This window comes from Varanus komodoensis, unplaced genomic scaffold (genome assembly GCF_004798865.1).
Source record: "Varanus komodoensis strain SLA01 unplaced genomic scaffold, ASM479886v1 scaffold12, whole genome shotgun sequence".
In the NCBI taxonomy this organism is placed as follows: Eukaryota; Metazoa; Chordata; class Lepidosauria; order Squamata; family Varanidae; genus Varanus; species Varanus komodoensis.
Window position 1 is genome coordinate 14117782 of NW_025335349.1, and position 137231 is coordinate 14255012.

The window sequence follows — 137231 nt, forward strand, 5'->3', positions numbered from 1 at the left end:
GTGGATTGACACAGTTGTCCACAAATTTGGACTCTCCTTGGAGGTGTAGCTATGAGGATATGATGATCAGCACCAAAACTTCAAAATTTATCTCTGTATATGGAACCATGTAGGACTTTTAGCACAAACCTGAAGCAAGATGTCTCCTAGTCTTGAGGAAGACAAACAAGGTCCCTTCCACCATTAGAATTCAAACTCCTAGAGCTTCTCCAAAATGAAATTAGGCTTTCAGGCTGAAAGAGGTTCTGCACCCAAGTGTATGCTATATTAGCATGCCAGTAACTACCAGCTGAAGTGGGTACACAACCTTTTACTAGTGGATGGGGAGAACAGGAAGGGGTTGAATTAAGAGTGAAGAAGCTTGCTCTTGAAAGTAATACTTTCTTTTAAGAAGCATGCCCAATGTATTTCAACTCTGAGTTTCCCTCATGGGTGAAAGGACTTTTACATCATGTGCAGTCTGGCCCTCAGGAATAGAATCCTATACGAGAAGTACAGACAACAAAGGAAAAGAGAAGGGGTAGAGGGATAAAGAAGGAATAAGAGAATTTGGTATTTTGAAGGGAATGATTCGCAAATAGGCTGGTATGAGAAGGCTAAGTCACATGGTTCTTTTTTAAGTTACTATATTAGAAAAATTTCAATGTTGGTGTGGGAAAAGTTAAAGATCAAACTGTATAATAAATTACCAAGATGGCTTTCACCCAGGGAAGCTTTTGTGTATCCAAATGCATTGAATTTTGAATTTGAAGGGATTAGAAGATATGATGACATTTTGGATAAGGATGGAGGATTGAAATTGAATTAAGAAACACAAGGACAGGGAGCTGATATCTTTTGGTGGTATAAGATGTGGATACAATTCAGATATGCTAAAGATTGTAAAGCGTGGGGTTTTTATAAAGACCTAACTGCATTTGAGCAAGTGATGCTTAAATCAGATGGGAAAATGATTAAAAGTTTATATGACTTATGTTATAGATGGTATCTGCCACCAAATAGATTAGCTGTTTCCAAATATGTCAAATGGATGTTGGATATGTAAATATAAATTGGGTACTTTTTATCATACATGTAATTAATGTGGTGAGGATTGTATTTGCTCAACACTGGAAAAGTAAAGAACTACCCACTGATGAACTGACCCTAAACAAAAAAAAAAAAAAAAAGGATTTTGGACTGTGCAGAAATGGCTTGATCTTATCATTGAAGGTGAAGGAAGATACTGACTTCTATCAAATTTGGGATTTTTTTTTAATTATTGGCTGGAGAAATGGGACTTTGCATAGATTTAAATATGTTTTTAAGTTATCACAAATGGAAAAGGAAGGGTGTGGGGGGCTGACCCAGCAGGCTCGATGTTTTTGATGATAGGTGTTGTTTGTTTGTAGTTTTCTTTTTGTTTTTTTGGATTATAATTTCTCAAATAATAAAAAAAACTTATTCATAAAAACGAATAAATAAAAAAATAAAAAGGAATAGAATCTTTTTGTTTTGGTGAAGCAAGATAGGCTGCCTGAAGATACTGCCCCAGAAGGGAAACCCTGTGAATAACATATAATACCCAAAGGTGACATCCAAAGTCAAACACTCTGGATTACTTTTGGGTTGAGCAACTCAGAGTTAACCTAACAATTAACCTGTGATTTCCTGCATGATGTGCAAATTGGGTCAATAATTAATTTAGCCTGTTCTGTGTTGATTATAAATTATTCCCAGTTAGTTTCTCAGTTTTAACTTTTTTCCTGTTCTTGAAGTGTGTAATGAAAACACAAAACACTTAAACTTGAGATTAATCCCCATGTTGAACCTGGCCCACTTTACTACTACATGTTTTACAACCTCCAGATTATACAGTTTCAGTAACTTTTACTTAAAAGTTCATAATCTGGAAGGATCAGAGCAGCAATGATTTCTCAGGAACTCCATTAATTGGTTTCCCACCCTGTTGCATCATTACATGGAATATTTGTGGTTTCTGAGGATGCTGTTAAGGCTTGATCTTTCCACTCCTCCACTTTTAAAGCAGTATTATTTTCTGTCGTTGTTGTTGCTTTACTTCTATACTGCCCCACAGCCAAAGCTCTCTGCATTTGTTCATATGTAAACATAGCACAATTCTATATGTTACTGCTTCTATGGATCACAGGTACAAACGTCAATACTTCTGTTGTAAAATGTTGCATCCTAGGCAACATGAGATGAGATTTCCATCTATGATATATGAGCTATGAAGGCCATCACTCCATAGTAGTTAGAACTGGTGGAATATGCATCATAGAAGCTGCAGTGTTTATCAGCATTGCTGTGACCATGTTAGCTGCCATAAATTAGAAAGTTTATTAACATTCTGTGATATTGTGCATTTTAGCTAAGGTCCAGGAGAAACTTAAGTGATAGATACTGACCCCATTCACATGATCCAACAATTTATGATAAACTAGCCATGGGATGCTTGTGTGTATGCAAGAGTTTATAGGGTCAAACAATCCAGTTTTAACCCATGGTTTGCAGGAGGCAGGATATTCATTCACTGCCATGCAGCCACAACTAACTATGGGTTAGGCAACCCAAAGCTGTTATTTGTGAACTAGGTCACTAGGTGATGTTATCTTATTTACTGATATTTTAAGGTTGCTTTCAGATTTAAAGCAGAATGTTTTAAAAGTCTTGTTTTTATACCTTTAGTACTATTCTACTGTTAGGGTGAGGAGAAAGAATTCCTGTTGCTGCAGCTGCCCCTTGAATGTCACAACTGACAAGTCCTCATGGAGCACTGTTTACAGGCTTATTAACAATACAGCTAAAAAGGAGTGTTCACACTATCCCTAATGTCTAGTGAACACTCCCTTTTTAAAAGGAGGGCTGGTTTTAAAAGAGGGCTGCTTTTATTTATTAAAAATATTTTAAACATGCCTTTCATCCCAAAATACCAGGCTGGTAAAGAAAAAGACACAGGAACCAAAAGATATGAAATCCCCATTCTCACTTGGCCTAGTACAAATAAGCTTAGCATGAATTTAAGTAGCTACAGGAAGAATTTCTCCTCCTACTACCAGGGGGATTCACAGCTGGCTACTTCTGCATCTCTGTATCAGTCCAATGTTATGAATCATAGACAGACAGAGGAAGCGTGGCTGAGTGGCGCTGCAGTATACAACTGGTACTATCACAGCATGTGTACTGTTGTGTCGTGCTTCCATACATTAGGGGGTGATGAAGGGTATCAAGAGCCCCTTGTTTTGTTCATCCTCCTTGTTGTCCCATAACTTGGTCAGTTTCTTTTACTCCCTTCTCTTCTTCATAAGAATGTAAAAGGCCTGAGGCACAGTGAATGGAGGTCACAAGTAGATTGGCGAAAGGGCAGGGACTCCGCCCATTTATACTGGGGGGAGGGGCACAGAGTTCCCGCCAAAACCATTAAAGCTATAAAATCTTCCCGGGAACAGGCACTGTGCAGGCGCAGCACCCGTATGTGTGTGATGCACAGAGACCACAACAAAGAATGTAAGAGCTGTGCTGAATCAGACCAAAGGTTCATCTGGTCCAGCGTTGTGGACATGAATGCAGTAGCACCCACTTGCCCAAGTTGTGCAGCAACTAGAGTACATAAGCATATTGGCTCTTAAATTTGGAGATGGCATATAGCCATCAGGACTAATAGCCATTGACAGCCTTCTTCTCCATGAATTTGGCCAATCCCATTCTGCAACAGGCAATATATGTACTCTGTCCCAGGTGGTAGCACATAACTGTATGTCATGCCTTAGCTCTCTTCAACTTGTGCATCCAGCTTTAGGAGACACTTGCAAAGAAAGGGTTATTCTTCTTTGATGATAAAAGCACTAATAAAATTAAACTGATATGAACTTCTAAACTGGCCCTAGCCTACATGTATTCCCTCTAATACATAATGCCATGTTACTATGGTTTTGCTGCAAGTCATACTAGACTTTCTAACAAGCATCAGGCTTACTATTAGCCACTTCCCTAGTAACCTGTGAAGTACTAGGCAAATTCCTCTGAGGCTCTCTCTCTCTCATTTTCCCTCCTATTTCTAAAGAGTTTTTAGCTGCTTAAGATTAACAGACTTCAATGTACATCCTCCATTAGATATCCCTTTCTCCACTGCAGCCTCACAGAAAGATTAAGGTTGTCACAATGATTCCTTGTTGACCCAAAAGAAAACAAATGCAGAAAATTATTAGTATGAGCCAGGACCTCCGTGGAGACTATGGCAGCAGCACATTTTTCATTTTCTAGAACCCTGAGAATCGTCTCAAAGAAGCAGGATGCTGTATCCTTGGAGAGTCCAATCCTTACAATAAATTCTCCATTCTGATACAACCTTGGAGATTATCCCAACAAAACAAACTGGCTATGAGAAGTGATCTATTGCCAGGCTAGGCAGGTCTGTCTGCAGTGTGTTTGTGCATGCATGCGCAAGCCATATCTTCAGTAGACAGTCACCAACCCCAAATCGTTATACTTAGAAATTCAGGAGTAGCTATAGTGCCCAAATGCCCCAAAAGTTTCACCCAAAGGGCTGTCAACTTGCATAATTTTTTCATATGCAAATATGCATGAACAGGTGCAGACTTAGGCATAAGTGTACTTTAAATCAAAGGACACCCTAACATAATGGAGAAGACCATGACCAGGTGATCTGTATGCCTTCACAATCTGTCATCCTGGGGCTTTTGAAGGGCAGTGTAAAGGTCCCTTCTGCTCTCCCTTCTTCAGGCCTTTTGACATTAAATCAGGCTTGAACTGGGAAGCTCTTCCAATATAGGACATTTTTAAACAGAGGGCTCTTCTGTGCCAACTCGTCAAAATAGAGCACAATCCTCTGTGAAGAAGGATACATGGTCACCATGTCCCATGGTCAAGTACAGCAGGGCCTGGCGGAATGTGGTGGGCCAGACAGCCAAATTTGATCTGTAGCCACAGATAGAAAACCAATCTGCCAATGCTTACCCTCATATTCTTTTCCTGCCACAGGAGTCTTTGCTGCATATTCCAGAAATTCCCCTCTGTGCCTACAGAGGATGTTGAAACCTGAGAATATCTAGGGTAGGTCTCAGCTTCAGAGGACAAAGCTCCTGGTTCAAACCCCATGTTTTCCTAGTGGCAGCAGTATGTATTACCACCTCAGCAAATTTAATCATGCCCCTTAAGAAACTCACTAGTTTACTGTCATTGACAGTTCACAACTACAGGAAAATGAGACCATGCAAGGGTCAGCAGAGGTCTTGGCTACAGGAGGGGCAAGTGGAGCACATAACTTTCAGAGGGAAGACTCTTACTAGCCCATCAGTTTCCAAGCTCACTTTTGACTACTGAATTCAGGGATATAAAATCTAGATGACTTATAAGGCCGAATTCCCATCTAGCAACTTTTAGCAAAGACTCACAGCTTCTGGGTGAATCTACTATTGTACTTCTGCCAGTACAACAAATACCACAGGTTGTCACAATGAAACAAACAGAAATATTAATAAGAAATATTTATGCCATTTCATTTCAGTACCTAATTAGTATGACATTGTAATTCCTTGGCACTCTGCACCCAGGCACTATTGGCTTCTGAATCCTATTATGGTCTTATGCATAATGAGAGTTTAGGAAATCTAATGGTATACTGCATTAGAAAGCCAGTTTATAAGCATTGCAAATAAAAGTATGGTATGAATCATAAGCAAATGGACACAAAAAGCAAGCAAACAACCAGAAAACCAGGAGAGGCACAGGAGTACAAAGGAAAGAATGTATTCCTAGAGGCCAGATGCCAAAGTGAAACTTGTTGATTTAGCCCAGCATGGTTTGGGGACTGAGGTTCCTTTGTCAGGTACAATCTAATAACATACACATTCAGGCTGCTTAATAAAGCAGTGACTATCCTTTATACACTATCATTTACCTTTTACAAGATTGTTTGTGAGGAAGGAGCTTCACTCTCTGAAATGTGCTAGACTTAAATATCATTTTGGCACCCGAGTGCACGTTCTGTTCCTGCTTCCTAGCAGTGCCGCTTTAGAGCTTATTTCTGGGTTGACGTACATAGATCTGCATTGTAAATTGCTTCATCAGTTTGACTTTTAATGCAATAATGCTTTAAAATGTTTAAAATCTAAAGTAAAATACTAAAAACTAAAAGAATGCATATGCTTAAATTTTCCCATGGAGATGAATGGGCCTTAAAAATGTTAACCTTTGATTGAACTATGTCACTGTGAAAAGTATCCCTTTTCAGACATCTGCATCTCTTTAAAGTATTGGGGGTAGAAGCTTTTAAACACCAAACTCCTTCCTACACAGTTTAGTTTCTAGAGCTTATTTCTCTTGTTTAAAACCCCCCACAAAACCAAGTCTCATGTGAAAAATGCTTCTCTAAATCATGTACTGCTCCAGGGATTCATACCAAGCACCATAAATGGGAAAAGGATGAGGAGTTCCGTGAGGAATGAGATTGGCAAGATTGTGGCCCAAATAAAGGGCTGTGTGGTCAACGTGGGCCTTGTATTGTCATCCACTCTCTTGCTCTTTAATTCCTGTATAAGGGTTCCTTTCCTTCTGCCTGCTCTACCAAAAGAGTATGCAGAACTCCCTGTCTCCAGTCTGTGAACATCTGTTTTTCCTTGTGTGTGTTCTGGAAACATTTCACAATGATAACTGGCAAGCAGGTCAGCTATTAAAAAGTTGTGCTGAGAACAAGCAATGAGGAGGCAATTAACTCTTCCCCTGGCAAATCCTCAAGTTTTTCTTCTTTTTCTTTTCTTACCCTGAAACAAGTTATCACAAAGCAATGTGGAAGGGTGCTGTTAATCTGGTGGGGCATATAACTTTATTAAGATACCTCTCAGAGAAGAAAAAAATGGCACCCGATCCCTCCACTCAAAGCAGGAATTTGGTTTGGAACACATTAGCAAAAGGAAGGGTGTTCATCTTTGCTTTGAACACAAGAACTGCAGGAAGTACCTGAAAGAGATGGCCAGACATGAAGGCTGCAATCTAAAAATATTTACTAGAGAATAGGCCCAATTCAATACAGTAGGGCTTATTTCTAAATAAACATGAATCATATTGCGGTGTGAGCCATTGTTGTTCCAACAGCTGATGATGTTCAATTACAATGACAAGGCAAAAAGACTCTGATTGACTTCAGTGAGATAGTTAAAGCACATCTTTACGTCTTTAATGCTCTTGCAGAACTCAATAGTACGTAAAAGTGTGGTGTATTTTTTTAAACCAGATATTCTAGGAAATACAGAGGAACTAGTTTTGGTCATTGCACAGAGGACTGCATATGTTTACTGTGCAAGATAGAAATTATTTTAGAGATATTGTCTATATGCAAACCTTATGTACTGTTCTCTCTGAGTCTAGCAGCTAATTCACATATCAATTGACCTTTGTGTGCATTCATCGGCTGTGAATTTACACAGTAGCTAGTTATGTGTATTAGCTATTCAGATCAATTAGGCTTAAATGAAAGGTTGGGAGAGCAGACTACTAGTCAGGTGACAGAATGTCCCCTTGCTCTCCCACCACCCCAACAGCGCATCCCAAATATGTTCCAGTGGGCTCCCACACTGTCTGGGCAAATCTGAGCATGTGTGTGGGAGCTATAGGGGAGAGAACCCTAATGACTACTGTGATGCAAGCATTATCTCAAAACATTTCTTTATAAATATTTTTTCACATATGCAAATTTACAGATTTGATCGAGCAGTTAAGAGACAACACATTAAATCAACTGAAATTCCATTTGACAGATGGGTACTTATTATTGCATTCCCTCTAATTGTAAGACCCCTCTATCAGACAGGAACCCTCACCATGTAATAAAGCCCTTTTGAGTGAAAGCACCTACTTTCCCTAATTCTTGAGTCTCTGCTGCCACCAATCAGTTCTAGATATTCCCTTACTCACCTATTGCCACAGAGGGCATGTTCATAATGTAAGGCTAAGCTGTGCCACAAAGTAACTGTACTCCCAGATTCAGACAGGCATGTCCATGCATGCATTCATGGTCTCCATGTTTCTCCATCTTCCCTCCGAATAGCAGCCAGCATCCCATCAGCTCCCACAGCTCAAAAGCAAACCCAGGGTGCCCAGCTCTTGCCTATATTGCCTGCCCCTCCTTCAGTGGCCCACACGCCCACCTGGGCATGGCCTGTCTGCTGTTCCTGTGTGTGTGCTTTTCTTGTTTGGTGTATTTCTGCTGATCAGAAGCAATTGCCTGCTCACTAGAGCAGCACTGTTGCTCTAGGAGAGCATTACAGGAGTGCTCCTCATTGTTGCCCTGCTCCGTGCCGGTGTGGAAGCACAGCCACCCACCTACCTCTCCCCCGTCCCTCACTGCACATGTATCCACACTCTCCCATGCACAGGACTCAACTCTTGCTGCCAGGGGCTGCTTCCTTGCTGCAGCCAGGCACACGGAGATGGTCAGTGTGGCACCCATGCCAGGAATGCACATCCTGCAGCAGTGGGGGAACAGCATGGCTTCTTGAAAGTCCTTAGAAAAGTCAGGGACAAGCTAGGAGTGGAGGGGCAGAGTAGGAGAAATAGGCTCCTCGGGGTGTTCACCCTGACTGTGATGTCTGTGCACAGTCTGAGCTCTCCTCGTGTATAAAGCAGCTTTTCCATGAGGAGACCATTGGCTGCCTGAGTGACACAAACACTCTGCCATTTCCAGGCACTGCTCCAGTAAAGTACAGAAACTAGACCAGAATGCAAGACATCACTGTCACCATGGTTGCTCCTGCTGAAAGTGGTGTGCCACTTTGCCTCACTGCTGGCAAGATTCTCAGGCTGCATCTGGGCATTAGGAAGGCAATGTGCATACAGAGAAAAAAAGTTGTGCAAAGCTGTGGCTCTGACACAGTTGCTGCTAGGCAAAAATGCAGGCTGAAGTGTCCACTGTTGCTGTGCAGCTCTTGTTGCCCAGCTCTATGGTAGCAATGTGGAATCCATGCAGAAACATGGCAACTGGGCCCACACTGCAAAAGAAGTCATGGCGAAGTGTAGAAACCTTACAAGTCGCTGTTTCCTCACATGGCTTTGTGGGAACCAAATGTACTGTACTTCAGCATGGATTCTGGGTACAGATGTGAGACAAGCCATGCCCATGCGGTTTCCCCCATGGCTTGTTATACGGAAGCCCATCGACAGTCTAGGCTTAGGTTTTAGACAACTATGACATTTAATAAATACTATATATATATATTTAGCTTTTAATTTAAACTGGTTTATAATAACAGATAATAGGATAATTTTGCAGCTTAGATTTTAAATGTTTGATCTTTGCTTTAAAATATTAGAAAGGTATGTTTCCTTGTGTTAGTTTGGTTCCTTTCATTAAGTTCCCATCTTCTTTTCCATGGTTGTTTTTCCATGGAGAGTCATTTTTTCTTAAGAACTGCTAACAACTGAAAATTGGACTTTGGCTCTTCTGCAAAATTGGTGCTGTTTCCTGTAGAACTTTTCAGCTTCAGTCTTCTGGGAGTTTGCTCTTGGTTTGCCTTCTACCATCTCTTTCCTTGGGCAGCTGCTGCCATCTTCCATTCTCAGCTCAATGCCTCCTACATGGGGTTGGGCACATTGATGGGCTGCCCCTTTTATTCTCTTCAGCCAGATGTTCCCTCTAACTAACCACTCCACTCTGGCAGGCCAACATAGAGATTTTTAACTAAGGGTCAATGAGTTCAGATAGAATGCTCACTAAATGATCTCTCGTATCCTCACCCTTGCCCTCCATTTTGAATCAGCTGTCTCAGATAAAAGCAGCATTGCACAAGACCCATGGTCACCTGAGTAACTGTATCAGCTCCACTGTTTCTTGGCAGACTGATTACTGTAGACTACATTCTATCTTTTTGGTCTGAAATTGCTAACTTTTTACTATCACTCAGCTGATATTTTTAATAATGTTATAAAAACTCTTACTACCACAGTGCTTTATGATCAGTTGTAAAAGAAGCTCTTACTTTTGAATTTTACTGTTTCCTATGCTGGCTGAGGAATAATGGAGGTTGTAAGCCTCTTTTTGTCTAACCTTGCATAGGGTTGTACCCTAAGATTTCTTTAACAAGTTGACAACCCGAATAAAGCCACTCACAAGAACTGGTCGCATTCCCAATAACTTAATTAGTAAGACCCAAATCCAGAGGTATTATCTAACAAGATTCTCCCATTGTGCTTGCTAACCAGCAAGAATGAAATCTGTCAGAGCACAAGTCATCACACTGCACTTAGGGCAATTTACCTTTTTCATTTAATATATGAATAATGAAATTACTGGCTTTATACAATTGTGTGATTGTTTTAGTAACATTATGTCTTGAAATCTGAGAAGTACTGGTGAAAGAGTTGGCAAGTCACTATGTCCATGAATATGGTATAGCAAAGCCTCTGGAAATACAGTTTTGTCACTGAATAGAACTGTAGTTCAGTTGTGCCTGAAAAGCTGGAGATACTGCCAACCAGTGTCAACAATACTGGAGTAGGTGGACTAATACTTTGTCCTTGTATAAGGCAGATTCCTGTGTTCCTGTGACTAAGATTTCCCTGTTATTTTAGAACAATACCTGTTCATCTGCTTACCTCTTCCTATGAAAATTAAAATTGGAATAAGTTATGAAAAATAGTAGCAACTGCCCTATTTCTGTATATTTTCAGTTTCAGGATTGTTTGGACACAGGCATGTAAAAAAGTATGCATGCATTGCTTTTATGATAAATCTGCTCCTGTTTCTTCCATTTCAGATTTTAACATGTGTTATTTTACTTCTGAATTTCAAACTTACGTCTGCAGCCATGAAGAACAGAAACTTGCCTTGTTATTTAAATGAAACTGACAGTTCTCAAGGGAGAGGTACCTCTGTCTGCCAGGAGTAGATGGTGAAATGTACTGCCAATCTCTTTTTCTGTGTAAAGCATAATACATTTTATAATAACAGGGCTACAGTTGAGCAAACAAACATACATGTCCATCCTATTCTTTCTAAAGTTGCATTTCTTGCAGTTTACTATATGCTTGAAGATTAACCTTCAAGCAAAACACACATATCCCTCCTTCAAGCTTTTCTATATGGGTTGCAAATATTGAAACAGGCATATTAAAAGCATTCACTGAAGCCCTAGGATTCCGTTAGATTCAAAACAAGTATTTTGCTCAGTCAGATGATCTCATTTCAGCTACATTTAGTACATACAGATTCCTCCAGAATAAAAGTTGCTAAAGTGAAACCATAAGGTTAATGAAAAATCTGAAATAACTGTGCCCCGATATTCTAATACAAACATTAAGAAATCTACAAATGTTTCAGTTCAAAGAATTTTTTCCTGTTCCCATTTCTCCCATTCTCACAAGCAGCGCAAACAATTAATCTTGACACAGTACCGCTTTCACTAAAGGTGCAATCCTCTACCAGCTTGAAAAGAGAAAATGGCCCCAGTCAGCATAGCTAGGTGTGATATTATTACATTACCTCAATATCCTGCCTTTTGCAAGGAACACAGGGTCACTTCCATGATCATCCTCCTTCATTTTATGCTCACAACAACCCTGTGAGGTATTTTAGGCTGAATGTCTGTGTAGGCCATTTTTGTTAGAACTTGTATAGGATTATACTCTAATTGCCTAATTTCCTTTCTCTAAACTTGTACAGAAACAGAGAGAAACATACAATTAGCATATACATATTTATTTGGAACATCTAGTCATGCTTAGAATGCAATTAACAGTTATCGTAGCAGCACAAAATATTAGTGAATGCCCCCAGTGAGACAATACAGATGTTTGTATTTAAATAAAAAGAGTACCCAAACTAATACAGCAAACTTACCATTCCTTAAATGTAGCAGTATGTATACTACACTATGTGAGAAGTTAATTTATACCCCAATTTGGAGTCTTCTTGATTTGCCATATGTTAAACATGAGCCAATAATTTTTCAATAGAGGAATGAAACATATGCTGAATTTTCACTTCAAATCAAGAGGTTTAAAATGTTATAAACTTTGGCTTCATCATTTTCAGATCCTATATATTAAGATGGGTACACGTGGAGAGTACACTTCACAGTTAATTGACAAACAAAATCCTTCAAGAAATGTTATATATGTGTTTGCTGCTTCCTGTGGTTTTTCCCAGAGCAACAATGAATTTGGAATAAAAATGTATATAGTTTGCACATAACACCAACATATGATTTATTTAACCAATGGGCTGTTGAATTCGGAGTTGCAGTAATGCACAAAACCAGCTGTGCTAACAAATCAGTTTATTAATCACAAAAAATCCAGAAAGAGAACTCATGGTTTGTTGTTGGGTTGGGAACTTTGTGGTATTCTAACTATGGGTTACACATGAACCCAAAACCATGGATGAACCATGGATTGTTCATAGGTTCTTTATAGGCTGCAGTAGCCAAGAGTGGATTAAAAATGCAGCCAATTATATACCAGCTCTATAGCTCTGCAAAGGTATTTGGGATGTAGAGGAAGAGGAGGAAGCAAACAAACCAAGGTAGCATTGCCTTAGGTTCTTTTTGCTGCCCGAGTAGAACAGGAAATGGTGTCCCTCTAAGTTTGCCTACATACACTTTATTACCCCACCCCACCATACAATTCATTCTTTCACATGCCACATAGCACACTCCACAGCTGACACCCATCAGAGCACCTACACACATATAAGCATATAGCCACGCACCCTCTCACCTCTTCGTCTGCAATGGCCAAGAACAGTTCTTTTAATAGTTACAAAGATATTGTACATTAAGTACTCCGAAATGTGCATTATCTTTGAAATGTGCTATAAAATGTGAAATATCATGTGCAATATTTCTATTGTGAAACATACAGTGATGAGTTTTTCCCTCACTGACTCAGCCATTCCATGCTTTATAACTGGAGCTATGTATGTTAAACAACTACACTGTTTGGTAACCTGGGTAATATATCTTAAAAATAAAGTCTAATATGAGCAGGTTGAAAGTTGATGGTGGCAATCCTGGTATTATTTCAGTAATGATTGAAATTATGTGTGAACAAAGGAAAGATCCTCTGTACATGCTTATGGAATCCTTCACTTCAAGCATGCTAGACAAAAACAAAAAGGATATATGCTTATACAGCAACATCTGAAGATACTTAACATGATTAAAATCTCTCATACAATGGGAGTGATTTTGCTTTCTTTACCACAACATCCTTTTCAAAACTCATCTAGGCCAGCAACTATACATGTGACCAAATAAAAGTGTGGTACATATACTTCAGTGTAAGCAAAACCAATCTTAAATGTCTTCACTGTATAATCCATTGTTTCTCAGTTCAGAAGCCAAAACTGAACAGTATGATCCTTAGTCAAGGAAGAGAATAATCCTATACATAGTTACCTGGAAATAAGTTCTGTGAAGGTTAATGGAACTTACTTCTGAGTGGACATTGACAGGAATGCAGTGCAAATATTCTTGGTGGACAAGCAAAGCATGGTTTCTCAAAAGCACAGTATACCAGGAGCATGTGACTTAGCTAAAATGGGGGAAAGAGGGAGAATCTGTACATAGGGACCTTGTGGATTTCATTTTAAAAATACCTTTCAAGCACTGGCCATCTGTTCAGGTGATATTTAGAACATTTGCATAGTTTCAGCAGGCTCTGCACTTTTAAGAAGCTAACACTCCCACTGCAAAGCTAATCACTTCACATCGCTCCCTCTGCTGCAGCCTAGTATTTCCATCCCTCCATAATTATTCATAATTACAAATTCCTCCACAAAAAGCTGTGATGTGTGCATAGACTCCTCTGGCCCAATTCTCAGTGGACATGGGAAAAGGTAGTTCATTTTTATCCCCCTACATCACCCTACAACTCTGCCCACCCCCTCAACAGAAGCTACTTTCTGCTGTGGCCTCTCCTCAAGAGTTCCTCCCTTGCCCTCTGCATGAGTTTGCTGTCACAAGAAGTGACAGTGGATGAAAATACAGAGCAGGCTGGCAGGCAAGGACCCTCCAAGGACCACAAGGCAAATGCATGACCAAGCCAAAGTGGTGTCGCCCCACCGCCTTGCTTTCCCATGATGACCACCATGGCATGCAGCACTGCACTTGCGGCATGTACTTCCCTGTCTGTTGCACAGTCACTGTAACAGCTACCACTGTGCAGCTTGCAGGCCTTCTCTCGGAGGGGTGGGAGAGAAGAAACACGAAAGGCTGCTGTTTGCTCCACCCGCTACTTAATACTTTGGTAGCTTCCTTTCCTTGGGCAATGGTGGAGGGAGAGAATTCACCAGCAAACAGAGTGGAGGATGTGCCAAGTTACCCCTAGTCTGCTACCTGAATGATGCTCTTCACTTTGCCTCATGAGAAGGACACTCCTGAATCCAAGGACTAAGAAAGCCAACCACGGGTTATTCAACTGTCTGCCAGAGAAACTCTGGGAGGGAAACAAACTACAGGTTAGCCATAGGTTGAATACAATATAGGTCAATGTTATATGCAAACCAGGTCAATGCCACAAACCCCCCTCTCTTCAGACAGCGGCCAGAAAAAAACATTAAAAATGTATTTATTACAAGATAACCGGTGAACTGATTTTTTTCAATTTCAATGTTTAAAAATTGCTTACTTTATTTAATTAGAGTCACAAGGAAATGTAATCTAACACAAGCACATATATTCACACGTTCACTGAGTTCTGAATAAGAGACAACCATTGCCAGATTGCCTCATGCATCTGGCAGTGCCTTAAACTACCTGTCTAACTGTTAAACAGCAGTTTAAAGAGTATATTAATCAGTCCTAATGGTTATGTAGGGTACAGAAGATAATCCAAAACTGTATCTTGGAGACACAATTTACATATAAAATATTTCACATGTTAAGATGTTAGGACATCTATACTAGCTAAGAAAGCATTCCGTTACTCTTTATGTTCTGTCTGAACCATGCCTTCCAATGGGATTTGAATGAGATGTTTAGTCTTCTCTAATTCCTATAAAACACATGAATGCCTAGATTTCACACAGAATTTGTTTGCAGAATTTTTTTTTCCAAATTGCTAAGCCTAATATTTGTTAAGGTTTGTGTTTGCTAAGTGTTAACACAAACACAGTTTTGCTCAATGGAAAAAGTCCCATGATGCTTAAGTCCAAAAATGTTATCTTTCACAAACATTAAATCAAATTCATTTCACAAGAATTATTAATATTGCCCAGCCAGTCTGGATAAAGTAGGCAATTAAAAAACTGACATGTCAAGCAAAAATGAAGGAAATGATAAAGTAATGAAGTGTTACTTCTTAACACATAGATGAAACATTGAGTGCTCTTGCAGTATCACACTATATGCATTTTTGGTAGAAAATTACCAAACAATCATAAGTACAGGCATGGGTTGATCATATAGTAATCTGAATTTAAAGGAATGTTGATGACTTGGTGCAATATCTGTTTCCATCTTCCTTCTCAAGAATATGTTATCCTGGGCCTTTAGAATCATTGCATTTTATTAGTAGGAACCACTATTAACATCTGACCCAAGATACATTAGAGAGAGGTAGCTCAGACATACCTTAGAAATTAATGCTGTTGAGTGGCAGTTAATACATCCTTGTTCAAAAGGGCTTCCCTACAAAGGAATATATATATAAATGCTAAGTGGGTACCAAGAGCACTGAGAGCACCAAAGAAAACAAACTGAGAGGTTAAAATGATGGTAAGGAAACCAGTCATTTACACAGCTTTTAATGCAGCAGTTCAGGCTGGTTTTCTACGAAAGGAAGCACTCCACTAACATAGTATGCAATCCCAAGAGAGAGCAAGGCAATGACAACAAGCAAAAGCAGCACTCGCCAAAAGCCGAGATCCTCTACAAACTCTTGCCATGTTGTTCGGAAGCTGGAGAGAACTCCTTCACCCTGCTGTAGGTTGGGATTCAGAAGAGAATGGCTTTCCATTGCACTGTAAAAGGATACAGGTTTGAATTACATTTTAAAAAGACCCAACACACAAACCAGCTCAAATTCCTAAAATAAATTTCATATATTAAAACCGTGAACATCATAAAATAATTCAGGATTGCAACAAGGAGATGAACTTAAACCCAGACTTAAAGCTCAGTGGAATAAAATGATCTTAGCAGTTCACTTGAAACATGAAGATAGGTCTGACTAAACCACTCCGAAAAATGTCTAGGGTAGTCTTTTCCAGTCAGATGCCCTCCAGATGTCTTGGACTAAAAGTCAGGAACTCTTGACCTTGGTGGTCAAAGTCTAACACATGCAGAGGTTACCCAGTTTGGAAAGGCTGCACTAGGGTAAACAGCCATGAATAGCTGAGGCTGGGGAGGAATGCACCTCCCAAAAGGACTATATTTGCACTGAAAATATCTGAATAAGGATATAAGGCCCAGTCCTATTTTGTCACTGGACAATTGTGTTTCTTATTCAAACACTTTAGTGTAAAAGTAGGCCTTCTGAGAGGTATATGCTTGCTGTTTTTTCCTGTCCATGGCTGCCATCCACATGAGACTTCAACTCCCATCAGCTCCAGCCAACATGGACATCAGGCAGGAATTCTAAAGCTGCAATCCAAATATTTGGATGGCAGTAAGTAGTTTAATGCTTGCCAAGGGACTGGATAGAATGCTGCCTGTTGTGTTTTTCCATATGCCACTGAATGTAAAAGGATCAGAAACAAGAATGAGAAACAAGATACCTGACAATTTGGGAAAAGAACCTAGAGAATCACAGAGGGTGCTAAGCTTGTATATCACCATATGGCTGCAGTCCTCTATCAACGCTGCAGCACTAAGCTCAGGCTGCCAGAAAATTAGATGTAGCGTGAAGAAAATCTGATGTTTGTAATGAGACTCTTTGCTTTAGGTTTTAAACATTTACTTGTTTGAAAAGCAATTTGATGTCTTACTGCAAGATCAAGATCAGTCATCTCATCCTCCTCAGACACAACTAACAAGGGAGCTTTTTTTCAAAAAAAGGTACCCAATAGTGCATAACAGGAATGTTTACTAATTAAGACTCAGCCAGTTAATATATAACCACTATAGAGGTTAAATCAAGGAATAACTTAATCTAAGTGGAAAGGCCACATGGTTACTGAAAACAATCTAAGTTTGTTTCTTTGAAAACAAAAAAAAAAAGCTTCATGGAGAAACCACCTCATTTTCCATTACAAACAAATTAAGCTTTCAACACTAAAACAGTAGCAAATGCTAGAATGCCAGCTATTTCGGACGAAGAACTTGGGAAATGACATAAATCCCAGATGTTATTTCTGCTGCTAGGAAATAACAGGCTGCATTTTTGTAAGATGTTGTTCCCAACCAACAATGTGGCTGGATGCAGGTTGCTTTAAGCCCACAAACTCAAGCAGAAAAAATCCTCAGAGTTAAAATGGCCACCATCATACAGCACACTAGGTTAAAGAGTAAGAGTAGCTAGAAATGGAACCCTCACCTACCATTCACTAAGCCACAGCTGCAGTAAATCTGATGAAAAGAAAATAACAGAAACTTAAAAAAAAAAACCAGGAGGAAAATGGAACCATAGGCATGAAACCAAATTCCATCAGCATTCTTCTGATAATATTATACCACAAAATCTATGAAATGTAAATTGTATTTCTGAGTTCTAACTATGGCTACTATTATTGTGCAAAGTTCAAAAAAAAAGTTAATGCTTTAAACCTATTCACAGGGACAATGACAGTGTACTGTTTTACAGATTTGCTGCTGAATAAGGCATTCTTCTTTGTTAAGTCACACAGTGAAGCTAAGGTTAGGCATACACATACACACAAACATGCATCATTTGTGCACTGCTGACATTACAAACAGTGTAATGAAAGAGAAAATTTAAAGAGAAAAGTGTTTCTCCAATTTTGGGTCTCTTCCCTAACCTAGTAATGTATCATCTATTAATGTCTCTACTACTTCTCTCTGTATACAAACTTAGTGCACCACCAAGGCAGGTGTATTTGTATATGCCCAACAGCAGCTAGGAAAGGGGCTGCCAGCATCATGCAGGAGCAGTGGCAGGAGAGAAAGAGCTCTTCTTATTTCCCTACCTCAGGAGTGTTCCACGCTGATATTCTCAAGGCAGATGAATGAGCCATCTATCTCACCACCATCCACTTCAATTTGCAGTTCTCCAGGGTGTCTAAGGGAGTTATCCTAGACTGTGTCTGAAGGTATCACTGGATTGTTTGGATTCTCATCTCCAACATGGAAGATGGGGCTCCAACCTCAAAGATGGAGTTTGGAGCTCCAACATCCCCCCCACAACCCCTTGCTAAGTGGGAAAATGGTTGTGGAGAGAGGAAGAGACTGCAGTGACCAGGGCAGAAAATATCTTGATGCCTCTCTAGCCTCCTTCCCTCCCTCTCTGAAATGTTACTGCTAGGTAAGTGAAAAGAGAGCCAGTGTGGTGAAGTGGCTAAGAGTGCTGGCTGGGACTCAGGAGGTCTGGGTTCTAGTCCCTGCAAAGCCATGGAGTTTGCTGGGTAACTCTGGGCAAGTCATGGACTCTTAGTTCAACCTACCTCACAGGGTTGTTGGAGTGACAGTATGATTAAGAGTAGGTGAATTATATAAACTACCATGAGTTTCTTGGAAGGAAAAGAGGTGGAATATTTAATATAATATAATATAATATAATATAATATAATATCTAGTGACAATGCATAGCAGGAAGACAGGGAGGTGGGAATGTCTTGCACCACTCCTCCTGCTGTGCACGGGATACTTATAAATCCCTACATCCAGGGGCTTCCAAACAGCCTGATGGGATTATGCCCATAAAGTGTTTACAGATGTATATTTCCTTTTGAACCATCACAGCATTCATTGTGACTCGCACAGATGGAGCCATTGAAAACCATGGCCCTCAAGGGCACTGTACTGCTGAATCCACACACTGTGGCCCAGTTCTCACTGTGTTTGACCTGTACCACCTCAGACTGCAATGAGGTCTGACTGACTAAGAACTTCTCCATGTAATAACATAATAATTATCAGCACATAGAAAACTTACACATAAAGAAGAAAGTTAATGGCATCTAGTTTTCTATGTATAGGGCTGTATTCTTTTGTATGGAGGAGCATTGCATATGTGGTCTCAGACTTGTGGCCTGAGATGGTTCAGGCCAGACAGAGTTCTTGCTTCAGTGGGAACTAGGCATATGCAATTTTGGCTGACTGCTGAAGTTCGTGGGCGACATAAGACAGGCAGTCTAGTTTTTTTAGAACTCCTTCCCATGAAAAAACAACTGAAAAATTAAAGCCTAAACACATCCACTAAGTTTTATGGAAACATGTCTCATAACAAGCCTTGACCTTTTCCATTATGCAGCACAAGCTCCAAATATGACATCTCACTTGGCAATGCCAAACCAGTCAAGTAGAATCAACATTGAATTTCTTTCTTTTTTTCCTTGGCAATACCTTTCGCTTTCAGCAGTCTGCATCGTTTCCAGCTTCGAGTGTGTACCTCTATTGAACCCTTTTACTTCCTGCTCCTCCAATGATTCTAGCAATCGGATCACATCTTTATTTACCCCTCTTCTTTTTGCCAGGACAAGAGGTGTTGCACCTTGGTGATTGCTATATTAAACACACACAGAGAAAAAGAAAAAGATTGAGCAAGCGCTCACTTGAACAATTTTTCTCTGAATGGAGGTAGTATGTCAACTAATTGCAAAATATTAGAAAATAGTAATGGCCTGATGAATTCCCTCCTAGGGTAATAAAGGAGCTGGCAGAAAAACTCTCAGAACTACAGTCTATTAGCTTTGGGAAACCCTGGAAGGTGAGGGAAGTGCCAAATGACTAGAGAAGGACTAATGTTGTCCTCACCTTCAAGAAAGGAAAGAAGAACGTGGGAGCTACAGACCAGTCAGTCAGACAATGATCCCTGGGAAAATTCTAGAGCAGATTATAAAATAGTCAATCTGCAAACACCTAGAAAACAGTACAGTTATTACTAGAAGCCAACATGGATTTCTCAAAAACTAATTCTACTAGCCTAATCTGACTTCATCTTTTGATTGGTAACTTCACTGATAGAAAGCAGGAATGCTGTGGGCTATCTTTACTTCAGCAAAGCTTTTGACAAAGTGCTCCCTGACATTCTAATCAACGAACTAGCTAAAAGTGGGTAGTTGGAAGAGCTATCAGTTGGATCTGCAGTTGGCTACAGAACTGGCCTCAAACAGTGCTCATCAATGGAAACTTTTCAAACTGAGGAAAGGTAACAAGTGAGGTACTCTCATGAAGAGCTCAGTGCTGGGTCCAAGGTGCTTCAAGTCATTTCCATTAATGACTTTGATGAGGTAGTGCAGGGAATGCTTATCATTTTTGCAGATGACACAAAACTGGGTGGAATACCTAATACCCTGGAAGACAGAAGCAGCAGTGGGCTGAAAGCAACAGAATGCAATTCAATAGGGACAAATGCCAAGATCTGCACCTAGGAAAAAGAAACCAAAATGCATTGTTACAAGGCGGAAATACCTGGCTCAGCAATACTGCAAGTGAGAAGGCTCTTGGAATTGTTGTAGATCACATGCTGAATATGAGTCAACAGTATGATGCGGCTGCAAGAAGGGCAAATGCTATTTTAGGCTGCATTAATAGAAGTATCATTTCCAAAGCCTGTAAAGTATTAGTTCCCCTTTACTCAGCACTGGTTAGGCCTCATTTGGAGTAATGTGTCTGGTTCTCAATCCTATAGCTTAAGAAAGATGCAGATAAACTGGAAAGGGTTCAGAGAAGGGCAGCAAACATGATCAGGGGGCTAGAAACAAGGTGCCATCAAGAGAGGCTGAAAGAACTGGACATGTTTAGCCTCAAGAAGAGAAGACTGAGGGGAGATAGGATAACTCTCTTCAAGTTTTTGAAAGGTTGTCACAGAGGAAAGCCAGGTTCTCTTTTTCAATCATCCCAGACTGTAGGGCACAGAATAATGTGCTCAAGTTACAGGGAGCCAGATACAGGCTGAAAATCAGGAAGAACTTCCTGATTAGAGCAGTATGACAATGGAACCAATTACCTAGGGAGGTCATGGGCTATCCCACCCTGGAGGCATTCAAGAGGCACTTGAACAGCCATCTGGGAGGGATGGTTTAACTTGGAATCCTGCACTGAGCAGGGCGCTGGGCTTAATGGCCTTTCTGGCCCCTTCCAATGCTACTATTCTGTAATTCTATGACAGGTCGTTATGCTCCCGTCTAATGATATGGAATTGATGCCAATCAGCTTAAAGTAATGTTTCATAATATCTCCCTGTAGCTGTTGTCACTTTTTACATATTGGTCTGTATTGTGAATTACTGTTTATTGTTTGAAATGAGTGCATTAATAGTTTAAAGTGTTGGACTGGGGAGATCTGGGTTCAGGTCCTCACTCCACAATGAAGCTCACTGGGGGACTTTTTCCCAGTTATTGACTCAGCCTAACTTACATTACAGGTTTTCGAGAGGATGAAATGCAGAGAAGAAAGATTTTGTACACTTGCCTCAAAGGTTAGAGGAAAGGCAAGCTAAACATGAAATATAAATAAAACAAATCAATAAATTACTACACAGCCCGATAAAAGTATTTAAAAACAAATAGAAAACAAAGATAGACAACAACTGTATGAAAATTTCAGCACACAGGCTCGTTTTCAGAAGGACAAGTGCCTCTAACAGGGCTGCAATCAAACATTGCCTCTTAGAATTAAGCACTTTGATCCAATACCTCCAGGGTTCACTTTCTCTATTGAGGGGCTTACTGAACTATTTGAAAAGAACTTTCCATGTGGTTCAACCTAATCAAGCAAAAACTGTTAATATCAGCATCAGCAGTTACCAGGATTGTACTTATCAGCATACTCTACAATCCTAGTCAGCTGAAGCATTCACAAACCAATTTTCCAATGTTACATGGTGTTTAAATGCTACAGGAACTGGGCATCAGTCATTTATGGCTGATTAAAGTTTAAACCAAGGTTAGGTAACATGTGGACTACAACCTGCATGCAGATCCCAACTTTGTCTATTTGCAGACTCGATGTCTATTTGGAACTCTGTAGCAACTATACTTGCAACGTATGGCTGTGAAAGCTGGACCATAAGGAAGGCTGAGCGCCGAAGAATTGAGGCCTTTGAATTGTGGTGCTGGAGGAGACTCCTGCAAGTCCCTTGGACTGCAAGGAGATCAAACCAGTCAGTCCTGGAGGAGATCAACCCTGACTGCTCTTTAGAAGGCCAGATGCTAAAGATGAAACTCAAATACTTTGGCTACTTAATGAGAAGGAAGGACTCACTGGAGAAGAGCCTAATGCTGGGAACAATTGATGGCAAAAGAAGAAGGGGACAGCAGAGAATGAGGAGGCTAGATGGAGTCACTGAAGCAGTTGGTGTGAGCTTAAGTGGACTCTGGGGATGGTGGAGGACAGGAAGGCCTGGAGGAATGTTGTTTATGGGTTCATGATGGGTCAGGCACAACTTCACGACTAACACCAGCAAGCAACTATACAGCCCTAAAAGAGTCAAAATTAACATTCAAACAAGCACATTGTTACTCTTTTGGTGCTCTATAGCCATTCTGGACACCTTTTTTATTCTTACCCTTGTTCCCAATACCCATGGGAAGAAAAAACAGTCCTTGGAAGAGTCTGGCGGGGTACAAATGAACCCAGGATCCTCTGAAGTTGCCAATTCCTATTTGGATCCATGAGCAGACAGTTCAAACAGGAAACCATTCTGGCTTTTTTGTTAATTGTGTTTGACAAACAGCTATTTATTCAGTACACTAAGTGCTTTTGTCTGAGCACAGGCATATGACAGATGCTGGGAGCTTGGTAGAATGAATATGCAGTATTTCATGGAAAGATTGAGTCACAAGCTTTAGGAGCAGGTACAGTGAGCAACGAAAGAGGACATCATCCACAGAAGTGGAGAACAAACATATGTCCAAACCCATTGTAAGCTGTTCAAAAGAGGACTTTTTAGATATCTCCTTCAACTCCAAATTAGAGGATGGCATTAGAGTCAGAAGTGCAATTCCATCTGTGGCCCAGATATCGCAACTCTGTCAGGCAACTGAGTACCAGTCTAACATAAGCCATACTGAATCAGATGAAGAGTCTGTCATGAGCCAGACATCCTCTGTCCCAGCTGTCACCAGCCACAAACTCTCTTGTTTCTACGTATAAATAATCCAGCTGTGTCTCTAGAGCATACACAAAGCGATCAGCTGACTCCTGTCTAGGGATCACTTCCCAAAAACTCCTTCTGAGGGAGCTTGTGTCCCAACCCTTGGAAAGGGGCACTGTGAAAGTGTGCACACCTCCACGCTACATACATCCAATTGTTTCTCACTTCTGCTGCTGCCTAGCCATGGACCCAGCTCAGGAGGGAGCAGGTGGTCCCCACTTGAAGACTTTCCACCCTCAGTAGCCCCTCCTGCTGGCTGTCTCCCCCTCCCGGTCCCATGCTCTGGCAGCACCTCATCCATGTCCTGTCTAGCTCTAATCTCATCCACTTCCATAATCTCCTGCTGACTCCCAAGACCTTGGGCAACCCGCTGCTCTTCAGTCCCACTAAAATATTTACCCTCCGTATCATCCCCTGATTGGCACGAGTTGTGTTCCATGCCCAAGCCTCATATCATCATGCTTGCTCACAGCAGAGTCCATCTAGTCCAGTGTTTTGTTCACAAAGTGGCCAGTGAGAGGCCTATGGCAAGCCTGCAAGTAGGGCATGAGGCAACAGCACCCTTCCACTTATGTTCTTTAGCAACACACATTCAGAGCTGTACTACCCTGATACTGGACGTAATATATACCCATGATGACCAGTATCCATTGAAAACATTATCCTCCATGAATTCCTCTAACACCTTTCTAAGGCCATCAAAATGGATGCTCATCACTAGATCTTGAGGTCATGAGTTAAACTATGTGCTATGTGAAGAAGTACTCCCCTTTGCTTGTCCTGAGTCTCCCAATGTTCAGCTTCAAGGGATGATTAGGGATTCTAGTATTGTGAAAGAGAGGAAAATAACTCCCTATCCATGCTGCACATTATCACATTCAAGAGGTTGTAGAGTGCTATTCTATCTCCCCCCAGCCTTCTCTCCTTGAGCTTAAACACACCCAGTTCTTTCATTCTCTCCTCATAGATTTGTTTCCAGTCCCTAGATCGTTCTTGCTGCCCTCCTCTGAACCATTTCTGCATCTTTTTTAAACTCTGGTGCCCAGAACTGGTCACAGTACCCCAGATAAGCCCTAACTAGTGCTGAGTAAAGGGGAACTAGTACTTCACAGGATTTGGAAGTGATACTTCTGTTAATACAGCCCAAAATAGCACTTGCTCTTTTTGCAGCCACGAGATTGTTGACCATTGACTCATACTCAGCTTGTGATCTACAAACATTCTAAGATCCTTTTCGCTTGCAGGACTGTGCCAAAGATTCCCCATCTGTTAACGATGTGTTTTGGTTTCTTTTTCCTAGGTGCAGAACTTGGCATTTGTCCCTATTGAACTTCATTCTGTTGTTTTCATCCCAGTGTTCCAACCTATCAAGATCACCTTGAATCTTATTTCTGTTCTCCAAGGTTATTAGCTATCCCACTCAGTTCTGTATCATCTGTAAATTTGATAATTGTTCCCTGCACTTCCTCATCCAAGTCATTAATGAAAATGTTGAACAGCACTGGGCCCAGGACTGAACCATACAGTACCCCACTTGTTATCTCTTCCCATTTGAGAAGGTGCCATAGATGAGCACTCTTCGAATCCGATTCTGTAGCTAGCCGTGGATCCACCTGATCATTGCCTCATCTAGCCCACTTTTTGCTAGGTTACTAATCAGGGTATCATGGAACACTTTGTCAAAAGCTTTGCTAAAGTCAAGATAGATCATGCCCACAGCATTCCCACAGTCCATCAGCAAGGTTACCCAATTAAAAAAAACAAACAAACAATCAGATTCATCTGGTTTAATTTTTGAAAAATCCTCATTGGCTTCTAGTAATCCATGCTGGCATCTAGAAATCCATGTTGGCATCTTGAAAAATCCATGTTAGCTTCTAGTAATCACTGCATTCTTTCCCAGGTGTCTGGTCCCTCCTAGTCCACATAATCTGTAAGCCACCATGGTATAAATACAATGGTAATAGAGGTGTTGCTTGCCCTCAAATGAGGACAACACAGCAAGCCATGCCCTGGCAGGTAATTAGGGAAATGATGCTCAGTATCATTATTTAAGGTAGGGTGACTTAATTTGATCACACAAACTGGGTCACATGATCTCTCTACTTTGTCTGGGGAGCATTCATGAAAGCAGCAGTGGCCACCAAGAAGTGCTAGCACCATGAAACAACCACATCTGTTTTCTCATCAGCTAGGTGCAAAGCCAGAGCTACACTGAATTTCTACTCCTGTTTGCTCAGGAGTAAAAATAACTTGGATTATCTCAAGTGCTGTACATTTCCCTTTCTGTCGCCTGATTGGTCTCTTACAGTAGATTACCACAGGCAACAATTTAGCATTCAGAGTGCTAACAATATATTCAAGGCTGATGTTTCAAGGTATCAGACTTACCAAATATCTATTTTGAGTCCATTAGAGACGAGGAACTGAATGGTATCCACATGCCCACACAAGTGAAGGGCTGTGTTGCACTGGTAATCAGTAGCCAGAAGATCAGCACCAAATTTGTGCAACAGCTGACATATGTCAACATTTCCTCTAGCTGCTGCTAGGTGGAGGCCTGTCCGGCCTCGACTATCACGAATGTTTGGGTCGAAGCCACTCTCCAAGAGTCTCTTGGAATAGTTAAAATCTCCATCAATGCAAGCTTGTAGCAGAGGCACGTTTGTCTGTGAGGAATCGTTTACAAACACATAGGACATGGCGGTTCGTAGCTGGGAAATGGAGCAAGTCTGCACTTGAAAAATGAAATGAAACCAATGGTGAGCCTAGGCTAATGAAGGCTAACATTTCAAACAAATATTCTTCTCAATTAAGGAACTGCTATATGAGACTGAGACCGATCACTTTATTGCATAAAATGCTCAACTCTGCTCTCTGAATAGAGAGCACCTTTTTTATTCCTACTTTGTTGGTATGAGAATTTAGAATTGCCTCACTCTGAGGGCTGATTCAGCTCCCAGAACTGGTAACGCCTTTCTAGAATAGACTTCTCTATTTCCAGGACTTAATTTCAGAATATATAGGGTGTACAAGTTCCAGAAAAAGAAACAAGAAAAACAGGAGGTAAAGACAAATATTTATTTTTCTCTATTTGCAAAAGGACACAGGCATAAACACCAGGTTGTCTCAAGGTAACAGATCTAGTAATGCAGATAAGACATGCTTATACTTGCTATAAATAAAACCACTCCTAATGGGATTTCAACTCTCCATTATCTATTCCTTATTTACATATGAACTTCTGCACCAAGGCAGAAGTTAAAAGACTGATAAAAGACTGTCCTTTCCACATGCATCAATCCCATCAGACTTGCTCTAAAAATGTTGCCACCTTCTCTACTGTATATTGTTAATTATATAAAGCCTTTTATCCAAAGGATGCACATTAGATGGCCAATCTAGAGACAGGGAAGCAAAAGCAGATTGATTCTATGCAACCTGCAGTTTGAATTCAAAGAGAATCATATGGGAATACACTGAAATTAATGGAGGTTATTCTACATCAGTGCTAACCGGGTTGCTTCCATGTATCCTGAACTAGGCAACAGTGAAAGAGTAGCAGTAGCAGTGAAAAATACAGCCTAATGGTATAGAATTTGATTTGGAAAGGAATACACATTCGGATGTTCAGGACTCCATACTTTCCACACAGCTTTCTAGTGGATTCCATACAACATGCAGAATAAGTATTTAGATTGGTGGTCCCTAACGTTTTGGGGGCTGGTAGGCATGTTTGGAATTTGACCAAATGCTATGGGCATTATAGGGCAAGATCATCATTTTTCCTTAAGAGATTTTTTGTGAACAACATATAACATTCTGTAAACGAAGCAGGGTGATGGTTCTATAAAAAGTTTGTCTGGAAATACCCCTTAATTAAACTAGATAACTATTTTTGACGCTAAAGAAGCAACTTTGAGTTGAGGGATTAGACATTCATAGATCACCTGCGCCCTCTAGTGTATTAGCGGCATCCATTTTCCTAGGAAGGCTGCCTACTTTTCTAGATTGCTATATTCCTCAGAACATTAGTGAGGTGGAGGGCTGGCTGAGTTCTGGTTCACTGGAAATCGGGCTTTATGGTCCACTTCCCAAATAAGCAGGGCAACTCTGAATTCATCATGCCCTTACAAACTAATTCCTAGAAACAACCTACAAATAAACTTTTCTGCCGTTCCCACCCAGGTTTGCTGCAACCTGGAATTGTAAAACACTTAAAAACCTCCATCAAGTAAAATAAAGATAAAAGTGTGAACTCTCAGTAATAAATAAATAAAACCAAGTCTTGCCTTTGGTAGGTATGGCGGACTCGGAGTAGTTCAGTGCTGTGTCACGCTCCAGTGCAGTCTGTAACAGAAGAGAGTCTTATTGAAAGAACACCTCAAGATGCCCTGGAAAAGTACCCTCTCCCAAATTAACGGGTAGAAATCTAACCAGCTATTTTCAATTTCTTCAAGCACATCATTTTTAACGGAATATAATCCTAGTAACCATCTATGCATATTATGCTGTATTTCAAAGCAAACAAGCAGCAATACGTTGCCAAATGAAAGTATCCCATTTCTAGCATGTGATTAATTGGATATTCTAATTATCTTAATTTGAAAAGCCCACTCACATGAAACATAGAGAATAAGCTTTATTTTTATTCCTTTCCTTCCAATAAGTAGATGTGGTCAGTACATGGAATTTCCAAAACTGTTCAATTGGCCCATTTTACTCAGTTTAGACATAGTGGGCTGGATCTAGATTCCTCTAAATAGATGGGTGCTGCCTGTGGAAGGAATACTGTGGGTTGAATGAGGAAAGGGGCTCTTTCTGTATAACACCACTATGGCCTCCTGGAAATATCAGGGGTTCCTTATGGACAACATAGGCAGTGTTGCGGGGAGTACAAGCAGAATGGGAAATTCACAATAACAGCCGTCTCCCTCTGTAATTGGCCACCACCCCTTGCCACCTTCTATCCAACAACAGCTTTAGTACCCTTCTAAAGCAGAGATGGGGAACATGGTCCACCCAATGTTGAAGGACTGCACATCCTGTCATTCCTGGCCATCATTGTCAATGGTGAAAGTTGATGGCAGATGCAGCCCGGTAACATCTGAAGAACCATATTTTCTCTAGTCCTTGCTCTACAGCAGGGACCATTAAACAGAATTTCTAAGAATTTAGGGGTTCCTTGAAACCTCAGGAATTCCTCAAAGAGAAGGCTGGCTTGACATTACTGACCATCCCCTAAAGCAGGAAATCATGGGGCATATCCAACAGTTTGCATAGTCAGCTCAGTGGATATATTCACATATCATTCTAACCTAATCCTGGAACCCATCATGCAAATGACAGATGATGGGGGTCACTGTGGGTAGCTGCCCCTTATCCTCCCACATTGCCCCAGGGGACTCTGCAGCAGGATCAACTTGTCTGCTCCCCTACCCCACAATCACATGTCCATTTTTGCAGGCTGCACACCTCATTTAATCTTTTCCTTCCTGTCATAAAATGGAGATCACAAGAATGTGCTGTCAAATGGGATACTGTGATTACCAGCAAAAGAAAAAGAAAAAAAAGAAAAGGGGGGGGGGGCCTAAAGCAGAAAAAACCTGCAAATGAAAAAGGCCCACAAACATGATGGAGACACCCAGCCAGTGACAGTCCCTCTGAGTTTCATCTGAGTACATGTGTGGTGCCTGGAACTGACATTGGTCCAGGTCACCTTTTCAAAATGGGATAGCTGCTTGGGCTTGGATGACACACCATGGGTTGTATCCTAGGACATCAGTCTCCTCTGCTCCCCACCCTAGAATGCCCTCCTTACTCCTTCTTGGAGATCACCCTGACATCCTCGAAGCAGCAGCCTTCTTTCTACACAAGCTGTGATTTGGATGCAGAAGGAAATCCATGTTCAGATACCCAGCTCCAAAGTCAGCTCTTTTCTGGTGCTGGATGTGGGAATTTGAAGCATCCTATTGCCCCTAGAAGCTATCTGGGCACTGTAGGATTGCTTTGTAAAGTTACTATATGCTGGATGGTTTGGAGTGGGTTTCCAATTTTTTGCCTTTGGCCCTGCCCACCACTGGAATGTTGCTCCTGAACATTTATCTGAGGCTGAATTTGGCTCCTGGGCTCATAGAAGATCCCTACCTCTTCTATAATCAAAGCAAACCATGGGTTCTCTTCATAGGTTGTTGTGGTTATCAAGTTCTGGCTTGATAGCACAGCTGGGGTCAAACACAATAATCCACTTTTCAACAGCAACTCATCATTCAAACCAAGCTGCAACTCAGCAACAACTCATACTCAACCCTGCAATGTGGATTTTTGTGTTGTCTGAACCAAGTCAGTGTCTGTCTGAGAGTGATGTGCCAATAGAAAATTTTGGGTTTTCTTGTACACCTAAGGCAATCCAGTCTTTCCAGATACCTTCCAGTTAATAGCCATTCATATTTCTAGAGTTCACAACCAAGTTTATTTTTGATAAATGGAAGGAAGAGGATAAAGAGCAACCACACTAAAAGGCTTAATAATGAGAGGTCAAAATGATTATTACTCTAGAAGGAAAGCATTTTATAAAGCCTCTAGCATTACTAGTAGCAATAAATATATTAGATGCAGAAATTATAAATAAACTTAGATAAGTTGTATTAAGTGTACATTGAAATTACTCACCTCACTCTGGGAAGTTAAGATTGATCTATTCCTATCTTTTCCCCTTATGTTTCTCTATGAGGCATTAGCTCTCAATCTCTGGGTGTTATTGGTGTTCTGAGGAATATTTTATTGCGTGTGCATTTCAGGTAGAGAGTTAACAATTATTTTTCAATTTGCTATTTATACCTGTTTATAAGTCTATTCATTGCTCCAGGAAGGGGAGGTTAGATGCAGGGTAGCTCAAAGTCTGAACTGTGATGCAGAAATTTATAAACTGCAGTTCTTCCTTCAGGCTACTCATGCAAGCTCCAGGTTGAACAAAGGAACTGTGAACAAGGAACAAAACTGCTCTGCCTGTCCCCTAGATGTATGTATTTGTCCTCCCACCTTTTTAATGTAATCATCTCTTAAATTATTTCTGTGACGCTATTGCTTTTTTGTTTGTTTTTAAATAGGCTGTAAGCCTGGGGTGGGCAGGGCAGACTTCAGTTATGCAGGACCTACTTTGTCTTCGACTAGCACCTTGATCTACAAAGTAGAGCTGCTTGCAGAGGAACAGATATATGGAGAATTAAATAAATTGGAGGCCAGGCTTGTTTAGTGTATGGACTCACAGTCCTATACAGAAATCCACACCTGCTTACCCAACAGTTCTTTCAATCTGAGCAATAAAAGCTAGGGTGTGCTGGGGTCATTTTATTGCTACTAGTGTATTGAACAGCTGGGATTCAGAAAGCCTTGCCGAACGTTTTAAAGGCAGAAACGCAAGATGTAAATATTTAAAATGAAGAAAGAATTTTAAGATCTCATTTTAACAGTTGTATGAAAGATCCATTTCAGAAAATATATTCCGCTTCTCCATGCCGGGTAATGAGTGATTTGGGGGTGGGGAATGGGACTTCACCTGTTGGATTTCTAGCTAGCATACATTTCTTTCTTGCTAAAGGCGAGCACAAGCACCCTAGGGCCACTTCCCAAATAAAGGAGCGCCGTTAATCACACAGGGGACCCCCACATAGACTATCAGCTTGCACCCTTCCACAAAGGCAGCTCCTTTCCCTCCTCCGATGTTATCGCCTTCCAAATAAAAGAGTATCTGTTCTGACAACCCGCCTCCCCCGCAGACCGCCTTTCCTCAGTCACAACCACCCAGCTGGCCCAGCCTCGAGTACCAGAGACGGCACTGGCTTCTGCTCATGTGAAAGCCACTCCGGCCGCTCAGCGCCGCTCCTTTTCCAGCCCTTCCGATTCGGTCGGCAGCCGAAATCCTCCAAGAACCAGGCCGGGTCGGACCAAAGAGGCCTAAACGCCAAAGCAAAGGAACCTAATTCAGCACTTCCGGTTCCTGATGGCAATTTGTCAATCCTACGGTAGGCGGGATTACAGGGGCAAAAGCATCTCGGAATCGGACACTAAAAAACACCAATAAAAACCCCTCTAAGGTAAATTAGTAGGGTTAATACATGGGCTCTCTTCTATGGCTGTGCTTGGAAATAATCTCATACCCCGCTCCGATTACCCGCTCTCACCTCGGCTCACTGGATAAACTGCTCTTTGTGGCTCTGTTATATCTGAATCCCGGCTTTTATTTTGTCGTTGTTAAAGGAAAGGCCGTTGCGGGAAGGAAGAAGACAGAAAATCTGGTTTGATGGTCGCGAAGCTTTTATGGGCAGAGTTATGCTGGAATGGCTTGAATTAGTTCTGCCGAAAGGGAAATAAAAGCATTGCCCTGTATAGTTCCGAATTTATTTCCGAGCATAGCTATTTCCAAAGAACGGCAACGAAATGGAGTTCTTTCCTAACCAACCCCGCCGTTCAATCCTATGCCTGCTTAAACAAGTAAAAAAAAAAAACTAGCTGGAGAATGCTGGGAGTTGTAGTTTTTTTCTTGTCTAAAAAGATTGCGCTCTTTTTTCCCCTCACATTTGCCATCTGCTGTACTCTTGGAGCCCCTTCGATTGGAAACCGATGCTGTAAGGACAAAAACTTGGGGACCGGAAACCTAGAGAGCGTCAACAGCGCTTCGCTCAGGCAACAAAATGGCGAAAGGGAAAGGCTGCGCATCGGACTGAGTCAGCGCCCCTCGCAGGTTGGCTGATGTAAAAGCAGCAGTCTGAGCATCCCTTTCCTTAGTAGGAATTATGCTTCCCGAGGGCCGATACCAATAAGAAAGACCACCACGTGAGACTCAAGACTCTCCGCTAACACGCGTTCCACAATAAAAGGTGTGAGGCTGGTCTCCGGCATATCCAGGAGCCTCCCGACAAGGCTTTATTCACGGAACGTTGCGGGTACAGGAGTTATAAGCCAATGTTTCTCAACCTAGTGCCCTTGAGAAGTGTTGGACTACAAACTCCCAGCATTCCCTTGTTGCGGGACTTTGGGAGTTGTAGTCGAACTTATCATGGGGGCAGCAGCTCGGTGCAGACCTATGTAGAACCCTCCAGGAATTGTTAGACTATAATTTTTAACATCTGGTCACTAGCCATGCTGTGATTGATGGGAGTTGGAGTCCAACAACATTTTAGGGCCACACACATTCCCCACCCTTTTTCTGGACAGAATGGCTATTCTCTTTGTTTCCTTGATGGATTTTTTGTGGCAATAAAAAAGATGAAGTCTTGGGGAAACATGAGTGTTAGGAGTGGAAGACAGTGTTTTGTGAACCTTTAGATAATTAACTGAATGAGGCAGGATGGCTGTATAGTATAAGCCACGTTTCTGAGAGACCCTGACCAGGTTTGGATGATCACAGAAAAGAAGCCATGGTAGCTGGTTGTGCAATGCATGATTTAATTACCTTTGTAGTATGTGACCTACTGTGTTGCCTGAACCTAGAAAGTAGCACAGCCTGATTGTTTCAAAACCACCAGATCCCATGGCTTGTAGGATGCATGGGTAGTTTCAAAGCCATACCCTGCTGCTCACCTTACTGGCTTTAGACAACATAACAGCCTGCATGCTGTGGAGGTAATCAGGGAAATTACATAGTTTACAGCTGGCACACAGGGTAAAGTAGTGAAAAGCCACTGTGACTTCTCCCCCACCCACCAGTGATTGTGTGAACCGGGAAAACAGCTGCTATTCTATAGTTTGGGATGTGAATGTGTGGGTTCCCAATGTTGTAGGACTCCCATCAGCGCCACCCAACATGGACAATGACCAGGAATCTGAGGAGTTAAAATCTAGCAAAGAAACTCAAGGGGTAGAAGGCACTTAGCTGTCTGAAAAGAAAAGGGAAAATATTCTCAGGTGAAAAAAGCAGTTTAGAAAGAACCTTCCATTTTCTGGGGCTACTTATCTTTCTCCAAATAGAAAGATATTTGGTGACACAATGGAAATTGCAATCAAACAGTGTCTGGAGGCCTTAAGTTCAAAGACAATTGCTAAGCTAGATAAACAAGTCTCACTAGATGTACTTTCCTTTGCTTCCTAATGGTGCAAATCTGCTGGTTGGGGCATGCTGGGAGTTGTAGGCCTTTTTCCTACCTACCGGTAAATACGTATAGGTTTGCATCTTAAGGACACTTCCTAATATCCCTTTCTATAGTTCAAAAAAAGATCAATCAGGATCTAAACAGATGAGAAAACAGTTAAATGCAGAATACCAGCATCAGTTATGATCAAGCAGGGCTGGGCGGGGAGATACCTTCTGGCCTTTATTAACCACATGTGGTGAAGGGCAGTACTTCTGGGACCACCACCACCCTCAAGCATACTCTTTCCCCTCCACTACTGCCCAGATATCCCCTTTCCTCCTTTCATCCTTGTATGTAGACCAGTCTTCCTTAACTGGTGCTTTCCAGGTGTGAAGACTACAATTCTCAGCATCTCCACAGCTAGCTTGCAGTTAGACTGGCCATTGGTGTGATGAAATAAGGCAACATAAGAATTCAATTTCAACACAGCTAATGAAGGCAAAGGGTATAAGAGAAATAGGGGAGAGGTAGTCTAGATGGGGCATGATTATTTCAAAGCACTGCATTGAAAAGGAGCTTTCTGCTAGCTTTGTCTCCTTTTAGTCTTAACTTTTGATGACCAGTCATTTTCTGTTACTCACATCTCAGACGTAGGAACAGGAGCTAATTCTTTTCTATAACAAACCACATGGCTACTTTTTTCTATAAGAAACAATCACAGTTGTTTCCAAAAGTGGCTAAGGAGAAGGCCCAGCAGGTCACCTGCTCTGCTCTTTGACATCTACAGGACTCAATTTTATGAAAAGCAGTGTCAAGATGATGCCCCACTTTGGCATCTTTATAACTACTCAAGCTTCTTGAGTATAATAAGCACAGAGCTGCCAGACAACCAGGAAAATAGTTTTGAAGCCAAACTTCTGTATGTTGAGATGAGAGAGTGGCTGCCAGAAAAGTTTACGTTGGAATCAGCAGAGTTACTTACACAGTGCACACACTTAAGCTGTATATGAGTATATAAAGCAGGTTGTTCAAGCCGATTCTAACTTATCCTTCAACCCCAACTTTCTTATGCTCATGACAGAATAAAGTGTGCATTGATCAGGGATAGGCAGGAATTTTGAGTCATCTTCATATCTATAATTTGAGAACATGCCCAGGGCACCACCATAAAATGGATGCACAGAAAATGACAAGTAACCAGCCCAAAATGTCTGAGTTTGCAGCAGACATGGGGTCTGAGCTCAAACATGCTAAACAACTCCCTCAAACCTACATTCAAAGCCAGCACAAACCTGTTTCAAAGCAATCCCAACTGGTAAGCAAATATGTTAAGTGGGAGGATAGGGAACCTTAGTGAGTGCAAGGAAAATGTGTCCATGGGCATACAGAGTATTGTAAGTTAGAATATCAGAATGGCCCCAAGAAATCTAACCCCTAGTATAGAGGATGGTTCCATGTTATTAACATATATACCTTTGAGATATTTGGGTACATTTGTGAAATTTTCTATGTTGGGAGAACCACCTCCTCACACTTTCCTTGAATCACTAGCTCAGACAGCTGGATCATTTTGAAGGCTTTCAGGAAATAAACCATATATTTTTAAAAAGTTACCACCCTTTATATTCTTTCACAGTGCTTTTATTTAACATATTCACATGGTATTTATCACAAGTTAGCTCCACCGTTTTTTATAAAAATGTCTTTTACAAAACATATTAAGTTAAAAAACAGATCAAAGTTGTGTTGAAATATTGGAATAGTTAAAATAGAAACAAACAAAATTCAATTGTCCTGAGGGTAATCTATTCCAGTAGCAAGTGCAAGACTGGGGAAAGAAGGGGAAAATGATCAAACACATGTGGAATGAAAATCTACATTTAACAGATTCTACAAGGAACTACAGAACAGTGGAAAAAGTCCTACAAATAAATCCTTCTGTCTGAGTTCAGTTCTGACTGAAATGTAGGTTCATGAGTAAACTTTGTACTCTATGCATAGGAAGACTTCACCAAGATTGAGGGCAGTGTGTAATGTGGCTGGGAATGTATGTTCCATGGAACAGAAAAGCAGTGAAGCAGACAATGGCCCTTTAAAGCCACATTTCCTCCAGCAATTTCAGTAGACAAAAAGTCTGTATGTCGATCCAAGACAAGTGATGTGTTTTCCATTTTTAAGTTCCTATACTTAAAAATAAATAAAACCAAGTCTATGTGCACAATATTTACAGAACTCCTTCCAGTTGTAGTAAATTAGGGCTCCCAGTAGTGGCTGACTGATGTTTTATACATTAAGGAGTTAGAGAATTAAGATTGTTATTAAAGCAGAGGACAAATGTAATTACTGTTTTCTGTTTCTTATTTTAACATCCCCAAAAGCAGCAGCTGAAGTGCTGATCACAAATCTTCTTCACTTATTTTCTCAAACACACAGTCATCCTCATTTGATTTACTTGCTGATATCTTTTTTCTTGCCTTAAAACCAGAATGAAATATCTGTGCAGAATCAAAGGTATGAGAAAGTGATAATGCTTATATAACACTACAGTGTGTATTCAAAGTGCTTCAGACCCAGAGCCATTATCTCAGTAATTCTTACAATCAGGACTCAAGGCAGGTCAGAATACAGCACATGTCAGACATACCTGCAATGAGTAACAAATTCTTGTATGGCCCTCTAGTGATTTGTGGCAGATAGGAGACTTGAACCAGCAACATTCTGGTTCACAATTCAGCCACCTTTTTACATTTTCTCTTATATTCCACTAAGACTTCAATATAACAATGGCACATAGAATTACAATGAAGTCACTAGCTTCAAATTGCCATAAGGCCTTTAGACAAATGTAGCTGTCATATTGATTCCTGTCCCACCCCCTCTCATGTCAATCTAGTTTATATAATGTAAGTCACTAACCTGACTTGGATGGATGCTTGGTTTCTTAGGCTTATCTGGTTCAAGAAGCTCAATTTGCTAAAACAGATTGGTTAAATGTAAAAATTGCTGTTGTGCTAAAAGATCTCTCTCTCGCACGCGCGCGCGCGCGCACACACACACACACACACACACAAACCACAGAAACATAGCGAGTCAGAAGGGGTCTCCCAAGCCATCTAGTCTGACCCCAGCTCTAGCTGGCTCAGGTCACGACACACACCCTTACCTGCAAGTAACTCAAATGTATTGCCAGTGAAAACCTTCAAGTGTTAAAATACTAGCAATCTTACCTGTGTTTCTCTTACCGACATTGATTTTATGAGCATGATCTCCACTGATAGCAAACATGAATAAGAGTTATGACTCTTACTCAAGAGAGGATAGCACATACCCTAATGCTACCATAGCTCTAAGGCAATCCAGAAGACAATACTGGATCAAGATATAAAAGAGCTTGGGGGCATTCTAAAATAAATCTCTCCTTCCTAGTTAATTTCTTAAGATTTCTATACCATCTTTCAGGGTTTAATTTCAGTTATAAAATGGGAGTATACATCCCACTTCTATGTGCACTCGGTTGGAAGTGTATCTTATCAAACAACATAGGATTTGATCCAAGGATGCAAAGCAGCACAGCCATGAATGGGGATGTGTGATAGGAAAAATGTAGCAACCTTTTTTGGTTCGAGTGTAACATTTCCAAAGGGCAATCTTCTGGGATGCCCAATCTTCAGGAGAGAAAACCTCTCCTGTTTTTCACACATGCATACCCTTTTATGCTCCCTTTCCTCCCACTCCCCTCTTTCCCTGCTGTCCTATTCTCTCCAGCTCCTCTAGTTGCCTGTGTTCCTTACTCCCTTGCTGCAATATTTCAGGTAGTACAATTGCAGAGCATGGGTAGGATAGGGCTGGCTTTTCCCTTCCAAGCAGTGAGACTACTTGGAAGTGCATGCCTGCTGCCTTCCTGACAGCAATTAGGGTTTTTCCAGCCTCGAGGATGGGTGAGGTAAAGCTGTGGGCTGAGGTTCCCTGCCCTAACATTAAAAAGGTCCTTGTTATCAATGCCTTCTCCTGAGAATGTTCTAGACAACTCACCGAAGTAAAAATAATGGAATCCAATAAACACAAGTTGGATCATCTTCGGACAATTGGGGCAATGCAACTAATAACTTCACATCAACAATTAGGCAAATTGGATCGTCAAGCTTTGCTCACCATTTCTTGGTCTCCTTTACTTGTTGTCATCAGCTGCTCTGATATTATCTTTTTCAAGCAACTGCTTAGGAGGAATGCCTACAAATGGGAAAAATGATTGCATGTTAAGTTTAGGTACTCATTAAAAGAACATTCTTGTTTTATAGAACTACTACTTTCTAGACTACAATTAGCCTTGTTTTGTGCATGGTTCCCTTTTTAAAAATTCCCAGCTGGTACTCATATGTTATTCAATTAATCATGTGAAAGAACCCATCCCTACATTAACAAAAATGTATAGCCACAATGACTGAGAGGTACTGCCTCTCAGGCATAACTTATGCCTGGCATAACTTAACATTGAAGGCATAACAGGCATAACTTAACATTGAAGCACATGCTACATGTGAAAATGCTTTGAATGTAAAATGTCCCAGATTTAATTTCTGACATTTTCAGTTAATTAAACTGATTTTCAGCTCCAGGATTGGGAAGTCACTGCCATTTTAAGCCTAAGCTGTGACTTACTGTAGAACAGTTTTGTTTGTTGAAACAAATCAATATACAGACATGCCATGTCTGGGTACACATCTTTCATTGAAATATATAATATTGTGCACAGCCCTGATTGGCTGTCCCTTTCATGTTCACAAAGCAGTTTTCTAAGTGTAAACAAATGAACAGAATGTGGGGGGCTTAATAAAATGTTTATGAAGATAACCTTGCGGATACTTGGTGTAGATTCTACAGCTTAGATACAGGGAGAACGTTCTTGATTTGATGGGACTAAAGATGACCGGCAGCTGCTATGTCGGCTGAGAGATTAACAGATAGAATGGCTATACGTTCCACACTAGTTCAGGAGTGGGAAATCTGGGGTGGAGGAACAGCAGAGAGTACCTAGCTACTTCTCTGCTTCAATGGAGAAAATACACAAGCAAGCATTTTTGTGCCCACAGCAAGGGGAAGCAGCTTGGGAGGATAATTAGAGCAGAGTTTGCCAAATGGCCACGCCCCATTCTCCAGCCCTAGCACATTGCTAAGCAACACTGATTTTTTGGTGGGTTCTTGTTATAACCTTTTAGAATGGAGGAAAACAACTGTCCTAAAGCTTAATTATTGGCAGGAAGAGCTTGAAGCTAAAATATACTGGTAGTTTTGTTTGTTTCATTCCCACCCACAACTGAAATGTGATCCTCAAAACCTTCTCTGAAATGGAATTTGTCCTTGGACTAAGAAGTTCTGCACCAGCTTTAAAGTTCCTCTTCCCAAAGAAAACCTTTTAAAAACCAACAGGGTCAATAATCCAGGCATGCATACTGCACATGTAAGACAGACTTCAGTTTACCCCCCAAGACTCGTTTTTTAAAAAGCAAAACAAACCTGCTTTGTGTTAAAAGCAATCCATCTCCATGTGTCAGAATCATTATACTCAAACCTGAGCTCCAAGAACTGGTCAAGTCCGTGGCCTGCAACAGATCCCTGAACAAACAAACACTATTATGACATTCAGAAATTCTCTAGTTCACACCACTGTCCAACCACAGCTATATTAACATCTTGGATCTCTCAAATTATTTCTATAAGCAGCTATCAAAGATCTGGCACAAGCCCTCTCTTCACATGAGGTAGGAGAGCTGGTGTGCTGAAGCTGCATCATACCCCTTCCTGGCTGCTGTATCATCCTCTTCCTCTTCTCCCAATATGCTCCCCCTTGTGTTTACTGGCCCCATGTTAGCACTATGGAGAACTAGTCTGCCAGAAAAAGCTGTAAGGCTCTTGCAGGGGCTCTCTTGGGTCTCATACGAACCCACCCCTGCTTCTTCTGGCCAGGCAGCTATTCATAGAGCTGACCTGATTGCAGCAAAAATAAAGGAAATGTAGAGAATGTGATGTGAGAAACAGAGGGTATGTAGCTGCTCCAGTGAGCCCCACTGACTGTGCTCCTTCTGTGGCAAATGCCATAGCAAGAGCGTAGCTAGTGGGACTCCCCAGAGCACCCACTGGAGGTGGTAGGATAGTGGTGACTGCAGGATAGCAGCATAATTTGCCACTCCCTCTGCTCCAAGATCTCAGACACCATCTTGAGACAATTCATCTGCTATCAGTTTAGCCCATGGCTGAGAAGCATTGAGACACAGATTGTTAGCATAGCAGTTGAAAAAGGGAGGGCAGTGTGATGGAGGAAAATGGCCTGTTTTTACAAAATCTTGGAGCAGGGGGTGTTGCAGGAATATTTTAAGAAGAAGAAATTCCTCCCCTGCTCAATCATGAACTACTAGCAGAGATAGGAAAGGACTCAGGAGGTAGGTTGGCGTAAGATGCCTGCACACTGCACACTACTGCATAGATCTTATCCTAGGTTGGATGGAATCCTGAACAGGAGCACTCCTGCTAGGCTGTGGGGATATATTTATTCAAGATATTTCTATACTGCTTGACATCTCAAAATGCCCAAGCACTTTGCATGAGAACACATACAACAGAATGTAAAAAATAATATATACGATAGAAAACTGGAAAGATCCACAAAAGCATTACAAGAGCAGTGTCATGACTGACTACTAGTCCTGGAAAGTCTGAGCGAACAAATGTATTTTCATAAGGCATTTGAAGCAAACCACCGTTTATGCCTCTTGAACTGCATGTTGGCAAGTATTCCAAGGGTGGGTGCCACAACTGTGAAGCCTCACTTTACATCTATTCAGCTGATGATACTCGTGGTTGCAGAACAACCAATAAGACCTCCTTGGAAGATCTCAGAGATTAAATTTATGTATATTTAATCAGCTGGCATCCCAGATGGAAAAAGGCACTTGCTTAACTCTGGGATGTGTCTTGCCCTCTCAGTGCTGTGCTACCCTGTGAAATCCAGAGTGCAGGAAGCTGCTATCATTGGACAAGTGTTGAGTTGCTCAGAACTCTTAGGTCTGTTTGTCTGTATGTTACAAAAATTCTACAAAGGCCATTTGTTTAAATTGTTCTAAACTGCCCAGAGAGCTTTCGCTATAGGATGGTACAGAATGATGCTAATAATAATTTCCTATTGTCTTGTATCCCGCCATGTGCAGTAGTTGCACCTGTAAGTTTCTGGCTGCACAGACTTCAAATCCACAACAACTTCTTCCTGCCCCCTATATGCCATTAAAAACTCACATGAAAGCAATCTACACTTGGGTTGTTTATTATTCCCTATATGAAAGGCAGCTCTGTTTAGGGATTTTTCTAGCCTGTTAAAATATTTGGAAGATATTAAAGTTGCTCACAAGGTACTTACTAGAAATGTGACCTGCCAGCACCTCACCCTGTTGATCTTGAAGCTGACCTCCTGGATCTGGCTATTAGGCAACTTTATGCCGCAGCTAATCTCATTATTTCCCACGTGAATAGCAGCAGTGCAGCCTACTTCAGGGTAGTCGCAGGCACAAGGATCAAGCTGTATATATCCATAATGTTGGACTTCACGAACCAGCTCTAAAAACTGCACAAGATAAATGGAAACTAGACAACAGTAAGCTAGATACAACATCATGGAGGGAGAGCTAGCAACTCCCTGAGTGTTCGGAAACCACAAACTACTGGAAGACCTGACCAAACCCCCAGGTTACTGAGGAACACATTCCACTCTGAAAATCCATTCAGGAATTCTCCCAAAGCTCACATTAAAATTGTAAATCTCAAATATGCCAGGTGGGAATGAGTAATAGGTTGAGAAAAATGTGTATGGCAACATTTCAGAAGTGACTCCGGTGTGCATCGTTAAGTCTATAGCTGTGCACAAATAACCCTTTGAAATTCTCCATCCTATCTGTGGGCATGGGAACTGGGAGACCATCTCCACAAATTTCTTCGGGAGCAGAAGAAATTCACCCAGAGAAGTGGGGCTTTCCCATTAGCAACACCTGTAGCATAATTTCTTTAATTTCTCATAAGGATTTCTGCTTTTTTGTTGCCACTTCTAAAGTTGCTGTCTCTCTCTCATTCTCTCTCATACGTACTTCCCTTGCTCTGCAGCTTTTCTGGCTGCCCATGGTCCCTAATCTGAAAAAGTCCCACGGGGAAGTTACTTCAGGTCATGTTCCCTAGGCTTTAATTGAAGTACCAGAAGTTGGGGATGTTGCTGGAGAAATAAGGATACAATAGTAAACACACTCTCTGGTGATCCCATAAGTAAGATAAACATAGGAACCCTGACTCTGATCCATGAGAACTTTTCCAAAATTTCTTCTCCTTAGAATGTTTTGGGAAAATAATCTCTTTTCTCTCAAATGAATTGAGAATGGAAAGAGCACTATTTAATTCTTTATGCATGGAACTTACATCAATCACTCCTTCCCAGTATCTTCAGACACAGGAATAACTGGAAAGAACACTTCCACGTTTTTGAATTTTAGCATGAGAGGTTCCAGCTACTTAATCTGGAGAAGTCTAAAAAGCAGTAATAGCTCTATTCTTGCAGCAAAAGTTATGCAAGCTGTGTTCTTGCTTTGCACCTTTCAGTATACAAGCACTAGAGAAAGTGTTGTAAAGATGAACTAGCCTATCTCTCCTGCCTCTCTTCTACAGGTATAGGCTACATTCTCCCTATGAAGAAAATATCACAACAGGAGTGCTACTTGAAGGAATATATTTCCAGTAGAAAAATGCACAAATCAAAATAAATACATAAACAAAAAGGGGGAGTATGAGAGAAAGGAGTTAAGCCCCTCTCTCCATGGTCTCAATTCTGATCTCTTATTGCAGAAGCAATTTTCAAATGACACATGGAACATTTAGGAGTGGTAGTTTTGACAATTATTAATTCATTGTTAGTAACTTCCATAGTCAACATTTTTGAAAGAGTGTGGATATAGGGTATCTTTTCCAGGCAAAGTTGAAGAATGTAACCTGTCTTAACAGGCAAATGCCTTCCATAATTTCTTTACACTATAGTATACACCCAAAGAAAAACGTAGGGTCATCATTTTAAAATTGTGTTACCTTCATTTTGTTTGGTGCTTTTTGCAGCATTTGAAGTTTCTGCATCCGTTCATCAGTAAGCTTGATCCAGTTTTTCTCTATTTCCTGTACCACCTTTTATGTAAAGCAAAACACACAAACAAAAACTGTACCACCAAGATACAAGTAGCCAATGAGCTTCTCCAATTGCCAGCCCTGCTGTTCCTTGTGGTATCAGGTTCTTTTGACAAAGGCACAGCAATGCTTGCACAGGGAACAACAGTCAGGCTAGTAGTTCTCTGATACAGCAGAGTCAATATTACTCCTTCATAGTCGTTATGGCAATTGGACTCTGCTCGTATCTCTGAAGTCCTACTATGACCCCTAGGTTGCAGACACCTGTTCTGATGCTAGTACAACTACATTATGGAAGTTGAAATGACTGCCATGGGTGGAGGTGCTATATAAAAACCATCATGATGTGCAAATTTCAATTTTTTGACCATCATGATGTGAGAATCAAATTTCAATTTATTTTTGTGTATGGTTCAACTACAACCCAACAAAGAAGCATATTAACAATATGCTTGCACAGCCATTAAGTGCTTTTAGTATTTGTAAACTACCCTGTCCACATATTCTCAAGGCAGGCAACAGCTCAATACGAAATACATCTTCAAAAAGAGGAATTAATAATATTGTGAGATACTACTAAATACTTTTACTCACTGCAGCAGTTAAACACTACAATGTCCCCTTGAGCCAAAAGCTTCTTCTACCCATTCTTCCAACCCATTTTGGACAGTGCTTGGAATAAATACACAGCTACCAAAAACTAGTAAGTGGGGTCTGAAATATGACTTACTTAGGGAAGATCTGATTGCTTAAACCCAGATCCAGCACTATCACACAGAAACTTCATGTCCCTGATTTTAATATGAAAAAGGCGATATATAGGTGAGGAGTGCTAAACCCTCCCCATTCACTGTTTAATTCACTGAAGCTGCTCTCCTCATTTAGACTTATTTCTAGTATTTTAGGATTGCAGTGCCTGGTAGGCATGAAGAGGGTGTAGGGAGGTAAGCCATGGGGAATGTTAAAGAGTCCTTAATCAATGGACTTGTTTTGCTGGCCCCCTCCTTCTCCTGGTTTTTATATCCAACCAGGTGCTATTTCAGATTTATAGGAGAGCTGGCATGGTCATTTGTTGTGCTAACTGGAAATTATGGAAGTTGCTTTTACTTCATGTTTTTTAAGAAGTTTTTTTAAAAACATGGTGTTTTGAGTGGCCAAGGAGCACTAAAAGAGTAAAAATACTCTGTATGTCATCTTGTTTGTTTTACAGTCTTGAGTCGAGTGGGGTTATTAAGCACTGCAGGCAGTCCACTGGCCACATGTTCTACATGATTGCGTTAGATCTGGGTTGGTTTAATAAACACAGATCTGCTGTTGTCCTATCTAGTTTAACCAATAGACTTATTATGCACTGTATCTCTTTACTGAAATATTTAATGTAGATAGCAGGAAACAATCAAGAAGTTGTGCTTGTTCATGAAAAACCTACCTTTAAAACATAACTAACTGATTAAGAGACCAGATTCAGTTCATACTAATCTTTCTAAAGGAAAAATAGCATTTGTCTTAGAACATACCTGCATATAAAGTAAATTCACTGAAGTTCTACAACCCATAAGCATTTTATCAAGAGAAGGATCCATGTACCTGTCCAATAAATGGGGGGGGGGGGAGCAGATAAAACATTGCAGCATAAACCACAGATCTAGGGACATAGATGCAGAAAGCAATATAACTGAAAGATTGTTATCAAAGAAGGGAACTCCAAAAGTTGTGTTTAAGCTGAAATTAAGGAATAAATATGTTTCTTAAATGTTGGGAGTTATCTCCTATAAATATTCCTTAAATTTAGTTTAAACATAGTGGGGATGGTTAAGGCTGATTTGCCAAGCCAACTTAGGACTCCTCTACATGAGGTGTTTTATTCTCCGTTTTACTGAGACAACTTCTCTATTTTTTCTTTGTGGAAGAAAGTGCCCTTTGTCTGTTTTTGCCCTTGGGTTTGTCTTTACCTTTATATAATGGCTATATTCCATTATCCAGCTATAACATTGTATTAGGCTATAGCTGCAGTATAGTGAAAAGGCAACAAGATAAGGTATTCTCAGTTGTAATTCAATAGCTGACTTTCCTCACTTTAAAAGAAGCTGCAAAAATGGCTAGAAAACACAGGAGAGGCCCTGGAGGATGACGACACTGTGAAAACTACCTGGAAACTTTCCTGACTGAAGAATGACAAGTGCACAATAAATGCAGAGAAACTTTTACTGATGATTGTATTGAGCCACCAGTTGTGAGGCTATTTGCTCAAAACAGATTAAGAATGCACCTGAAGTGCTAGAAAAAAAATGCCTGTGCATCCTTAAATGAGCCTTTAATTCATTGCAATTAAAAGACCTTGACTAGAACTGGACTGTACCCAAATTGTCCTAAATATATTAGTCTATCCTCTAGACATGGACTGTATTACTATCCCATTTGACAATAGTATACATATGTTGCTGCTCAGCACAGATGAACTGGGCGTATACTCCCCAACCTGGAAGTACTATCTTTTAATGCATTTTATAAATTTACTTTAACTTTCAGCTCACCATTTTCTGATCCCAATCTTGCAAGGTAATTCTTTCATACTCTGAAGACTCACATAGGGAAGTTCAAATTCTGCCAGCTTTTTCAATACTACAAGAAGGAAAACAAGGGCAATTTTTGAAACACACTTGTTATACAATTACACCTATTCTAAATAAAGCTGTGTGTACCCAATACTATTTACTCCATACTGGGAATTCAGCAGAATAGTTGCTGAATAGTTTAACTGAATAGTTGAATTCAGCAGCCCAAATATGTTATGTGAGCTCATCATCATCAATAACAGCAATAATTTTATTTCTGTATTGCCCAATACTGGAAAAACTCTGGGAGGTTTACAGCAACCCATAAAATACAATATAGAGTACAGATAAAAATAAAGCATCACCAAAATTACAGTACAAAATTTAAAAGCCAAAATTTAAAATAAATTTTAAAATTTTAATAGCTAACACAAATTAAATTACAAGACCTTAATTTAAACAGCTGACATAATGCCCCAATATAATATTAAAGCTACTTAAATATCCTATCATAGAAGACAGTCTTAACCTTTCACTGAAACACTATTATAGTTGGTATCAGGCGGCCTCAGCAGGAGCTTGTTCTTTAGCTGGAGAGGCCACTACTGAGGCCCTTCTAGTTGCCATGAGCCAATCCACCCAGACACAGCAATCAGAGGCAAATTGTAACATCCAAGTAGAGAATAGTTGTCAGAGGCATTTTGTCAAGTTTTGTGGTACTAAGGCTTATAGAGCTTCATAGTTAAAAACCAATACCTTGCACTGGCCTTAGAAGCATATAAGCAAGCAGCCAATGCAAAACAGGCCAGAATTGGCATTACGTGTTTGGAACTTCTGGTTCCAATTATTAATATGGCTGCCAAATTTTGCACAAGCTGCAGCTTCTGAAGAGTCTTCAGCTACAGCTTCACATAACAGAACACTGCAAGAATCTAGTTTAAAGATTACTAGAGCACAGGTTACTGAAACTAGGCTATCCTTGTCCAAACAGGAGCATAGTTGAGCCACCAGCCAAGACTGGTAGAAGACACTCCATGCCACTGAAGCCACCTAAAGCTCAAATGACAGCAATGACTCAAGAAACACCCCCAAGCTATGAACCTGCTCCTTCAGGGGGAGTGCAATCCCATCCAAAACAGACTGAATACTCTGCATCTGGTCAGAAGAACCACCTACTAACAGCATTTCAGTCTTGTCTGGATTGAGCTTCAGTTTGTTAGCCCACTGTCACAGCTAGTTGGCAGTTTACCACATCCACAGCCTCATCTACTGAAGATGAAAAGGAAAAATGGAGCTGTGTGTCATCAGCATACTGATGGCAACATACTAAAAAAAACTCTGGATGTTTCAATAGCTTCATCTAGATGTTAAAGGACAAGACTGACCTTGAGGGGTATTGTTCAGCCTTTTAGACTCTCAGAATTGGTTTTCTCGGAGAGTCTAAAAGGCTGAACAATACCCCTCAAGCACCAACTTCCTGAGCCAACTTCCCCAGAAGGATAGCATGGTTGATGGTATCAAAAACTGATGAGAGATCCAGTACCAACAGGGTCACATTCTCCTATCTCCAAGCTGCTTCTGTGTCAAAACCCTGCTTGAATGCTTTCAGAAATGGCTCTAATCAGTCTCATCCAAGACTATCTGAATCTGATTGTCCTCCACTCACTCAAGAACCTTGCTCAGAAAAGAGCTACTTGGAACTAGCCTAAAATTAATGAGATTTTTTGGGCCTGGAGAAGATTTCTTCAGGAGTGGTCTCATCTCTGCATGTTTCAGGTGGCATGGGACCACACTCCCTCATAAAGAGGCATTAATTACTGCCCTGGTCCAGCTGGCTGTTACCTGCCTACTAGCATTTATTAGCCAAGAGAGGCAAGGCTCCAGTATGGATCTGTCCAAGCATCTCTTCAATATCCTCAAGCAGTATTAACTGGAACTCAATGAAGAAGACTAGATTAGGCTGTGCTCTGAATATCTCATCTGATTCAACTGTGATACCACTGAAATCTAAGTCACTGAAAATGCAATATTTTCCCCCTAGAAATGCCTAGAAAGTGTATTGTAGCAGGCCTAAGATGGTCCCAAGATGTCCACAGGGGCAGCACATAGTGTGCCATGGCCAACCCTAGAGAGCTCCACTGGATGGCAAAAAGAGGACTAAACAGAGGCAATGAGATATTGTTTCTTTTCCAATGTCAGTGCCTCCAGGTATATTTGACTGGAGGCACTTATCAGAGTTCTACAGCATTCACCAGAGTTTTCCTTTCTCTGTACTCAAGCCATCTCCTGTTTTGCTCCCTGCCCTCTTCTCCGGACTATGCAAGTCCTGCTACAGAGGGAGGTACTCAAAAGCGATTGTATCAACAGCCCAGGTTTTCTCTGCATTCTGGTGATTGACCAGGGATGTGACAGAACCACCAGCCATATTAGCTGATCCCCCTGCCCCCCGTCCCCCGCAACACACACACCCTCTGGAGACTGTCTGGATTCATCAGCTTCTAGAGATGGTCCATCTTAATAATTCTCTCTCCCCTGTGAGGAGAAATGTCACAATTGGCCTAAATCTGAGTAGGCAGTGATTTGACCATGACAAAGTTACTGATTCAAAGTCCTCTGCTTTCAGATCACTTATCCCTGGCTGAAAAAAAAGCAAATTCAGAATACGCCCTACCACAGGCACTGTGCCAGTGTCAAGTTGGAACAGTCCCATAGCTGTCATAGAGCCCATGAAATCTTGAGCCTCTCCTTGGTATGGATGTTAACACCCCACCAGGACCAGCAGGCTCAGTTTGCTAATCATAGGAAGTTGCCTCATATGGAGTCAGACTGTTGGTCTATGTAACTCAATATTGTCAGCACTGACCTGGTTTGTATGATGATGGGTTATTTAACACATGATGCCTATGGGACTCCTTTGGCATATGCAGCTCCTGACTAGCGATTTGTAGGGATTGGACCCTCTGCTCACATAATACAGCCTTCATCAGTTGTTGCCTCAGATTTAGGATTAGATGAAGAGGCGGGACTGGAATACTTCGCTGCAATGTCAAGGGCAACTGACCAAGACATGAGACTGGCAACTGAGGAGAACCAGACCATGTCAAGTTCCATGGGAAACTTGGGAGTGTTCAGAAATATGTGGGGGTGAGTTAAGCATCATCAATCCAGTTCTACAGCATCAGGTAAAATGGGCAGAGCAAATGATAAATGTCAAGAAACACTCAATGACTGAGTCAGCAAGAACCACTATGAAGATGGAGTAAAACTCCTTTTAGTTTGGAAGTGGGAAGAGACATTGTAGGGACTGGGCCCACTTCTCCCAAAATACAACATTCCAAGATTCAAACTCTGAATCTGAACTAGAAGAAGAGACAGAGTCAGAATGCTAAGTTGAAATGCCAAGGTGAACAAGCTGTGAGATACGCCAAGTAGCTGGTGAGAACCCGATCAACTCTGCTTTAGAGGAAACACTGTGCAATGGGGGGGGGGGGTGTCAGAGGTGGAAGGCTATAACTATCAGCCCAGTAGTTCAATCACAAGTCAAACAAGTGGACCAATCCAGTTATGTCTGCCACTCCTGTCATTTGGCCCACAAGTAGCGTGAACTTTCCTGAGAGTGCTGCCAGCTTCATTTGGAGGGCAAGGGAAATTCACTTGGGAATCAGATTCTGGTATGGGCAAGAACTTCACAGAGAGAACCTTAATTGGATGGATCCTTCTTATTAATGACTTTTATTACTTATTCTGTATTACTGGCCTGCCTATAAAAGACTGAGTTGGAAGCCTTTTGCCTTGATTTGCTGGGAAGGGAAAAGCGAAGTGCTCTGCTCACAGGTATTTATTTTGGAACCCACTTTATATCATTAGGCTGCATTTTCCTAATGGCCAGTATTCTACCTTTGCTTGTGTCTATGGTTACTGACTTCTGCAGTACAGTGGTACTTTGGCTCACAAACACATTGGTTCACAACCAAATCGGGTTGCAAACAAAAATTTCATGAACATTTTGACTTGGGTCATGAACTCCGCATTGGGTGGCGACCAAGATCACCATCATCGCCCCACCCCCCAGAGTGATCACGGCTGTGCTGCGCCCATCTTTCCTGCAAGAGCGCGCCCGTGATCACGCACGTCTTCCCTGCACAAATGCAACTGTGATCATGGCCATCTCCCTACTCAGAGGGTGGGGAGATGGCCGCGATTGTGCTGGTTGGGTGGTGGGGGAGGGGGGAGATGGCCACGATTGCACCCATCTTTCCTGCAGGAGCACGCCCATGCCAGGATTTGAGAAGCACCACCCCAACATAACTGTAATGAACAGAGAGTTGAATCTGATGAACGATAATGTGGTCTCTCATTTCTGAAGGATTACGCAGTGCAGGAAAAAACAAGAGACTATAGACAGATTTTTCACCAAATTGACCCTGCAGCTAAGAGAAAAAGAAGAGAGGAAACCCCTGAAAGAGATCTCCCCAATGTCCTTATGAAGGGGGACTCTCCCTCAAAACAATAACCTCCCCCCACCACCTAGGTTACTGTACTCTACTGTACTGTACAGTACTTTACTGTACTCTACTGTACTGTACAGTACTTTGTTACTTTGTTGTTCTTTGTCACTTTAACAGATTAACCATATTTACATTGAATCTTATGGGGAAATTTGACTTGGGTCACAACCAATTTGGGTCACAATCAGAGTCGTGGAACGGATTAAGTTTGTGAGCCAAGGTACCACTCTACTTTTCTTTTGTATTACAAAGCCAGCCTAGCTGGTCAGCTTTAACATAATAAATACTTAAGTAAAAAAAGCCTTTTGTCCTAATCTGCTTGAAAGGAAAGGAAGAGACCAGCATATCACAAGAATTGTCTCATCTGAATCCAGCCATCAAAAGTTACATGAGGGTTAAACAACAACCTTTGGCTTGTTGTAGTGTTGTTTGACTTTTGCACAAGCCCAGATGGTTGGGAGGGTATAACATGACCCCCCCCCCCACTATCAATCATGTATTGCGCATTTCAAATGGTGGCTGGCACTTGCCTTGGCTCCTTAAAGGTGATTTAGGCTGTATGGTTGTACAAACTGTCTGTCAGTGGCACTAGAGGGTTTCAGACAAGAGATGCCAGGGCTTAAAACTGCATGCAAGACATGTACTTTCTTGCTGAGCTAGAGCCCCTCCCAATCATGGAATGGGGCAAAGAATTATGAAAAGCATTTCTTCCTATTACTGCATTGATCTGCCCACACTAGCTTTTAAGATCCATGCCAGCATTGCCCACACACTTTTAAACATATGTTCACAACTACAAGGGCTAGAAACTTACTGGAAAAATTATCTCAGGAAGCTAATTGGTTTGCAGGAAAAATGAAATGTAGAGCAGGCCAATTCATGTAAAATGGTGGATTATTATTTGTTTCAGGCAGTAAAGGCAACTAAGGAATCTTCTCATCCTTTTTCCAGCTTTATTTTTGCAGTTGTCTCTGATACTATATGTCATCAGTATGTGGCTAGTGCTCAGTTTTATTTCTTCCTGACATCTGAATTGTGTGAGAATGTGGATGTGGCCTCAGTGGCTCAGGATGCCTTTGACCAGCTTCAACTAGTGACCTAGCTACACCTTTATCTGGATAGGGAAAGTCTGGTTTCACTAATCTACATTCTGGTAATCTTTAAAATAGATTGCTGCAGTGCCCTCTGTGTGGGACTACCCTTGAAGACTGTTCAAAAGCTTCAGCTCATGCAGAACATGGCAGCCAGATTAATACCTGGGACCTGGAGGTCAAAATACATAAAACCATTTCTGACCTACGTGCACTGGCAGCCTGAATGCTTCTAGGAGCAATTCAAGTTAGTGGTTTTAGCCTAAAAAGCCCTACATGGCTTAGGAGCACAGTATCTGTTGGAGCACCAATCACAGTCTACCTGGGCACTATGCTTAACTTCTGAGGCCTTCCTCTTAGTGCCAAGTTCAAGGATTTCTGGAGGGTGGGCAACAAGGGGGAGGGTTTTATCTGGCACCAAACTTGTCATCTTTTTGGAACCCAGTTAAGACAGCTCTTTATGCCAAGGCTTTTAAAGATTTACTTGGCTACCCAGAGCATTGAGAAGTTGACCCTCAAAGTGTGTTTTTACAGGGTCATTCTTCCTTGCATGTTTCAGCTGTTTTAATTTTTTGATGTTTCTTTGATTTTTAAGGTAGTTTTACTGCATTTTTTTGTCTTGCTTTTATGGATTATTGTAAACTGCTCAGGAACCTTCAGCTATGAAACTTCAGTAAATAAATGTAGTGGTGGCGGTGGAAATTGGTGCCTAAATTCAGTAATAGGCTAGACGACAACCAAAATGCTGAAGGTGAATCCTAACAAGTTGGAGATGCTGTGGGTGAATGATTCTCATGCCCATGAAGTTGGGAGCTTAGCTTGTCCAACAGGGGGTGGCATTTTATCTGAAAGAGCTGGATTCTCCCAATTGCTGCCTTATGACTGGAGCCATGAACCTCTTGACTTTTGGGACAATGAAGGGAAAGCCTTGTTTGTACATCTCCTGATTCACCTGCCATCCTGTGCAGTATTTATTTATCCAATAAGGCACAAGCTGTCTGGGAACTAGATGCTGATATCAGTGTTTTGATCAGATTTTCCAATCAGTCTCTGATCATATTTGTACAAAGAAAGAGAGGTACTTTTGGGAAAGTTCCAGTCTCCTCCTGTGAAAATATTTTTCTTCTTCATGAGGATATTATTTTTATAAGGCTGGAATCAGTGCAGCAAGGCTGGTTTGCAGGGTAAGCCATATGAGGAGAGACTGAGAGAACTGGATCTTTTCAGCCTCGAGGAGACTCAGAGGGGACCTGCTAGTGACATACAGGTATGTGAGGGAGTGTCATGCAGAGGTGGGTCGTGACCTTTTTCCCCCTGCAGATGTGTTCCAATGGAGCAAAGTTCAGGGAACCAAGATTCAAGGTGGATGCCAGGAAGTACTTCCAGACAGTTAGGACCCCTAGGGTATGGCATGGACTTCCATGGGAGGTGGTTGAAGCCCTTTTGGTGAGAGTGTTTAAGGATATGCTGGACTCGCACATGATAGGAATGTCATGAGAGGAGCCAGGGGTCAGAGTAGATGGCCTGAGAGGCCCCTTCTCACTCACTCTGTTTCTATATATTATATTACTACCACCACTGCCACCATTTACCATGATAATGCATGGCTCTGAGGATTCCACATTCCCACTCAGTATTTCAAGATAATTGGATTTTCTGTTCAATAGGAGTTGCTCCTGGAGCAAGGGAATGTATGCCCAAAGAAGTGCTTTTGTGTGAGGTATGATGTGTGATTCTGTTCTCCACTCCACCACCTCACATTAATGAATTCAAAGACAATTAAGTAATTTTCTTGTAAGAGCCAAATAGTTTGTTGTTGATACAAAACTATTAGACTCCAGGAATTATTTTTAGGTAGATTGCTGTTACAACATGCAAAAGGATACATTTTAGTTGATCTAAGAACTTTTTGCAGTGCTTTACTGAGAGTTGCATCAATACTGCAAAATATCAATGGCTGTTATATCGATATTGCTGGGAGGGTAGTATATGATATCACTATATTATAAACTGGAGCTGTGAGTTGGTAGTGTATGGGTCTGTGTGTTTTAAGGGAAATTGAGTTAGGATGGGGCTGTGAAATATTTAATGTAAAGATGGATACTTTCCTTCATTACTTTCTGCATTTAATTTTCTTCAGCTTATTATTCTCTCCATATGTACTCTATAGATGCCTGAAAATCCCCATAATATTCCATGCACCTGATTAAATGGGCTATAATCCCATTAGTCTTTAAGATACCACAAGACTTTTTGTGGGTTTTGTTCTGGTACTAATAAAATTGAGTTGATACAGATGCAGAAGATGGATGCATATAAATGGAGCATATGAGCAGCAAGAGGCTGTTTTTCAAATTTTTTACACTAGATACAAATTATATGAGTTGGTGTCTTCAAGCTCCCCAGAGTCTTAATGAGATAAATTTTAAACTAAAAAAATTGATTAAACTTGCCTCTTTTGAAAATCCATGCAAATGAATACATGTTAAGAACCCTTATTATGAATAGGCTATAAGGTAATTATGTTTTCTTGTATAAATTATTTATTCTTTTTCACTATATTTATGTTTTGCTGTTCCTCTAGGAATTTAACAATTGTCCTGTGTGGTAGGTTAGACTGAAAGTGAGTGACTAGCCCAGATTATCCAGTGAGAAATGGGAAGCATTTGCAGGTCCTCCTCAGGCAGCAAAATGTTCTGGACCAGCACTGCCTGCATATGTGGGTGACCTGTTTGACTGTATCTGATTAAATCAATGTATGTCTCTATCTTGAAACAGATTGTCAGAACATATGCTGTATGCTGGAATAGGGGAAGCTTATGTTTCTGCCCAAGATCTCCACCATAGAAGAGATATTAATCTTTTGTTTCCAACATACCACAGAAGATGATTTACATTTAAAAATGCAGTGAAAATGGTTTTTAAATTATCATTGTACTTTGTTGACTCTGTGTGACTCTCACATGCACACATGTGTAAATTCATTATTGAGGCAGGAGGTTTAGTCCAAAGTGCTAGCTCTCATACCTATCATAGCCTCGCCGCCTAGTTCAAAGGATATAATCAGAAGGCATAATTATTACCAGTGGCAATAGCATGATTTTGTGTGGTTTTGTGACTTTGTCCCTGCATGCCTGCCAATAGTGTCCTCATGATCACTTTATTCTCTTTTGAATGAGAGCTATTGCTAGAACAGGACAAAAGTAGAATTGTCCACCCTTCTGTTGCATGCGCTTCATTCTTTCCTTTCTGCAGTACAGGTTGGCTACTGGAGATTCAAGGGCTGCTCAACCTGTGCTTGGCCCAACTAGTATCAGTGGGCACTAGTTGCTATAGCAGAGTAATTTTTACTAGCTATAACACAGATAGCTGGCCACACTGGCCACAACAGAGATAGGTTAGTCAAGGTTATGAATGCACTGTTACTGCAATGCAATGCATCAAAGCCAGTGTAGTTAGAATACTTTAAGGAGAAGCAGGTTCTAGTTCCCACTGGGGCATGAAGTTCACTGGGTGCCTTTGGGCCAGTCAATGACTAACAACCTAACATATCTTGCAGGATTGTTGTAAGGACAAACTGGAGAATAAGGAGAATTAAGCATGTTGCTTTGGACTCTTTAGATGGAAAGTAAAATAATTGTAGCAAACAAGCTAATAATAAAAGTATATGTAGGGCTGCCTTTGAAGGTGTTTGAAAAGCCTCAATTATTAAAGAATAAAGTGCTGCTCATTCTGATCCTATCGTGTCAGCAATAAAAGAGCTTCACTTGTTTCCTATGCACAGGCAAGCCCAATTCAAAGTGCTAGTTCTTACCTTTAACACCTTGAATGACTTGGGACAAATATATTCAAGGAGTGCTCAATCCTTCACCAACATGCCTGTGCTTAGAATCCAGTGAGGTCCTTCTTTGAGTGCTGTTTCTGTTGGAGGTAAGGCAGATGTCTAAAAAGGAAAGAGCTATGCTGGCAGGAGCAGAGTTTTACCTGATTCCAATGCTGTTACTCATTTAAGTGCCAGGGAAAAGCCTTTTATTTGGCCAGGTTAGTGATCTGAGATAGTGTTGTACCTTGGTGTTTCACCTGCTGTTTTAGTCTGCATTACTGTTGTGCAATGTTAACCTCCTATGAACCACCTCAACACTGAGGATTGCAGGGCAGCATGCACATATTTATGCTAACATAAAATAATAAAAAGATGTGGGATAGACATATAACCTGAATCTGAGTCTGAATAGACATATAGCCATTCAGTGACAGATGGCATGACAGAGTCATCAGCAGGAATTAGGAATACAACTTATACCCTCTTATCCTGAAACCATTTGATGTGAAAAAAAGCATTTAAGAGAATCAGTCTGCTGACTGTTATCTTTGGCTTCAGCATATAAAGTGGATGATACTTACATTAACATCACTCATGGCAAGGCAGCTATGGGAAAATGATTCAGGAATTCAGGCCTCAAGAAGTTCAAGAAGGTTCTTTAAAGGTAAAGGCAGTTTTCCCCAATCTGGTTGCCTTCAGAATGACATCTCCCAGAATCTGGCTGGGGAATTCTGGATACTGTAGCCCAACACAGCTGGAGTGCACCAGATTTTTTCCAGGGAGGGGGCTAGGTTATAGTATATAAAGCACTATGGGTTGTTCTGTGAGTCACGGACACTGTGTAGCTTATTGGCAGGGCAGTTTAACATGTTGTGTGAACTTGCCCATATATTCAAGACTCTAAGATATACATACATCTTTCAAAACATACATTTAATTCCCTTACATCATGCATTCTTAACACACATCTCCTAAAAGCACAACCTCTAAATCAAATAATGCTGACACTTCCTTACTTAAAAACAAAAGGAAGAGAAGTATTCCCATGAAAAGCAAAACAGAAGATGCTGCATTTTATATTTAAAGGCGTTGTCTCCAAAAAATGCAAATGATAAAACTTTAAGTTCTAAATCCAGCTAAAAGCATAAAAAAATCCAATCATGATGTTACTTCCTCATAGATATTAGCTATACAGATTTTCCACATTATGCATATAGAAAGTGTAAATGTCTAATGGAACTCAAAACACTTCTTACCAGACAGTTCTCCATTGTTGTGATCCTGAATAAGGAATAAGCTGAAATATCCTATTAGTTCTCTTGAAAGCTCAATCTTGTATGATACAACCTGAGGGAGGAAAAGAGGTACTTTCTCCTCAGAATTAGAGCAAATAGTCTAGATCAGCCCACCCAACTTGATGCCCTTAAGATTTGTTGGAAATTCAATTCCCAACATACCCCAGCTGCTAGGATGTACACAGTACCTATTTAAAACAGCTTTTGTAATATTTTGGGATAGAAAAATTCAGCAAATATTTTTCTCCACAGAGGTCTAGAGACCTTTTGGTGGAATAGAGATGTTAGAACTTTTGAATTCTATAGAGTTCTCATGAAAAGTATGTACTGAAAGCCTCCTGCATGTCCCCCTCACTGGTTTATCTATGGGTGTGCCTACACCAATTCTTTTCCCCAGTACTATCCAAATATCTTCTTCATTTAACAGGACCCTAAGTTTTGTCTCTGAGAAATAAACTCCTTAAGTTGGTGCTTATTTCTTCCCATAATTCCTTGATGTATTTGGACAGACATAACAAAAATATATTATTAAGTACCCAGAAGGATGGAGGATGATTTAAAGACATGGCACTGGATCCATTGAAAATCAAAGGGACATTAAGTTTATCACCAATTTGTCCCTTTGGTTTTAATAAGTCTATTCTAAGCAAGACTATAGGTTGAACCCACTTTGAATAAATATAATCATGGCTTCATGTTAGGAGGACATACCATTGAATCTGTTGATAAAATTACTTGCCTCTAGCACTCTTTCAGCAGTATCTGAGGTCTGAATATCAATTCTGAGATACCTTCCATCAGCAAGGTAAACATCCAGAAAGGCTTGCTGGGTTGAGATTTTAAATGTATCCTAAAAAACATGAAAAAACAAAAGAGATTGGAATACATATATTTGTGGTCCTAGTTACTGAAGGGAAAACCCATCACTTCTTTATTTCAAAAAATTGTAAGAGGATGAGCAAATTGGGACAGAAGAGCTTTAAGTGAGAATATATACACTATGACTGAGTTCACAGATGGAATAAACAATGCCTTAGAATACACAAGTAGGATAAATTTAACAAAATCTGCACGAACATAATAGATTGATAGATAAAAACTTTATTGCGGTCAAAGACCAGCTCCATTCAATAAATAGATTTAAAAAAGAAGAAAATACATACAAGATTCTCAATATTAAAACCCCACTCGGATTAATAAATACTTTGACACAGTATCAGTCATCTAAAATCGGTGACAATCTCAAACTTTGTCCTTGTCCAACTAGATAGAGCCACACTCCCTCAGGATCTGTCTTTGGACACCCATCATGGCAGCGAAGAATTTAGCAACTCTATATGTTATTGTTGGGTTAGTGTCAGACAGCAATATATAGACATATTGTTGTTCCGTACAGCCCAGGAAGCGATTCATTAGTGGGGAAATGAGTGCAGTGCAAATATCCCTGTAGAATGTGCACCTCAACAGGACATGCTCTGTAGTTTCTATCTGTCTCATACCACAGGGGAAAAGGTGCTCTGACCAGATCTTTTTGTACCGTCCCTCCAAAACCACTGAGAGGAGTTTGTTAAGGTGGGTCAAGGTACAAGTCCTTCTGTGTTTATGGAGTTCCAACTGTTTGAGACAGGGTGCGCCTATTACAATATGTCTATAGACTTCCCTAAGGTAGAATTCAGGGGCTCTATTGAGATTGCTTTGTCTTTCAATGTCTGCAATGCGCTGCTTGATGGTTTCCGTTGCCTGTTCAAAGCCCATATTTAGTACAGTCCACAGGGGAAGGCCCAAGAGGGCTATTTTCTGCTCGACTGATTTAATTCAGTTGGATCACAAATGTACTAGCAGTGGAAAAATCATGTCCTACCAAGGTCATTATTACCATTTGGTGAAACTCGTTGGAGTTCACATTCCAGCATTAGGCAGGCCCATAGCCACCGTGGGTTGGGTTTGAAAATAGGCTGAGTTCTGTATATCTTGCTCCCAGCCAGAGGCTCTTCATCTTGGTTTATAGCAGGGGTGGGCAATTAATTTTCCTATGGGGCCACATGAGAAACTTTGACAGTTGTTAAGAGCTGGACCAATACACTTACAGCTCTGCTCAATATATATCTCTATAAAAACAGTAAATGAAACATTACAATGATACAATGAAAATGTGGAGCACAGAACAACACTATTTATTGAATATTCAGAAAAACATTAACATTACATGAAAAGCAATAAATTCAATTCAATTTAGCAGATCCTTCAAAATAAAAGCAGTACAGTTGTATTGCTTACATCTATATTATGACAATATATATTTGCATTGACTTTTAATTTGCCAGTGACCTCATGTGGGCCAGTCAGGGTCAGCCATCGGGCTGGATGTGGCCCGTGGGCCGTACAATGCCCAGGTCTGGTTAATAGGATTCCAGCCTAAATGTATTAAGAGGACCTAGGTACCCCTGAAGACAGTGAGGATTCAACCAAGATAAGTGTGCATTTGTGCAACTCTCAAGTTTAAAAAGGTCCACAAGTGAGTATGACTCAGAAAAACCCAATTTGCTACAACTTGGAGTCATCAAAATCCAAATTCATTTGAATCTCTTGGAGATATCTCTGATGTCCCTTACCTACTATACACAGTAACCTGGGAATATGTTCTGTTAAATTCAGCAGGGCTTATTTCTGATCAGAGAGTAGAAAAGTATAGGATTGCACTGTAAAAGCAATGCTGAAAACACTACTACTCACTCCAGTAACTGGAACACATAACAAGCTGTGGCATCATTATGAAAATTCCAGCTGTGCCTGTGCCCTGTTGTGTCATCCAACTGAGCTAACACATGTACAAAAGTTAAACAACTCTCAAGGATCCATGGCACCAAGCATGGGCTCAGGAAGCAGGGGATGGTAGGTGGAGCATATGGTTCCACTCATCTATGCATGGTAGAAAAACCGTAACAGGGCAAAAGACAAGTAACATATGGGCAGTGATCCCCTGCAACTTGAAGCTTAGTTACAACATATCTTACACTCTGTCATGGTCATGTGTGCTAGGGGAGGGTAACTAGTCTTTAATCCACCCATCCCATGCCAATGGGAGGGAAATTCTTTGTACCGGGCCCAGGGCTGGTACAGTGTTCCGCTATTGGGGATGTGTCAATAGGTAAGAAGAGTTCAGGATATAAAATAAATGTGCTTTTTCCTTGTGCCAGCCCCTCCTACCAACAGTTCTGCCCTGCTTTTCCAGAGTTCTATCATTGCTAGAAGAAACACTAAACTATCAACATTCCATTGGCATACATGTTATGACAGTATAACTGATTCCTGCCAGATTCTACCGCTCCTCAGAAAGCAGAACCTCAGTATAAGATTGGGCTCTTAACTTTAAAGACACTGCCACAATCTGAACGTTCTATATTTCATTGCCATTCAATTTTGTTTTCATTTCATTTCCTCATCAACCATGTAGAATCATAGAGTTGGAAGGGGCCATGAAGGCCATCGGGCCTAACCCCCTGCTGTCGCAGGACACCAATTTACACCATTCTACTCAGATGGCTGTCCAGTTTCTTTTTTAATGTCTCCAGTGTGGGAGAGCCCACCACCTCTCTAGGTAGCTGGTTCTACTACTGTATTGCTCTGACAGTGAGGAAGCTTTTCCTGATATCTAGTCTGAATCTCGGTTATTGCAGCTTGAATTGATTATTCCATGTCCTACACTCTGGTATCAGCAAGAAGAGATATTGACCTTTGAGGTACTTGTAGAGGGATATCATGTCCCTCCCTCAGTCTTCTCTTCTCAAGACTGAACATGCCCAGTTCTCTCAAGTCTCTCCTTATAGGACAGTGTTTCCAAACCCTGAATCATTTTTGTTGCCCTCCTCTGGACCCTTTCTAATGCTGATTTGTTATGGTATGTATTTCTGTGGACTACAGTCCAATTCATATACCTGCTGAAGTGTACTCAAGCCCACAGACGCTTATACCACAAAAAATGTCTGAAATTGCCCCAAGAGTCTATGTCATACCTTTTAAACATCCTTCTTCTCCATGTATGGCTTTTCTTTACAATCATCTTCCAGCCTAGAAAAGCTCTCACCCCTGCATTGACACCTGACTCCACCATCTCACAAGCTCGCAACCATGAAGAGTACACAGTGTTGCGATTTGAGCTTCCAGCTCTAAGTACATGCCAGGCTGTAGCTGCCACCACCATTACCAGATAAAGAGATGTTGACATTTTCATATCAACACACTTATTGTTTCTCATCCCAGTCAAAACCAATTAATCATTAAAAGACCAGAAAGTTCTCAGATCTTTCCCTGCCCTCTAATATACACAAGCAAACCCTACTGTTTTCAGACAAAAGAGCATTATGGGCATAAGGGTAAAGAATATTACTAGACTGAAAACCTACAAATCAAGAGTATGTTTTTATTTTTGCACAGTATCTATATGTGAGTTGTTTTATAAATATTTATAATTTATTACTGAATTCATTGAAAAACATGGTGTGATGTACTCAAATTGAAGTCAACATAAAAACAGTTTAAAAACACTGACAGGTAGGGCTGCTGATAGAAACAAAAAGCTCAAATGGATGGAATTCTTCAAAAATAACCAGAATCTTAAAAGAAGAGTAGTCAGCTGGCCAGAGAGTATCCCTCCCCACAGATGGCTTAAACTGCTCTTGCAGAACCACTTCAATGCAAGGCTCTTCCAGTAATTGCTCCTGTTTTAAGAAGTTTCATCTGGACAAACTGTAAAAATATGTCCATTTCTAGCTTTTAGAATGCATGTGAAACAAGAAGAGACAGCTGTGCCCTGTGCCTTGAATCAGGCTGTTTCAGGTGCAGAATTCAGGGAGACAGATGAAGGCAAGAATAGATATACATTATGTGCAGCAACCTTATAATGCATTGGCCATAAGATGAGAGGGAAGAGCACTATTTGATGCTCTACTTCAAGAAGCCCTATGTCTTGGGCTAATACTGGGCAGAAGACCAATCTTAACCAGAGTTTGTGGTCTAAACCAGGCTCTTCAAATACCCTGATTCCAAATGCTGAACTGGAATTGTTCACATTTGCTGAGTATTCATTAGAGTGGCATTTAATTATGATTTTATTGTATTTTAATAGAAGCATTAAGTTGGGAACCTGCTGACAGGAAAGTGAGATAGAAACTGTTTTTTTTTTTCCAGAAAACAGAATGTACACATATAAGAACTGGGCCAGATAAAATTTTCCAGGGGACACCTGTATCATCAAAGTGGGGAAATAATTGGCAATAAACTCCATGCTGTTCCAGCTTGCTGGCATTGCCACCAACCAATTCTTATGAGAATATGGTGAAAAGTGAAACAGATCCAATACCAATGTGTAGTACAATCATCCAAAGCCTACAAAATGGAAGCCTGGCATAATTACCAGTTCAACAGGTCACACTAACAACAATACAGATAAAAAATGAACAAATTATAACCTTCATGCATATACAGGTACAAGTCACCTCAGTTTGCTCATGCTTAAAGATAAAGATCAACTTAAACAATTAATGCCTATCTATTTTTTTACAGATTTTGTAGCTAATACAACAGAGGAGACAGTGTTTATTTCATTCTGATAGAAATCATTCTCTGAGTTTGAATTGTTATGAAGCCAAACCATCACTATCCATGAATAAAAGGGAGGTACTGCATGCTTGAGGAAACCCCAAGAGTTCCAGAAGTGTCAAAAAATCTTCAGAAAAATCTTGGACAATGCAATGTCTCAGGGATCACAAGATTTATAGGATCCCATCTCCCATGACTGTAGCTAGTTCTACAATTTGGAGGATCTAAAATAAGGCCTTTCTTTTAAACTGCCCAGCCATTGGGGAAACCACAGAAGTGGCTTTTTTCAGGGTTCAATAGTGAATAAAGTGGGTCAGCAAGATGCGCTCAATTGCCTTCTGATTTTTTTTTTACTTTTAAAGGGGAGTATGAAACCTCCATCTTCCTCAATCCTGCAAGGCGAAAGATAGAGGGTTCTGATCTTGGAAGTTTTTGTTTATTGACGGAGCATCAGTAGGATCGCTCTCTAAGTGTATGTGTGTTTAATGCCCCAAACAGTCCAAAGTGGACTAAACAAGCATAGTAGGCATGGAATGGAATATCTTGAAAAGGTAATGCTTGGCTGGCACCATAAATAGGAGACTTCACACAGCAACATTTCATTAGAGGTGCCACTTACTACTTTCTAATAACATGCAGGTTTTCATTCTACAAACCTGATTGATTGATTGCTATAAGTGCAAGCAAAATTAAAGTATAAATATAGAAAGGTGCAAGAAAGGCAGCATGATTTTTATAGTAGCTTGTTGTGACACAGTCAACTTACCTGTTGTAATTTCCTAAAGAAACTAATAAAGATGTCACTGTTTGTAATACTTGGTGCAATTGAAACTGAAAAGCAAAGACACAAAAATCAGGAGTGATTACTTAAAGGAAGAGAGAGAAGAAAAAAAATATGACATATGCTATCACAAACCATTTTATTATTGATAAATTGGGAAATTGATTGAGAAACTGACAATTTATCTCTCAAGATAGCTTATACATGTCCACGATAAATATGAGAGAGAATAACAATATGCTTAATGCTTTTGCAGTACAATGGAGAATCCAGAAAGGATTGTGCAGACTGGTGTTCAAGAGAGACAATCAGCATGTCTCAAATGCCTGATGAAGAAAGCATATAAATGCAAACCATCCTTTTTATAAGGATTTCCAAATAACACTTGATTTAGTAACAAAGGAGAGGAAAATACTTCCATGTTTAAGAAATCAGATCTAGTTCAGAAGGCTCAAACAAAGGGGATTCCCTTACTTTTCCTCTCTATTGCAGCCATATGCTCACCCCTGCCGCTCTTAAGGAGCAAGGCTCATTATCTGCACAAGTACTCTCCACCTGATTCCCACCCATTTCTTCTTCCATTCCATCTGACGGTCCCTGGAAAAGATGCAAGGAGAGGAAGACCAGGAGTCCCACATGTATATTATACTAGATCCTACCCATTATATGTAATGCAAGGCATTGGCCATGCTGGCAGAGAATGATGTGAGTTGCAGTTCAATATATATCAAATGCATGAGCTTGGGGAAAGCATTTTTCTGGTCTTTTGGAAAGCTACTTTCAAGCTAGTCTATCTATAACAAACAATTCAAGGTTAATTAACTCTGTTCAGGCCAAATGATGAATAATATCTATTCAAGAACTTACAGGTTGCATTCAGTGATATGCTAATTTATGTTGAGTCAATTTCATTAGAAAATTCTCAGTTTATATCATAAAATGTTCCATTTTCATCAGAAAATAATTAAAGAGTGATTTAATTTAGCATGTCTACTAAATACAAGTAAAATAAGGAAAACTAAAAAAATTCAGTCGGTGTTAACTTTTTGCCTCAGGAAACCATACCTGAAATAAGGCAAAAAAAATTAAAGTGCATTAATGAGATGTAAATGTTACATTATGCAGATATTTGTATTGGAATATACATGAAAAGAGAAAGATAATAGCATGTACTTCCTTTAAATTGTAGGGCAGAGCAATCCTACAGCCGCTAAACAGCATGTAGATGGCCATAGGATTGTTTGGATTCCTAGCGAAAGGAATCCAAACACCATTCAGAGCTACTGCAGAAGAAACTGTGCCTGCTGGTTCTCCAAGGCTGCCTTGGAGAAGGGCTTTCAGAGGCAGGGCGAGAGAGTGGCAGCACAGAGATACAATATATCCTGGAAAAGCCTCAGCCTCCTTTTCTCCCACTCTGAAGCAATGCACTTAGATCTCTAATTACTTTGCAGGGCAGGAGGAGATGGGGTGACCTTCACCTCTGCACTCCTCCCACCCAGCCTAAGATGCTCATAATCCCTTGAGTTCAGAGGGTTACTGGCAGCCTCACTAAATGTAAGAAAGAAACAAAGGTGCTAAATTTTCAGCAGCAACATTAATTCAGCCCCCCACCTCAGTCTGTTATCCTTCATATATTTTGGATTACAATTCTCAGCATCATTCAGTCATCATGGCTGGTTGGGGATGATGGGAGTTGTAGTCTATCATATTAGAGGGTACCAGGTTGGGGAAGGCTGCATTAATAAATGTTTGCAACCCAAAGAACTGTGCATGATATGCTGAGAACCATACATCTGCTGCAACACATCTCTCCCATTACAGTTGTTCAGGCATCTTCCATTTTCCTATTACTACATATTAGTTACATTTCCCACAGAGACATATACAGTCATGTATATATTCTATCATGTATTTGCTAGGGATAGTTACTTGAAAAACATTAATTTCAACTTTGAAACTGCCAAGCTTAGTTAGCATTTTATTTTCAGTGGGCATACTTTTAATGTTGTGACTTTATAAAACAGAAAATTTTCAGTGAACAAATGAAACACTGGAAAATTTGTCACTGTTCTAATCAATGAACTGTCTTAAATGTAAGCTTAAGTCTCATTCAATTCACTAGGTCTATTCTTTGATGCAGCCTGATAGCTCTATGGGATCACAGTATACATAACATCTGCACCATTAAAAGCTATTTGCAATAATAAAAAAACCAAGATTCACTATACCATTCTGTAGATATTGTTCTAGCTGAGCTCTCCTTTCATCAGCCATTGACTTTGTCATTGCAAGGTAGAATTTTGGAGGAAATGATGGCACATCTTTGCCAAAAACCCGCCGTAACTGTAAAGATGGTTAAAATTAGAATGGTATCAAGTATTCCCAATATGTTTATATTCAAATAAAGTTACCAGAAGTCAAATAATTAAAAGTTCAAGCCTGAATGTTAATTATCAGACCTGTTTTCATAACTATTGTTTAGGATTATAATATACAATATTTGAAGAGGAGCACACTTTGCAGAAAGACAGTATGGGAAACAATCTATTACCATCATCACCCTCACATTTGTGTTGTACCACTTGTATATAGAGCTAATTCAGTTGGCAGATAACTGGAAGAATATAGGTTAAAATGGAGGATCATCTTTCATACTGTTGCTTGTGAACTTCCTGGTGGAACCTGAGGCATGGCTTAATTGTCAGAGACAAGAAATCCAAACTAGCTGGACTGATACAGCAAAGCAATTCTTATGTTCCTGAATAGAAGGCTGTTATCATGTTCTAGAGCAGCATCGGAGAAGTACATATTATGAAGCACAATAATCATGTCATCACTGTCTGTATAGCTTTGTGCCAGCAGCACATGTTGAGGCAGAATACAGTGGTGGCATTGAGCATGAGGGTCAATGATACACAATAGAAGAGCACCTAATGTTAGATGTGGTATCATACAAACTCCTATGACATAGAAATGGATAAACATTTTAGGAATATGGCTAGATCAAAACAGGATAACTGACCCAACGGCAATTTTTGACATAAGCGCACTCTACAAAACCACAAGACACACTACCACAATGATTCAATTTATACAATTACTTTAGAGAATAAAAATGCATGGAGGTATAAAGCAGAGATGTAGGACTAAGTCAGCAGGTGTCTTGATTGACAAGCTCTCCTCTATTCCTGGCTAGTTTCCTCAACCTCCTTCTCACCCAAGCCCAAACAAACTTCTAGCTATTAAGAAGTTAGTCACTGTGGAACATACATTAATGTTATGCATTGGATAATAAAATTTTAGAAAAGGATTACAAAAACTAATATATTGTATAAACATTTGAAAAGTTTGGCCAAGATTGTGTAAAACAGTATGATAACATCTCATTTGCTTCACATAAAAGGGAACTGTAATTATGTTCAGGTACACACAGTTACTAGCTCCTCTTTCAAGGTACAACCACGTTACAGAATCTGAATCAGCAAAAGCATCACTCTAGCAAGCAAACTGAATTAGGTAGTAGCTAACACAATTTTAATTTGGCTCTAGATAAGCATTTAAAATAATAGATTTTAAATGCAGGAAGAAAGTATTTGTCATAGCTTATCTATTATAGTTGGGTCGCTATTGCTTAAAAAAAAACCTCAAGTGGAAGAGAAATCTGTTCTTTTCAGTTCCACACAATTCTTTTTTCCCATAATTTTGGAAGCTCACTAGTAGCAGTTGCAAGAAAAATAAATGTTTACCCTTCAATGGGGAGTCTGAGCAAATACAAAATTAGTACAGAAAGAAGATGCTTGCTTTTCCATTTCATTTTTCTTTGTCATAAATATTTACCAGACACCCTGACAATAAGCCCAAGAAATTTCCCATGGATCAGCTTACATTATCATGTCAATTAAAGCTGCAATCCTATGCACACTCAATAGGAAGTAGATCCCTTTGAGCTCACTGAGACTTATTTCTGAGCAAACATGCATAAGATTGTACTATACATAAGTTTAATCCAAAGGCTGGGCATACAGACCTCTGTACATTCCCACATCTTTTTCAAAGCCCACATACCTCTAAACTATGGTCACATTAATTAATCAAACTGAGATGATGCCCAATATGCTTTTACTTGTCAATACCAAAAGATTACAGATATGTTATTTTCATTTCCTCAGAGACAATAATAAAAACATGAAAAACAATGTCAGATACATATCAACACCCTCTCATATATTCATAAAGTAGGGAACTTCTCTTGTATATTCCTCATCCTTTCAACACCCAGCATCTGCTAGCTTTATCAAACTGAATTTTACTAATCAATTATATAATCATAATTGACTTTAGTATCTTCTAACTAGAAGCTCCTTTGCTTTTACATGTTATGCTGTTATGAGAGGAAAGGTATTCAGCTCCTTTAGGTTGCATGCAGATATTGAGTGAATACTTAAGTTTTGCATTTGGCATATTAGAGCCCCAAACCGTAAGGCTACGTACTATTGTTAACTGGCTGAGTACTGTTAATTTCTTTTTGATCTTGAAAGTTGTTTTGTGTGTGAGAGAGAGCATGGGGGGGGGGGGAGTAATGAGAGAGCTGCTTTAAGCACCATTTTTGGTGGAAAGGTAGGCTATAAATTTAATAAATAAAATATATACATGCCATTTCTCCCCTACAGCTAGCACCTCCATTAATGCTTACATTTTTTGTAATGTGACTATACAACTATCATAAACCACTACTAGACAGAAGAGTAAGCTATGTCTATATGCTCTATCACAATTGTTCAATTTTCAACAATTTTGGGGGGGACAAACAGATTTTGCTCTCTAAGACTTGCCCACTTATGCTGATGTTTCTGGGTGTATAATTTTATTGGAACAATTAGGATTGAATGTGTGCAGGCATTATTTGTCCCTAAAGAATTACTGGATGCATGCATTCTAATACTTACTACCCTTGAGTTTTCTTACTGGAAAGAACAAGCTGATTATTTCTCTCCAGTTCTTAAGATAGTCTTAGGGAATATTCTCAAAGGCATGAAGGGGGAACAGAAATGTAATTAACCTTTTTTTTCTGGAAGAACACCACACAGCAGGCTTTGTGTAACAGAATATTGTTAGCATACAGATAATCTTATCTGTATACAAGTTTAAAAGTGTCTCAGGTCCTTCAGACAAATGGAATATTTACATAGCCATGCATCCAACTTGAAAAAGTGTGTTGACATTTATGGCTGAAATATTTAAGTGACTCTAGACCCAGAGAAGCAATGTTATAAATACTCCCTGTTTATATGAAACATATGAACTGAAAAGTTTGCTGGCAGAAAATGTAAGGAGAAGCTGTGATAGTTGATAGAGAAGAAAAGCAAAGAAATGGAATATATTTTACCTGTTCATTCCAACGGTGCAATTGACTGTAACGCACCTTGCAGAAAAGGAAGCCTTCCAAGTACACAGAATACAGCTGAAAATACACAGTCTCCAAATAAGTCATCTGGGGAGTTAGGTGTGCTTGGGGCTTCCCACTACCTATACTCCCCCCTTTCTTATTCTAAAGATCTCTGCTCTTTTCAATCAGATATGCAAGTTCTCTAGATAGGAGCATCCTCTGGGATGACAGAACATCCCAAATGCTACACACACACACACACACACAATCTCCCATCCTCTTTATGGACTGTCTGTCAATTCTCACTCCCGGTCACACAAAGTGGCATCCCTCTACCTTCTGAATATAAAACATGTTCCACTAGCCCAAGCATGCGAGATATTCCTTATTTTAGAATAATGGCCCTTTTCCAGATCATTATAGTTCCAGGAGAAAATGTCTATTATTTCAGTTATCACAAACAGGCTAGTTTTTCCTGACCGAGAAATACAAATCTGTGCCATTCCCTCCTAGCCTTCAGTCCAGCAAAAGCCCTAGAATAATGCTGTGAGCGCTTGCCTCTGGCCATACCTTCCTTCACACACCAGCGGTGCCCTTTCCTCCCTTTCCACATGGTCTCAACATCGTGCCGCCTTGCGCCCTTTCTTGGCTCACATGCACACGGCCTGACCTCCCCCCACCCTCTAGCACACACAAACACTTCCTTTTAAGACGCCACTCCACCTCATCCTTCAGGCGCTTGTGGGCTGCCTACAAATGACAGTCAAATCAGGCCCCGCTCCGCCTGCCAACAGGGACCCCACACACACCGGTATAAAGGCACAACGACACTCGCGGCACCCGCAGCCTCCAGCCCCCCCCCCCCACCCCACGCTCGACACACGCGAACAGCCCGAGAGAGGATGATGCACTTGGGTTCAGCGAAAGGACCCTTCCCCGCCCTCGGGCTGCCCCAGCACCCTCTGGCGACGCCGCGGGAGGGGGCGTCGGCGCGACTCCTTTCAACTTGCTCGCGACTGTGGCGCTTTCACGGCGCTGTCTGGTGCAACGCTGAGCAGACACGCCCACCAACAAGCCCCGCGCCAGCCTCCCGCAGCCGGGTGCCATCTAAATGTGATGGACTGTAACCGGGGGTGATGGGGTTGCAGTTCGACACGTCTGGAGGGCACTCGGGGGTGCCCTGCTGCACCCACTGGCCCACCCAACCCGCGGTCCATGCCCCGAGCGCGGCTGCGGCGAGGCCACCCGCTCCCTCCCTTGTCGAGGCGAGCTACTTTACCACGTAGCGGCCGCCAAACTTCTCCAGCAACTCTTCGGAAAGAGGGATACTGAAGTGCATCTTCATCGCGCCGGGCGTGAGCAAGAGCAGCCTGGCGAGAACGTGGAGAAGAAGGCGCGGCCGCCGTCCGCGCGGTATAAATGGGGCAGGGCGGCCGCGGGAGCATTTGTTTTCCTCACGTGACAGAGGGGGCGGGGGCGGGACGAGGCGGTCTCCTCAGAGGAGGCGGGAAAGTGCTAAGGGGGGCGCGGGCGGGGGGAGCTGAGGCTGGTCGGATTTCTCTGCAGCTCTTGAGAGAGGGAGAGGAAGGGGGCGATAAAAGCCAAATGCCTTCCCCACAACGTTTTATTGCTTTTAATGGCTCATTCTCGTAAGGAGTGTAGCCTGAATCAGCCTCTCCCACTAAACGATTTTGGAAAGAGAACTTTCTAACATGCGTTTTAACAAACATTAGCTCGTGGGCAGGGGATCATTCGTTTATTATTTGGTGTTACAGGTATACTGAAGGTAGGTCAATAGCAAGGTGTGTTATATATTACATACAATGGTGTTGTGGTACATTTGAAAATGCAGTCGCTCTCCCTGTTAGTCCCATAGTCACCCGCCAAAGAGAAGCCAAGTGGTGTCGAGCCCTATCAACATACCGGTGCTAACAGTTTTCGTCCTCTGGAGCAGGTCTTTTGCAGAACAAAATGGGCCTTAATTGACCATACAAGACCAGGCTACTTGAAAATAATTTGCATTCCAGGAGGGATGGCTTCTGACTATATATTGTTGCTGAAAGAAATTATTTCAAGCCCTTCCAAGCTAAACTCTGGGGAAATAGGGAATTCTGAGGGTGACAGATTACAGTAGTGCTCCTGTTAATAAGCATACACTAGTGTGGCATCCAACTTGTGATTCATCTAGCCCTCCTTTCAATCTTAGGGGAGATCAACCCTGACTGCTCTTTAGAAGGCCAGATACTGAAGATGAAACTCAAATACTTTGGCCACCTAATGAGAAGGAAGGACTCCCTGGAGAAGAGTCTGATGCTGGGAACAATTGACGGCAAAAGAAGAAGGGGACGGCAGAGGATGAGGTGGCTAGATGGAGTCACTGCCGCAGTCGGCGTGAGCTTAGCTGGACTCCAGGGGATGGTGGAGGAAACGAAGGCCTGCAGGAATGTTGTCCATGGGTTCGCGATGGGTTGGATGCGACTTTGCAACTAACAACCAAATGTGGCATCCCCTGGCTCTATGCCACCACGAATTACAACCCACCTTTCTTTAATGAGGGAAGGGAAAGGAGTCCATGTCCTTTTTCTGGTGGTTCCCACTCAGGCATGGAGCAGACTCAGCCCTGTGTGTCTTCAGCAAGGTGCTGCATCATGTATGATGTTCCATAATTTCCCAGGTGCTACTAGTTCGCAAGATGGATCGGTGCTCTGGCTTCCTGTCTTCTTACAATTCATCTGTAGTGAGCCTACCTACCTGCAATTGGAACCTACCAACTACAATTGGATGACAACTATCAACTATCATTTATTTATTGCTGGCTGATGATGGGAAATGGCTTCCAACATTATCTGGAGGACCAAAGGTTCTCCAATCTACAGATAGTTAGTCTGTCTCCTTGTGTTCCTCTCAATGTTCCTGTTAGGAAATTTAGCAAGGAAAAGGTTGGGGAAGGATTGAGGTACTCTCAGGCAGAGAGCATAGTAGTCTGTTAGGCCCCATATATTTCAAATAGTTCTTCCTGAGGGTGAATGCGTGAGACCAAATTGTAACAGATATGACATCATTGTTTTCTCCAAGCTCTCCTCTTGACTTTTCTTGAGTCCATGGTTTTGCCCCATTGTTGAAATGCTGGTCCTAGCAAACCACTCTGCTTCCCCAAATCTCCATATTGCCATTCTACCTTCCTTCCTTGTTTGGATATTCAACAAGGACAGCTTTTATTACCCATGTTAGAAGTAACTGAAACAATCTATGGGGAGCAATAAAATGGGCAAGTGATATTTCTCCTGGTTAACTTTATCACATTTTCCCCCTCTTGGAGCTACGATACGCTATACAGCAGACAAAGCTGCTGTTTTGAACAGGAAACCAGCCAATATTGCATATTGAGAGAATGTACATCTGCTCAAACTCCATCTTTTCCACAGTTGTTACTTTTTTAAAGCACTCTTTGGGATGATTAAGATATCTTAAAAAAAAAAAAACTACACATGGGTTTTGCAGTATAGGTCATCCTGTGGCCTTTGCTTTAATGTTTCCTTGCATAAACCTATTGACTGCAGTGAGAAGGCATCCAAAATATGGTTTTCCAGTATTCCAACAGGCAAATATTAACCAGGTTTTCTCTCACCCATAGAGAAACAGAGATGGAGAAAGTACAGTAGTAATATATTTTAGGAGAGGCAGGATATTCTTTGCTTCACTCCTAGTAGTCCTCTAAATACCATATTTAGGGAAAATGTATACAGAGAGAAGACTAGATATATTTGTAGCTCATAAATAGTCTGGTGCATATAAATTAAATCCTAGCTAGGGACACTACTCATGAAATACCTGGCAGGGCAGTCGTATGCTTGTTTACTGAGAAGTACTAATTTATTTAATAGGGCTCACACTGAAATAAGTACAGTTTGGGATTAGATTCAAGACCTCTGTCCTTGAACTGGAAAAGATACCCACTAACCTGGAAATAAACTTCACTGAACACACTGAAACTCCTGCAAAGACATGGGTAGGGTTGCACTTGAGATCTTGGAACTGTTCACTATCCCCCTTTACTGGAACTGACCAGTACTGCACAGCAGTTTTCTGGTAGAGAGAAACCCTAGAACAGAGTGTTGTGGATGAAACATGACTGGGTTCAGACAATACAACAAGCAGCCAACAATTAAAAACAGTTGCTTGTTGTGTTGTTCTAACCCAGTAGCTATCAAATTTAGTAGTAATGGCTGGTCCTTTTTGTGTGGTCTCCTTTTTAAGAAATCTATGCACCTTTGCAATCTAGTTGTTGCACAGGAGTCGTACTGTTAACATAATGGCACTTTTGTTGTAAAGAAATAACATTTTCTTAGAGAAAAAGCGGTATATTTTGAGTCTGAGCAAATGCAGTTTGGACTATCAACTTTTATATTGCTAGGTGAAACTCTTCCTCCACTTAACTACAGCCAAGAAAACTTTCACCAGTTTAATGTCTGTGTGAGGCTTTTCTTAAAAGGCCATTAAAACTACCATACACTCTCCACACACGCACACACACACACACAGTGCAGAATATATGGATAACTTTTGATAATTGTGCAAATTGTGCTGCTGGCATATAATTACTGGTATCTATGGTATAGTTTTGGCCATGTTCTGTGATGGTGTCAGAACCCTCTTGCTCTTGCTTAACCCACATTCCATTACTTGCTCAAACAGGCTTGCCATTTTGTGATTTAAGATTAGACACTGTACACTCCAGTTCAGCAGTCCAGATTTCCTAGTTTGTTCTACTTTATACAAGAAGGTGTGCTTCAATACACAGTCATCCCATCCGCTAGGCATTGCTTGGACATGCTTTTGTGATTCATTATTTTAAAATTATTTTCTGATGCCCCACCTCAGTTTTTTTCCCTAATTTTATACAATGATCGACTAGAATCTAGTTTAGGAAAGGATTAATTTTTGAGTTTACTCAGTTAATTCTTCTAACAAGGTAGTGTACATTCTACAGGTCCATATAATCAGAATAAAAAGTAGCATTGGGTACAAAATGTTTTATACCAAAGGCTCAACTTCTGTTGTCAGAAAGCACATTTCTAATCTCTGTGACTGCACAGATATGCTTCCAAACCTACACACAATACTTAATGAAGTCTCCATGGCTGGAGAGAAGCTCAGTAAGCTTTCTAGCTGATGCACAGCCACTTCTTTGGTTGTTTGTCAAGCCATAATATAAATTGCTGAGGGAACAGATTTCCTGCACCCTGTGCAGCACCTTCACAAATTTTTTCCGGTGTACCCCCTAAATCTGGCAACAATGCAGTAGAGGCAGAACAAGAAATGCATTCATTTGTCATTGAATATCACTTATTTCCATAAAAAGCAGAAGTACCTATTAATTTTTCCAAATAAACCAGTGTTGTATCATTTTTATAAATTGGTACAGTTCAGTTGGCAGTTTACTAGGTACAAAATCTTAGCCTATTTTTTAAAATTAAGACTACACAATTCTCTAATTATAACATCCTATACAGATTTGGAACTGAGTTTTTAAGGTGTCATTGCTCAGCTTGGCATGGCAACATTACCCCAATCACTTTGGCTCATGAATGTAAAGCAGAGCTCAGGATAAGACAAGGAGACTAACATTAATAGTTAAAGGGGCGGGCGGGCATCCATATATGCCCGCCCGCCCCTTGAGATCTGCGGGAGAGGCCCTTCTCCGGGAGCCCTCTGTGAAAGAAATTAGGAGGGTAGGTACTCGGAGGAGGGCTTTCTCTGCAGTGTCGCCCAATCTATGGAATGCGCTCCCCAGAGAGGTCCGCCTGGCGCCGTCGTTATTTGTTTTTCGGCGCTAGGCGAAGACCTTTTTATTTAAGCGTCATTTTAATTGTTAACAGTATTTGCTTATTTTATCTGGCCAGGGCGACTTATTTTATATTGTTACTTATTTTATATTGAGGCTTCGGTGAATGGGGCGGCATAGAAATGTTTTAATAAATAAATAAATAAAACATTAACACATTTTGATGCAACCTTGGATCATGTGAAATCATATTATTTGTGGTGAATAGATGAGGCATGAAACAGAACTCTGTATACAGAGTTTTCAAATAAATACAAATAATCCACATCAACTGGGATTAGGGAGAAGAGCTTCTGATTTATATATGTACAACTTTCAGGCATGATTAAGCTTTATTTCCAGCACCTCTCATAAAAAAATAACGCACGGTAACCAACAGAATAAAATGCCAGAGGAGATCTGCATAATTGGCTGAGGGCCACATGCTTTTCAGAATGACAGTGGCTAATCAGTGTTTCTTTGTTTTCAGCACTGGTGCAGCAAAGCTATCAGACAGCTCAGAAAAGAAATGCACACTGGTAAGACACAAGACAGAAGGGAACTGCTGAGTAAATAGATTAATTGCCAGAAAAGCAAATGCTGACTATTGAACACACAAGAAACAGTGAGGGGACTGCAGGGGAAATTTTTCACAATAGTGTATAAAAAATAATTACCAACACTACTATAGACATCAATAAATTCCCAATCCAATCCAAGGTGTTTTAGAAACTGACCTCTGTACATTAGTGCTGTTTGCAAAATGTTTGCCCAACCTCATTTCTCTGGGTGTCAAAACGAAGGGACAGAGATAGAGCTTTTAAAGGTAAGAGGGAGCCCTTAGAATTGTGCATGGTATAAAGAAGTGTATACAAATATATTTTCCCATTTCTCATGTAATACTAGAGCCTGGGGTAATCCCATGAACTGACTGGTGGAAAATCCAGGGTAAATAGAAGGAAAACTTTTCACATAATTTAGAATGCAGATTTACAGTATGGAATGCATTCTGACAGATGTAGCAGTGGCCACCAATCTGGATAGTTTAAAGCTGTCATACTTTGAGCACATCATGGGAAAGCAAGACACATTGAAGACAATAATGTTAGGGAAAGTTAAAGGCAGAAGAGGAGGAAAACCAAATATAAGATGCATCAATACCATAAAGCCTGGGGTACCTCAGGAGGTGCGTGATGGCTTTTCAGGGGGTGCAGTGAAGAGGAAGGCTGTATCGTGATTTTCTAAAACTGGCAAATCAGTGTGTTTTCTGCCAAAAATTATCCCAACATCATTTATTATTATCTTGTTTACATTTGTATTCATTCCACTTTTTATCAATTAGAGAAAATCTAGGAGTCGTCTGAATCTATAGGCAGACTTGCTGGTCACAATGAGCAAGAAAGTTCCACATTTTGACAACATTGTGAAGGAAAGCAGGAACAAAAGTCACTGAATGAAATGTTCACAATTGGGATTGATTTTACTGTTTACAATTTTTCTAATTGCTCAATTTATATTCGAATTCTATTCAGCGAGTTAAAAGCTTGCTGCTGTTGTTCAGTTTGTTCTGTATGCAGTACTGTATGTGGTTCAATTTGTGGTTCAAACATTAGAAATTTGACTTCATCTTCAAATGTTGTAGGGGGTGCAAATATAAACCAAACATTTTCTAGGGGTATGTAACACACTGCCATAGCCCTAAAGTTATAGGGGTAGACCAGGCTGTCAAGGACAGAACATTCTAGAAGGCATTCATTCATAGGGTTGCTGTAAATCAGAGATGACTTGATGCTCTTTAACATGTGAATGAAAAAATTCATGAAGGCTAGCAGTAGCGACCAACAGTGATGACTATGTGTGGCCTCCAGTATCAGAGGCAGTATGTCTGCATATACCAGTTGTTGTAGAACACAACTTGGAAAGGTGAAATTGCACACATTCTGTTTGAGGGTTTTCTACAGGCAGATGTTTGACCAACCATATGAACAAAAGACCAGATTGGATGGACCCTGATCCAATCTACGTAGCATGCGTGAAAAGCCCTATTCCAACATTAGGGACAGACTAGGTGCTGCAGTTCTGTATTGCCAGGCAGTATTTGCAGGCAAGTATGCAGGCAGAAGCTTGTGCATGCTCTTTCTGGATTTCTTTCTCTGCATTACTGCACTCATGCGCTTGGCTATGTATCTCAGTCCCATTCTAACCCCCACCCTAGAAAGAATCCATTGAACTGAAAAGGGCTATGCATGCTACCCTAGAAACTACAACCAAGTGTGGATTCCTTTAAAAGGAATACCATGCTGAAAAGACAAATCATGCACTTGGGACTTGCACTTGTGCACTTATCCAATTTAGGACTGTGCCTCCCAATCCAGCAAGTGATGTAGGCTCAGAATACTGCTTATGTGCAGATCTTATTAACAGGGGAAACAGCATGGTGGTTCATGGAGAAACATTAAGCAGCAAAAAAATCATCTTTCTTAAGAGCACTCCTCAAGAAATGTCTAACTGCAATATTTTAATAAATGCAATAAAATATTTAAAAATGCTATTAAAAATAAGAGCTGCAGTATGAGCATAGCTGTCACTCCAGCGAACTGGAAGAATGCCAAGTTAAGTACAGCTGTGGTTTGCTGGAGCTCTAAGAACTCAAAATACTTTTATTATCTCCTGAAATGAGTCTTAGTTCTTTCTTTCAAATTAGCTTTACAGCTGCCTGTGAGAAAAACCCAAGGACGATGCGTGTAACAGAACCCTCTCAGTTGTACTGAATAACAACTGGTATACTACTACTGGTATACTAGAAGTACCGTATAGGCATCAGCAGTAATAGTACCCATTGATAGGTATATCCTTCAGACTCTTACTCTGGAAGAAATTGCTACAAAGGGGCCCACTGCTTCCTATTGGAAAATCCAAAAATGAAAAAAGCAAGAGAGCTATTTCAGAAAAAAAAACACTTATTCATCCAAACAAGCTTTTTTTTTTTTTTAATAAGCAGCTGTATTTAAATCACAAAAGGACTGTTTTATTGCCAGGGTGGATAAAAAGGATTTAAAAAAAAAAGGATTTTTAAAAATTTAAATTGGATTTTTAAAATAAAATGCTTTGAGGAAAAAAATCTATCTAGTTTTCTGTTTAAGAGGCATTATAGTCCAAAGGTTATTCATCATGAAATATTCATTTTAATTACATAGCATGAGGCTGTATATTCATGCATTGTTTAAACTTCTTGGTAAATGAATTGTTAATCTATTCACACAATGTCATGCTCTTCCAGAAGTTTCTGTAAAGTTATTGGTTATTTTTTTTCTTTTTAGAATATATTATCACAGATGCTTGGTTTTACAGTTCTCAAAACTGAATTTGTCTGCAGACACATCTCTTCACAGCAAAAATATTCTAAGAGTTGAGAAAGACTTTAATCCCATTGTTCCTTTGCAAATCTATGTACACTAGACTCAACCCCTTACCTCTAAAGTGCTGTTTCAAACAATTCAATGAATGGAAGATTGGAATAGGCTTGCACAAGAAGCTAAGTGTAAGGAGGGAGACAGAAGCAGTAAAAGTGAAACCTTTTGAGAAGAAAGTCTATGGATCCTTTTCTGTATAGCCTGAGGTTTATAATATTCTTTCTCTGGAGGAGGCAACCTATAATGGCAGCAGACCATAAGAGACCAGTTTGGGAATATTTTAATTCCAAAGTTCCTCTTCCTATAGGTAAGACAGGCATGCATACAATTCGTCGCCTAGGAAGGCCTCAGCAGTCATAGGCAGCCTATACAAAATAATGTAGAAAACCATGGTTTAAATCTAGTCTGACTAGTGATTTAAATTTGATTTAAATCAAATCCACCCTGTTTAGCATTTGTAAGGGTTGCATGGGAAAGGGAAAACTAAACCCTAAGTAAGTTCTTCCAGTTATGTGAGCTTGCCCAACTGAAAGCAGTATTGGCACAAAACCTGCTTATTTCCGCACTGTATGTACTCTTCCATGATTCCTCCTGAAGGTATGTGTAGAATGGCAGGAGTTAATTTTGACTCAATTATTTTGATCCCACAATGTCTTGGAAGCCATAGACAGCTCCCACCCAGCCCATGTACAGCTCTTGGCATATCACTGTTCATTTGAACTTCCTGCCAAACCAGATCTGTCACCTTTGAAATGAGTTTTACCTGAAACAGGTTACATGCTTAGTATTTGGTGGAGGACAAATAAGAGCAGAAAAGGCACTCCCTTCCTTACTGCAACTTTTGTCCACCACACAACAATGCAAGAATATGAAATGAGCTCCAAAGACAGATGTTTTAACATGTTTGCAAATGTTGTATTTTTCTCCTTGAGCATGTTCTCTATCCTTCCCCTGACCCACTCACATGTATTCTTCTTCTGCTAAGTAGGGCTGTTAAGTAGTAGTTTTGAATAAGAATCTTAAATATAAAATCTTAATGAGTCTTCCAAGTCACATGTTAGATATGGGTAACTTAATTCTCAGAAGTGTTGTATTAACTTATTGAAATGTAGGACAGAATTTGTTTCAATTTCACCAGACAAACCAACTTCTCAAAACTTTACAAGGAGGAAAAGGAAAGGGAAGGGAAAACAAAGGGAAAATTAACTCTGGAAAATCAACGTTTTACATGCAAAGTTATGCAGTTTTCCTTCTAAAGATCTTGCTGCTACTCCTCTATAGCTGAGAAAACTAGATCTACCTCATGCTCTAGGGTAAGGCAAGATTATGAGTAGAGAAGAGCCTTTCCATTCCTGTCAGCCCTAAGGATTTTGTAGCATGAGCTAAAAATGCGCACCTCAATTACAGAACTGTATCAAGGTCAGAAAGCAGAACTCCCAAAATAGTCTCTCTCTCACTGAGGTATTCATTATACACCTTCAGGATGCAATTTCTGGGATTATAGCACCACCCAGTGGCAAATGCATGATCAAGGGGCCACATACAACCCAAACTTCAGAAATAAATTTACAAAACTCTTCTTGCCCCTTTAGGTTTTTTTTTAATGGCTTTCCCCAGTGGTGGTGTAGTATTACATCACATTCTATTTGCAACCCAATTATGGGTAGGTAATTACTATTCTGAGGAAAAATAGCTGCCAAGTATAATAGAGCAATAGCTGCAGAAGCACTTTTTACCTAGAACCAGCACTGTAAGAAATGTATTATTGTGGCATTCTTTAAAGCCAGGGTTCCACAAACCTTTAGATCACTGCCGACATTATTTAGCGCAAACTGAGTGTGCAAAGCCTGGCACATGCAGGAATACAGACACCTCTTTAGATGTAGAGCAGCAGTCTAAGAATTGTCTTTTTAATGTGGCCAAAGAAACCGGATGATTACTCTTCCCATGCTAGGTGGCTGAATAGCTTATTAAAAACACAAGACTAAAATATGGAAAGCTGCCATTAATAGTTGTTTCCAAGCAACAAAATAAAACCAGTTAGTATAGTCTAAAGCATCACAAATGGATACTGTACAGCTGTTTCGGAGCCTACAGTTACTATGACCTATCAACTCTTTGTTTCCAGCAAGTCATCAACTCCACTGTACCCCAAGCTGAATAAACTATGTGACAGCTGGAACATGCCGATTTCCAACAAAACCCAAGCACACTGTTCAGTTCGTTCTGTTTCTCATCTTTGCCAACATGTCTGGCCTGGCAAACTATCCACTCTGTTTCCATTTGTCAGTCCTGCTGTCACCATGAAAAATCTATTATGATTAACTAGTTTAGCAGCCTTTTAAAATAAGCTTCTAGGGAGAACAGGACCTTTAACAAGGATTAATTCAAGCCTATTTATATTACTACAACTCAGTGTGCCTCCTTAACAATAAGGTATAGTCAAGCACATGATTTCTATTTGTATTTTACTAATTCAGCACTGATTCCCTTAACATGCACCCTTCCAGAAAATGCCAAAAAGTTTAAATTCTGAAGAAATACAGCTATTCTGTTAATTCAAGTGCTTACAGACACCCCATTAACAGGTGGCTCAACATGGGTTAACCTCATCTAAAACTGAACTCATAGTATGTGGCATTCTAGATTCATACTTTAGTCTAAATCTCGCTGAAGCACTGGAAAAAAAATGCAAGTACATCAGTGTTTAAGGAATTTTTATTAAAGCAAGAATTTTATAATCCAAATTATGGTTCTTTGCTCAGCTATCAATCCTTACTGTTAACTACAACAGTAGTGATATTCTGAGATTTTCCACAGTAAATTACAAAATTAAAGAAAGGAATGCTTTAAATTTTTTGTACTGTGCTGAAAATTCTTTTCCCCGGGTTTATAAAACAATTTTTTAAACTTTTGCTATTTTTTTGTATTTTAAATCAATAGGTAATCTAGGACTAGCAGTTTTGCTAGTCCTGGCATTTGTTGTGTACATAAGCTTCAAAGTTTCCTTTCCTTTTTTTATTTATTTTATATTTTGCAATGTTTTTCTCAATATTTAGTAGTTTTTCCATGTTTAAATTTTTTTCTTCGGTGAAGCGAATTATAATGCATAGTCCTGGATCATCTGTAACCAACAAGAATCAAGCATTAATATGGAAAAATAACTCTTTCAAACTTACATTGTATTATTTTCTATAATAGTTATCAAAATCATGAAAACAAGTGTTGACTGGATATAGACCTAAAGTTTCTGTGCCTAGGATATTGGGAACCTTTGCTGTTCTTTGTCAGGTAGTATTGATAACTGTACCAGCATACAGAACTCATTAATAAGTTCTATAATTTCTTGGATCACATTTGTTAACATTTTGAATAGCACAGGCAAAAGTGTCACCAGGGCAGTAAGCATCCTTTAAATATATTGCCATTTTCCAATTACTTGTTTCCAAAATGAGGGAAATCTTCATCTGTGGCTATATGTTGCTCCGCGAGGAAATAGAACAGTTATGCAGCCAAGAACACAGTGGAATTATGCAGTAACTTTGCCCAGAGTGAAAACAATCCCTCAATGAAAGTGTGCTTGTCATTTATTATGATGCTCTGCTTCTAGCAGGTGTACAACCAAAAACTGTTACATCACAACAACTTGGTTCAGGTGACATGACAACACACTGAGTAAGTAGTCACGGTTGCTTGTCAAACTGTCCAAGCCTAGTCTACTTTAACTAGAGTGGCTTGTCTTCAAACATGTTGAGAACCCATGTGCTATTATAAGGTTGTTATTCCAATAATGGAATATTGTCTCACCCAGTCCAGGCCAACCAATCCTGCTGTGGGTAAAAGTCCAGTGGTGACCAAGGTTTATTAGAAAGCAAGCAACCCACCTGCCCTTGCTAGTCTCTGATCACCAATACTGCTGTCCCTGTCAGTGTACAAACAATGCATTAAAGGGCCTACACTGTCTGGCCAAATGTTTAGAAAAATGCTTTGTGCCCCAAATGTTTTATGTCCCAGACAAAAAAATCCCAATGCTTTGTCAAAAATACTCCCTTTAAAGGGGACCCACAGTTTTGACAGACAGATGTTAAGGCTCCCTTTCCTGTAAACCATGGAGTTAAACCATCTCACTTTGCATTTTTCCAAGCAGCTAACAACCTGAGAATTATCAGAGCACAAATGAACAGCATTAGACTTATGCTGCAAAGGGGGTGTATCACCTCCCTTTTGTAAACAAGGATCCCCTACACCTTTGGCTTTCTTTTGACAGCTTTCAGGAGAAAGCAGACGGGGGGGAAAACCTATTTGGAGTCCCTCTAGATCAATGCCCAGGATAGGCTACACTTAATTGCATATATTTGAGGCATATATTATTTTAAAGGTGTGGCCAACCCACCCAATGACAGAGCCTTAAATATGCCTGTTGGGTGCTTTGAAGAGACTGCCACTGGCTGTCTAATCAGAGATTACAGTCTCTGAAAAAAGAAAATAAATGGAAAAAAGCTGCAGTGACCAAAAAAATGGCTTGCAATTGCAGTGGGAAGAGGAGCACAAGTTTGTCCTACTGTGGTATGCTGACTGGAGGACTTGAGAAGGTAAACAACCCCATGGTGAACCCGACTTTCTGCTGAGAAGACTGAGTTGTTCTCAAAACAACTAGTTCATCATGCCTTATTACCAGGATGGGTTTTCATGACATTCAAACCCACCCAGCAATTCACACATGTTTAGCTCTTATTTGAAAAATATTCTTTCAAGAATACTTACATTAGACAGTTGGAACACCTGCTGGATTGTTAACTGCTTTTTGAGCAGCTTCTTTAGCTTGGTGGGCTTGCAGTACGGCTACAGCTTCATCAACCTATTTAAGATAAAATCAGTTTAATATTTCTGTACATTTTAAGATAATGAAAGTAAGCTGCACATAAAGAATGGATAACAAGAATCTACCTACCTTCGAACGAAGAGATTCAGGAGACTCAAGCATATGGAGGAGTTCAGAATTATCAATCTCTAACAACATACCAGTGATTTTGCCTGCCAGAGTTGGATGCATGGCTTGAATAAGAGGGAACAGGCGTTCTCCTAAGAAACAGTTGACAAGTTTGCCAGATGTATATTTGTCTTTCAAACAATGTATTTCCCCTATACTGAAGAATTTACCCTTTAGCACACCTCAGAAGTAACAGATCAGCCACCTGCAAACTAAAAAATAATCTGCTTTTTTAGAACAGCAGGGAATGATTTAAGACGATAAACCCCAAGTGACAGGCATTAGAATTCAAAAGTTATTATGTTAAGCCTGGATTGTACTGAGCACAGATCTTGCAAGCTTTTTTGGACAATCGGTGATGTTATTATGGACTTAGACTGTCACTTCTCCCTTGAGATAGACTCTTGCATCCTAATACCCTTGTAGGGCTTTCCCACTTGGCTCCTGCACACTTTGAATAGCATCTTCCTTTCAGCCCTGCTACCTACACACCCCTCTTTCTCTTGAATAACTTCTACTCTGAGTTAGCTGGGCCTGCCGTGGTGGCTCCTCCTTCCCTTTAAACAATCCCAGTGGGAGGCAATACCCCACACTTTCAGACATCTTGATTCTTGAGGGTTTGACACAAAGTGCACTGCTCCTTGAGTAGAAGGCATTTCTGCTCATGGAAGGGTTATTTTACTCACTGCACTAGAGCAACACATGAGCAAAACAAATCAAGCCCAGGATAGTTTTTCTGCTTGCGAAACTTCTTGCATGAGCAAATGGGAGCAGGCAGAGTAGCCATTCTCCTTGTGTTCATGGTTCTTTGGGACCAACCCTAATTTTTGGACCCATTAACACATACCAAACTGTGAACTACTGCTTTTGACTCTTTTATCCCATTCGCCCCAACTCTAAGTAATACACAAACTTACCTAACATTTGTTTTTGTTCTTGTGGAGGGGCAGAAGCCAACATGGAAGCAGTCAAAGGTTCCTGACCTTGCACATGGACAGCAGGCTAGAATGGTGGGAAAATTGGGAGAATTATAGGACACTTTTCCAAGTTTCTTTTGGTACCATCTGTAGTATTTACATTGTTACTCAGTGAAACAAACTGATTTTAATAGTGGTGATAACTGAATATTGACATATTAATAAGCTAACCAAATTAATTTCTGTGTTGAAATGCAAACCTGGTTACTAGAAATCCTAGCCTAAAGCCAACAAGATCAGCCTTCATGTTCTTTGTGGCCTAAAGAAATGAACTGAAAGCACTTTTATTTCCTTTTCCGTAAACTGACTTGTAGCCAGATACCACAGACAATTCAGTACACCCAAGTGCACTGATTCTTCTAAGCATAGGTATGTCTAGCTCTAAACAGATTCAAAACCCAAACAAAATTGATACTATAGCTGTTACACTTACCTGCTGCATAGCAACCTGAGGTTGTGTATTAAGGTGTTGCTGAGGATTGCGAACACCTGGAGCATATTTATATTGTGAAACAGTGCGCACAGCTGGAGTAGCTGCAGCAGCAGCTGCTGCTGGACGTGGACCCATGGTTTGTGTTGATGTATTTGCTGGGGAAAAAAAGGTAATTTCAGGCTATGTGGAGAATTTAATTGAACTGCATTTCACTGGAATGCTTTTCAACATCTAGATTAATACAGTCTTTTGAAAATAGATTAAATTCAAGCTTTTAGGCTGAAATAAAGGGCATGCATTAACTGAACTATTCTAATGCAACTGAAATAACTTCAGAACTCACCAACACGTTGTGTTGACATTCGAGGAACTTGTGATGAAGCAGGCCTTATGTTACTGAATGGTGGTCTTGGAGCTGCAGGGCGGATGGCACCTGTCATGTTCTGGAAAGCTGCATTTCAGATAATTTACTTTAAGTATGGGTTTTGGAACCAGAAGAACCAAGTTTTAGTCAAAGTGCCCCAAATTCCTTAAGAAATTTAAGTCACTTACGATGAGGTCTGGCACCCTGAGGAGTCCAGCGAGGACTTGGTCTGAGCTGAGCTAGCTGGCTAGTAGGATAATATGCAGCTCGGTTCTGCGTCTGTCAAAAAAGCAACCACCAGTGTGTTATCTGTTTCAACCATCAGCTTTACTATTTTTAATAGCACAAAAAGACTTTATAAAATTAACAATTTCAAAAGGTTGACTCTTATACAAACCAGACCCAAACTATGTTAATATACATCATGCTTCTAGTATTTCATTGAAGTTATACCTGTTAACAGGAGCACAGTCCAAGTCATAGTCATACCTGTGGGATAGCTGCCATGAAGTAACCAGAAGGCGGTGCTGGCTGGTAAGGGTTGATGACTGGATTAGGTACAGCTCTCACACTGGCCATCCTCTGCATGTACTGGTTGGTGAGGTGAGCCTGGCGTTCTTCTTTACGTTGGGCTAAGGCTACATATAGTGGTTTGGTGGCCACAATTCTACCATTCATTTCTGTAACTGCTTTAGTTGCTTCTTCCGGTGAAGAAAAGCAGACAAACCCAAACCCTTTACTGCGGCCTCCTTCCATCATGACCTGTTAAAATAAAAATATAGACAAGCACCAGCTTATTCCAAAATAGTTTGTACTTGTAGACAATTTATAGTGCATTCCTATGAATGTTTAGCTGGGAAAAACTGGGAAATGATGGAAATTGTAGATTTTTTTTCTATTTAAACCTGCACAGGATTGTCCCTGTACTGCATCTTTGCAATGACATTAATAATTTGTCAGGTTTTTTTTTCCAGAATACTTGACTTTCTTTAATGGCTAACTAGACAGCCATCTGGCCTTATTCTGATTTATACAATGAACTACTTTGTCCTCCTAGGTAGGGAGACTAATTGGAAAGCTTTATGGTGCAATGACTTTGAGCTTACAGTTTGTACATGAACTATTTCTGACAGAGCTATTCTTCCTACAAATTACTGTAAAAGCATGACCTGTAAAAGCATGTTACCTTTGCACTAGTAATTGTGCCAAATGGTGAAAATTCTTTGCGCAAGCGTTCATCATCAATTCCATCATCAAGATTTTTCACATAAAGATTTACACCCTGAAAAACATGAATTGAATATATGCAGTGATCACATGGTACAAAATATAACACAATGAAGACATTTGTTCATTGATGTAGTACCTGGTATCTGGTGATCCTGTCCTGCTTCATTTGTTCAAATTTGCGCTTAAGCTCTGTTTGTCTTTCTACTTTTTTCTGGGCTCTGCCAACATATATTTGTTTTCCATTAAGTTCCTTTCCATTCATCTCATCTACAGCCTTCACAAATAAAAAAATGTACTTTGAAATGTCTGTCATAACTGATTACACATAATATTAGTTCGGTCTCACAAATAAAAAAAAGAAAGCAGGGAATAGAAAACAAGGAACAAAGAAAAACACAGACGATGCCAAGGATATATAGCAGACTTAAATATGATTATATCCAGAGAGAAAAAGATTACACAGAGAGCAAACATTTGTATGAAAATGAGATCTGTATTAGATCTGTAGCAGCAAACCAAAACTGCATAAAGGCTTATCAATTCATATAAATATAGATTTGGCATACATGGTTTTTGCTTTGCTAGCAATCACAATCTTAGTGACAATTACAATGCTCTACACATTTTATAAAGGTTGAATACTTACTTTCTGAGCATCTTCATGTCTTTCAAAACTGACAAAGCCAAAGCCTTTGGATTTCCCACTCTCATCAGTCATAACTTTCACACTTAAGGCAGGGCCTAAAAGTACACAAAATTGTTATATACATTTTCTGATTTCCCATGTTTAGAGAGAAGCAGTTGGATCAAATACAGAGCACAACAAACTCTAAGTATTAATTGCTTAAGTCTTGAAAAGTCTGTCTGCAACTAAAAATCAATAGTTTGACAAGTAGATGTCAGCATTAGACGCTGGCATGTCTTTTGGGATTCATCTTGAAATGAATGCCAGGACTTCCTGGGTATATTACAATATTAACATGAGCAAGATGATGAACATTGAACAAGCTATAATTTACAATTATTAAAACAATAAACCGCTTTAGGTATTATGCTCAAGATGAGTACACACATTAGATCCTGCACCATGTTAGAATGTCTCTACCTGAAGTTGAACGACCACAGGTAAGCAACTGAGAACTGGCTAATTCCTGTCCTGGGGTGCAAATTTTTGTCACTTGTTCTGTCAGGTTAAGAGAAAAAAATGTCCCAGGAGAGCATCCCAGCAACTACAGGATCTTTTGGAATTCCCACCCATCCACATGCTAGAGACACTGAGGGACTCCTGAATCCCCTCACCCAACCCCCTCCCACCTTGCAACTGCTATGAAAAGACCAATACTGGCTGCTTTCTGAGGTTGCAGAAGCATCCTCAGGTCTGAACAAGAAGCCGGGGTGGGGTGGGGTGGAGAAAACAATGTTTCCTCTGGCCTCTCTAGTCCCAGCTTGGCATCAGCAGTCCAACTACTCCAGAGGGTCTCAGAGTCATTCTAGAGGAAAGAAAAGCAAAAATCTAGCAGGGCATTGGATTCTCAGAAGTCCTTCTAGATCTGAAACTTCAGTCTAATAAGGCTGAAACTTGTAAATTTTAAATTGGCAGGAACTTTAATACATTGAAGGCTAAGCAGGATCTGAAACCAGCTTGAAACCCTGGCTTCAAATCCGTATAAAGTGAGACCTTTACAGAGCACTAATAAGTAAACCATACTTTCAGCATCATCATATATGGGTTAAAGATACTGACAAGAAAGTTCAAGAAGAGAATGCACACAACTTAGTGGTAGAACATAAGCATGTTCACACAGAAGGCACTAGACTGAGTTTCTGCCATCTCCAGGTAAAGGAAAATGGCTTGACTATAAAAGGCAGGTTCTTATGAGGAGCTAGGGTACGGAAGTTGCAACTGGCTGAGACACACATTCTCCAATTTTATATGTGTGAAAAGTAAGTGACATTACCAAACTTGCCAAAGAGTTCCTTAAGTCTTTCATCATCCATGTCTTCTCCAAAATTCTTGATGTAAACATTAGTGAATTCCTTAGCACGAGCTCCAAGCTCTGCTTCACGTTCTTTACGAGATTTAAACCTTCCCACAAATCTAGTTAAAGAAAAAGTCTTATATTTTTGAAAACATTCAAGCTACCATTTCTATGACAGTTCCTATACAGTAAAACCCAAAGATGCTAACTCATGCCATGTGTAACTTCCTTGCTTACAAACATGCCATAACACACTTCCCTAGTTAGCAAAACACTTGAGTATTGAGCTGCTCCTAGTCTTGTACCTGTCTTGAGAAACAGACTATTCACAACAGGATAGCCAAATTTCTTCACTATGCTTTCCTATTCAGTAAAACATGGTAGTGTGGGATGACTGCTCTCAATTGTGACATATTGTCTCTCTCATTTCCTGTGAGATGTAGTAGATAACCCCACCCCACCAACTTTACATATATTCCCAATGGTCAAATCAACTATAAAAGCAGAGCCTCTGACTTACAGAATTTGGTAGTATGGGCCTTTTTAATATTGAATTTGAACTCCAAATTTTAACAGTTCCAAGGTAAAAACCTGTGCATAGGTAGTTCCCAGCTTATGGATAAATTCCCTGAGAATATCCTTAAGTTGAATTTGTATGTAAGCTGGATCACATGAGTAAGCCAAACATTTATATTTTTACATTTCTATGCATACAAAACACTTAAAACACTTCCATAGTCAAAAAAAAAATCTTAAACACAATACAGCATTGTGATGATGATAGTAATACAGTAATTATGTTATTACAGGCACTAGAGAGAGAATCTGTATGTATTGTGTAGTTAGACACTATTGAAAAAGTTGTTTTAACTTGCTTCTTATGCCTGGCTAAATGTATGTTTGAGCTTCATTGTTTGTCCATCTTTAATTTTAATGTAAGCCCAATAGAAAATAACTTGGATCTTTAAAAGTTCCTCATTATTCTTCCGAAGTTCTCTAATAATGGGCTGCTAAGGCAATACAGTCCAGTGCCTGCTTATTACATGCAAAAACACTTTAATTCATGGCAAATTAGTCTCAATGGGTCTGTGTACAGGGGCAGAACTGCTGAGCATTTCTTGAGTTTCCACTTCCTGATGGAGCACAAGGCTTATGTGGAAGATGAGGCAAACATAGACCTTCTCCACTAAGCTCTTCAGGACCTAAGGAAATGGTTTCCATGACTATCTCTAGGAAAAAGCTCTGAATATCTCTAGCGAATCTCTGTCTCTAGGGAACTGTGTGGCCACTGACAATGTTTCACCAAATGTACTGCATAGTTTCCTAGAGATATTCATATAGGGCAGCTTTCCCCAACCTTGAGCCTTCCAGACACTTTTGGACTGCAACACCCAGAATTCCTAGTCAATGGCTCTGTTGGATGGGAATTCTGGGAGTTGCAGGCTAAATGCCTCTGAAGGCCACGAGATTGGGGAAGGCTGATACAGGGTTTATGGGAGTCTGTGTATTTGTAGATATGGACTGTTCATAACTCAGAAGTTCATTACCCAGGGACTGCCTGTACTCACACTTTGCGATCATTAAGCAGCATTCCATTCATTTTTTCAATAGCTCTTTCTGCAGCTTCCTGCGTTTCAAAGTGTACAAACCCATAGCCTTTGGATCCATTTTCATCACATACAACCTAAGAAAAATATTATAATACTTGTGAAGTCATCCAAATATATTCATGCTTATTTCAATGTATATTCAGTGCTCTGTTTCTATTTCTTTCAACTCACCTTACAAGAGAGAATGTTCCCAAAAGCAGAAAATGTATCATACAAAGCTTTGTTATCAATTGATTTGTCCAAGTTTTTAATGAAGATGTTTCCAACACCACTCTTACGTAGAGATGGATCACGTTGAGACCACATGATACGCACTGGCTTGCCTTTAATTACATCAAAATTCATTGTATCTAAAGCTCGTTCAGCTGCAAAAAAAAAAAAAAAAAGGTAATTCGTGTTAATCTTAATGCAACACTAAGAAAAATGTTTTTTGCCATAGCTTAAAAATTCAAATCTGTTCGTTTCCTAATCCTAACAAATATATGGCTTTCAGAGAGGACTGTACTATTCCAGGTGATGGGAAAGTGGTATAAGGAGACATTCAGCAGAATTTGTTGGAGCCAGGGCAAGCATTCAAATTAAGAAGGCACTATAATCCATGAGTTCCATTAATACATTTTTCAATTTCTCACCAACTTGTAAAAATAGGAGTTCTGAAATATTTTTCTGTCCTTGGGATTTTCAAGTGATGTAACTGTATATCTATTACTATGAAATGTCAACAGCAATACTGGAAAGAGAAGCTTATAAGAGAGTACATGAAGAGTAGCAATAGTCATGCACACTTTGAAAGTTTTCCATTTCTGTGGCTGCTTACGTTTTGCTTATTTGGTATCAATTCTATAAACTATGGCCCTTCCTCTAATGTTTTCCAGATATATTCAAAGGAATTATGAAGGACATTGGGACGCTATATCTTTATGCGTGCCACAACACAAGATTAGCCACCCAAATGAATAAAATCACTATCACTCCAAAGCCATAGAAAACATCGCCTTTCACACAGCAGAAATATAGGAAAAGTCATAACAAGCTTCAAGATGGAACTTGGAGAACTTCAGCAAGCTCATTTTGGCTGATTAGCATATCCCTAGCTGGCCACATGTCAGAAAACACTTGCATTCCTTATTGTCAACTGAATGGGAAAGTACAGATTGCTTTCTCCCACCCTTGCTTAATTCATAGCTGTGTTCCAGGTGAAGCAACTGGAGCCATTCCCCGCTTAAAGTCATCTGTTAAGTGCTTCATTGCCCAGCAGCCTTATCAATGTGAGCCATCCTAAAGTTATGTTAATAGAGGAACCATCCACAGAAGTCAATGGTATTACAGCGCTTCATGCCAAAACTCATAAACCCCATTTCATAGGCATATTGTTAGTTTTTATACATGTATATGATGGAATTGTTACCAGATCTTTAGATATGTAACTAAGTCATTTCCTTATTTTCAACTTGCCTTTACCTGTTCTTCTACAGCCATCCCAAATCAAAAAACAAACCCCATGTAATATATTTGAAGGACACCGCACTGAAATCAAGTATCTCTGGCCTGTGAGTGGCAAGCTATCCAAGCTGTGGCTACAGAAAGCCAAGCAATGCCATTATTTTACTTAAAGTTTTTGTATACCATGTGTGTTGCTTGTACAAATTGTGAGTGAATGTCACCAAATCAGGCTGCCTTCCTCTCAAAGACTTATTACCCTTTAGGTGAAACAGGCAGTGCTGCAACACACATGGCAGTCCCAGCCTCTGGGGAAACACAACCAAACCCCAGGAGTTAGCTGTCCCTCCGCTGAAATGGAGGAAAGTGACAAAATGGTAATGGTGCTGTCAAGCTCTCCAAGTGCCTTCTAGTCTAAATCTGAACATACAGAACCAGCCAAGGCCTCTCTGTAGACACAGATCACATCGTGGGAACTGCCAGCTCAGCACCATGCTGCTGTAAGGCAACATTCCTTATCTATAAAAAACTGCACAGGAGGAGGCAAAAATGATGAAGGATGGGAGCAGCGCTGAGCATAGAATAGCTGTTACTCCTAGTGCAGTTATTTGTAGCATGTTTTCAATGTCACTAGGTATGAAAATGTTTGCCATTTAATGCTTAGGTCAAGACTCTTAGTACTAATCAGATAATTATTAAAAATCTTACGACGCAGTGATTTATGCAAATTCAAAAGCACTAGTTATTGAAAAGCAAACTTTCAAATCATTTGAAGAAATGAAAAATGTTTTCAGTGTATTTTTATGCGACTGTTGCAGAACTCATGTTCCTCCATCCCAGAATATCTTAGCTAAAGAAGCAGAAAAGCTAACAGATCTTTGTCCTTCAACAAATTAAACTAGTTAAATAGTTTAAGATAGTATATAAGAAATATTAGATTGCTCATTTAGTGACTGGCAACCTTTGTGAAGTGACTTAGTTATTAACCTTTGCCTAAATGTTTCTTATACAGAGCTACCAGAGCTCCAGTTGAATGAGCACCAGCTGAGGAATGCACAAACCTACCTAAGTTAAAGACTGAAGCTGGTAAAAAGAATGCCTGAAGAAAAAAAGATCTAGAGCTAAGGTCACTGCTAGACACAATTTGGAGGCATGTGCCTCAAATGGATTACTTCCCTCTTCCTTTCTTATTCATGTGAGAAGCCACAAGTTGGAAGCAAGTTTCAAGATTTAAAACACTACTTGGCGCACATAAAGGTTTTGTCTTATTTGTCTGTATTGTCCAATTATTTGTTTAATTTTTGGAATCAACATGGCTACATAAATTTGTTAAGTGTCACCATCTGCAATAAAGAGAATTTAAACTAGAAAAATGGATTACTGGTGAATAAAGAGAAATACTGTTTATTTATGCCTGTACGTGGAGTGCTCTCAATGTGCAAGGTTAAGGCAAAACAGGGGCAGGACACATGGGAGCAGGGGAGAAAGGATGAGAAAGCTGATGCTTTTCCCAGAACATTTTCTGCTCCAAATTCTGGTGTCTTGGTTGCAATCAACCATGAGCACTATGTTCAGCCTGATCCTCCTATGACCTTCCAGCAGCAAGGTTTGCCACTTTCTGCTCTGGATAAACTAAGTAAAAAGTGAGTAAGAGGCCAGATGCCAACAGAAAGATCACAAGGCATGAATGCAGTAGCATTTGCCCATTTGATTTTCCAACAGCTGTCACAAAGGTAGTTAGTTTCATGACGTGCTATGCTTATCTAGTATTTTCAAGGCACCTAAAGTGAGCAATACTGTAAAAAAATTATCTACAGTAACATTAAAGGCTTAAAATAAAACATGATACAAGAATACAAGGGTAGAAACAAGAGAACATAAGTCTGGGGCGGGGGAATCTTTCAAGACTTGCCCCCTAACACCAATGCTTAGGACACCTTTACTCCCCACCCCATTTAAAGAAACTCATTAATCACAACCTACGCCCTTGTTCTCCACTGCCAGGGGACAAAAAGTAGCCCACTTAGATACATAATTAAGCGTGGCTTATTTTGTTTTATTTCTGCAGGCACACGACTCATTCGCGCCACATTCCACAGTCGCCATTTAAAAGTACTAATTATTCTGGCATTTCCTCCAAGAGGCCTTTCATCTGGGCTTCCCCGCGGAGCCTGACTCCCCGCGCCTTCGCAGGCGGAAGGAAGCAAGCGTCTGACACGCCCTTGCCGGGCACTCTTCAGGAGCCTGCCTCGTGATCCTAGTAGGCCGGGATGGTTCCAAGAAGCCAGCGCAAAAGTCCTTCTTGGGAGGGAAAGTGGAAAGACAGGCCTTTCAGTGACGAGGCCTCCTTGCCCTTCAGTTTCGGTGGCGTGCGGGAAATCCCCCGTCACGAGGCCTCGCGTCGTCTCGACAGCGTGGCGGGCGGCGGTCAGAAGCCCCTCGAGCGAAGCCCACAAGTTGGGCTTCGCGCGTGCAGTTCCGCCATCCCTCGCGACACGCGCGCACGGACCACTCATCCTGCTTCCCTTTGGACCCAAATAGACGCAATTTCACATTAAGGAAGGGGGAGCCCAGAAGGTGGGGGAGCAGGAAGACTCTGAGGGAAGCGCCGCCGCGAGGCAGGCCCGGAACTCCGAGAAGCCGAGCTGACTCTGTAAAATGGATGCCCCAGGGATGACCGAGGGTGGAGAAGTGACGGAAGGAGAGGAATGCGCGGCAGCCCTCGTGAGGGGACGAGAACATGGCTCTGGGAACAGGAAGCAGTCGCGGTGGGTCGGACCCGGAGGGAAGCTGCAGGGCACCCTCACTCCAAACCGCTCTAGCCTTAGCCTCCGCCGGTCTGGAATCCCACTCCTAGGCCCTAAATCCGGCTACGTCGTGTCTCCCGTGCCTTTCTCCCCTGCTCCCACGTGTCCCGCCCCACCGCATGTGCCCACTCAAGGTGGCTCCACAGTACGTGTGGGGGGAGGAGGAAGGGGGAAACGGGGAGGAACGCCACCCAACTACTTCCCACCGCTCCAGTGAAACATACGTCCATCCCCTACCCCACCCGTACTACTCACCATCGGCGGGCTGCTGGAAGTTGACATAGGCGTAGCCCAGAGAGCGCCGGGTGATCATGTCCCTGCAGACGCGGATGGAGAGGATGGGCCCGGCGGGGCTGAACTTCTCGTAGAGCATGGCCTCGGTGACATCGGGGTGCAGGTCCCCCACGTAGAGCGAGGCCATCGGGTAGCTGGGGGCGCTGGGGTTCATGCTGGCGGGGGAGCGGGGAGGGGGGACGAGGAGGCCGGGCAGACTTGCGAGCGCCGAGGAGGCCGCGACGGGCCGGCGGATTCTAAACTCAACGGCTGCGCGGAGGCGGTTGGCGACTCGTTCGAGCGCTCGTTGCTGCCGGCGGGAGGAGGCGGAGGAACGGACTGCTGTGTTTTCTGCTGCTGTTAGCTCTTCTTCGTGGTGGGTTGGGCGGGTCTCTTCTCGGCTGCGCCGGGTCCGGGACTTCGCTTCGCTTCACCGGGTTATTTTATACCAAACCGGCCGGTTTCAGATGGGGCGGGTGGTAGGCAAGGGATTTTTTTTAATGGTTTTTTCGGGTTTTTAAGATTTTTTTGGATTTTTAAAGGTTTTTTTTCTTTTAGAAATAAATGGTGCGGCGGAGCTGGTGTGTCCGGGGAAGGCCGGAGCACACACACTGCGCACACAGCACCGTCAGCGGCCGGGGGACAAGGGGGAGGCCGCCGCCCCGGCCGCACACTATATATAGCCGCCCCGCCCCCAGCCGCCTCCAGCGTACAGCACGCCACGCACTGAAAGTTCTCACTGCGCATGCGCCTAGTTAAAAGGCGGGGGAAGGGGAGGATGCGAAGGGGAGGAAAGGGGTGGAGTGATAGAATGTAGAGGTTGTGTTTGACGTCGTGCTTTACGAAGAGACGCAGCTGCCCATATTTGGACAATAGGTTGCGCATGTGCAGATAATAGGGAGGGTGGACTTGTGGAGGAGGAAAGGACAGCTCGAAGGCGAGTGGAAAGTGAACGCATGCGCAGTTAGGTTGCTTGCGGTTTAAAACTGGCTGGCGAAATTTATAGGAGTCGCATGCGCAAAGGGAGTAATAGGCTATTGCTGGTCTATGAGACGTAGCAAGGTTAAGCGATTTTCCTAAGAACCATTTTACAGTCGGGAATTTACTAGAGCAAGATGAAAGAAGTGGTTGTGCTCCCATGTGTTGCAAGTAAAAAAAGTGGGGGAAGGGGAGTGATAATTTAGTTTGGGCTTATTGGCATTTTCACCGTTATCAGTTCCGGATGATCTTGTTGCTGTAATCACCATAATGGCTTTCAATAACCAGAACCCGACCTAGTGTTTTTCAGAATCTCAGAGGTGCTCTGTTAATCTGTTTTCTGGTCTGAATTGCTGGATGATAGCACCAGGATCTAACCAGATATTCTGGTTTAACTTGATACTTCTTCCTGCCACTGATCCTTGCAGGATATAGACCTATGCAAGTTTTTAAGGGAAAAGCCTTCCAACTCCCAGCAACATAGGATTGTACTATTAACTGAACATATAATAGGAGTTGTATGCAAGATAAATAATCTACTGCTGAACTTGGGGCCTATTGGTTAAGTAATTCTGATAAAGATAGGATATTCTTAATTTTATTCTTCCTAACTTTATCCTGTCCAAAGCACAAAGCACCTTGCCCTTTAATCTTCATTTTTTGCCCTGAGGCAGGACATGCTGCACATCTAAATTCTACCAACAATGGCAGATATTTATGTGAGGTCTTGACATTATGGCTGTATGACACATTGGATGAATATTCATGTATTTATTTCTCACTTTTCTTCAAGAGAACATAAGGTGGCATACAGAGAGCTCCCAATGGATCTTTTCTCCAGGCACTGACCAAGTCTTGACCTCTCTGGCTTCATTATTATTGCTGTGTTATATTTCAGAGTATAGTGCTCTACCCTTTCATTTCACTTACAAGGAAAAGCAGTATTTTGCTTGTATCTTTAAAACAAAGCAGGAGGTAAAGTGAAGGTTTAGCAAGTTAGCAATAGGTTATCTTCCACTTTCTTTCCCAACAGCAGAACTTCAAAGACAGCTTGGAATACCTTTATTGTATTTGTGTATTTTGTTGTATTTGTGTTGTTAGTTACCTTGAATTTTCATGGAATGGCGGTACAAAATGTAAGCTAAATGTAAGAATATGAATACCTGTTTGTTATGCTGATGGGTTCTCTGATGTCTCCTGCTGTCAGGCACAGTCTTTCTATATGACTTAATAGTAAGTCTTTCCTACTTTGCCTTTCCTTCTCCAGTTCCCTTGCAGCAGGAATCAACTGTCCCTTTCAGCCTTTTCTCATTTAGCTCTGGCTTGAACTTTGTCTCATTTATGTTGATACTATTTCAGTTTGTGATCATTGCCCTTGGAGAAACTGCTGCTGTCACCTGCTTGTTGCTTTTTTTGGTTTCTTCTTTTCAGTGGCTTGAGTGTTGCTGTTTTTGTTGTAGTTGTCCAAGTCTGCTGAACATCTTGAGAGGGGCTTGATTGCTTCAAGGTAACTTAGTTCAAATGCAATTAACAATTATTGCCAGAACAAACTATTCAGATAGAATTCCATTATAAACATAAGTAATCGATTCTCTGCTAGTAAAAAAGCCAAAATATGTGTTCTAAACTGCCTGGATAGCTTTGGCCCTTACACGGTATAGAAATGAAATGAATTAAATTAGGTTTCTGAATGAAGATGTGTGGGGCTACTCATCTCAGAATGTATTCTGCTTGCTATCATCTTTGCCTTGTCTTTGTGATTCCATCTGCCTGTTTTGAGAGCTGACTTCTTTAGCTTCATGTCATTTACGCATATGTATAACTTAGTGTCAAGGTTTCGGGCACTTAACCCTGCTTATTCTTTGTGAGATTCTTGCTTTGTTTTGTTCTGTGCCTCTTTGTCTGGGACACTTGTACAGAAAGTTCCTCCATGCAATGTTAGTTTTATAAGTGCTGCTGTAAGAGAACACTTGCGTGCATGAGTGTCTACTGTAAGACTTGTCAGCAGCTTCACTAGATCATTGAGAACAACAAGGAAACATATTTGCCAAATTCGGTTATACGCACAGCTGCTTCTGAATTAATATCTCCCATGAAGAATATTCATTAAAAACCTGACTGTCTATTAGTTACATTCTTATACTGCCCAATAGCAAAAACTCAGAGCAGTTTACCAAAAAAATCGCAACCATAAGACTATAATAGAAAGCATAATGTAAAACATAGAAAGTAATAGGTAACACAAAAATGCTTGTAGAATTAAGAAGTGTGGAGTTTATCAGGAACTGAGACAAAGGGCAGGAATTAGAGTAATTTTCTCACAGAACTTTTCTACAGCACACATTCAAATTTGTCATCTTACTCTGTTTTGATACACAGATTTCTCCATGAGTATCCTTTAACAAGGGAAAATGTTCTACCTTAATGGGCCTATAATTTCAATTGCAACAATTGGGAATAAAATGTTTGTTCTTTCTAGATGATGATGCTATCCATTCTGGGTTTTTTAAAGTATTTTCTCTTGGGATGCTCAGTTTCTTCTCATCACTGAAAAGGTTGATAACATTTTAAATTTTGATATTTTATATTTAATTATGTATCCTATTAGGAATTAGAAACTTTCTGACTGACACAGGGCTGAAGCTACAATACTGTTCTAAGTCCAGTTACTATAAATGGCTAAAAATAAATAGCAGAATGCCTTACTGCTAGGAATAAGAATTCAGAAGTTGCGCTGCATACAAAACTTTCTTAGCTTAGTATCTATATACCAACGCCCCCCCCCCCCCCCCCCGATCTAGTAAGTGAAAGCTACACAAAATCAGTTATGGTTAAAACAACCTCCCATTAAAAGAGGCAACAGACACTTAACGAAATAAATTATGTTGTAGGTTAGTGTAGAGGGGAATGTAGAAAGAACCAGGGAAGATCTGAAGGGAATGGAAGCCAAGTAATTTTCAAGAAGAAGCAAGAGATACTGCTTTATATTGAGCCAGATTATTTGTCCAAATAGGCCAGTCTAGTCTGTGACGGACAGTTCTCCAGGGTCTCAGGGAGTGTTTTTCCCATCATCTGCAACTTGATTCCAGAGATTTGATCTGGGACCTTTTTCAGTTAAAGCATATGCTCAGCCAGTATGATCCCTCTGTAGGCAATCCCTTACACTGTCAGGTCAGTTTTATCTACTCTGACAAGCACCAGCTCTCCAAGCTTCCAGCTGATAGACTTTCCCATTCTTGCTGTCAGTGGAGATAAACTGGAAACTTAAAGCATGCTATAGCTGAGCCTTTAGTTTACTTTAACAAGCCTGTTGCTCTGATTTAGCTACTTATCTGTTTTCACTGAGTGGCAATTAAGTGAGAATAGAATATTGTATTGGCTCTTGTGTGTACATGCGTACTTGTTCTCCAAGCTATTCCTGTGAACATTTTCTTTGTTTAATTGATCATAATGTCATGCTTTGTGGTTTGATTAATAAACGCTAAAGAACTGGTGTGGTGTGGTTGTTAGAGTTTGGACTGGGACTCGAGAGTTCCAAGTTTTAGGCCCTACTCAGCTATGAAGTTCACTTGGTGGTCTTGGGTCAGTCAGTGACGTTCAAACTAGATTCCAGAAAGGAAGAAGGCACTCAAGATCATATGGCAAATATCTGCTGGCTATTGAAGCACACCAATGAATTTCGGAAGATAAGTCTGTGCTTTATATATTACAATAAAGCCTGTGATTGTGTGGATCCCCAGAAGCTATGGATGGTTCTGAAAGAAAAGGGTGTGCCACAGCACTTGATTCTTCTGATGCATAACCTGTATTGTGGAAAAACTACTCTTAAGTCACTATAGAAAAACAGAACAGTTTCTTACAGGCAAAGGAAAATGGGTGTATTTTATCTCCCCATCTGTTCAATCTGTATACAGAACATATCAAGATGGAATAGCATCAGAAGAAGAGGAAGTGAAATTTGGAGAAGATGCATCCATAACCTAAAAAATGCAAATGACACCATATTATTGGCAGAAAGGCTTGAAATGACTCCTGGTGAAAGATGAAAGTGCAAAAGCAGGACTGCAGCTGAATATTAAGAAAACAAACAAAAAATGGCCACAGAAAAAAATACACAATTTCAAAGTCAACAAGTAAGAAATGCAAATTGTAAAAGATTTCATTGAGTCAGGCAGAGATTGCATCCAAGAAAGTAGAAAACTGAAACTTGCAAAGGCAGCAGTGAAGGAGCTAGGGAATATTATCAAGTGTAAGGACATTTCACTAGAGACCAAGATCATCCACACTATTGTCTTCCCCATCATTGTGTATGGGTGTGAAGGCTGGACCGCATAGAAGTCTAACAGGAAGAGAAATTATGTGTTTGAAACGTGGTTCTGGAGGGGAGCTTAGTGAATATCCTGGATTGACAGATAAACAAGCGGGTTCTAGATTAAGTCAAGCTTTAACTTTCCCTGAAGGCAAAAATAAGAAAACTGTAGCTGTTAGGCACATCATGAGAAGGCAAGAGCCTCTTGAAGACAATCATGCTAGGGAAAGTTATAGGCAGAAGTGGGGAAGAGCAAAGATGACATGACTTGATTCCTTCAAAGCAGGGCTGTTCTTTTGAAGGACACGCATTCATAGGGTCACCATAAGTCAAAAAGTTGACTTGATGGCACATAACAACCACATAAAGCCCAAATATTTGGTTAAGTAACCTGGAGTGTTCTGATTTGGGTAGATTCTAACCATGCATAGTATTGCCTTGGCCTTCTTAGCCAAAGTACTTCACAGGAATGTGGTAATCCTCTAGGGCGGTTGACAGAGTAGCCAGACGAACTTGAAACTGTTTGCATCTATCTGTGCTAAACTGTAAATCAACAGAAACAAGACTGTTACTAGGTATAGAGAAGATTTGGAGCAGAGGGCCCACTAGGTAAGAAACTGCACAACATTTGCATATACTGATTTATATCTATATAGACATAACTAGAAATAAATTTACTAGGATTTATTTAAATTTACTGAAGGCAAAGCCAAATCACCCCAAATAAACTAAACTACTGTTCTATTTATTTGTACTCCTTCCCTGGCCACAATGCCCCCTGAAAATAATACACTCCCAATATGACAATTTTGCTGGAAACATCAGGGTTCTGGGAAAGATAATTGGTGCCGTTGACTCATCATTAGCAACCCTCTTCAACACAAATATTACAAAAATGCCATGGGCCTTCACAGATTTCTTTCAAAGGAAACTAGATGTGGGTAAACTGCTCCTCACAATTTGAGAAACGAAATTATGTAACAAAGCATCTGGTTTCTGCAGCATGACTCCCTCTTCCCAAAGCTTCCCTTATTCCGCACTTTACTCATCTCTGCTTTTCATCAGCTCTCTCTAGCTCCATTTGGAGTTGGTCTGGTACCAACCCTAGTGGCATGAACAGGGGATATGTGATAACAGGACATATTATTAAGCATGCAATTTTATGCAAGCTTAGACAAAAAAAGATGTTACAAGTTCCAGCATTCCTTATCTCACATGGCTGGTTGGGCCTTTCTGAGAGCTGTATTCTTCTTTTGCTGTCTAAACATACATAGGGTTCTGCCCTAAATTATTTTTATCATCTTTGAGATTCTATTATATCTTAAAGCAAGACTTTCCTTTTCATTGGGTATGTCAAACTAACTATAGTTTGTGCTTTTATTTACATAGCTTCTGCTCAATAAAGCAGAAGAACTCCTGAGTTCCTCACATCTTTGTGAACCCTAAGTCACACTTTCTCTGCTAATGATAAGTCTTCACCATGGCAACTGGCAATTCATGCCCTGGAACATTGAAAAGAAAAACTAAAAAGCTTGTTGCTGTTTTTAGTGGAATTTTGTAAGTGGAAACAAGGATGTTAAGGTGCTGACACTGTGGAAAAGACTTTGCAGGCTGTGGTTCAGCCTACCTAACCTACAAAGTTAAGGTGTAGTCATGGATAACAAATAGGGTCAGAACAGGACATCTCATCCAGTGGGGCTCAGACACTTTGTCAGAGTGAATCTTCCCTGTATTTCTAAGTATTGTGGCTTGGATTCAAAAGTTACCAGCAGAAGACTATACCACCATACCTCCTGCACTGCAGCTTCCTGTGCCACCCACCCCAGGAGTCTGTCCTCACTTTTGGGAACCCTCCGTTAAGTTCTGGGATATGGCATGGAGGTTGCTCTATGAGGACATCCAAGAGATAAGGCAGGGATCACAATGGGGGAAGTGGGAAAGCATGAGCAGCTTTCTGCTTGTACAATGTTTGGATGTAGCCCTGTTCTACTTTCTGCAAGCAGGAGCCCCCCAGATGTGTTGGACCGTAACTCTCAACATCTCTCAGCCGCATGAGAGTTGCAGTTGAACAGCAACTGGAAGCACCTGGCTGGGGAAAGCTGCCTTGTATTTCTGGAGTCCTACGACAGCTGGTGCCATTGTATGTGGAACTCAGTAAAAGACTCCAGCCCTTCTCTCAGGCTAACAGTCAAGGTTTAGGCACTGGAACAAAGGCAACTGGAGGTAAAGGGGAAAGAACTGTTTAAAAGTAATGGAGTGAAAATATTTTTTAAGAAGCATTTTAATTCAAGAGAAAAAATGGAGCCAAACAAAAGTACTTAAAGGTGAAGAGGCTATGCAGGGAAATACCAATTCCCCTGGTGGGAGCAAAGAAGTAGCTCACGGCAGGCAAAGGGATGCAGATTCACTTGTGAAAGAGGGCAAGTAGCAAGGCTGGCAAATATCTTTGGTGAAGCTTTTGATGAGTCCCTACCATGTGGTGGTGGTGGTGCTGGCTTTATATTAGTTGTAAACCATCCTATGGGCTTTTGTCAGTTGGAAATTATATGCATTTAATAACTAAAGCCTAAGACACCTTCATACATTCAGAAGTTTGTGTAAGAGGATTCAAATTATTTAGCCAGAAGGGAGGAAGACTTCAATTTCTGAAGCTTTTAGGTCTCATAAGAATTTGAGTCTGTAGCAGATGTCTGAAGTATGGCTGAAGTTACTAAAGCAGTCCAATCAGTATGCTAGTACCCTGGTGCCCACCTGAAAGTGTTGGTCTGCAGTTCTCATCATTAGTTAAGATTGCGAATGGCCATTCTGGTTGAAGTGATGGGAGCTGTAGTCCAGCATATCTGAAGGGCACCAGATTGGGATAGACTGTGGTGAAGTATATCCAAAGATGCATTAAATATGGGGTTAAGTATGGTATGGAGAAGGGGCTTTAGTGAGTGAATCTGCAAAGGTACAGCTATTTACTCAGATGTATATTTCACCTTCACACTAGAATATTTTTATATTCCTTAAGAATTAAGAGTGGGAAATGATTGCTCCTTCAAGGAGCACTTTATATTAAGGGTGTGTGGCAGGGTGTTAATGGTATTAGAAGAGAGGACAACCAAATTTATTCTAGGTCATCATTTTGTGCAAAGATTTTAAATCCCCAAAACAGATAGTATGGATTTGCCATTCTGCTCTCTTAAAGTCCCATTTTCACAATGAACATTTGCTGCTTGCCTACCATAATGCAGGAAAGAAGACAAGATTCCAGTTAAAAAGCTAAAATTGCCCATGATTACATGACCATGTTCTGTGAGCCAGGTCACCGTAAACCCATACTGTAGTGTGGATTTAGTGGTATGAGGTAGCCTGCTTGCTGTAGGGTTGGTTGCTTGACTTGTTCTATGTGGAGTGAGAGGTGTGGTTTGTGAATCATGCTAGCTGGAGTCACCAAAACATGGGTTGCCACAGGACTGCCAAAGCTGTTAATTTAAGCAAAAATGATAATACACATGGGGAGTCATTTAGCCCTATACAGAAGCATTTAACAGGAGAGTTCTATGTGCTGAATTTTGTATAGCTTTTGTCCTGTGATTGATTGTTAAACTGATATTCTGCAACCAATTAGTTCAACAGGACTCTCTAGGCAGCTTCAGAGCAAATAAAACAAGAACATATACACCAATGAAATAACAATAGGACAATATACATAATATAAAATAAACCAGTAGTGTAAACAAACACATAACAATAAACACCATTTACACCAATATACGCTACAAAACAATATACAGCTGAGAGTAGGATGGTAATGTAAGAAGTAAAAAAAAACAACAATATGGGTTAATATTCTAAGACTCGATAACATTTAATTCTATTAAATTTTATAAGAGAGGAAATCAGTTGCTAAAATCTAGAGAATAATGTTGTTTTTGCCTGATGCTGAAAAGATTGTAAAGAAGGTGCCAGGGAGGCTGGTCCATAAGTGGGGCACAGCCACTGAGAAAGACCCTCTTCTGTTCGCCATCCTAATGCCCTCCAAGTTGTTTACTACAATTCAGGCTTTCAGGAACCAGAGTGTAGTTCATCGGGAAGTATGGAGGCAGCCATTTGGGTAGATGTGTCATGTCACGTCCAGTTCTTTCCTGTGGCACAGTGTGTGAGCTGGAGTTCAGGCAGTGCTGGCCTAACACTATAATATAATGTGCCATCCAGGCAATGTTCTTGTTCCTGGACAGTCAGGTGCAAACCACACATTCCTGCCACTGGACCAGTTGATACTCATGTATTAGATGCTGAGCAGAAAAATGACAGTGTCTCATTTAGTTCTGAAAACCAAGTTCAGGCATGAGGGAGGGCAGTTTTAAAATGGATGCAGAAAATATTTAACTTACCAATGTTTCTTAAATATCAGACACCCTAAACTGCACCCCCAAATTGCTTTAGTTAATATGTAAGCTTGGACACCAAACGCTCGTTAAATCAACAGGCATGATCTTAGTTTTAAATCCCAGAACCTTCACTGAATTGAGTCTACAAGGATTTGGTTTCTTTTTTCGTCATAAATTATCTGCATTTTGAGATCAAAATCATTGCAGGGACAAGGTGTATAATACAGTCCTTTTAGATGTGGCCTATTTCTAAGCAACACTGAACATTTCAGATCTCCAGCACCTCAGAAAATTAGGCCACTTATGTAGGTGCCTATTATTACCTAGCTTGACAGTTCTGGCCTCAGGAATTTTTCCTCCTTTCTGTGTCTCATCTGTCAAAGCTTTTACAGCATACACTAGGTCTTTCTTGCTGTTTCTGAGCGCTTGACTGCAGATTGGAGTCGGGGTGGGGGGGGGGCAGGATCTTTTTCTGGCATAGTTCAGCCCAGATGAAAGAAGATGGCCACCCTCTGACTAATACAATGTTTGCTGTAATATTGTCTTCTATTGATTTGGTGCTGGCTTACAGATTGTACAAGATAACTAAAGTTCCTATTGAATAAATGTGCTGTGGGAACTTGCTTCTATAAAGGTAACACTACACTTTAGAAATTTTTCTTTTAAAAAACAGTCAAAACAAATTAAAGATACAATAGCATCCCAATATTGTCTGAGCAACCCTAGGATTACCTGGAGTCCCAGCTCCCAGGTCCTGTGACCTTGGAATTGTGAATCCAAACACAGAACCCCGGCTTTGCACCCTCACAGCTAATGTGGAAATAATTGCACCCGCTGCCTCTGTGGGGTTGGAAATCTGCCTCCAAGGGAATTAAAAGGGAGGGGGGGATACCTGTATCCAAACAGTGCCCCAGAGTCCTTTCATCCCTCACCACTGTTTTTCATTTAGTAAGAGCTGCCTAGATGAAATGCTGGTCACAGCCCTGCATGCCGTGCATTAGATTTATGTTCAGAGGCATACATGTGATGAAGGAGGACAGGATAGGATTGCATCTGTGCAGGGAAACAAAATTTGGCTGCTGCCATAGAGTAAATGTCACATTTATTATTAATTATTCTTTGAAGGTTCAAAAGATTTCTTGTTACCAGAACCCCACAAGTTTTGTCAGTGTTATCATCCCCTTATTGCATATGAATTGTCTTTATAATCCACATGTTTGTGGTGTGACATGCACTGTTGGTGAAAAAAGGAAATAATGTTCCTACAATTATGAGGATTGGGCTCTAAAGGATTAATGTGGGAGGTGGTACCTGCCCAGAGCTAAGAGGAGAGGTCCATGCAGAATCACCAGGAGTATCCCATCTAATTACTTTAGTGATCTGAGAGGGAGAAGGTGCTCTCGTTACTATCCTAGTTCCACATTGTTTAGAGCTTTATGTACTACTATAAGGCCTGGCCTGGTAGTGAGTAGGTCTGGAGTCCTGCAGCCCAGAAAGCCACAAAATTCCCTTGCTAATAAACATCTTTTTCATCAATGTCAGAATTCCAGAAATGGTTATTATTATTATTATTACATTTTTATACTGCTCTCTACGCAGTTGACAGCAATAATCATGGAATCATACATTCAAGTCACCCATCCCACTTCTGCCCAGGCCTGACCCTGCTTAGCTTCCAAGATTAGGCAGGATCAGGCACTTCAGGCTACATGGAAGCTTGGCATGTTGTGCAAGAAGATATAGTTGACTCCAACACATTCATTTCTTTGGAGGGTCTGTAGGCCAGGGGCCGTGTCACCCATAGTAGCACCTTAAATTTTATATTTTCTAAATATATTTGTACATGGATGTGTATGAACTGCTTAGAACTTGTATGAAGCCATTATACATAGGCTCCAACAAAAGCAGGCCAAATAAGAATCCAACTGAAGGTGACACCTCTGTGCCATCCAATCAAATACTGCCACTGTTCTAAGGTCTGTGGTCCGTTGCATTGTAAGAGATGAATGTTTTTCCTTCTGGTGTTGCAATAGCTACCTTTTAGCTGTCAAAAAGGCTGAGAGAGTCAATTTATGTTGACCATTTGTTAATTTCTATGAAGCAGGTAAATAATTTGAAAAATGTCTACATGAGTGAAGATTAAAGACTGCTCCAATATAAAAGTACCTGTAGAATAACAGGAACTTTTATTTCTTCCTCTTCCCCCAAAGCATCTACTGATATAATTGCCAAAACTTATGTAGGTTTAAAAGAATAATGCACTGTATTCTATCACCAGCACTTTGACAAATTAGAGACAAGATGGTGTCCAATAGACACATAGCAGTTCTTGCTAAAAAAGGCACAGACTAATACCCATTGATGTGACAGATAGATCCTAAAGCAGAAATCCTCTTATTGGGTGTTTTGTGATGGTGGCCACAGCAGTTTCTTAAATTCTCAAATGTACCTGTGGGTCCATAAGGTTGAGTGGCAGGGGTGGTCTCCTGTCTTTGGGAGCTTGATATGGGCCTAGAAGTACTCTAGGGAGAACAAAATGCCAGGCAGAGGAGAAATTTTGCTCTGCAGTGCACCCAAGCTCTCTTCTAAAAGTTGAAAAAAGGAAAAATTATTAAAAAGCAAAGAAGCAACTGCCTGGCAAGTGCAGAGGTGAGCAGGGTAGGAAGAGGATAAACAGTAAGAGGCAGAACGTGCTAAGGAGCTAGAACAGAGAGAAGTTGAGGGAAAGAGCCCTGGGGTTTGCTTTTAACACTACACTGACAGTGAAACTTGCACCTTGTTGTACCTTATTTCTCAACACTCGGTTGCCTGGAGTCTTTTCCCCAGTCTGTTCCTGCCTGGTATCAGCTTGGCTGAATGAGAGAAAATTAAAGTAGCAAAGCAGAAGGAAGCAAGGTAAAGGAAGGTTTTGCTTCCATCTCCTGTACGGTCCCTTTAGTGATAAAAATAAACGCTTCCCCATACACATTTACAGCCAAACAGTTGAGTGTTTGGTCCTGAGGATGCAGTTAAATTTAAAGCAGTTAAAGTAACAACCATTGTGCTGACCAGTGGTAATTTGCAAACTTTTTGCATGTGAATAACAAAATATGTATTTGCCTGTCTTTTTAGAAAGTTATCCACATTAAAGCAAATTCCACATTGCATTACTTTTGTCCGTAACTGCTTTTTTAATGTTCATTTTCCGCACTGATCATTTCCTAAAATTAGAACCTTTTCCTCCTTCCTTTGCAAATTTGATTTAGTTGTCCAGAAACATGCTTGAAAGCTACCTATCTAAAAACAGTGGATTTCTTTTCCGCAGGTGGAGATTCTGCTGTTTCATGCTCCCTTGTGACTCCATCCTAAATGTGTTTTATCCCACAGAGTTTTCATTAACTCCATTTGCTGTGGTTCTTAAAAAAGTTTTGGAATTGTGCACTATGAGGTCCTTTATCATCTTCAGAGGTCCAGCAATTTCCCAAGGTTTTCTATTACACTTCCATCATAGAGCTTCAACAAGCACATATGGAACTAATTAGTCTATGGAGGGAAAATAAAAGAAATAATTGATCTGAACATTTTGTACAGTTCATGAGGCCAGTGTGACAACGTTGCTTCAGTTGTCTTGTATTTCTATACCTAAAATGGAGGGTATTTAAAGGGTAGGAGTTTAGATTTTACACACATACTCTCATAAAATATAATTTATGTTATGTGGGTAGCAATTTAACAGGATAACAATTAAATTTATTTTCAGAAGAAAATGATCTAATGTGTTCATAATAGCACTCTATCTGGGTTACATATACAATGTAGATGACCTTCTTGTGGATCCAGACAACCACTTACTCCTCCCCTCTCCCTTGACAACCCCTTGAAAAGCCTCATCTGTGGGCTGGTGGATCCTCCAGGGTGAAGCAGGCTGTGGGGTGGAAGGTTGAAGTGGGGGGGAATCACTAGTAAGGGGAATCTCCAATGAAATGTTATCTCTGTCCAATTCTTGGTACCCTACCCCTTCTTTTCTCCTCATTCCCCACACCACATTCCCACCAAATTAAGGAGGCTACCCTGATTTCCAAGAGAAACTTGGCAGAAACTCCTGGTGGGGGAAGAGGACGCAGTAATGTCAACATCCTATAATACTTCTAAAGATCCAAGCCATTTCTTGTGTTCAAACATGAAAATCCACACTCAAAGTTTAAGTGTGAGTTGTTATTGAACTGTGGATGGTTATTGAAACATGGGCTATCATGCTGTTTGAACCCAGCTGAAATAGTTATGATGAAAAACCCACAGTCAGAAACCCAATGACAAAATGTGGGTTTGTTTCATGGGTTGTGTCTTGGTTAACAAGCCATGGCTTGTTAGCACAGCTGAGTTCAAACCACAAGATGGCTCACATTTCAACAACAACCCACTTCCAACCCTTAGTTGTTGACTGAAGAGAATTGAATGTCAGCAATATTTTGGCTATCCTTGAATCTCTTACCAAAGGGATAGGGAACTCCAAGTGTGGAGCCTTTGTCCAGCCAGCCTGAGGTCCCAGACCAGTCCTCTGGAGTGAGTGAGTTATTTATTTATTACAGACATTTATATCCCGTCCCATCGCCAAGTGCTCAGGATGGCTTACAAAATATAAAAATGCAATATAAAATATAAAAATACAATATGAAAACATTGATTATTAAAGCAATATAAAACCCTTCACAAACTTAAGAAAAAGGAGGAAAAAATAGAAAGTGAGACTGTGAAGGGAAGATCCTAAAAAATCTAAAAGCAATAGTTATTAAAATAATGGTCGAATAAAAATGTCTTTACCTGGCACCAGAAAGAGTGTAACATCTCTTATGCTCTTTAATGTTCTTCAGACAATTCTACTCACTTCCACAAACCACCAATAGTTTGATGGTTTTCTGGCTTCTGGTCAGTTTTTCCCTGTTCTAAAAGTTTGAAATGCCTTTCTTAAGGCTTAGCTACCAGCTGTAAGAACTTTAAGCTACAGTATGCTGGCATTAAACAAGAAGGTCCACCCTTTTGCCTTCATCCACCATTGAAACATGGTCCTTGAGAGTGCCTCCAAAATGTAACATAGTCTTTCAGACTAGGAGTGAAAGAGGTTCCTCATCCATATCTTATAAAGAAGTGTTCTTGAAGTGGGCCCATAATATTGGAATTTCGTTACCTTGAAACCTTCTGCAAGTCTGTACCTGTGCACCTTGTGTCAGCATTGTCCGATCTTTGAGGTGGAACTGGTGGAGAGAGGCACAGTGGCAAGGATGACCATGCTGCAAGTGGACAGATGCATGTGAGCAACTTAAGGACACACGTAATGGGTAGATCCAAGTCTAGGTATGTACAAGTGGGCTGGCAGAAGTGGACTTTCCTCTCTCCAGGCCCCTGAAACTGCTATACAGTGGCCCCAGCTAAATTGGGTGTGATGGGGTGGGTAGAAGGAGAAGAGTGATTCTCAAAAACTACCTTAAGAATGCTTTCGTAGATCTAACCATTGTAATTGCAATCTGCCTAGAACCTTAGGAGTCGGACCCAGTAGATTCCATCCCCTTCCCATTTTGCTCTCTAAGAAGTGAGCGCAATGCTTCACTTTAGGGACAGCTGATCTTGCTATTTATAAGTGGCAAAACTGCCATGTTCTCAAGTTCCAGTGTAGCAGAATTTTTCTTGCCCTTTCTCCTTCTTCCTAACGTGTTCTGCTGTGTACAAAAATGAAACAGTGAAAGCTAAAAAGCTTGATCTGCGCCAGCAAGATAAGAAAGGGACATGTAGCTTTTACAAGGGAGTGTCAGCTTCTTTCAACTGATAGTTCTGTGCTACTGATAGCACCTCCTGGCTTACTTAGTTTGGTCACGCTGTTCGATAATGATCTCCTTGCCATTGTTAGTTCAACTATAACTTCTTAAGTGAGCAAATTATGAAGGCACAGACATAGGCTGAACTCTTTCTCCTTCTCACAGACATTCCCATTATGATGAAATCTAGGGGTGCATATCAAGCCGGTTGCTGAGTGTACTTGGAAGCAGTGCAAGTGGCTAAGAAGCAGAATTTCATTCCTGGGTGGCCAATCATGCAAGCCTTATCTAACCCTCACAGCGGCGTCATCTTGGACTTCTGCTGCAGCCTGAGCGAGCGGAGCAAACATTCCCCGAAGTGCCTGGTGGGACCCCAAAGCCTACCAGATTGGTGGTGCAGGGTTAGGGTTAGGGTGCCAGTAATGCTCCTGCCATCAAGCCTCCTTAAGGACACCCACTGATACAGAAATGGGTCTCATGATACCAAAGACTCCACAAATACAGAACTAGTCCTGTCTTCAGTCCAGTGCAAGAGCAAATCATTTAAATTTGACTTCTGCTTGATAGAAACTATATTGCTGTAGGATGAAGAATGCAAGTGATATAGCTGTGAAGTTTTCTTGTAAAGAACAAGCAAACTGCAGTGTGAACTAACCTTGTAGCACATCCCTCTAAGAGCTGCTAGAGGTTGTGTGAGGAAAGGTTTTGATCATTATTTTTCATTTTGTACTTTTCTATTTAAAAGACATACACCTTTTGATTTGTGAGAGTAGTTCAATCATCCATTGTCAAGAAAGCCATAAAGCAGTGATATTTGCTGAAATGTCCTTACTGAAAGAGCTGGTTTCTTTATTAGACAGAACGCACCAGAGCAGACTGTCTCAGATGGAGGGTGGTGAGTTCCAGTAGATATTGTGGGGAGTCTCCCCTTGCATCAAAGGGTGCAAGTAAGCTACAGTTGCGGTGGTCTCATGGAGCTGGGCAAACCAGACCACTGTGGCAGCCAAGAGGCCCAAGGGGATTCTGAATGGCATGAGCCATGGTGTGTTCCCATGTCCTGACATTCACTGCTAGGGTGCAAAGTGCTGCTGCTCTTGGCTCAGGCAGGAGGGCTTTGGTGATTCTGGAGTCCCAGCAGGCTACAACAGTATAGACTTAGAGGGGAAGAGAACAGATCTGTTGTGATTGAAAAGTAGTCCCAGGTCTTGTAGAAGTGTGCAGGTGGTGCACACTCATTGTAGGCATTCTGCCTTAGAGGGGACGACCAGAAGCCAGTCATCAAGATATGGGAAGTGGTCTTCTGTGCATCCAGAGATTACTCTATCTCATTGGTTATAAACTATATGAAAGACAAGGTTGTACTGGAGGAGGTGTTGCCCTCTATGTTAAAGAGGGTACAGAGTCCAGCAGACTAGATCATCTAAAGCAGGGGTGTCCAAACTTTTTGCAAGGAGGGCCAGATTTGGTGAGGTGAAAATGTGTGGGGGCCGATCATTCAGCCTGACATTCTTTGAACCATTAACATTAAATGCAAATGAACTAATTTATGAAAGACTAAACAAATAACTTAACTGCACTAGTGTGAAGGGTGATACTGAGATCTCGACTGCATTATATAGGCCAGGTCTGGCTCAAAAACAGTGGTTTTGATGCGCAAGATGTCACACAGGTGAAAGTCACTTAGTCTCATCCTCACACGGTTCTTGTTAATGTTCATAACTGAGAATGTCTTCTCGCACAAGTATGTTGAACCAAACAAGCTCAGCATTTTCTTAGCAAATGTTCGAATCTCTTGGAACCTGTCTTTATCCAGCTGGCGGTAAAAGTTAACAAGAGGGAGCTGTTGGTGCCGACTGTGACACTCGGTGTCACACTGCAGCTCAATGAGCTCCAGCTGCAGGTGGTCTGGAGCGTCATCAGGGTCCACAGAGAAAGGAGATGAAAAAAGCATGATCTCCTTTTCAATAGCTGCAAAATCCCGAAAGCGCTGTTGAAACTCCTCAGCCAGAGATGAGATGTCTGCTTCATACCTCCTTATTTGCGCACTCATATTGTTCTGTGGAAAACTGGTCATTATTTCCTGCAGCGATGGGAAATGTGTGGTATTGGGCTGCGTTTGTGACAGGTGCCTTTGGAAAAGTAGCAGCTTGGTCCCAAAGGCTTTGATATGTGAATACAGTTGGCTTACCACTGCATTTTGCCCCCGAAGGCTTGTGTCCAGCATGTTCAGATGTCATGTCATGTCAGCTAAAAATCCAAAATCAGCCAGCCAAACAGGATCAGATAGCTCTGGCATCGGTTGTCCCTTTTTTGCCAAGAATTGTCCAATTTCCTCCCTAAGAGAGTAGAAGCACTGCAGTGCAGACCCCCGACTGAGCCATCTTACCTCATTGTGATACACAAATCTCCGTATTCAGCCTGGATGTCGAGCAGAAACTGTTGAAACTGGCGGTGGTACAGGGCTTTGGAGTGAATATAATAACCTTCATCACCGGTTTCATAACATGATCATATTTCAGATGTTTGGCACAGAGAACTTGTTGGTGAATAATACAGTGGAGTTTCATAGCTTTGCCTCCTTCTTCACTGACTTTGTTACAGAGTAGGGTTGATAATCCACTTTGCTCACCAGCCATGGCAGGTGCTCCATCTGTAATAATCCCAGTGACTTTATTCCACGGTAGTTTCATGTCATCTACGGCGGAACAAACAGAAACAAATAAATCTGTTCCTCTTGTTTGGTCCTTAAGGCTCTGGAGGTCAAGTAGCTCTTCACTCACATTCATGTCATTGTCCACTCCTCTCAAAAAAACCAATAACTGAGTGGTGTCAGATGCATCCATGATTTCGTTGCAGGCTAATGAAAAAAAGTCAAACTCCACTCCTTTTGCCTCTAACTGTCTCTTAATATCAAATGAAACATCTTCAATTCTCCGTACCACAGTGTTATGAGCCAGGCAAACATTGGCAAACTCTTGCTTCTTCTCAGGACAAATTTTCTCCACCATTTTCATCACGCAGTCTTTAATAAATTCACCCTCAGTAAAAGGTTTGCAGTGCTTGGCAATCACTGTTGCCACCTCGTAGCTCGCCTTTGTGGCATTTTCATTTGACTCACGGGCTCTTGTGAAAAAGCGCTGCTGTGCTGTTAAAGCAGCTTCCAGTTTCTTCAATTTTTCACCGCGTTCGTTCCCAGTTAGCTTGTTGTAGTTAGCATGTTTCATCTGGTAGTGCCTCTGGATATTGAATTCCTTGAAAACAGCCACAGTCTCTTGGCAAATTAGGCAGACACAGTTGTTTCGTATTTCAGTGAAAAAATACTCCAATTTCCACTTGTCCTGGAAGTGGCGGCCCTTGCTGTCTGCTTTCCTTTTTTTAGTTACAGTCGCCATTTTAGAAATGGGCACACAAGCCTTGTGTCACAAGGGTCACGCAGTGAGAGTGCTGACTCAGGTCTACTGCCATCTTCTGGTGAAATATAACCACCAGCCTTGAAGGAGCAGGAGGCAGCAGGGGACAGCTGCAGGAACCGCTGTGCGGTGAAGGGAAAAACGCCAGCCAGCGGGGAGAAGAGGCTGCGAGCCGCTCGAAATTTGAAAACGGGCCGCAATTGGCCCCCGGGCCGGACTTTGGACATGCCTGATCTAAAGTGTGACGACACCCCCACAGAAGCACTATGAGCAAAAAGTCCTGGCTCCAAAACTAATCTAGTCATACGAGCATGTTATGGGAAATTAAATCAGGGAGGCCTCCAACAACAATGGAGGACTTGGAATGGCCACACCCTTTGTATAAATGTATGTTCCAGTTCTGAAAGAGAGGTTAAATTTCTAGATGTCCTAAATGACTGCGTCCTAAAGCAGTTGGTCATGGAACCAACAATGGAGGAAGGAGAGGAAGAAGGCCTGAATTTAGTACTAGGTGGCCCAGGACATAGTACAGGATATAAATGTTGTTGAGTCAATAGGAATAAATACCATGGTGATAGCAGATTTAAAATACAGTTAGGTAGAATGCAAAAGAGGTCAAACATAGTTGCATTTGACTTCAAAAGAGGACACTTCTAAAAAAATAAGGGATCTGATAAAGAAGTTGAAAAGGAGAAGCTGAATCAAGTTTAAATCACTTCAAAGTGCTTGGAGATTACTCAAAAACACTATAGTAGAGGCATACCACAAGTAAGGAAAGGTAGCACAAAATCCAGGAAATCACCAGCATGGTTAATACATAGAGTCAAGGAAGCTATTAGAGAAAAGAAAGCTTCCTTAAAAAAGAATAAAAGGAAGTCTTGTCCAAATTAAAACAAAAACAAAAAACAAATCATAAGGGACCACAAGCTTGTACAAGGGAGATACAAGCCGACTATCAGAGAAGCAAGGAAACAGTTTGAGGAGGATATTGTTAACAGCATCGAGGCCAACAATATATAATTATTTATATAGATCGAAAGAAAGAAAGCACCTAAGTAGCAGTTGGGCCACTGGATAATAATGGAGCTAAAGGAGCACAAAGGGGTGATGAGGAGATTGCAGGGAAGTGGAATGAATTTTGTTCATCAGTCTTCACAGCAGAAGATGCAGAGCAGATATCTGTTCCTGAGCTTATGTATTCTGGAAGGGAATCCAAGTAATTCAAGCAGATAGTAGTGACAAAGAACTCAAACATGACATTGCCTATCTTCTTACCAAAATATTTAATATGTTCCTATAATCAGCCATTGTACCAGAGGATTGGAGAATGGCCAATGTAACACCAAGTTTTTTAAAGGGATCCAGGGGGTATCTGGGAAATTACAAGCCAGTTAGCTTAAGATCTGTTCAGGGTAAACAGCTTGAAAGGATTATTAAAGATAGAATCAGTAAGCCCAAAGAGGCAAAAGCCCTGCTGAAAAAAACCAGGAGGGCTTCTACAAGGGTAAGTCTTGTCTCACTAACCTACTGGAATTCTTTGAGAGTATCAAAACCACATAGGCAGTGGTGGTCCAGTAGATGCTGTTTACTTGGACTTCCAAAAGGGTTTTGACAAAGTCTCTCAGCAAACGCCCCTGAGCAAGCTAAGCAGTCATGGAATAAAAGATGTGTGTGTGTGGCCGGGCGGGGGGGGGGGGGGGGAATCACTAATTGGTTATGGTTCACTAACTGTTCTTTAACCAGGACAGAGGGGTGGGGTCCCCAGGGTTCTGTATTAGGATCAGTGCTTTTCAACCTATTCATAAATGATCTGAATTCCTGGAATTAGGAATACGTAGTGAAGTAGCCAAGTTTGCTGATGACACCAACGTATTTAGGATCGTTAAAACCAAACGTGATTGTAAGGAGCTCTAAAGTGGTGATGGCCACCAATTTGGATGCCTTTAAAAGGGAACTGGACAAATTCAGTGGCTACCAGCCTTGCTGGCTATGTGCTATCTGCTTTACCAGAAGTGGCAAGCCTGCATACACCAGTTGCTGATGAGCTTGGACTTACGCACTCATCCTGCTTGAGGGATCCTGTGGGCAGCGGATTTAGCACTGTATATGGAGTCCTGGACTAGATGGACCTTTGGTCTGTTCCAGCATGGCTTTCCTTAGATATTTTGGGTTACATTTCCTAGTATTTCTGACTATTGGCCCTGCTGGTTAGGACTGGTGGGTGTTGAAGTACAAAACATACAAAGAGTGCCATGTTGGGGAAGACTGCTGTAAGAATATGTAGGTTATCGCAAAGTTTGTAATGTGAACAAAGCAAATATATGCTCTTTCTCAGTTTACATACATGCTTTGCAAAGTCTCTAGTTTAGTTTGTGGCTTCTAAGCCAGCTAAAAGCATCAGAGTATCAAGCTGAAAGAGAGAACCTTGAAATTGTGGGAAAATGCTGGCAGCCAAACTGGAAAGCACTGGGCTAGATGGACTAACTATCATGAATCAATATAAGCAACTTCATATGTTCATGAAGATATGGAAAAGCCTGACATTTTATGTTTGTGCCATGTATAATCTTGAAATATTACATCAGTTTTGTTTTGTCCTTTACAGTGATGCAACATTACAAAAATTATAGTGATTGCAGCATCAGACTGATTCTGCCTGGAATGACTAAGCTGGTGAAACATTTGCACAACTTTACACCCTTTAGAGCAGCAAAAGATCAGTAACATTATTACAGGTAAAACACAGGGGAAGAACATGTTAGCTGGCTGCTCTACTGCTTGGTAAAGCTGAGCTGCTTCCAGCAGCAGCTCAACAGTAAGCCCCTATATTTCTCAATGAGCATTCCTAGACTCCTGGAATTTCCCTCTGACACTCCAGTTCCACTTTCATTAAAACAAGTTTTCAGGCCAAACTTCCTGCTCTGTCTTAGTTGCAACTATACTGCATTATTATCATGCACTCTATGACCCAGTTTGCACAGTCTCCATGGTTTGAACAAGACACTGTGGCTTGTTTGAGCTGTGGTGTGTGTCTGGCACCACTTGCCTAATTAGCTGCCCTGGTGCAGCTTGATGTGTCATCTAAACCTGGGTGACATGGTTTATTTGAAGGGAAACAACTTTCAAGAACAACCTGGGGTTGCACATGACAAGCCTTGCCTGGGAGGATAATTAAGCAAATGGCACTTGGTACTTGTTTAAGTTGTGGTGACTGTGCCACCTAAATCTGTGTGATGCTGCCTTTGAAAACACCTTGGTTAACCCAAATATGGCTAGCAGATTATTATCTAGATTAGATGACAGTACTCCTGTATGAGACCATTTTCATTGGATACCTAATTTGTTTTCATCTTGTTTCAAAGTGCTGGTGCTGCTCATTTTGCGCACATTCTAGGCAAAGGAATTAACTTAGTCTAAGAGAAGGCAACCTCCAGATGTTTTGGGCTACAATTCCAGAAAGTCCAAGACTTCAGGGCCCATCTTATGCTAGTCCTAATCCTGGATATCTGGAGGTTGCCTATTAAACAGTAGGAATAGGGCAGGCATCATGATGCCTTGGGGGCACTGATACACATAAAGCACCTGCTGTGCAACCTTCCTGCTTTGCATGTATATTGCCTATCTATTCAAATTTTACTAATAGGTGGGATTGCTTCAAAGGAAAGTGAAGGGTTGTAGCTGCTCCCATATTCTTTTCCAGTGAATGCCTCTGAAGCACATGTGCAGCTCAGATGCATTCTTGGGAGATGTAGATGGCAGGTGGCTGTTGGCCGATGCTTTCCTCTTCATCTGTCCATTTTGTGGTGACACCCAAGACAGTGACTGGGGTTCACATCACACAATAAGTCCTTATGGGTTGTTATGTCATGTGAACTTGAGCTGATTCCTACAGAGTTACTTGTTTGAAGAAAGCAAGCCACCCTGACATCTCATAGCTTGTTATAGGGGTTGCTTCACCTATAATATTTTGGTGTGTTGTCCAAACCCAAGTGACTGTCCCTTTCACCAGTGAAGAAGATGGATGACTGAACTGCTGAGCAAGAGTGGCAAAACCCTCTTACTGATCTTGCTAATTGAGGTACTCCGTAAGTGCCCAAAGAGCAGTTGGAAGTAACTGACACTGCCTGGGTGTCCTGTATCCCAGTCACGGGTGGATTTCAGTGTGCCATGGTTCCCCCTGTCTTTGCTACTTTATTTCCTTTGAAATAAACCAGTATTCACAACCAGCATTTGCAATCTCTGTCTCGATGCCCACTAACACCACCTTCAAAGTATCCAAACAATACATTGGAGGAACTGTCAGTGGTTGGCAAAAGTAAAAAAAAGTTTATTGCCTCCTCAACATGCACAATTTTAAAAACTTTTCAAAACCACATTTGTGTAACTACACAGGAGCATAGTTCCACAAAAGCAGAAAATGGGAGTCTTTGCTGGTCACTGGAGGACCTGATGTTAAGAGTATAACCAGCACCAGTCCTGCTTGTTGACCCAAAGATGCTCTCAAGAGTTCCTCTTTCATTTGGTTACTCTTGACAGCTGTCAAGGGGGAGTAAAGGCAAGAATTAGCTTGTGAAAAGGGGTATACCCTCTTCACAATCAAATCATTTTTATTATTATTATTATTATTATTATTATTATTATTATTATTATTATTATTTTGACTTAACATTCCTCAGGGTGATATAGATTTTGCACTTATTTCAGAGATTGCAGATGCTTGAGAAAGTGCAACAGTGCATCCCACCAGTGGGACAACAGTGGCTGCCACACCATGAGGACCTTCAGCAGTGGGTATCTCTTCTTGCCAACAAGCCTCCCTCAAGAGCAGCAGTTGACCCCATCCTTTGACTCCTCAGTCCTTCTCCAGGAGAATACTAAGGTTTCTCCCTAGATTCACCTATTTCTTTAAAGTTCAGCCTCTTGTCTTTATATCTCTAATATTTGCATTGCTCATTGGAAAATAAAGAGTAAGTTAAAAACAAAAGCTCTTGTCCTTCTCAGTGTGCGGCCGCCATCGATGTTGCACTTCTGCCACATTGCCACCAGAGTGCAGCCCTTCAATTCAAAGAGGCTGAACACAAAGAAGCATGGCAAAATAAAATGTTGTCATTCCTAGAATTCTCAGACTGTTCTCCTGTTGCCAGTCCCACAGGGGGATCTATGAGAACTACATAATTCACTGAGTAATGCCTTGGATATTTAGCAGTTCAATCTAAATGAAGTGTATCACATTTCACATAAATCTGTCACCCAAGATAACGGGGTCTTTTCAATCACTCTTGGGATGCCCCCTGCAAGCCATTAGAACAATAATTTTGCTCATTTCCGTTTTTTGTCAGAGAATCAGACTCAGATGCAGTGGCATGTCCCATGGCATGGCACTTACATTATCCTCTAAGACTTTCTTCTCAATGTCTGCAGATTCTGACCTGTAGCACCATTAAGAGTCCTAAGGCACAGGTAGGCAACCTGGTGTCCTGCAGATGTTTTAGACTACAAGTCATCAGCCCCAAGAATTTGCTCTTCGACTCCTGGGACTTTTTGTACTGCACGCTCTGGCACAAATTAATACAAATATTGTATCTTTTAAATAAAAAACACAAATTCCTACCCTTGTGAATCCTTGTGGTTGCAGGAATAATGTTGAAAGGGCCTATGACATATGTCTTACTAATAACCAATAATAATTCCTGGTATTTCATTTCTTTGCTTCCCTTGGAAAAATACCAACAGGGAAGAAATCAGGATATATCGAAAGAAGTGCACCTGCAGCATTTTGTTATGTTGAAAGGCTTACAGGTGATTCTGAAAGCTACATCTTCCAGTGATCACTTTAGGAGCTTGCAAGGCAAGGGACTTTTTCACACACATCACTAAAATCAGCTTTCATTCTTTTTTTCTGTGCCAGCATGAATGCTGTTATTATAGAATAGAGAGTGGAAGATGGCCATTAAAAAATAAACTCAGAATGTTCTTTCTTTTCATCAGGGTTTACCTCTACATTACAATTACAGAATAAGAAAATAGAAAAAATGATCCAAAAGCATGTGTGAAAACACTTTTGCTTGGCCTCTGTAACATTATAAAGGCAGATGCTTTTGACCATTTGGGAAGGATGTGTCAATGCATGTATTCCGGAAGGTGATATTAGGGATTTTATTTATTCATTGCTTTTATATCCTGTCTTTTTCCTTCTTGCTCAAGGTAGCTTACAAGATCCTCCTGCTGCCCATTTATTCTCACAACCCTGTGAGGTAAGTTAGGCTCAGAGTCACTGGCCAGGTTAACATACCATAAGAATTTTTTTGTTGGTTTGTCATATCATCTAAACATAGTCATGTGAGATCTTTGGTTTCTGTAAACCATGGAGAGAAATTGTATGCTTTCTATGCTTCACTGCAGCTTCTCATATTCAGACTGGTAGCTCCATTTTTCCATTCATGGTGAAAAACACCATAAAGTCTAAAGAAAAGAGTGACAACAGAAGGGGCTGCTCTAGGCATCTGATTGCTCCTGTCCAGAACTTCTGAGCAACATACTCATCAACACTTGCTTAGTGCTATGCCCATCACCCTATTTACTTTCTGCAATGGGGGAGAAGGCCGGTAAAGGAATGGAGAACAAAGGGGGAAATAGCAGCAGAAATGTTTTGCTTAATATAAAAAACAAACACTTTTGGCAGCTGGATTGGCCAGGAAGCATGAAAAGATATGGGGGTCAGGCTTGGTTTGCCGGTGACAGGTGGCTACAGTGAGGATGTCAGGACCAGGATACAGGTGCTGGGTGGAGGTTTAGCGTGCCAGAGGCAAGAGGTGAGTCTACAAGCAGTCCAAGGCCAAAAATAAGTCAGGCAACAGGGTTCAGGCAGAATCACAGTCCAAGAGCACGCTATGTGTCAGACACCAGTGAGGTAGGCGTGTTCAGGAGCAAGAGGAGGTCAGGAATGATGGTACCTGATGGCCATTGTCCGGCTGGAGACAGTGATGAAGGCAGGAACAGGATGGAGCTGGGCAGGAGGCAGACAGACACAAGGACTTGGAGCAAAGCAAGGCTGGCAGTCAGAGCAAAGAATCCACCAACTCATGTTGCTGTGTTGAAAAACAGCAGTCAGGGAAGCCTTTTATGGAACTCTCCAGGGTTCCAGCTGCACTACGTGATTGCCACACACCTGCTCCCTGCAATCATCTACAGGTATATTTCTGGTTCTGCATGTACGTACAGGGTGAATCAGGCTCTGATCCTGACAGATGGAGGTACAGTCAGGAGGAGGAAGACACTACCTCAAAACCTTAACAGATCAGTCAGGAAGAGGCAGCTCAGGTTAACAGGGAACAATGTATTAAAAATGCGAGAAATGAGCTTTGCTTGTGGGGTCTGCTGGGATGTGTGGTGAGAACAAAAGGATGGATGTGGGAACATGGAAACCCTGTTTACATGGAAACCATGTTTATGTGTCTCTCTGACCAGTAAGTCAAGCAAAGCTGTGGAAGTAATGCAGGGTTGTGGGCCATCACTGACTGGGTTCAGACAATCAGTAAGCCATGACAGTTTTCTTCAACAACAATAATAAAAACTTATGCAGCAATAACAGTAAAAACAGAAACTGCAGCAAACATTCTGAAAAACAATAACGCTAGCATAATAACTGCAGTTAGTCTGATAAAACATAACCAGGGAAAACATAAAACAGGGAAAACCAGAATAAAGTCAAAGGTTTTCGAGGCCTTCCCAAAAGCCTTTAATGATTGCATCTGTGCACGTTTCTGAGGAAGGGCATTCATGGAATTTTGTTTTCAGAATAGCTTAGAAATTCTAATACAGTAAGTACATAAGACTGCTTGATCCGGTAATTAAAACAAAGGCCTGTTTTGCATATGGTGAACTGGGAACTTAAGTGTCAATCTGAAAATGATATAAAAGTTATCTAACAACCTCATAATCTCTATGCTATTAATAATGTGGACTTTTTTGGGGGGGGGTTGTATATGGTTTCTTATTTATAACTGGGTTTGAACTAGGGAGATCCTGATTCAAATCCCCATCCAGCCATAAAATTCACTGGATGACTTTGGGCCATTCTCTAACCAACCTCACAAGGATGCTGTGAGGACACGGTGGGAGAGGGAGAACTATGTCAGGGGTGCCCAGACTTGCTAAATGGAAGAGCCGCATCTGGTAAATGTCAGATGTTTGAGAGCCACAAGTGGGTGCCTGTGGGCAGCAGCAGCAAGCGGTAAGTGGGCCCTCATATTGCAAGCTGCAAAATAAACTCGGAGTGCTGCATGCAGTTCCCAAGCCTCTGTTTGGCCATGCCTGAACTACGTATTCAGCCTTGAACTGCTTGATGGATAGGTGGGATACCAGTGTGTCAGGATCTAGGCTGCCCTGAGGCTGTATCTGAGGGCCAGAACCAGAACCGGTATTTGGTATTTGCAGGATCACTCCCAGGCTCTGCTGGAGCTCTCAGTCTCCTGATAAGCACCAGCGGGATACCCTGGAGGAAGAGCCATACGAGAGCAAGCTCTTCCCAGTGGAGCTTGCCTCAGCAAGACACGTCTTTGCATTTGCTGTAATGCCTGCATTTTGCCTGACCTAAACCCTGTCTTGCTGTTTCACCTCAGCAGTGCATGTTTTCCTCCTAGCTCTGGGTCAGTTTCTGCTTCTGGTTCCTGGCTTGCCTGGCCTTGCCACCTCCGCAGCGCAGGTCTTCCTGCTAGCTGTGGTGCAGCTCCTACATGTTGCCTCACCCTTGTCGTGTGCCCTGCCTGGTTATCTTGCTTCAAGGTACTTGCATCACCGTTTGCCTTCCTGCTTCACAACCCTTGCCCATGACTGCATCTGTGTCTTGCCCTAATACTCCTAATTTCTGACTTTGGCCCTTTTCTGAGATTACAAATTAAACTTTGCTACTGGACTCTGACTTGCCTTGAGTTCTGTTGCCTTGACTCTGGTGCTTCTGTCTTGTCTCCTGCCTCCCACATCCCAGCCCCCAACACAATGTTATTATACGATACATAATACATTTATCTTCTGTTTTGGAGCCATATTTCAGCTTTCCAGCACAGCTTCCAATTAAAGTCCATATGATGGGCCACATACATGGGATATTTGCATATGTGTGCATTATCTATGTCAGATTATGTTCCCTGGCTGGTTCTTTCATCCAGAGGAGAGAATGGGAAGAAAAAAATGTAGATGGATACAGGGTAAGAAAGAATCACTATCCCACAGAAGCAGCTCTTCCCTCAATCAGCAGGCTCTTGTAGCCCTTGGCAGTTCATAATGTATCTTGGCCCTGTCTTAATTTATACATTCTTTAGAAGCAATACAGGAAAATATTAACGGTTGTATCCAATGTTAGTCCTACTTAGAGTAGTGGCACTGAAACGCCTGGGATGTGAGTATAAGTAACACTGGATACAGCCCTGTGATAATAATGGGGTTATTTTGATTAATAGGAGTCTCCATTAATTGGATTGTTCATTTTAGGTGTGGCGAGGCCCTGAAACTTGTCCTTGCAACAGTAGGGGATCAATGAGCTGGTGGGTATTTTCCATTGCTCACTGGCTGCTGCAAACCCTGCCCTTTCCACAGCTCCTGGAAACAGAGACAGACAGAAGTGGCCAGCAGCAGCACTGCCAAGTTGCAACTCCCAGGCATTACTGCTGCTGCTATTTATAATTCTGCCTCAGCCTGCACTACACTGGTGAGATAATAGCATCACTGTTCAGCTATGCAAAGCTAATATTTCTTCCCTACAACACACACACGCACACCAATTTGCTGTATTGTAATTGTTTTCCAATTGTCTTTAATGCTAGGCATGTTTTTCTCTCTCTGCAAAAGAAATGCTGATCTTTAATTTATGTAATTGAGGGGAACAGGCAGAGCCCATTGTGAGTTAATGCTTAGCATGGCATTTTCTAATGACTATACAGCAAGCACTAGTTCATGCTGCACCTTGTCAGCCCAAACATAATACTCTGTGGCCAGCAATTCTGCGGCTTGCACAGCACAGGCTCAGCTGTGTGCGTAAATGTGAGACATGTTGACCCCAAGCAGCATCTTAAAATACTTAGGACTGGTTCACACATGTATGTGCACCACTTCATTGCATGACAATTGAGACACATCCAAATGTGGAAGCTGGAATGACTGACTCTTCAGAGAAGCACTGTATATAAGAGAGAGAAAGAGAGGGAGGAAAGCTCTATCTGTGGTATTGTGATTAACCGATTCTCCCCACTCCCTCCTCACATCCACGGCCTCCGTTCCAAGCAGAACAGGGCAAAAGCCTTCTAACTAAAGTCCCTGTCGTCTTAAAACTGCCAAACTAGACTGGCTTTGTGAGACCAAAGAAGTGTATTGCAGAAGTAATTAACAAATGAAGCTAGAGTACTAGCTCTTAGGGAAATGTGGTTTAATAACCAAAATTTGATTTCAAAGTGAATACCTCTCTTCTCTTCCAAGCTAAAAGGAGTTGGCTCCAATTGTGGGTCAGTCAATAGGAAGCCTGATGCTACTTATTTGGCCTGCCCTTTTGATCTGATGCCATACAACTGGGCTAATAATATTAAGTCCGCCCCCATCCAACTCCATCTGTTCAACAGTTTCCCAGAGAACAAGACCTGGTCTGGTTCTCACTGGCCTCTTGGCTTGTCTCTGGGCCTGTTGGCTTTGTCATTTCAGCTATCTCTCCCTGTTCTGATGCAGTTTCTGAGGCAACAACCTCAGAAGGCTGTATTTTAGAGGAAGTGGGTCCAGTCCATACAGTTATTCTGTAGCGACCATTCACACACACAGGGCTGGCACTAGGAAAATAGTGCAGCTAGGGAGGAGTGCCTTTGGCATCTTCCCACCATCAGCTCTCTTCTATTATTCAGTCTGAAGAAGCGTTCTTTAAAATTAAAGACACTGCCTGCTTTACTCTAGCTTACTCTGAGCATCGCACTTAATCCCTAGGGCTGCTTTGCATGATTGAACAGCTCACCGTGGCTTATTTAACACCATGTCTGCATGGAGCAAGGGTAGGGAAAGCCGTTTCATTAACTTAAAAGTTAACTTAAGAGAGAAATTACTACAGATTGAACAATAAAAGTTTACTGATAGCAGGGAAGACCCAGGGCACTATTTTTCCTAGGGCTAGCCTGGCGTGTGTGACTGAAACAGAGAGGAGGGGTCAGTGTCACCAAGGTCGCATTTTTGCCCCCTTTACCCTGCTGCTCAAGGCAAGGGCCCACTTTGCCCACCCCTGATGCCATCTCTGCACCCATTACTTGATCATTACTTGATCCTGCGGCTGCCTTCGGAGGAACAGTCACCTTTGAACCATCCTCAGAGTTGAGAATGTACCTAAGAGTTTCATTTTTGAATCCTATGTGAATAGCTTGCACCACTAACACTCTTTCAAGTGCTCTCAGGACAAACTTCCGAACTGCTTTTTCCAACACCTTGCCCTTTTTTTTAAAGCAAAAAGGATGTTGGATGAAATGTTGCATTGCAACCCAAAGAGATGAACTGTGAGACTTGAGCTTTGGGGCATATAATTATCACTCAGCCCAAGCCACCTTGATTGAGATTAGCTTTGGAGTGCAAGAAAGACAATGTTTGGAGGAGGTACAAGAAACAAATGTTACAGGAGGAGAGCTAAAGAGCAGTTCTGGAGTTCTGCAGAGGTCAAGGCTAAGAAGGAATACTCTTTGCAACGATTCTGGTATATTATTATTGTCACTACTAGGAACAGCAAAGCAATATTACTATTTATAAAAATATAACTATTTATACCGCTATGCATGTTAAGACAGATACACTCTACAATTGTTTATTTCCCTTTGCTAAACATACTAGTTGTGTGCCAGGATTTGTTTTACAGTGTTGCTTGTCATGTTGTGTGAACCCAACCAAAGGTGGCTTGTTGTCATGGGTTAACAAGACACCCAGAATTCATGGGTTGTTATAGGGTTCTGGTGGCTTGCTAACCAAGCAATAAGACACCCTAGTTGAGTTCACATCACACAACAGGTCACACTGCTGGGGCAATTACGTTAATCTTCCCCAGCACACATCTAGCATGTGTTGAAAGGGGAAATAAACCACTGTGGCTAAGACTTTTGTAAAGGACAGGATAAAAATACTCCAAATACATAAAATTTCCTCTGTATGACTGTGTGAGTTATAAAAATGAGAAGCAGTGATGGGGCCAAATTGTTTGGCTGAAGCCTGGTCAACACACAAAACAGAATGCAATGACAGAATCCTCACACTGTAACCACTTCATATGGTGGGTAGTGGGAAAATGCCATTTTTAAATGTTCTCACATATTTAAAAAAGAAACACAAAACTTTCTGTAATTTTTTAACAACTTGAAACTAGCACACAAGGAAAAGGCTGGGATAAAAACTTTCCTTCTTGACGTAGTAGATTTCTGCTTATAGAGAGATTATGTATCTATGCCTTTATTGGAGCGTTCAATAATGTCATGGAATAATAAACTATTAGGGAGTTTATTTACAAAATTAAAACCTTTACAAAATTTAGTGCATAGATTCCCATGTTGCATAGCCAGTGACGTGAACAGTGGGAGGTGGCTTCAAAACCAGCCCAGAATTCTACAAGAAACCATGGTTTCTGGGCTGGTTTCAAAGCCACTCCACCATCATGCACCAATTCTCATTCAGACAACAAAAAGCTATGTGCCATGAGGATAGTTAGGGAACTCATTAAGCTTGCCAGCAACATGGAAAGTATGGAACAAAAGCCACTGATGCTTCTTTTTCCCAGGGATCATTTGACCCAGCTAATGATTGCATGAAAAGCAGGATTAAAATACTGTAAATCAATAAAAATACCCCCCACACACACACCCTTGCAATCCTAAGTGATGCAACCTGTCTTACCACCTCAGGATCACCCCTTCCCATGCTACTACATGTGCAGACTAGCCTTCAGATAAATCTGAAAGGGGAAAAAACAACTCAAGATCTGACTGGAGGGCAGAATGAGTAAAACCATCCAACCCAGATTCGGGACTGGGACTTAATTGGGCTGGTGCAAAGACTCATCTGGTTTACCACTAGGCATACATCTCCTGTTCATGCATGTCTGGAGATGACATGGGGAATACCCATGTGTGGGGGGGAGGGGGCAGTCTTGGACTTTGCAGTGACAAGATCAGATTGTTAGGTCCAGCTGTGATTTGGTTAGAGAATGTCCTGTTACTTCCCTTGGGGCAATGCCTGAGCCTTTATAGGGGTGGAGGAGCCCGGAATTTTACTTTTTTGGCTCCTGTTGATTTTCTTTAATGCGAGCCATGTGCCTAAAACTGTGCAGTGCTTTGAACATTTGGGAGCAGGGAGGCTGCAGACAGCAGCATGGCACACGTCTGTGTGCAGAAATGGAAATGCGAATAGTTCAGTCACGGTATGGGGGCAAGTCTGAATAACACAGTTAGATTCCTTTCTAACAGTTGTAATTTAGCACTCGATTATTTGGGGTTGGAAATATTCAAAAGGGCATCCAAAGCCAAAAGGGCCTTTTTTCCCCATTAGGGAGAGAGTGAAGAATAAATATGTTTTTAATAATCTGGAAGGCTTCTCACTTAGATCAGACACCTCCATCCCCAAAGTCACTCAAAATATAACCCAAGCAGACTCTTGCTCTGTTAAAATGACATGTACGAAAAGCTGTAATAAGCTATGCAGGTTGCAGAATCCAAGAAAAAATTTGCTTCCCAAATGTGAAAGGTATTTTAGGGCACAGTCCAGTTGGGATGCCTGTAGCCCTCCAAACTTGGAGAATTACTGCACCCTAGACAGAGCAGGAAGAGTGCAGAGGCAATGGTTTCTTCTGTGCTCCACTCACTCTACACAAAGCAGCTAGAGGGCCAATTTTGGCCCCCTAACTGTGGCACTTCAGAGAGGTAGAAAAGGAAGTTCCAGCAAGGTAGATTTTATCTTGGCAGCACCAGTCTGCTCTCCTCTCTACCCTGCAGAAACTCCCACCAAGTCCAACTTTGAGGTCACACTTACAGCCCTGGAGAAGCAGCTGCTGTGGTTTTTTCCACTCCAGTTGTGAGGAGGGGATGAGGTCCAAGCACAGATCCTGAGCTGTAAGGTTGGAAAATTTTTCTGTCCTTGGAGCTGGGAATCCAGAAACTCAGGTGGCTGTCTAGATGCTGTCTAGAGGCTATAAGATTGCCTGCACCACTCAGGAACATGTCCTATGACCATAGTTAATTAAGCATCGACTGCTAATCAGAATGTTTATTTTGTTCTGAAGGTGGGATTACTCATGATGTTGTAACAATTATATACAATTATCAAGAATGCATCCAGCCCCTATCTCATCTTCTTTCAAATGATGCAACTTGCAGAAGTGTTATATTGGATTTAGTTCAGATGGGAAGCATTGACTTCATTTCATTCAGAAAGTGAACAAGTTTGAAAAGAATGGCCCAGAACGCACCGGCCTGGGGACCAGGTTCAGGCCCCACCTCTTTACCCCAACTATTTACTTATTATAGCCCACCCCATTAGCCAAAATGGCTCTATACTAGCAACTACTAATTGCTTGGTGGTTTCCTCACTTGGGAGCAGTTTTTCCCCATTATAAAATGATGAATATTTCTCCCTGAGACTAAATAACTAGAAGTAAGAACTTTAAACTATAATATACTGCCTTGGAGATTATTTTTTGGTCCACTCCTTTGTCTTTGGCACCACCTTCCACTGGAATTAAGGTCTCCAAACAACTGAACTTGGTCCTTGCCTGCAAGAGGTCTGCATACCTGCTGAAAAGGCAGTTGCACTTCACATTACAACCAACCAGGTGTTTGGATTAAGGAGAAAAATACTGTATATGGCATGGGGAGAACACCCAGTTGACCTGCCTGGAATAGGTCACTAGTTAGGTGAACCCACCATTTATTTAAAGCAAGAATAGCGTGATGCAGTCAAAAGGTTTAAACTACAACTCCCACAAGTCCCAACCTACCTGGCCAATAATCAGGAGATATGGATGTTGACCCAAATAGCTTGATTGCATCAGGTTACCTACCTGTGCTTCAGACTATTCCTCACTCCACATTTCTCCAACTTCCATGTGTAGCAAGGCAGGGTTTAGTTCCCTTTTTGAGGAGTGCTGTGTCTTCATACTACCTGCTTTACTCTCTCTCTCATGCACACACACACACCAAGCAGAGCACATCAAAGTGGTTTGCTTACATGTCTCTGTGCCCTTGGAGACAGAATGTACTATACCAGTTCAGACAGCAGGTGGGGAGTTCTCATTTCTTTCATGTTCAGAATGGAACTAGTGTAGAATGGAACACAATCTTTTCCTTCCCATTGTGTGATACTAATCTTACACTGTATCACTACTCCTCTCAAACAGAATCTCCTAATGAGGAGTGGGCCTTGGACACATTTTAGAAAACTCCTTGATATCACCACAAAACAGCTGCCATTGGAAATGTGGCAAAAGCATAGATGGTATGAGCCCCAACACACCAGATAACCCCCGAATCCTGTTTCCAACACCAACTCCTATTTCACAGCAGCCTCCGATGCCAGTTAGAATAAACGTTAGTGAAAAAGTGTGTGTGTGTGTGTGGGGGTACATGGGTAGGGGCTGAGAAAGATGCCTGGGACAGCAGGTTCCCTATCCTATCCTTGCACTACACGGAGAATCAAAATGTTAGGAAGAAGACTAGACAATTTTGCTCTCATATGCTAGGTGGAGATGAGTTTTTTATAAGCAAGCAAGCATTTCTATCCTGTGATTCCCTATCTGCAGTCCTAACTAGTAGTAGAAAACAGGAATTAATTAAAAACAATTTATATTACACTCTTCCTCCCTAAGGAGATCAGAGTAGTATGGACTTAAAAAAAGAAAAAGTCAGCAGAGCCAAATGTCTAGGAGAGATCAAAAGCATGATTTAAAAAAATATCAACAAATTTCCTCTAAGTTCAAACAATGAAGGTGCTCAAATTTCCTCTAAATTCAAACAATGAAGGTGCTGTAACAGGATCTCCAATATTGTGCCCACCAGCACTACCAATGGTGCCCAAAAAGGACCCTAACCTTTTCCTACTTATGGTGCTTGTGGGCATCCAATTTTAATTTACTCTTCCTGTTTTTAAAATATAATTACAAGGGTTTACTGCCTTGTTTTATTGCTAGATTTTTATTGTTATGTATGTTTTATTGTTATGTATATGTTTTAAATTGTACACTGTCCTGAGAACCCTGTGGGCTATAGGGTGGTACAGAAAAGCAATAAACAAACAAATAATAAATATGAAGTTGGCATCAGTATGCCAGCTATTCATATACTGAAAGTGTTCTAAGGTCTTCAGTTACCAGAATGTTAATCCTTCCAATGTTGTAATATCAGCATTTTAACTGCCAAAAGGGCATAGAGAATACATCTTTCCTTATATTTGTTAATTTTTGTGAAGCAGGTGAATAGCTTAGAAGAGTATGTACATCAGGGAGTATTAAAGACTGTTCCAGTTCAACATTAGGTGTGCAATAACCTTCACTTCACAAGAAGTAATAACTGGACGTCGCTCAACATATGTTTAAAAAAGCATTTGCTAAATTGCACTGCTAGCAATTAGCTAAATTATACTATCCCTTGTTAAAGACATCTTAGTGTTTTTATTTACCCATCATTTTAATAATTAAATTCATAATTTTAATTGAAAAGTAACATTTTACATAGTCACATTTTCTTTTTCTTCTCTCCTTTTCTTTCTTCCTCTCTTTTTTTAGTTTGAACTATTGTTATTATTGATTTTTTAAATTGTATTTTATATTTTTATTTAACCTTTTGTAAGCCGTCCTGAGGCTTGTGCAAAGGACGGGATAAAAATGTTTTAAATAAATAATAAATGAATGAATAGTGTCTAATAGATACAATATTTTTGTTGAATAATATATAGGCTAAGATCCACAGACATGAGGGATGCCACAACAGTGTTCCCCCATTAAGGATTTTGGGGTTGTGCAGAGGGATTAATTTTCCTAGCAAGAACTTATGAACACTCTCTGTTGTAATGCAAAGTATTCTGGAGTGGCTTGGTCTTAAACTGAAGACTCAATCGCATTATAAATGGCCTGTCCTGGTAGATATGAAGATCAGAATGATACAATCACAGAGGGAAAATCAGCCACTGAAGCTTATTTTCCTTCTCTGTGAGTGCCCTGGCACAGGCTGTTGTGGGTGAAGGTGCCTAGCTAGGGTGGTTTAGAAACTACCTCAAAACCCTAGAACAAACCATGTGATTCAGGGTGGTTTGTAAGTCACTCCAGCCAGCTAGCTGGCCACCCTCACCAGGTTCAGACTTTACAGCCTGTGCCTTGTACAGGTAATTATGTAGCTCCTGAACAGTATGCACACAGACAGAAAGAAGCCACTATGGCTTTTTTAATGGGATTGTGCAAACCCACCCAAAATCTGCTAGAATTGACTTGTTAATACAGACCAATATCTGTGCTTGCATTTTGTCTTCTCCCTGGGGGCATGGCTACACAGACTACCATAATGCGCACCTTCACATTAAAATGTACTAGGTTTCAAGTTGTATGCATTAAAACTAGCACCTGTGCTCAGCAAACAAACAGGCAGTTGTGTGATCCTGTTTGTGTAGACTAGCTCTTATTAGTAGGAAGCTACACACTGGATTTTTCAGTATCTGCAGTCAGGAGCTTAATGAATTACAGTCCTTGAATGCTATGAACTTCACCATGGCCTAACCGTGCTTCAGCCTCTCCCTCCCTCCTGACTCTCGACCCTCAAATACAGCTTCATTTCATGGCTAATAATTTCCAAAGCAGATGTAGGGATTGGACAAGCCTTGTTGAATTACCTAACAGAAATATCTGTGAGGCTTAATGGAAATACCACAGCATGCTCAGAGCTATAGAGGAACAATTATGTAACTCTTAATTGCTGTAAGGCACTGAACACCAGCTACTATTTTCAGTAAGAATATGGAAGTGAATATTTATTCAGCCTTTGGAAAGCTTTGAACAACATGGATATCTGTAGACACCTCCTCCTCCACCAAACATGCAGTGTGACTTCACCATCAAGTCAATTTTTCCCTCTCCTTTCTATCCCCCCCACCCATCTCCACTCTCTCTCTCTCTGGGGCTGTTCACACATAACGCTATGCAATACCATGAAATTACCTTTCTTACGTGTCTAGTATTCACACATTCATGAGGAAACTACTCATGAATAGTTCCCAAATACTGCCATCTTCCTGCATGTATCCCATCAGCCCCTATGCCTGGGAATCAATCCCAGCATGCACCTCCCTTGCCTGTCTCTAGCTTATTGGCTTGCGTGTTTCCCTGGGTGTGTTCTCAGCTGACGGCCTCTCTTGGTTTTTCCCTGATGCTCTGAGAAGCAACTCCCTACTCACTGAAGTAGCACTGTTGCTCCAGAGGAATACTGCAGGAACACTCGCTGTTGCTGTGTGCTAGCGTGCAAGCACACCTGCCCACACACCTACCTCTCCCTCCTACAAGTGTCCTGGCCACACACAATCATGCACAGGACTCAAACATGCTGCTAGGGACTATCTGCTCCTGCACCCAGGCACACAGAGGGTATCTATATGGGCACAACCTGCACAAATAATTTCCTGTGGGAGCATGTGTGAATATCTGCCTGAGTAAGTTTTCTGGCTGGCCAGAAAGAATGTGTTTGTTGCACAGCTGTGGTGGGGGGTGGGGGGTGGGACAGCAGAGAGGGTGGGAGAGTGGGGGACCTGCCCTTCTCAGGGTGATTGCTTTGATGGCTGTGCTGATGCACAGACATCAGGTTCCTTTTGTGCAAAGCTGCCTTTACAAAAAGACAGTACTGGCTCCCAGAGTAGAACGCACATGCAGAGTGCTGCTCCAGCACAGTGCAGTGACCAGACAGGAGTGCCAACCATGCCTGTCTCCAAGGTCACTGCTGCTGGAGATGGTGTTACCTGAAGCCCAGCAGCTGCTGCTATTCCAAAGCTATAGCTGGGCATTGGGAATGCAGCACGCCGCCAAAGAGAAAAAGCAGGCAAGGCAACCAATTGGAGTGCAACTTTAGCTGCTTCAGCAGTTGCTAGGCAGAACAGGACAGTGAAAAATGGAGGCTGGAGCATCTGCTGCTACTGCAGCTGCTCTTGCAGCCAAATTTCAGGGCAGAACTAGGAAGTACGGAAGGTCATTATTACTGAATTCACTCATAAATGGCAATGCTGAAAAGTGGAACTTGTACAAGTGACCACTGATTCTCAAGGTAACCAAACATGTCATGCTTTGCCATGCTTACTGAATTCACACTTAACAACTAGCCGTTCCTGCCATGCCGTGCTGTTATGTGTGAACACCCTCCCCTCACTATCCTTCCTGACAAAGAGATCTGGATCTTTCCTGTTTAGCTTAATAGATTATAGTAATATGGAGTCTGCAATGTTTCTAATGGTCAACACAGCCACCTTTGCTTTTGGGGACATTTAAGACTGTAGAAAAATCCCCCACAGCTCCCAGAATGCTTGGAGTTGTAGAACATCTAAACGTGCATGGAATTGTGCCCTTGCAGAATAATAAACAGTGTAGCTGATCTGTATTAGAACTCTAACCAGGAAAAAAGGAGTATCATACCAAAAGCTATGACTATATTCTTTGAAGGGTCATCCATTCTAGCCACTAGGTAAAGCTAAGCAATTCAGTTACTAGGTTAAAAAGGTTAGTTGAACGTAATTTAAAATTATCCCATCTTGTAATATATTTTCTAATTTCTCTCTGGGCTACTGGTAAAATGTGCTTTATTTGGGATGTAAAACAATTCAGGGAACAGCTGGTTTGTTTTCAAAAATGAATGATTCAACATGTCCCCTTTTCTGGTTCCCAGCAACCCTAGGGTCAGCTGCAGTTTTTTCTTTAAACCTCACATGAACTTCTATGCCTAATTTAAATGACCAAAGATCCCTTCTCCCCCATTTCTCCTTGGAAGGCTGAACAGGTAGACAATGGCTGGTTTGCACAATTGCCACAGACTCTTTATTTAAGCTTATATATGCCATGTTGGGTTGTGGTGCATGCTGCCCATCATTTTCAATCCCTGGCAATCAGTTGCATGGCTTATTGTGTTGTGTGAACCCAGTGAAGATCAAACCTTTACATAACCCTTGGCTTCCAACTGTGCAAACTGCAAAGCTATGTGCTGGTTAAAGGATATCTGCTCCTAGTGACTGAAGAGGTTATTGCAGGTTTTGACCACATTACAAGTGAATTAAAATTAATGTGATATAGTTGGAAGACTGCAAAAAATAATTTAAATTATTTAAAAACAAATAACTAAAAGATGCACACTTCTATTGTTCATTTAGTATGCATGCTAAGTTTCAATTGTCTAGGTTTTGTTGTTTTGAAGTTATGGCTTTGACACACTTCCTTTCATTATAAAATTCAGTCTGGTGTGGTGGTTAGAATGATGGATTGGGGACCTAGGAGATTTCAGTTCTAGTCCCCACTCAGCCAAGGAAACTCATTTGCAAGACAAACAAAGGTGGAGTATAAATGTAATGTAATAGTGATTATGGTGATAGGATGCTGCAGCTGTTAGGGTACTACTGTATTTTTCGCCGCTGCTTCACCCCCCCCCCACCTCCGGCACAGGTGAGAGCTGTGCCACTCAGGGGGAGGAGTGCGGAGGAGGAGCAGCCGCGGCCTTTAACCCACCCACCCACCGGCCGCATGGAGAGACAGAATGCTCACCCCCACCGCCCGGGAAGACCTGCCGCCGCCGTGCTGCCCAGAAGACTACCGCCGGCACGCTGCCGGCCCGGCTGCACCACGTGGCACCACCTGGCTGGCACATGCTTGGTGCGCCCTGCTCCGCCCCGCGCCCCCCCCCCGGCGCAGGTGAGAGCTGTGCTGCTCAGGGGGAGCGGTGAAAGGAGGAGGAGCCGCCGGCTTTAACCCGCCGGTTGCACAGAGACGGACTGCTCACCCCCACTGCCCAGGAAGACCTGCCGCGGAGGAGGAGGAACCACGGGCTTTAACCCACCGGCCGCACGGAGAGACGGACTGCTCACCCCCACCACCCGGGAAGACCTGCCGCCACTGCGCCGCCCGGAAGACCACCGCCAGCACACTGCCGGCCCGGCTGCACCACACCTGGCCGGCACGTGCTCGGTGTGCCCTGCTCCACCCTCCTCCTCCGGCGCAGGTGAGAGCTGTTAATCACAGGTCGGTGTGTGTTTTCAAATGGCAACCTGTCTTTTAATGAAGCCCATGGGGAAGTGATGGGGAATGTGCCTGTGATTATCAGGAAGCTTTCCATGGATCCCTCCTCTAAAAACTAGGTGCATCTTATAAAGCGAAAAATATGGTAATTCAGCAAAGGTGGAATCACACTTTCCCCCCTCCCCCCAAAGTTACTTTCAGGCTTCACACAACCTGGCAGAAATCCATATGAAACCAGATGATATGAAACATTACAGCTAAACTATGGCTTAATGCATTGTAGACTGAACGTTCGCAGCTCAAAGGTGAAAGGTGAAACTTCAGAATCATGCAGTTTTCTCTTTCTTCCTTCCAGATAGACAGGAGTTAATCAGAATTCAGTCTTACTTTCTAGTTCCTGGCTTGCCCTTCAAAACAGGAATTGTCTCCTTCCTTCGACAAGGAAGAACAGAAAATATTTCATGGCATATCCAACTCTCTTTCTCTTTCTTTGTCCTATAGAATAGGCAGGAATGTCCAAAAGCTCTGAAACCAATTGAGAACACAACTTGTTCCAGAAAGAAAAGCTGTAAGACCTGCTGCAGAAGTTTCCTGCTAAAAAGACTTCTACAGAAGAGTTCCCTAATATATCACAAAAGATGGAAGCCCGCATGGCTACTCAAGTATCTTCCAGTGTGCCATGGAAGCTTACCATAACCCTGATTGAATGAGCTGTAATGCCTTTTGGCAACAACCGTTGCTTGGAAAAAACTATTTTGTGGCTTATCTATTTTCCCTCAGTGCTTCTGGCCCCTCCTGGATGCACAGCATGACATGATGAGGGCATTTAAGAGTGTCAGAGAAGCCAAGAGGAATGCTGCCAGGAGACCAGACTCTCACCCGACTGGTCTAGCAGAATCTAGCAACTCTCTCACCAGACTGGTCTAGCAAGGTGGAATGGGCAGAACTGAGACACCAGACTAAAATCCATCCACTCTCTTCAGGAGTAAAGGTCACATCAGCACAAGATAATGGATATACAGTATCTAATGGTGATGTGGACAGAGGAACTCCAAGGGCAGTTACTGGGCAGCATTGGTAGTTGAAGACAACAGTGGTGGAGGAACTTTTGCAGAAAGCAGCGGTGATACTCAGTCTGGTTAGTACTGCGAAGAAGGCAATGGTAGACCACTTCTGAATCTTCTTACCTTGAAACCATATGATGAAACAATCCAAAGTAAAGCAATAGTCCCAGAAGCTACTCTCAAGTCAGAAGGGACTCAACCAGTTAATGGGGAAAGCAAAGGACAATTACAAATAGAGCTGTTGCTAATGATGCAAACTAGATCAAAGCCGAGAGGAAATCTACTAGTTGACATGCACAAAGACAAAAGGAAAGTCCACTGCTTAACGCTTACAATTGGAGCACAGAATGTGAGAAGTATGAATCAAGGCAAACTGCAAACTGTAAAGCCGGAAATGAAATGGTTACACATCACAGTATTTGGTGTGAGCAAAGTAAAGTGAAGTGGACTGGGATATTTTCAGTCAGACAAACAAATAGTGTTTTACTCTGGAAATGATAAACTCTTAAAGAAATGGAATGTCTCTAATATTGAGGCAAAGTGTAGCACAGGCAGTAAGAGCTATAATGCAAAGTCAGATCAAATCATATCAGTCAGAATTCTTGGAAAACCTATTAACATAATTATCATTTGAGTCTAACCTCCAACAACAGATGCTAAAAAAGAAAGAAAAAATTTTATGCAGGAATTCAAGAGGAAATTGATTGATGACATGCCAAAATGAGATATGCTGATAATCATAGGTGACTGGAATGCATAAAATAGAAACAAAGCAAAATCAAATGCTGTGGCAGAATTTGGGCTTAGAGTAAAAAAAACAAAATAGGAGAATGACTCATTAAATTCTGTAAAGCCAACCATCTATTTATTGCAAATACATACTTACAACTGATCAGACGTGAATATGACCAGATGGCCAAAGCAGAAATCAAATAGACTATGTAACTGGAAGTAGGAGGTGGCAAAACTGTATTTTTGCTGCCAAAAGCAAAAACTGCAGTAGTGACCATGAACTCTTAATATCAGTCTTAATATCTTAAACTCTTACATCAAGATGGCAAAAAATCACTAACAGAAGGGGAGTGCAAAAATACAACTGAAATCAGCATACTGATTTAACGCATTCCAAAATTCTGGATGATCACACTCAGCAGTTTCATGTAGATGTTGAATAGCATGGGGGACAAAACAGACCCGAGGAACTCCATGCTGGAGAACCCACAAGGCAGAACAGTATCCATCAATTTAATATACATCCCAATCCCCAAGGAGGGAGATGCAAAGGAATGCAGCAATTATAGGACCACTGCACTGATATCCACACAAGCAAACTAATGCTCAAAGGATTGCAACAGATTAATTTAACCTTGATGTTCAAGCTGGATTTCAAAATGTAAAAAGCGCTCAAGATCATATTGGCTACTGGAGCACACTAAACATTTCAGCTCAGTCCGTGCTTTATAGACTACAGTAAAGCCTTTGGCTGTGTGGATCATGAGAAGCTATGGATGGTTTGAAAGAAATGGGTGTCTCAGCACTTGCTTGTCTTGATGTGTGAACTGTATTGAGGACAAGCTATTCTGTAAAAAGAATAGCACAAGAGGCTGATTTCCCATGATGCTTAGTTATGTTTAGGAATATGTGGAGGGTCCTTGGACCTCTACAGATGACAGGGAATTCAGTTCTCTATGAAGGACAAAAATGGGAAAGAACCATGTCCTGACTCTGATGAAAAATGGAATTCATAGTAGCCATGAAAAGGGGGATTTGTGTGCAAAATGACCATCAAAGGGAAATGCAGAAATCCTAATGTTCAGTAGTCCTAGATCAATCACATGGCTAGCTATAGGCAACCAGAAATTCTGTTTTCCAAGCAAGCACACATAATGGAATGCATCTCACAGGCTTAAAGATAGTGAAAATGACCTATGGCAGATAGGTGATCAGAGAAGTGCTTTGCAGGAACCAGTTAATGACAAAGGAATTTGAGGAGATGCCCTTCAGGATCCTACTTGAAGCCAAGAACTGTATTTAAGGAGTACTGGTTTGGAGCTCTTGAACTAAGCCCTGCCAAAGTAAAGCTACTGCATCTGTAGGACAGCTCTGGTAGAAAAAAGCCAGGGCTTGTCTTACATTCAGCTCTATAAAATCAGCCAACCACTGCTTCTGTGGTTAGCATAGAGCAATTAGAACTTTCATCTCAAATATTTTCACCATTTGCAGAACCTTTAAGGGGAAGGAGGCAAAAAGCAAAATAAACAGAAGCCCTTTTGGCCTCTGCCTTGACGCAAGCAGAGGTCCTTTGGTTCTTGAGATCTGAAGAAGGTACCTAAGCTATGCTCACAGTTGCAGAGAACTAAATGACTGAAGATCTCCACTGTTCACAATCATCTTGCATACTTCTCAGTGGAAAGTCCACTGTCCCTGGTCTAAGTGGCTGAGCCAGTGTTAGTGTCCAATTAATACACTCTACTGTGAAAGTTGGACCATAAGGAGAGCTGAGCGCCTAAAAATTGAGGCCTTTGAATTGTGGTGGTGCAGACTCCTGCAACTCCCTTGACTGCAAGATCAAACCAGTCAGCCTTACAGGAGATCAACCCTGACTGCTCTTTAGGCCAGATACTGAAAACTCAAATACTTTGGCCACCTAATGAGAAGCAAGGACTCCCTGGAGTAGAGCCTGATGCTGGGAACAATTGACGGCAAAAGAAGGGGATGGCAGAGAATGAGGTGGCTAGATGGAGTCACTGAAGCAGTCGGCGTGAGCTTAGGTGGACTCCAGGGGATGGTGGAGGAAACAAAGGCCTGGAGGAATGTTGTCCATGGGGTCGCGATGGGTCAGACGTTGCCACCCAAGCGATCACCCACTGCCCCAGTGATTCCATCTAGCCACCTCATCCTCTACTGTCCCCTTCTCCTTTTGCCGTCAATGGACTTGTGTGTTATGGCATCATATTTAAGGTAATGGAAATTGCACTCATGCTACAGTTGCAACTGAGTCAGACATATTAGACTCAAGACTGGAGTGGTTTGTTAGGTGTTAAGACACAAACTTCAGCTGTTGTTCTTGGATCAGGCAAGTTCTTCCTTGTGAAGAACCCAGGACAAGACCTAGATAAGATACTGCAGTCAATAGATACAGTGAGCTCTTCGACTTGATGAGAAACCATGACAGACAGTTTAA

The 137231-nt window shown here is 41.2% G+C and overlaps 3 protein-coding genes across 7 annotated transcripts; all 3 read right to left on the reverse strand.

The window, feature by feature from the left end:
- Window positions 1–15741: 15741 nt before the first annotated feature.
- Window positions 15742–31688, reverse strand: ANKRD46 (ankyrin repeat domain 46). Of its 4 annotated transcripts, none has more exons than XM_044421724.1 (5): window positions 31410–31688; window positions 27519–27576; window positions 25618–25958; window positions 19473–19631; window positions 15742–15973 (listed from the first exon to the last, which is right to left on the reverse strand). In XM_044421724.1, exons 3-5 carry the CDS (start codon window positions 25926–25928, stop codon window positions 15757–15759), a joined length of 687 nt encoding a protein of 228 aa, XP_044277659.1. In that variant the 5' UTR covers window positions 25929–25958; window positions 27519–27576; window positions 31410–31688; the 3' UTR covers window positions 15742–15756. The 4 variants fall into 4 exon arrangements, with proteins under 4 accessions (XP_044277659.1, XP_044277658.1, XP_044277661.1 ...); XM_044421723.1 differs by lacking the exon at window positions 31410–31688 and adding an exon at window positions 31053–31197; XM_044421726.1 differs by lacking the exon at window positions 31410–31688 and adding an exon at window positions 30067–31037.
- Window positions 31689–35090: 3402 nt separating this feature from the next.
- On the reverse strand, window positions 35091–68885 carry SNX31 (sorting nexin 31). Its single transcript, XM_044421722.1, has 14 exons — window positions 68820–68885; window positions 67541–67615; window positions 64383–64497; window positions 62140–62204; window positions 56515–56625; window positions 55737–55827; window positions 45038–45125; window positions 44021–44090; window positions 42411–42503; window positions 40708–40911; window positions 38814–38912; window positions 37452–37529; window positions 36216–36272; window positions 35091–35794 (listed from the first exon to the last, which is right to left on the reverse strand). The coding sequence occupies exons 1-14, from the start codon at window positions 68883–68885 to the stop codon at window positions 35696–35698; spliced, it is 1311 nt and encodes a 436-aa protein (XP_044277657.1). The 3' UTR covers window positions 35091–35695.
- Window positions 68886–79477: 10592 nt separating this feature from the next.
- Window positions 79478–93531, reverse strand: PABPC1 (poly(A) binding protein cytoplasmic 1). Of its 2 annotated transcripts, none has more exons than XM_044421721.1 (15): window positions 92863–93531; window positions 88532–88725; window positions 88319–88434; window positions 86739–86869; window positions 85418–85512; window positions 84908–85045; window positions 84728–84823; window positions 84031–84303; window positions 83730–83820; window positions 83521–83628; window positions 83178–83332; window positions 82685–82769; window positions 81729–81859; window positions 81542–81635; window positions 79478–79901 (listed from the first exon to the last, which is right to left on the reverse strand). In XM_044421721.1, the coding sequence occupies exons 1-14, from the start codon at window positions 93053–93055 to the stop codon at window positions 81543–81545; spliced, it is 1899 nt and encodes a 632-aa protein (XP_044277656.1). In that variant the 5' UTR covers window positions 93056–93531; the 3' UTR covers window positions 79478–79901; window position 81542. The 2 variants fall into 2 exon arrangements, with proteins under 2 accessions (XP_044277656.1, XP_044277655.1); XM_044421720.1 differs by having other exon boundaries at window positions 86730–86869; window positions 92863–93530.
- Between the last annotated feature and the right edge of the window lie 43700 nt (window positions 93532–137231).

Bases quoted from the DNA above. Each gene is read 5' to 3' on its own strand.
- ANKRD46 (XM_044421724.1), bottom strand. From the start codon at position 25,928: ATGTCCTATGTGTTTGTAAACGATTCCTCACAGACAAACGTGCCTCTG. The intron at 19,632-25,617 runs GTAAGTCTGATA...TGTTTAATATAG, and splicing joins GGACTCAAAATAGATATTTG to CAATCACCAAGGTGCAACAC. The intron at 15,974-19,472 runs GTATTGCCAAGG...ATCCTTTTACAG, and splicing joins CAGACTGCTGAAAGCGAAAG to TGCAATGGAAAGCCATTCTC.
- SNX31 (XM_044421722.1), bottom strand. From the start codon at position 68,885: ATGAAGATGCACTTCAGTATCCCTCTTTCCGAAGAGTTGCTGGAGAAG. The intron at 62,205-64,382 runs GTATAGTGAATC...TTTGCTTTTCAG, and splicing joins AGAACAATATCTACAGAATG to TTTCAATTGCACCAAGTATT. The intron at 42,504-44,020 runs GTATGTTCTAAG...TTTACATAAAAG, and splicing joins TGAATTTACTTTATATGCAG to GTGGTACAGGAAATAGAGAA.
- PABPC1 (XM_044421720.1), bottom strand. From the start codon at position 93,055: ATGAACCCCAGCGCCCCCAGCTACCCGATGGCCTCGCTCTACGTGGGG. The intron at 88,726-92,862 runs GTGAGTAGTACG...TTTTTTTTGCAG, and splicing joins CTTCCAGCAGCCCGCCGATG to CTGAACGAGCTTTAGATACA. The intron at 84,824-84,907 runs GTACTACATCAA...CATGTTTTTCAG, and splicing joins ACAGGATCACCAGATACCAG to GGTGTAAATCTTTATGTGAA.